General features: G+C 47.5%; 1 protein-coding gene across 2 annotated transcripts; it reads right to left on the bottom strand.

Moving 5' to 3' along the window:
• Positions 1–18541: 18541 nt before the first annotated feature.
• On the bottom strand, positions 18542–86373 carry CD44 (CD44 molecule (IN blood group)). 2 transcript variants are annotated; one of them, XM_088459035.1, is made up of 8 exons: positions 86088–86373; positions 38872–39031; positions 37309–37448; positions 32692–32769; positions 31701–32009; positions 26778–26867; positions 23279–23357; positions 18542–20897 (listed from the first exon to the last, which is right to left on the bottom strand). In XM_088459035.1, exons 1-8 carry the CDS (start codon positions 86155–86157, stop codon positions 20690–20692), a joined length of 1134 nt encoding a protein of 377 aa, XP_088315161.1. In that variant the 5' UTR covers positions 86158–86373; the 3' UTR covers positions 18542–20689. The 2 variants fall into 2 exon arrangements, with proteins under 2 accessions (XP_088315161.1, XP_088315162.1); XM_088459036.1 differs by lacking the exon at positions 31701–32009.
• Between the last annotated feature and the right edge of the window lie 47006 nt (positions 86374–133379).

Genomic DNA, 133379 nt, shown 5'->3' with positions numbered 1-133379 from the left:
ACTTGGTTGCTGACGTCCTGCTGCTTGTGTTATGCAGCTACGTGTATAAACCATGTCCTTGTCCTGAATTGTTTTGTAACGCTAACTGTTTCCTTGTGTACTCGTGTAAGGCGCTGCGGAACCATTGTGGCGCCATATAAATAAAGGATAATAATAAAATGATTTTCTTAAAATGTATTTATTTAAAAAACAAAATCCCATTCTATGTTCCATAAGTAGGCCCCTCCCACAACGCTAATTGTAATCGCCCCTGAGAATACAATCACTGTGAGCCTAAGACTCCATCTACAGCTAATTCATGTCTGGAAATGACAGGGGGCACCAGTATAATGTATCTCTGAGGAGATGACCTGCTTTGGGGACAAGCTTTGATGGGGCTCTCTTATTATTATGATACTGGAAGAGCTTTTATTGAAGTTGCTATTTCTGGCTGCTTTTGAAGTTTATATATAAGACAGTAAGAGAGTTTCAGAATAAGTTTATATCTGATTCATCCCTGGGTCCTAAGATGGTGACTGCACCATCTAACTCACATTTCTCCTAATACTAATGCATGTGCCACCTATTGCCCTAGCTTGCACCACTGTTCTAGATCATATATTTGGCCTATCGGGCTGTCACTCTTCATTTAGAACTCAGGGCCAACTATAAGCATTAAGGGCCCCATGACATATTTTGATCCTGGACCCCCCGCTCCTTGAGAGATGAGTTTGAAAAATTTAATATCTCACAACCTAAATCTACAATGCAACTTGGGGCAATATAAATTATTAACAATTATGTTTACTTTAATAATCAGAGCAGCTTGTGTGAAGGTTCAAATCAATTTCAGCCTTTCTATGTTATGTAGGATGAGCTGACTTTACAGGCACCAAGCACCGACCCACCGTCAACACCTACGTGTTCTAGGACAAGGTAAGTTATTCAGCCCCGGCCGCTCCACGCAGCTCCTGTGCAAACTCAAACTGTGAAATCATAGCGGCTGGCAGGCATCATTAGTCTACGACCTGAAAGCTGCAGAGAACCAGGCATGGGATGGTGAAGTTTAGTAGTGCAACTTGAGTGCCACAACAGGGTAGATGGGTTGGAGGTGATTTGGGATATCGTAAAGTGTGTGCTAAATGGGTTCCAAAGCAATTAACAAGAGGGTGGAAGTGTGCAATGACCTTTTGACCAACTTTGAAGCCAACCCTGAGACGTTTTTGGAAATGTCATTACAGGAGATGAGACCTGGGTATTCCCTTATGACCCAGAAACAAAGGCCCAATCAAATCAATGGAAACACCCAAATTCACCTAGGCCAAAAATGTTTAAATCGCAGCGATCCGTAAACAAAGTCATGGCCACATTCTTCTGGGATTGCTGAGGTGTTATTCTCATCGATTACTTGGAACCAAACCAATCAATCAACAGTGATCGATACATTATTGCACTTAAGAAGCTGAAAGAAGCCATCTGCAAAAGAAGGTCAACAATTCCACTGTCAAATGTCATCTTACACCACGATAATGGCAGACCTCACACTTCGATGGCAACATCTGCGGCCATTGCCAAAATGGGGTGGGCAATAATGCCACATCCACCATACAGTCCTGATTTGGCCCCTTCTGACTTTAATCTGTTTGGCTCCCTCAAATAATGTCTCCGGGGTCAACATTTTGAAGACATAGAGGTTGTTAAAATCGTCATACGTTCCTGGGTCAAACACCAACCACTGGAATTTTTCCAAAGTGGATTCACAGCTTGGGTTGAGAGGTGGAGAAAATGTTTGAGGGCAGATGGTGAGTATTTTGAGTAGAGTCATTCTGTTACTAAGACTTCAAAGTATTTTACTGCAAATTTTCAAATCTGAATCTATAATTAAATTTCAGTTGTGAGCATTTAGGCATTACTTTTTGAACAACCCTCGTATTACTGTTCTCTCCTGGTGTAACCCAGGCGCATATACTACTGTTCTCTCTCCTGGTGTAACCCAGGCGCATATACTACTGTTCTCTCTCCTGGTGTAACCCAGGCGCATATACTACTATTCTCTCTCCTGGTGTAACCCAGGCACATATACTACTATTCTCTCCCCTGGTGTAACCCAGGCAAATATACTACTATTCTCTCTCCTGGTGTAACCCAGGCACATATACTACTGTTCTCTCCTGATGTAACCCAGGCTCATAGACTACTGCTCTCTCCTGGTGTAACCCAGGTACATATACTACTGTTCTCTCCTGGTGTAACCCAGGCGCATATTCTACTGTTCTCTCCTGGTGTAACCTAGGCACATATATTACTGTTCTCTCCTGGTGTAACCCAGGCACATATACTACTGTTCTCTCCTGGTGTAACCCAGGCACATATACTACTGTTCTCTCCTGGTGTAACCCAGGCGCATATACTACTGTTCTCTCCCGGTGTAACCCAGGCACATATACTACTGTTCTCTCTCCTGCTGTAACCCAGGCACATATACTACTGTTCTCTCTCCTGCTGTAACCGAGGCACATATACTACTGTTCTCTCCTGGTGTAACCCAGGCGCATATACTACTGTTCTCTCCCGGTGTAACCCAGGCACAGATACTACTGTTCTCTCCTGGTGTAACCCAGGCACATATATTACTGTTCTCTCCTGGTGTAACCCAGGCACATATACTACTGTTCTCTCCTGGTGTAACCCAGGCACATATACCACTGTTCTCTCCTTGTGTAACCCAGGCACATATACTACTGTTCTCTCCTGGTGTAACCCAGGCACATATACTACTGTTCTCTCCTGGTGTAACCCAGGCGCATATACTACTGTTCTCTCCTGGTGTAACCCAGGCGCATATACTACTGTTCTCTCCTGGTGTAACCCAGGCACATATATTACTGTTCTCTCCTGGTGTAACCCAGGCACATATATTACTGTTCTCTCCTGGTGTAACCCAGGCACATATATTACTGTTCTCTCCTTGTGTAACCCAGGCACATACATTACTGTTCTCTCCCGGTGTAACCCAGGCACATATACTACTGTTCTCTCCTGGTGTAACCCAGGCACATATACTACTGTTCTCTCCCGGTGTAACCCAGGCACATACATTACTGTTCTCTCCCGGTGTAACCCAGGCGCATATACTACTGTTCTCTCCTTGTGTAACCCAGGCACATATATTACTCTTCTCTCCTGGTGTAACCCAGGCACATACATTACTGTTCTCTCCCGGTGTAACCCAGGCACATATACTACTGTTCTCTCCTGGTGTAACCCAGGCACATATACTACTGTTCTCTCCTGGTGTAACCCAGGCACATATACTACTGTTCTCTCCTGGTGTAACCCAGGCACATATACTACTGTTCTCTCCTTGTGTAACCCAGGCACATATACTACTGTTCTCTCATGGTGTAACCCAGGCACATATACTACTGTTCTCTCCTGGTATAACCCAAGCACATATACTACTGTTCTCTCCTGGTGTAACCCAGGCGCATATACTACTGTTCTCTCCTGGTGTAACCCAGGCGCATATACTACTGTTCTCTCCCGGTGTAACCCAGGCGCATATACTACTGTTCTCTCCATGTGTAACCCAGGCACATATACTACTGTTCTCTCCTGGTATAACCCAGGCACATATACTACTGTTCTCTCCTGGTGTAACCCAGGCACATATACTACTGTTCTCTCCTGGTGTAACCCAGGTACATATACTACTGTTCTCTCCTGGTATAACCCAGGCACATATACTACTGTTCTCTCCTGGTATAACCCAGGCACATATACTACTGTTCTCTCCTGGTGTAACCCAGGCGCATATACTACTGTTCTCTCCTGGTGTAACCCAGGCGCATATACTACTGTTCTCTCCCGGTGTAACCCAGGCGCATATACTACTGTTCTCTCCTGGTGTAACCCAGGCACATATATTACTGTTCTCTCCTGGTGTAACCCAGGCACATATATTACTATTCTCTCCTGGTGTAACCCAGGCATATATATTACTGCTCTCTCCTTGTGTAACCCAGGCACATACATTACTGTTCTCTCCCGGTGTAACCCAGGCACATATACTACTGTTCTCTCCTGGTGTAACCCAGGCGCATATACTACTGTTCTCTCCTGGTGTAACCCAGGCACATATACTACTGTTCTCTCCCGGTGTAACCCAGGCACATACATTAGTGTTCTCTCTCGGTGTAACCCAGGCGCATACACTACTGTTCTCTCCTGGTGTAACCCAGGCACATATACTACTGTTCTCTCCTTGTGTAACCCAGGCACATATACTACTGTTCTCTCCTTGTGTAACCCAGGCACATACATTACTGTTCTCTCCCGGTGTAACCCAGGCACATATACTACTGTTCTCTCCTGGTGTAACCCAGGCACATACATTACTGTTCTCTCCCGGTGTAACCCAGGCACATATATTACTCTTCTCTCCCGGTGTAACCCAGGCACATATATTACTGTTCTCTCCTTGTGTAACCCAGGCACATATACTACTGTTCTCTCCTTGTGTAACCCAGGCACATACATTACTGTTCTCTCCCGGTGTAACCCAGGCACATATATTACTGTTCTCTCCTGGTGTAACCAAGGCACATACATTACTGTTCTCTCCTTGTGTAACCCAGGCACATATACTACTGTTCTCTCCTTGTGTAACCCAGGCACATACATTACTGTTCTCTCCCGGTGTAACCCAGGCACATATACTACTGTTCTCTCCTTGTGTAACCCAGGGACATACATTACTGTTCTCTCCTGGTGTAACCCAGGCACATATACTACTGTTCTCTCCTGGTGTAACCCAGGCACATATACTACTGTTCTCTCCTTGTGTAACCCAGGCACATACATTACTGTTCTCTCCTGGTGTAACCCAGGCACATATACTACTGTTCTCTCCTGGTGTAACACAGGCACATATACTACTGTTCTCTCCTTGTGTAACCCAGGCACATACACTACTGTTCTCTCCTGGTGTAACCCAGGCACATATACTACTGTTCTCTCCTGGTGTAACCCAGGCACATATACTACTGTTCTCTCCTTGTGTAACCCAGGCGCATACACTACTGCTCTCTCCTGGTGTAACCCAGGCACATATACTACTGTTCTCTCCTTGTGTAACCCAGGCACATATACTACTGTTCTCTCCTTGTGTAACCCAGGCACATACATTACTGTTCTCTCCTGGTGTAACCCAGGCACATATACTACTGTTCTCTCCTTGTGTAACCCAGGCACATACATTACTGTTCTCTCCTGGTGTAACCCAGGCACATATACTACTGTTCTCTCCTGGTGTAACCCAGGCACATATACTACTGTTCTCTCCTGGTGTAACCCAGGCGCATATTCTACTGTTCTCTCCTTGTGTAACCCAGGCACATACACTACTGTTCTCTCCTGGTGTAACCCAGGCACATATACTACATGTTCTCTCCTGGTGTAACCCAGGCACATATACTACATGTTCTCTCCTGGTATAACCCAGGAACATACACTACTGTTCTCTCCTTGTGTAACCCAGGCGCATACACTACTGCTCTCTCCTGGTGTAACCCAGGCACATATACTACTGTTCTCTCCTTGTGTAACCCAGGCACATATACTACTGTTCTCTCCTTGTGTAACCCAGGCACATACATTACTGTTCTCTCCCGGTGTAACCCAGGCACATATACTGCTGTTCTCTCCTTGTGTAACCCAGGCACATACATTACTGTTCTCTCCTGGTGTAACCCAGGCACATATACTACTGTTCTCTCCTGGTGTAACCCAGGCACATATACTACTGTTCTCTCCTGGTGTAACCCAGGCACATATACTACTGTTCTCTCCTTGTGTAACCCAGGCACATACACTACTGTTCTCTCCTGGTGTAACCCAGACACATATACTACTGTTCTCTCCTGGTGTAACCCAGGCACATATACTACTGTTCTCTCCTTGTGTAACCCAGGCGCATACACTACTGCTCTCTCCTGGTGTAACCCAGGCACATATACTACTGTTCTCTCCTTGTGTAACCCAGGCACATATACTACTGTTCTCTCCTTGTGTAACCCAGGCACATACATTACTGTTCTCTCCCGGTGTAACCCAGGCACATATACTACTGTTCTCTCCTTGTGTAACCCAGGCACATACATTACTGTTCTCTCCTGGTGTAACCCAGGCACATATACTACTGTTCTCTCCTGGTGTAACCCAGGCACATATACTACTGTTCTCTCCTGGTGTAACCCAGGCGCATATTCTACTGTTCTCTCCTTGTGTAACCCAGGCACATACACTACTGTTCTCTCCTGGTGTAACCCAGGCACATATACTACATGTTCTCTCCTGGTGTAACCCAGGCACATATACTACATGTTCTCTCCTGGTATAACCCAGGCACATACACTACTGTTCTCTCCTTGTGTAACCCAGGCGCATACTCTACTGCTCTCTCCTGGTGTAACCCAGGCACATATACTACTGTTCTCTCCTTGTGTAACCCAGGAACATATACTACTGTTCTCTCCTTGTGTAACCCAGGCACATACATTACTGTTCTCTCCCGGTGTAACCCAGGCACATATACTACTGTTCTCTCCTTGTGTAACCCAGGCACATACATTACTGTTCTCTCCTGGTGTAACCCAGGCACATATACTACTGTTCTCTCCTGGTGTAACCCAGGCACATATACTACTGTTCTCTCCTGGTGTAACCCAGGCGCATATTCTACTGTTCTCTCCTGGTGTACCCCAGGCACATATACTACATGTTCTCTCCTGGTGTAACCCAGGCACATATACTACATGTTCTCTCCTGGTATAACCCAGGCACATACACTACTGTTCTCTCCTGGTGTAACCCAGCCACATACACTACTGTTCTCTCCTGGTGTAACCCAGGCGCATATACTACTGTTCTCTCCTTGTGTAACCCAGGCGCATACACTACTGTTCTCTCCTGGTGTAACCCAGGTACATATACTACTGTTCTCTCCTGGTGTAACCCAGGCACATACACTACTGTTCTCTCCTGGTGTAACCCAGGCACATACACTACTGTTCTCTCCTGGTGTAACCCAGGCACATACACTACTGTTCTCTCCTGGTGTAACCCAGGTACATACACTACTGTTCTCTCCTGGTGTAACCCAGGCACATATACTACTGTTCTCTCCTGGTGTAACCCAGGCACATATACTGCTGTTCTCTCCTGGTGTAACCCAGGCACATACACTACTGTTCTCTCCTGGTGTAACCCAGGCGCATATACTACTGTTCTCTCCTGGTGTAACCCAGGCACATACACTACTGTTCTCTCCTGGTGTAACCCAGGCACATACACTACTGTTCTCTCCTGGTGTAACCCAGGCACATACACTACTGTTCTCTCCTGGTGTAACCCAGGTACATACACTACTGTTCTCTCCTGGTGTAACCCAGGCACATATACTACTGTTCTCTCCTGGTGTAACCCAGGCACATATACTACTGTTCTCTCCTTGTGTAACCCAGGCACATACACTAGTGTTCTCTCCTGGTGTAACCCAGGTACATACACTACTGTTCTCTCCTGGTGTAACCCAGGCACATATACTACTGTTCTCTCCTGGTGTAACCCAGGCACATATACTGCTGTTCTCTCCTGGTGTAACCCAGGCACATACACTACTGTTCTCTCCTGGTGTAACCCAGGCGCATATACTACTGTTCTCTCCTGGTGTAACCAAGGCACATACACTACTGTTCTCTCCTGGTGTAACCCAGGCACATACACTACTGTTCTCTCCTGGTGTAACCCAGGCACATACACTACTGTTCTCTCCTGGTGTAACCCAGCCACATATACTACTGTTCTCTCCTTGTGTAACCCAGGCGCATACACTACTGCTCTCTCCTGGTGTAACCCAGGCGCATACACTACTGTTCTCTCCTGGTGTAACCCAGGCACATACACTACTGTTCTCTCCTTGTGTAACCCAGGCACATACATTACTGTTCTCTCCCGGTGTAACCCAGGCACATATATTACTGTTCTCTCCTGGTGTAACCAAGGCACATACATTACTGTTCTCTCCTTGTGTAACCCAGGCACATATACTACTGTTCTCTCCTTGTGTAACCCAGGCACATACATTACTGTTCTCTCCCGGTGTAACCCAGGCACATATACTACTGTTCTCTCCTTGTGTAACCCAGGCACATACATTACTGTTCTCTCCTGGTGTAACCCAGGCACATATACTACTGTTCTCTCCTGGTGTAACCCAGGCACATATACTACTGTTCTCTCCTGGTGTAACCCAGGCACATATACTACTGTTCTCTCCTTGTGTAACCCAGGCACATACACTACTGTTCTCTCCTGGTGTAACCCAGGCACATATACTACTGTTCTCTCCTGGTGTAACCCAGGCACATATACTACTGTTCTCTCCTTGTGTAACCCAGGCGCATACACTACTGCTCTCTCCTGGTGTAACCCAGGCACATATACTACTGTTCTCTCCTTGTGTAACCCAGGCACATATACTACTGTTCTCTCCTTGTGTAACCCAGGCACATACATTACTGTTCTCTCCCGGTGTAACCCAGGCACATATACTACTGTTCTCTCCTTGTATAACCCAGGCACATACATTACTGTTCTCTCCTGGTGTAACCCAGGCACATATACTACTGTTCTCTCCTGGTGTAACCCAGGCACATATACTACTGTTCTCTCCTGGTGTAACCCAGGCGCATATTCTACTGTTCTCTCCTTGTGTAACCCAGGCACATACACTACTGTTCTCTCCTGGTGTAACCCAGGCACATATACTACATGTTCTCTCCTGGTGTAACCCAGGCACATACACTACTGTTCTCTCCTTGTGTAACCCAGGCGCATACTCTACTGTTCTCTCCTTGTGTAACCCAGGCGCATACTCTACTGCTCTCTCCTGGTGTAACCCAGGCACATATACTACTGTTCTCTCCTTGTGTAACCCAGGCACATATACTACTGTTCTCTCCTTGTGTAACCCAGGCACATACATTACTGTTCTCTCCCGGTGTAACCCAGGCACATATACTACTGTTCTCTCCTTGTGTAACCCAGGCACATACATTACTGTTCTCTCCTGGTGTAACCCAGGCACATATACTACTGTTCTCTCCTGGTGTAACCCAGGCACATATACTACTGTTCTCTCCTGGTGTAACCCAGGCGCATATTCTACTGTTCTCTCCTGGTGTACCCCAGGCACATATACTACATGTTCTCTCCTGGTGTAACCCAGGCACATATACTACATGTTCTCTCCTGGTATAACCCAGGCACATACACTACTGTTCTCTCCTGGTGTAACCCAGCCACATACACTACTGTTCTCTCCTGGTGTAACCCAGGCGCATATACTACTGTTCTCTCCTTGTGTAACCCAGGCACATATACTACTGTTCTCTCCTTGTGTAACCCAGGCACATACATTACTGTTCTCTCCCGGTGTAACCCAGGCACATATATTACTGTTCTCTCCTGGTGTAACCAAGGCACATACATTACTGTTCTCTCCTTGTGTAACCCAGGCACATATACTACTGTTCTCTCCTTGTGTAACCCAGGCACATACATTACTGTTCTCTCCCGGTGTAACCCAGGCACATATACTACTGTTCTCTCCTTGTGTAACCCAGGCACATACATTACTGTTCTCTCCTGGTGTAACCCAGGCACATATACTACTGTTCTCTCCTGGTGTAACCCAGGCACATATACTACTGTTCTCTCCTTGTGTAACCCAGGCACATACATTACTGTTCTCTCCTGGTGTAACCCAGGCACATATACTACTGTTCTCTCCTGGTGTAACACAGGCACATATACTACTGTTCTCTCCTTGTGTAACCCAGGCACATACACTACTGTTCTCTCCTGGTGTAACCCAGGCACATATACTACTGTTCTCTCCTGGTGTAACCCAGGCACATATACTACTGTTCTCTCCTTGTGTAACCCAGGCGCATACACTACTGCTCTCTCCTGGTGTAACCCAGGCACATATACTACTGTTCTCTCCTTGCGTAACCAAGGCACATATGCTACTGTTCTCTCCTTGTGTAACCCAGGCACATACATTACTGTTCTCTCCCGGTGTAACCCAGGCACATATACTACTGTTCTCTCCTTGTGTAACCCAGGCACATACATTACTGTTCTCTCCTGGTGTAACCCAGGCACATATACTACTGTTCTCTCCTGGTGTAACCCAGGCACATATACTACTGTTCTCTCCTGGTGTAACCCAGGCGCATATTCTACTGTTCTCTCCTTGTGTAACCCAGGCACATACACTACTGTTCTCTCCTGGTGTAACCCAGGCACATATACTACATGTTCTCTCCTGGTGTAACCCAGGCACATATACTACATGTTCTCTCCTGGTATAACCCAGGCACATACACTACTGTTCTCTCCTTGTGTAACCCAGGCGCATACTCTACTGCTCTCTCCTGGTGTACCCAGGCACATATACTACATGTTCTCTCCTGGTGTAACCCAGGCACATATACTACATGTTCTCTCCTGGTATAACCCAGGCACATACACTACTGTTCTCTCCTTGTGTAACCCAGGCACATACACTACTGCTCTCTCCTGGTGTAACCCAGGCACATATACTACTGTTCTCTCCTTGTGTAACCCAGGCACATATACTACTGTTCTCTCCTTGTGTAACCCAGGCACATACATTACTGTTCTCTCCCGGTGTAACCCAGGCACATATACTACTGTTCTCTCCTTGTGTAACCCAGGCACATACATTACTGTTCTCTCCTGGTGTAACCCAGGCACATATACTACTGTTCTCTCCTGGTGTAACCCAGGCACATATACTACTGTTCTCTCCTGGTGTAACCCAGGCGCATATTCTACTGTTCTCTCCTGGTGTACCCCAGGCACATATACTACATGTTCTCTCCTGGTGTAACCCAGGCACATATACTACATGTTCTCTCCTGGTATAACCCAGGCACATACACTACTGTTCTCTCCTGGTGTAACCCAGCCACATACACTACTGCTCTCTCCTGGTGTAACCCAGGCACATACACTACTGTTCTCTCCTGGTGTAACCCAGGCACATACACTACTGTTCTCTCCTTGTGTAACCCAGGCACATACATTACTGTTCTCTCCATGTGTAACCCAGGCACATATATTACTGTTCTCTCCTGGTGTAACCAAGGCACATACATTACTGTTCTCTCCTTGTGTAACCCAGGCACATATACTACTGTTCTCTCCTTGTGTAACCCAGGCACATACATTACTGTTCTCTCCCGGTGTAACCCAGGCACATATACTACTGTTCTCTCCTTGTGTAACCCAGGCACATACATTACTGTTCTCTCCTGGTGTAACCCAGGCACATATACTACTGTTCTCTCCTGGTGTAACCCAGGCACATATACTACTGTTCTCTCCTGGTGTAACCCAGGCACATATACTACTGTTCTCTCCTTGTGTAACCCAGGCACATACACTACTGTTCTCTCCTGGTGTAACCCAGGCACATATACTACTGTTCTCTCCTGGTGTAACCCAGGCACATATACTACTGTTCTCTCCTTGTGTAACCCAGGCGCATATACTACTGTTCTCTCCTGGTGTAACCCAGGCACATATACTACTGTTCTCTCCTGGTGTAACCCAGGCACATATACTACTGTTCTCTCCTTGTGTAACCCAGGCGCATACACTACTGCTCTCTCCTGGTGTAACCCAGGCACATATACTACTGTTCTCTCCTTGTGTAACCCAGGCACATATACTACTGTTCTCTCCTTGTGTAACCCAGGCACATACATTACTGTTCTCTCCCGGTGTAACCCAGGCACATATACTACTGTTCTCTCCTGGTGTAACCCAGGCACATATACTACTGTTCTCTCCTGGTGTAACCCAGGCGCATATTCTACTGTTCTCTCCTTGTGTAACCCAGGCACATACACTACTGTTCTCTCCTGGTGTAACCCAGGCACATATACTACATGTTCTCTCCTGGTGTAACCCAGGCACATATACTACATGTTCTCTCCTGGTATAACCCAGGCACATACACTACTGTTCTCTCCTTGTGTAACCCAGGCGCATACTCTACTGCTCTCTCCTGGTGTAACCCAGGCACATATACTACTGTTCTCTCCTTGTGTAACCCAGGCACATATACTACTGTTCTCTCCTTGTGTAACCCAGGCACATACATTACTGTTCTCTCCCGGTGTAACCCAGGCACATATACTACTGTTCTCTCCTTGTGTAACCCAGGCACATACATTACTGTTCTCTCCTGGTGTAACCCAGGCACATATACTACTGTTCTCTCCTGGTGTAACCCAGGCACATATACTACTGTTCTCTCCTGGTGTAACCCAGGCACATATACTACTGTTCTCTCCTTGTGTAACCCAGGCACATACACTACTGTTCTCTCCTGGTGTAACCCAGGCACATATACTACTGTTCTCTCCTGGTGTAACCCAGGCACATATACTACTGTTCTCTCCTTGTGTAACCCAGGCGCATACACTACTGCTCTCTCCTGGTGTAACCCAGGCACATATACTACTGTTCTCTCTCTGTGTAACCCAGGCACATATACTACTGTTCTCTCCTTGTGTAACCCAGGCACATACATTACTGTTCTCTCCCGGTGTAACCCAGGCACATATACTACTGTTCTCTCCTTGTGTAACCCAGGCACATACATTACTGTTCTCTCCTGGTGTAACCCAGGCACATATACTACTGTTCTCTCCTGGTGTAACCCAGGCACATATACTACTGTTCTCTCCTGGTGTAACCCAGGCGCATATTCTACTGTTCTCTCCTTGTGTAACCCAGGCACATACACTACTGTTCTCTCCTGGTGTAACCCAGGCACATATACTACATGTTCTCTCCTGGTGTAACCCAGGCACATATACTACATGTTCTCTCCTGGTATAACCCAGGCACATACACTACTGTTCTCTCCTTGTGTAACCCAGGCGCATACTCTACTGCTCTCTCCTGGTGTAACCCAGGCACATATACTACTGTTCTCTCCTTGTGTAACCCAGGCACATATACTACTGTTCTCTCCTTGTGTAACCCAGGCACATACATTACTGTTCTCTCCCGGTGTAACCCAGGCACATATACTACTGTTCTCTCCTTGTGTAACCCAGGCACATACATTACTGTTCTCTCCTGGTGTAACCCAGGCACATATACTACTGTTCTCTCCTGGTGTAACCCAGGCACATATACTACTGTTCTCTCCTGGTGTAACCCAGGCGCATATTCTACTGTTCTCTCCTGGTGTACCCCAGGCACATATACTACATGTTCTCTCCTGGTGTAACCCAGGCACATATACTACATGTTCTCTCCTGGTATAACCCAGGCACATACACTACTGTTCTCTCCTGGTGTAACCCAGCCACATACACTACTGTTCTCTCCTGGTGTAACCCAGGCGCATATACTACTGTTCTCTCCTTGTGTAACCCAGGCGCATACACTACTGTTCTCTCCTGGTGTAACCCAGGTACATACACTACTGCTCTCTCCTGGTGTAACCCAGGCACATATACTACTGTTCTCTCCTGGTGTAACCCAGGCACATATACTGCTGTTCTCTCCTTGTGTAACCCAGGCGCATACACTACTGCTCTCTCCTGGTGTAACCCAGGCACATATACTACTGTTCTCTCCTTGTGTAACCCAGGCACATATACTACTGTTCTCTCCTTGTGTAACCCAGGCACATACATTACTGTTCTCTCCCGGTGTAACCCAGGCACATATACTACTGTTCTCTCCTTGTGTAACCCAGGCACATACATTACTGTTCTCTCCTGGTGTAACCCAGGCACATATACTACTGTTCTCTCCTGGTGTAACCCAGGCACATATACTACTGTTCTCTCCTGGAGTAACCCAGGCGCATATTCTACTGTTCTCTCCTTGTGTAACCCAGGCACATACACTACTGTTCTCTCCTGGTGTAACCCAGGCACATATACTACATGTTCTCTCCTGGTGTAACCCAGGCACATATACTACATGTTCTCTCCTGGTATAACCCAGGCACATACACTACTGTTCTCTCCTTGTGTAACCCAGGCGCATACTCTACTGCTCTCTCCTGGTGTAACCCAGGCACATATACTACTGTTCTCTCCTTGTGTAACCCAGGCACATATACTACTGTTCTCTCCTTGTGTAACCCAGGCACATACATTACTGTTCTCTCCCGGTGTAACCCAGGCACATATACTACTGTTCTCTCCTTGTGTAACCCAGGCACATACATTACTGTTCTCTCCTGGTGTAACCCAGGCACATATACTACTGTTCTCTCCTGGTGTAACCCAGGCACATATACTACTGTTCTCTCCTGGTGTAACCCAGGCGCATATTCTACTGTTCTCTCCTGGTGTACCCCAGGCACATATACTACATGTTCTCTCCTGGTGTAACCCAGGCACATATACTACATGTTCTCTCCTGGTATAACCCAGGCACATACACTACTGTTCTCTCCTGGTGTAACCCAGCCACATACACTACTGTTCTCTCCTGGTGTAACCCAGGCGCATATACTACTGTTCTCTCCTTGTGTAACCCAGGCGCATACACTACTGTTCTCTCCTGGTGTAACCCAGGTACATACACTACTGTTCTCTCCTGGTGTAACCCAGGCACATATACTACTGTTCTCTCCTGGTGTAACCCAGGCACATATACTGCTGTTCTCTCCTGGTGTAACCCAGGCACATACACTACTGTTCTCTCCTGGTGTAACCCAGGCGCATATACTACTGTTCTCTCCTGGTGTAACCCAGGCACATACACTACTGTTCTCTCCTGGTGTAACACAGGCACATACACTACTGTTCTCTCCTGGTGTAACCCAGGCACATACACTACTGTTCTCTCCTGGTGTAACCCAGGTACATACACTACTGTTCTCTCCTGGTGTAACCCAGGCACATATACTACTGTTCTCTCCTGGTGTAACCCAGGCACATATACTGCTGTTCTCTCCTGGTGTAACCCAGGCACATACACTACTGTTCTCTCCTGGTGTAACCCAGGCGCATATACTACTGTTCTCTCCTGGTGTAACCCAGGCACATACACTACTGTTCTCTCCTGGTGTAACCCAGGTACATACACTACTGTTCTCTCCTGGTGTAACCCAGGCACATATACTACTGTTCTCTCCTGGTGTAACCCAGGCACATATACTGCTGTTCTCTCCTGGTGTAACCCAGGCACATACACTACTGTTCTCTCCTGGTGTAACCCAGGCGCATATACTACTGTTCTCTCCTGGTGTAACCCAGGCACATACACTACTGTTCTCTCCTGGTGTAACCCAGGCACATACACTACTGTTCTCTCCTGGTGTAACCCAGGCACATACACTACTGTTCTCTCCTGGTGTAACCCAGCCACATATACTACTGTTCTCTCCTTGTGTAACCCAGGCGCATACACTACTGCTCTCTCCTGGTGTAACCCAGGCACATACACTACTGTTCTCTCCTGGTGTAACCCAGGCACATACACTACTGTTCTCTCCTTGTGTAACCCAGGCACATACATTACTGTTCTCTCCCGGTGTAACCCAGGCACATACATTACTGTTCTCTCCTTGTGTAACCCAGGCACATATACTACTGTTCTCTCCTTGTGTAACCCAGGCACATACATTACTGTTCTCTCCCGGTGTAACCCAGGCACATATACTACTGTTCTCTCCTTGTGTAACCCAGGCACATACATTACTGTTCTCTCCTGGTGTAACCCAGGCACATATACTACTGTTCTCTCCTGGTGTAACCCAGGCACATATACTACTGTTCTCTCCTGGTGTAACCCAGGCACATATACTACTGTTCTCTCCTTGTGTAACCCAGGCACATACACTACTGTTCTCTCCTGGTGTAACCCAGGCACATATACTACTGTTCTCTCCTGGTGTAACCCAGGCACATATACTACTGTTCTCTCCTTGTGTAACCCAGGCGCATACACTACTGCTCTCTCCTGGTGTAACCCAGGCACATATACTACTGTTCTCTCCTTGTGTAACCCAGGCACATACATTACTGTTCTCTCCCGGTGTAACCCAGGCACATATACTACTGTTCTCTCCTTGTGTAACCCAGGCACATACATTACTGTTCTCTCCTGGTGTAACCCAGGCACATATACTACTGTTCTCTCCTGGTGTAACCCAGGCACATATACTACTGTTCTCTCCTGGTGTAACCCAGGCGCATATTCTACTGTTCTCTCCTTGTGTAACCCAGGCACATACACTACTGTTCTCTCCTGGTGTAACCCAGGCACATATACTACATGTTCTCTCCTGGTGTAACCCAGGCACATATACTACATGTTCTCTCCTGGTATAACCCAGGCACATACACTACTGTTCTCTCCTTGTGTAACCCAGGCGCATACTCTACTGCTCTCTCCTGGTGTAACCCAGGCACATATACTACTGTTCTCTCCTTGTGTAACCCAGGCACATATACTACTGTTCTCTCCTTGTGTAACCCAGGCACATACATTACTGTTCTCTCCCGGTGTAACCCAGGCACATATACTACTGTTCTCTCCTTGTGTAACCCAGGCACATACATTACTGTTCTCTCCTGGTGTAACCCAGGCACATATACTACTGTTCTCTCCTGGTGTAACCCAGGCACATATACTACTGTTCTCTCCTGGTGTAACCCAGGCGCATATTCTACTGTTCTCTCCTGGTGTACCCCAGGCACATATACTACATGTTCTCTCCTGGTGTAACCCAGGCACATATACTACATGTTCTCTCCTGGTATAACCCAGGCACATACACTACTGTTCTCTCCTGGTGTAACCTAGCCACATACACTACTGTTCTCTCCTGGTGTAACCCAGGCGCATATACTACTGTTCTCTCCTTGTGTAACCCAGGCGCATACACTACTGTTCTCTCCTGGTGTAACCCAGGTACTTACACTACTGTTCTCTCCTGGTGTAACCCAGGCACATATACTACTGTTCTCTCCTGGTGTAACCCAGGCACATATACTGCTGTTCTCTCCTGGTGTAACCCAGGCACATACACTACTGTTCTCTCCTGGTGTAACCCAGGCGCATATACTACTGTTCTCTCCTGGTGTAACCCAGGCACATACACTGCTGTTCTCTCCTGGTGTAACCCAGGCACATACACTACTGTTCTCTCCTGGTGTAACCCAGGCACATACACTACTGTTCTCTCCTGGTGTAACCCAGGTACATACACTACTGTTCTCTCCTGGTGTAACCCAGGCACATATACTACTGTTCTCTCCTGGTGTAACCCAGGCACATATACTGCTGTTCTCTCCTGGTGTAACCCAGGCACATACACTACTGTTCTCTCCTGGTGTAACCCAGGCGCATATACTACTGTTCTCTCCTGGTGTAACCCAGGCACATACACTACTGTTCTCTCCTGGTGTAACCCAGGCACATACACTACTGTTCTCTCCTGGTGTAACCCAGGCACATACACTACTGTTCTCTCCTGGTGTAACCCAGGTACATATACTACTGTTCTCTCCTGGTGTAACCCAGGCACATATACTACTGTTCTCTCCTGGTGTAACCCAGGCACATATACTACTGTTCTCTCCTTGTGTAACCCAGGCACATACACTACTGTTCTCTCCTGGTGTAACCCAGGCACATACACTACTGTTCTCTCCTGGTGTAACCCAGGCACATACACTACTGTTCTCTCCTGGTGTAACCCAGGCACATATACTACTGTTCTCTCCTTGTGTAACCCAGGCACATATATTACATATGTAGCCTGAACTGATATTCATGAGAATGCGGCCCCATGAAGCACACATGCCCTCCCTCCCGGAATGTCTGGGAGTCTACACAGAAGGCCAGTGGTTCCCAAACTGTTTTGACTCACCGCACCCTAGAGTATCAGCATTGTTTTCGTGGCACCCCTAAGTATAAGTTTGTGATTGAGAAATTGAGAAACAAATCTAGTAGAATAGTAAAGTGAAGTAAATTGTACTTATATGTCATCCTTAGGCTCAGTTATGTGGCGGTGGACAGGTTTACATTTATGTCTCTTCACATTTTTACATTCTATTGACCATATACCATTTGATTTGGTGCTGGAACACCAACCTGAGGCACCCCTGCAAGTGTCCCAAGGCACCCCAGGGTGCCACGGCGCACAGTTTGGGAACCACTGCAGTAGGCCACTCTCTTGTAATCACGCTATCATGGATCCGCCCCCTGCGCAATTATGCAAATCGCTGCATTGGACACAGCCAATCAACCTGAAAGGGAAGTTCAAAAGTGGGCATGTCAGCCATGACGTGGGTCAGACGTAAACACAGAGGGCTGGAGCTGGAACGGGTGCATTGCGGCCTAGGGTAGAAGCTAACACTCTCCCTCCCCCCAGCTTCCTCCCAGCAATAAACACATTTCCTCCACAGAAACACAAGAGCCCAACAGTTTCAAAGTTTTTATATACAGTACGCAGGTGAACTATATGTACAAAACACATATCTGCCAGGCACCAAGCTTCACTATTTAACCCATTCGCTGCCAGGAGAACCTTTAAACCGTGAATGTAGGTTCCATTCAGCAGCAAAGTGGTTAACTACATTCTGCTTGCTTAAACAGTGGCATAAAATGTCCATCCATGAAATATTCTTCGGCTCTAAATCACGTATCTAGTGCTTTCCATGTCTATAATCCCTAAGCGTTACGGCTGGGCGAGCAACTGTAAGGAATTCCGCGAATGGTCATATGGTTTTAATCCAGCGCCGCTTCTCAGACACTGAGCGGAGATGCGCCAGCAGATGTGGGCATTCGATATTGGCACCTCAGTGACATGTAACGTTCTCTTTTAGTCTCAATGCCCTCACCTGAAATTGCAGAAACTAAGCTACCCAGTGATAGGACAGAAAAGCAGCAGTGACCGGTTCTCACCCGAGCATTAACCCATCGTCTCCCTCCCCTGCAGAGATGTGCAAACCGGGGGAATTTAGCAGTTTTGTTTCTCTGTAATACTTTGCAGCTTTACACTGACTGACGGAACAGGAAAGGGATGATAACATCTGCAAACGGAAAAATTATGCTGCAACCCGTACACATTCAGGCAGGCGCTGACTTCCGTTAGTCTGACTTGCAGCACGTCTTATAAAAGCACAGCTGCCCGCTGTCCCCAATATCCAGGGACAGTCCCAGGTTTCAAAGATCTGTTCCTATTTTTCGGTACAACTTCGCAATGAACCATCTTCTTTTTCCAACAAGCTTAATATATTTCTTACCATCAATTCTAATTCGGGGGGGTTTAAAAGTGGATATTAGAGTCGTGGAGTATATAGAAAAATATACATCAGAATAAAATTCAGCAAACAGGACATGATGGGAATTGTAGTTCTCCTATGTGCATTGAGACAGAGTGACGTGGTTAGATTCAGAGGCTCTGCAGCAAAATGTCGCAGGAAATAAGTTTAATGTTGGCAAGTATGTTAAATATAATATGTCATTTGCTCTGTTGTAGTATGTACATCAGGGTAATTAACGAGCTTTAAAACAGGGGGGGGGGTCACTTCTGGGCAACCTTTGCCCTTATGCCTGGTACCCCTTCTGTAGCAATCAGGTGGGGGTTACTATCTTGGCACCCATCTGATGCCAGGAGACGGATGACCCAACTTATGAGAAAGCAACTGCAACAGCTTCCAGCTCAGTAGAACTCAACTTTGCCAATCTGCACCAATAGTTTCCTGCCAACCTGGGATCCAGGCTCCACTACCGGCACCCCCACCTAATTACTACAGGAAGTATCGAAGGAGGCTTATATATATATATATTATATGCTAAAGGGGGAGGAGACTTAGCAATTAAACTTAAAGCTCCTTTCTCTGTAAACCTTATATTACTGTCCCAGTTCTTTGGGACCCTGATTGGTGCAAACTCCCTGAAAATATATCTTCCCCCTTTGATGATACATTTATTTCTATGTGATGTATGTATACATATATACTGTAGTACGGTGACAGCGCTGGTTACGAGGGCCAAGCGGGGAATGTGGGAGGTGAAGTGGGACAGATCAACGTAGCGACCCTCAGTTGCCGGTCTCACACGTTTATATATTCACTTTGCTTGGGGTAATTCTGCTGCATGTACAAGCGTATCTTTCATAAATATGGGTTACCACTATCCTTACAATGCACCCCTGGGCCTAAAACTGTTTTAGAGTGTTCATGCTTCTCAGGAGCCTATAAAATGATCGCTGTGATCCAATCCCTAAATCATACCTATGGCTTGTAAACCACCCTGGCCACTGTCTTTGGGCCATGGCGGTGTTCAGTCACTGTCTCATGTTTTCCGTTTGATGTTTGCACACCTCTGGATTTCCGCCATTTGCCCGCCCTCTGCCCCTATCACCAGAGACATGAGCAGTGACAGGCGTCTGTCCTTCCAGCAACACCGGGAAGTGGTTTTTTGGCTTGATTTGCAAAGTAGCAAAATAAAGCAACACAGGGTCCTGTCAGTGGCTCATTATACTTTAAAGGTTCAGTCCCAGTCCTTTTAATTTCCAACACCCCCCCCCCCCTCCCCCCCCAACAGCTGAGGGAATACAAGTCTAGACTCCAATTTTCATGTCCACACCCTGTGTGTTCCTTATGTCTTCGTGTGACATGGCGTCTCCTCCCTGGTTGCTGGACTGGTCCTGAGATACCAACTGCACCATCTCCTGAGACTTCACAGTGTCTCCATTCTGCTCCATGATGACGCCATCTTCCGGGGAGCCTTTGTTGCCGTTTATGATCAGTTTCCTCTTATGGCCGCATCTGAGGAGAAGATGGCATTAGTCAATAGTTGAATAACAAGGATACAGTACACCGTAATGCCTGCTGACAGTGGAGGTGGCCATTTTGTGGGCTAAACCAATATTCACGAGAGTGTACCTCATCGACGCACTAAGAACTAGCGATACATGACATGAGGCACAAAACACCTCATGGCTTAGTGATAATACTAGTTTGGCTCATGTCTTCTAATGACCGCCTTCAATGCGGAGGTGACAGGTACATTTAAAAAAATAATAATAATTATAATACCACATGGTCCTGTCTAGGCCGATGACATTGTCAAATTAACAGATTCCTCTCAAAATTTTAAATGCACGTCGACAATCATTTTAAAAACTTTTCTACACCAATCCTGTGCAGACGCCATTTTCTTAGAGACTAGTACTCTGGTCATGTACATAAAACAATCAGCAATCCCCTGACTAACTAGAGACCGCAGTTATTCTGAAATGCCGGTTTGGACAGCCATGAAGAAATTTTGTATATTAGGAGTGAGATCATCAAGATGGTAAATAAATACATATTTATAATTTTTTTTATTTAAGCATGTTTTATGGTGTCTTTGTGTTTATCAACTGTTATAGTCAGGACAATAAACCCTTAGGAGTCCACAGCTGTAGCATTATATAAGGCCCAGTAAGTGCCGTCAGCTGGAGGCATGCTGGGATTTATTGTCCAACTTCAGCTCTGTTCTAGAGTGCAGGTTTGTATTTTGCAAAAATTAGCAATGAGTCTCAATTTAGTACGATTCTAAGAGTATATTACAGTTACGGTCAATATGAAAGTGAAAAATGGATTTGAAAGGATGTTACTTTCAGCAGCACAGAGTATTTAAATGATGTCAAGCTTACAGTATATACAAAGATTGTGGTTTCAAACGTACAGTAACAAACGTCCACTCTTTCTTGTTACCTGTATTTCATATATATTGTGTCACATTGAAGATCAGGGCGTTTAATGTCTGGAGAATGACGTTTCACCTACTTAATGTTGCCTAATAATGTGGTAATTTAATATTGGCTTGACGTAACATTTTATAATTGACCCCTGTATGTTCCCACAGGTAAGACTATCACATGAAAGGGCTAATTATCACTGGGAAGGGATGACATGACGCAGTACAAAGAAGCTTGTCCTAGGCTGTAATTAACTGTTTGCAGGCACCTGAAATACATATAGTGACTTCTAATTAATACTTTTGATGTATGAAGACCAATAAAAGTTTATTTTACTTTGGAACTTGCTGCAGTTATGGATGTGTCATGAAACCGAGGCTCCATAATGGCGTTCCCCAGCTGTTATTCTGTGGGAACACTGTGGCTCTTAGCTTCCGATAAATGGCAGATAGCGATGTGCTGGAAAAGGCGCGCTCTTCCCTCCAGCACAGGCGACATTTGCCCGAGTTACTCTTTTTTTATGCTGGTTTTAACTCATTTTAAAAAATAATGGTAGTACTTTATAATATATAGCAGGAAGTCCCCAATAATATAACAATGACATCACTCCCCAACCAATTTAAAGTCGCTCTAACCCTGGTTGTTTTTTGCCCTAAAACACTAAAATGCTATTATAGCGCAGTTGTTTTACCATCTCAAAAACTCAAATGCGCAATTGGGGAGTTGGACCAGCAGCTTTTACAGAGGCAGATTCCAGCTGCTGAGGAAGCCCACTCACTCCATCAGACACCCCCAGACTCCTCAGCTTCCTGCAATTCTACATGAGGGGAATGTTTCCAATCAGGGCTGTGTGCATTGTACACATTCCAGTCCCAGGGTGACCGGCCTGATGTCTGAAGTGTATATATCTGTTTTTACTTGTCTCCACAGCAGCAATAAATGATCCGCGCTTCATTCAGTCCAGATCTGGGGTTTAATATGTTCCTCATGTCATTTGGATGAATCGCATATTTCCAAAGAAACCTCATACCTTGCTGTGATTTATTATATATATACTAGTAATATAAACTCAAAGGTGTATTCCATTGTTTTTAATTCTTTGTTGAACAGTCGGGGGCAGTGGCGGCTTCAGAAGTGGGGTTGCAGCGGGGTCCAATATTCAAATAGGGGAGCTACACCAACTGCCACCCCAACTGCTGCCAAACATCACTGGCAGTTGGTGTGGCTCCCTATATTTGAATTTTGGACCACGACGCAAACCCACCACTGGAGCCGCCATCGGTCGGGGGGTAATTGCAGTTGTTGGACTTTTAGCTAATTATTTTGGATGAAAGGCACTCGGTCTTTTCGCACTCTTGCCTACGGCTGTCCATGTGTAGTACTGCTTTACACAAATGAAGAACAATAAAAATGGCCGTGGGCGTTCCCCGCTTCCCTTTTACTTATTTAGGCGGTATGGCTTACAATCTGCCGGCGTTGAGTGCGATGCAGACGGAGAAGATGAGGCCCAGGCACACCAGGGAGACGCAGACAATTAGCCACTCTGTAAAGAGAACAACATTTTCAGTATTCGGCACAATAAAACCAGAGTCTAGAGTTGTAGCCGTAAACGGAACGTTGCGCTACAGAAGTCGGTACCCTATATTTGTGATTATTATGATGACTAATGGGAGCAGCCATATTGCTTGCAAGGCTGACGTAAGATCACGGAGGGCATGATGACGCCATCCCATGTCATTATGATCCCGTTACCCACTGCGCAAAGATGTCACACTGCAGAGGCTGGGGCTGTGGGGAGGTGTCACCATGCTGGGGGGGGGAGGGGCTGTGATGATGACATTTGCAGCCAATTGCGTCATCGTGGTCCCGCCCGCTTCTCAAGAAAGAAAATCGGGATGAGTCTTCCGGACATTCCGAGAGCTCTTATTGGCTGAATCAATATTCATGAGAATGCAGCCTATGAAATGCACTCAGACACATTTACATCACTGACGCACGTTCTATGTTCATGGCGGATTGTTTCCTAGTGATGCGATTGGCTGCACGGTCATGAATATGAATTTTGTGTACACATTTCTGTTCTCTGTAGCTGGCAGCTGTTATTTATATATCTGTAAACACTTAAAATATGTGAAATAAAATCTAAACAGCAATGAACACTAAAATACCCCTCCCCTCCCCCACCTCAAAAAGAAACCTCTGTGAAATATTCATTACAATAGATGACCCGGGAGAGACTACAATTGCCTGACTTCACCATCTAATAACTTTAGCAAAGCCTTCAGATGCCCTCATACCCACACGCACCATCGGGGAGATGTCACACCTGTGAGGGAGATAAAGTGGAGACGTTGCCCATAGCAACCAGTCAGCTTCTAACTGTCATTTACAGCAAATGATTTTGCATTTGGGGCTGACATGGAGGTCGGTGACTGATAATCACTGTCGGCATTCCATCCTGCGCATTTGGGGCTGACATGGAGGTCGGTGACTGATAATCACAGTCGGCATTCCATCCTGCGCATTTGGGCCTGACATGGAGGTCGGTGACTGATAATCACAGTCGGCATTCCATCCTGCGCATTTGGGGCTGACATGGAGGTCGGTGACTGATAATCGCAGTCGGCATTCCATCCTGCGCATTTGGGGCTGACATGGAGGTCGGTGACTGATAATCGCAGTCGGCATTCCATCCTGCGCATTTGGGGCTGACATGGAGGTCGGTGACTGATAATCACTGTCGGCATTCCATCCTGCGCATTTGGGGCTGACATGGAGGTCGGTGACTGATAATCGCAGTCGGCATTCCATCCTGCGCATTTGGGGCTGACATGGAGGTCGGTGACTGATAATCACAGTCGGCATTCCATCCTGCGCATTTGGGGCTGACATGGAGGTCGGTGACTGGTAATCGCAGTCGGCATTCCATCCTGCGTCACTGAGGTCACTTTTGTTTTATTGTCTCTAATCTTCATTTAATTCCATAAGCGTGCAATATATCATTCATTCATTCCCTGCAGTTTATGTTATCTATGTATATCTGCCCTTTAGTGGAGGAGAGAGTTGTAAGAGAAGGGATTATATTATTACGTGTCTGTATTTACAACATTTTGATGAAACAATGGGACACAGTACATGTCACACAGCTGGTGGAACTAGGCCAATGCCTATCTGCTCGAGATATTGTCTGTGACTGGTCTGGGAGAACTGGTGATGGGGCTTGTGTGACGTTGAGGTGGTTTGCATGGATTGTGGGTGGGGTCTACTGTGTCCTGATTTTGTCTGGGCAATGTCAGAAGGCAGAACGGTGACATTTCTAGGAGATCATGTACTATTCGGTAATCCATTGTTGTGACGTTTCTAGGAGGTCAGGTACTATTAGGTAATCCACTGTTGTAACGTTTCTAGGAGGTCATGTACTATTCGGTAATCCATTGTTGTAACGTGTCTAGAAGGTCATGTACTATTCGGTAATCCATTGTTGTAACGTTACTAGGAGGTCATGTACTATTCAGTAATCCATTGTTGTGACGTTTCTAGGAGGTCAGGTACTATGAGGTAATCCATTGTTGTAACGTTTCTAGGAGGTCATGTACTATTCGGTAATCCATTGTTGTAACGTTTCTAGGAGGTCATGTACTATTCGGTAATCCATTGTTGTAACGTTACTAGGAGGTCATGTACTATTCGGTAATCCATTGTTGTAACGTTACTAGGAGGTCATGTACTATTCGGTAATCCATTGTTGTAACGTTTCTAGGAGGTCATGTACTATTCGGTAATCCATTGTTGTAACGTTTCTAGGAGGTCATGTACTATTCGGTAATCCAGTGTTGTAATGTTTGTAGGAGGTCATGTACTATTCAGTAATCCATTGTTGTAACGTGTCTAGGAGGTCATGTACTATTCAGTAATCCATTGTTGTAACGTGTCTAGGAGGTCATGTACTATTCAGTAATCCTTTGTTGTAAGAAGATAGAACCCTTTGTTTTTAGTGAAGCTCTTTTTTAAGATTTTGATCAAAATGTAAGTTCCGTAATGTTCAATAATACATTTAAACTCACTAATGCCCTTCTGCTCCACGGGAGGTTTCTGTCCTCCCTGAGCTCGCCTTAAGAAAGGGCTATTAATATTAAAATTTGTAGTAAAATGTATCAACCCAACAGACATTTGCTATAACTTTCAGCCCCGCGCGCGACACAGACTAAAGCAAATTGCTGATTGGTTGATATGGTTTAGCGCAAATTTGCAGTGCTTTTTCTCAATGTCTGTTGAACATACTCAAGGTGGTCCCCAAACTTGGTTACTAAGGGTAACTTCTCCATTTTATCTCTCTCAGAGGTTTGATACAGCTCCCTCCCACTCTCTGCAGTGTACCGTAAAAAAAAAAAAGGTTTGTCACCTGAAACAGATTACTTTACCGTACCCCACAACTTTCGCGGTACAGGACTTGGCACAAGTGCTGCCTTTGCAGTTCTGCACACACACAAGATGGGGGCATGGTAACAAATCATGGGGTGTGTACAGCACTTCTAACATGCGGACCGCTCCCGTCATATTCACCCCCTAAAATTACTATTTGAATGCGGTCTAGTATATGGGGGAGATGTACCAATCCTTGGAGAGAGATAAAATGAAGAAGTTACCCTTAGTAACCAAGTGAAAAAGTTGCCTAAAGAAACCAACCAGCTTCTGTCATTCATCTAGCACAGTCTATGAAATGAAACTTAGAAGCTGATCAGTTGCTTTGGGCAACGTCTCTACCTTATCTCTCTCCCAGGCTAGACACATCTCCCCTTATGGCAGGTGGACGTAGCACCCTTTCAAATGGGATTCACCAACCAACCTCTGGCCCAATTGGGATAATTCCCCAATGTGGGACTGTCCTGCCTAGGTCGGGCAGTTGGGAGGTAAGTGGTACATATAGAGCCAGTCTCGTACATGGCGCCTTCCATTGTCTCACCTGGAATCGCTGCCCTTCTCCGCTCTTTGGTCTGACCTGAGCCGTCTGTCAACTTCACAGTATCCCCATCAGAGTTATCTACGGTGTTATCTGTAGGATAAGCACACAGAGCGTGATGAGAAGAGAAGCCGGTGTACGGTTACACGATTCATTATATGATATTTCTTACTAGCTGAGCAACAAGTGGCATATGGCACCGTGCGGTGAGAGCCGGAATGCCCCCAGACTGGTAGCAGCCTTTTCATTCTCTAGAAACCAGTGGCATCATTCACAATGTCATTTATCAATTCACTAGGAAGCAGTAATGTCAGCTGGATTCAGGGTTTAATTCACAATTTATGGCACAGGCTACATGCTAGGCGGAGTGCAGAGTAATTATCCCTAGTAAAGGAGTAACTACTGAGGTGGCAGGGGTAGCTGATCCGGGGACGTGATCCGCTCTGCGGCCTCTGTGGTCACTAGGTTGGCACAGGCCCATAGAGATTGCCCTAGGATCCTCCCATAGAATGCTCTAATAGTCTAATACCAGCCCTAATGACACCCCTGTAGGTGGCATTGATGGTGAAGTGGGAAGCAAATCCAGATTTCTATGTAAGAGTGGAGCCGCGGTGATAGGAGGGGGACTTGCCGGTGTTCTGCTGGACATTGTGGGGGGTCTACAAAGACTGTTGGGGGCTCTGACCTGCAATCAGGCATTTTTGTTTTAAAGCACAAACACCAGGAAGCTCATCAGTGGGGAGTTTATTTGTTGTTGTTTTTTTGGGGGGGGTAAAACAAAAATTGGAAGCTAATAAATGACAGAATCATCCGTCAGGTGTCCTCTTCATCAGTGAGGTGACTAGGGGGGTATAGGGCATGAGATCCACCACCTCCTCTTCCATGGGCACTTGCCTGGAACCCACTCACAGCACTACATCCGTTCTGGTGGCTAGTACACAGCGCAGAGCACTTACATGTGGCCAGTAATCTACGCTCATCCCAATCTGGTGTTTAGGATATAAATGATGTGGTACCTGTTACTCAAAGCTAAGCCCAATCTGGTGGTTACTGCACAAAGCTAAGCCCAAGCTGGTGGTTACTGCACAAAGCTATGGCCAATCTTGCGGCTAGTATACAAAGCACTGCTCGGTCTGGTGGCCACTATACAGTGCAGACCCAGAATCCAGCGGTTAGTGTACTAAACTGTGCACAGTCCGATCAGAACCAATATCTGGTAAGGAGGAATCCATAGGCTAGTGTACAAAGTGGGCCCTAGATCTGGCGGCTAGTGCACAAACCTGGGTCCAGCCTGGTAGATGCACTCATTAGCCACCGCGCCACTAAAAGCGAATGTTTCCATCAGACAGAGCTTGCATTGGGTGGTCTGATAGAGCTCCATGTACTGTCAGGGACCACAGCCCCTATTCACTCTCTCTGTCCACAATAGTAGCCACAGTGCTCACATAATCCCTGTGCCCCGATGTTCTTGTCATTCTCACCCCCACTGACACACGCAGCCTAATGTATGGGCGGGCTCTGGCACTAGCCTCAGTGCTGCTATTATGGCAGATGTCATTCTGCTCCTGTTATCCTGGTACAATTTTCAGTAGGTTGTGCTAGGGATGTAGTTTAAATCCAGACCAATGGGATGCCGGCGTTAAGAATGCTGGTGCCGTAATCCCAACACAAGTCAGGATCCCGAATGCCGGAATCCTGACGGTAAGTAGTGGGGTTAGGGCGAGCAGGGTTGGACTGGCCCACAGGGGTACAGGGTAAATCCCCGGTGGGCCCCACTGCCTGTGGGCCCACCCTCCTCCTCTAGGTGTCAGGTTCCAGACCTCAAAATATAGATTGTTACTCTACCAGATGGTCAGTCACGAGGTGGTGCAGGACCACTGATCAACATGGTGGCCTGGTTCCCTTCAATAGTAACTACACCAAGATTTGTCTAATTGTGAGCTATTAATCTGTGGTGCCTGGCCACACCCCCACTGTTGAAAGACCACTCCCCTTAAGCATGGGCCCCTAGAACTGCATTCACCCGATAGGCCCTTCTTGTCCCAGTCCGACACTGAGGGGGAGGGTTAGGTTTAGGGTTAGGCACTATGGGGGAGGGTTAGGTTCAGGCTGTGTGGGGGGAGGCTAAGTTTAGGGTGAGGGGAGGCAGGGTTAGGATACTTATCGACAGATGTCGGTATCCTAACCCTGTCGGGATGTCGGCACCGAGATTCTGATCGCTGAGATCCCGAGCGCCGGCATCCCATACCCAAACTTTCTGCAAAATGAATAATCATTAAATATTTATTATATATTATTTACACATATTTTATTATACTGTTTGTTATGATGCTTCTACTGTTTAGTATTTAGTTGTCAATTTATCATGTGTCTCTTGATTTACATATCAGGCTACGGTTCAGCATTCCGCACTTAACGCAGCACATTGTGGTACACCATGCAGCATACCGCAGGGATACTGAATGTAGTGACCGCTGCAATGCACTAAAGCAGACTAACCTTGCGATGTGGAATGCTAAATTCAGACCCGCTGCTGTCTTGTAAATAGCCTTTCGCCGGTAGCGTAATGTTCTGCTGAAAGGGTTCCTGCAATGCGCACGCGTTGGCGGAGAGTCTAGCGGCCGCACATGCCACGTAAACACGTTAGCTCTCTAAATTGTACGGTGCTTGCATCAGAAAGAAAGTCGCACATGCGCAGTACGTCTTCTGATGACCGCGGATGCCTGCGTGCATGTAAGTAAACCGTAACGCCATCCTGAGTTGGAATTATGTTTTTCTCTCAAAGTGCTTTTCACAGTTTTATAAGTTGCGCACCCCATAGCAGGGTAATGGGGAGGAAGCGGTAAACTCTGAACGCAAATGGGTCGCGCAAGAAATCAATACGCTTCTGAGCAGTAATACTATTATACTAGTATACCAACCAATCAGCTTCTAACTGTCATTTTACAGGCTGCCCTAGAAAAATGACAGGTAGGAACTGATTGGTTGGTACTTTGGGGGGAATTCAATAAGCTGTGGGATATGCCACGCAGCTAATTGATCACGTCGCATGAAGAAAAGCTATTCAGTTAATTAGCCTTTTCCAGGGTTCATGCGCGCTAAAAATTGATTCTAAGTAAAATGTGGAGTCAATGCGTTTCCCCATGCATTAAAATGCAGAATCTATTGCGGGGTAAATTAGCCGTGGCTAATTGGATTCCCCCTTTATCTCTCTCCAAAATTTGATAAATCTCCCCCTTAGTGCATTTTTCTATTTATATTACCTGCAAGTGTCATTGTTGCTATTCTTGATTTTAAGTGACTGCCCCATAGTCCCAACAGTCAGGACTTTGTCGATTGGGAGTTGTGTTGAGTGGGGGTCAAGTACATCTGCAACTGAGGGAATGTGGTGGTGGTGTTGGGGGGTATAAGGAATAGCTAAAAGTTTCAGAAGTATTAGGCACACCCTCAGGGGACATGAAGCATCCCCTATAATGCACCTATGTCCCCTTATCGTTGCCATGTGGCAATCTGACTTTCCGGCACACATGAGGACTATGGTTACAGCATAGGACTATGGCAGGGGGACGGCTTTCACTTTTGTGCTCTCTGAATAAATAAGTAACACTGCGCCTGTCTATTTTACAAGCATCATGCTGTTATTAGGAGGCTACACAGTTAATTTACTATCACTGCACTGAGGTAAAAAAAATTCCCCTTAATAACAGCCAATCACTTGCTTTCAACATGCGCTAGACAAATAGAAGCTGATTGCTGATTGGTCGGGTGGAAAATGACATACTGTAAAGTTAACAGTAGTAATTGAGCCTTTTCTATCGATCCTTCCTCCAATACCTGGGTCTCTCTATACCTTATCGTCATTGCCTAATCGGCAGGAATGTCTGGGCGACTTCAGGATTAAGAAAAGACCTGGTGGACTCTAGGCAGCACCGGATATTCTCCTGTAAAGTGGGCCTGCATGTGCTCTGATGTCCCAAATTGCGCCATCGAGCCAAGCCGAAGTTAATGAACACTGATTGGGCAGGAGTGTGATGGCGCAATCAGCGTTACCAAACAACATGCCGCACTCACTTCATTTTGCAAATGATACTAATGCCCAGATTTATCAATGAGTGATATTCTTCTTATCACTTCTTACTATTCTGAAATTGTGCTCCAACCAATCAGCTCCTAACTGTCATTTTTCAAACACATGACAGTCAGGCACTGATTGGTTGGAGCCCCATTTAAGATTAGTAATAAGTTATAACAAGAATAAATTTGGACCTAGGGGTCTAGTTACTAAGCAGTGTTAGGAGACAGAGTGAAGAGTGATAAGGTGCCAGCCAATCAGCTCCCAACTGTCATTTTTCAAACACAGCCTGTGAGATGACAGTTAGGAGCTGATTGGCTGGTACCTTATCACTTTTCACTCTGTCTCCTACCACTGCTTATTAAATAGACCCCTATGTCACAACCAACTCTTTTCATACATACCCTCCTTGAGACCAGGTATAATATATATATATATATATATATATATATATATATATATATATATGATAACATTGAGAAGGGTTTTATCTTGAGGGAGTCTTATTTGCGTCATCAATGATACCAATGTCTGTTGCGCTTTTGAGGTGTAGGTCATACGCTGAGCCATCTTAAGCTGATATATGATATAACATCTCCCAAACACAATCTATCCACTGAACCATTCTATTCTATTACAAATACTCACCTTTAACATATAGTAACTATTACAGTGTAAATTAAAAAAGTTGATACTTTAAAATTGCCCAAAGACAAAAATATTGAATTTGAACATCAGGGGAACATCGGCAACTATATACAGTACTATGCGATACGATGCAAAGTATTAGATCTTTGCCTGGTTTCATTGATATACTATGTTAAACTAATGCCCAGGGCCGGGCACCCTCCTACCATGAATGGAGGCTGCATCCAGGGGAACGGTTGGTTCTGTAGATGCCACAATGTCACCTTCCGGATCAGACGATTGAACTGGGATCAGATCATCTGGGTTAGTATTGCTGCCATATAAAACATTGCCTTCAGTACTAAAATCTTCGTTTTCCTTTGGGTGATTGCCTGAATGATCCGGCTCTTCAGTACCCGTCATGGGCTCAGTCGTATCATCCTCCAATTTACTTCCTTGCTCAGGATTTGCGGAATCTATGTCAAGTCCAGGGTGAGTAGCACTCACGTGACTGGACTCAGTATCATTCAAGGCTCCTAACATGCAGGAAGAGAGTAAGGAAGTTCTTGCTAAGTAATTAGTATTCCCTCGAGACATGCAGGGTCTAATTTTCCTTAATGTGCACCTGTCACCTGCACACAGTGTACATCGCGGCGGCCTGTCACTTCACGTGAGACACACTGAGGCACTTCCTGTGGCATGTAGCGGAGGCAGCCATTTTGTGGTGTGACCAGTAACACAAGGCGGCCTACCAGATCCCTAGAAACCAGTTTTGATGTCTCAGTGATGTCACTGGGTACAAGAGAATGGTTAGGACCGTCCTGACAAAATGGCTGCCTCCTCTGTGTGTAAGTGACAAATGCACTTTGATTAGGCAGACAAAACACAGTGGAATGCATGGTGTCACATTTAATGTACTTTTTAATTTTCTCTGATTAAGCCTGTCCTCTTCATTATGTTGACTTCCCCCGGCAGGCAGAGAGTCGCCAACATACATGTACTGTAGACTGAGCAGTAAGTCGGAATTCGGATACACTCGCCACAAGACTATGGAGGATTGACTGCAACGCATTTCGCTGTGGATTTTATTTATTTTAATCAAACTGAGTGTACACTATATGGTTTCCCCATTAATACTATCGCTCCCAGCAACTCTAGTCGATTATATGATTTTGTTGTTTTTTTTAAGTTTTTTTTGTTGTAGTTGAAAAAACAAACCTTCCCCTTCCGAAGGGTCGTAGGAAGGAAGAGTCTTATTCCAGTAATCATATGGCTCGCAGTTCTTGTCGCTTGTCTCTGTATAAAAAGAAAACATTATCAGCATAGATACGATCGTTATTACAAATACAATGATGGATGATCATATATGCTCGCTACTTTCAATTTTAAAGCTATCAGAAATCAAAGAGGTTGAAAGTTTGCCCCATGTACGTAGAAAATTGCGCAGATTGGCGAGTGCCTGCCAAGGGCAGATTAGGGGTACTCATAGAATTTCAGCACTGACCAGGAGATTTCACTTTCAGGATAGGATTATGAGTTGGCAGGGGCGAAAAAGGCAGAATTATGTAGGGTACACACTTAAGAGACCCAGCGGCTGTCCGACCATCCCTGCAGACCAAGCGACCGATTTGGAAAGCGTTACACGCTCATCATTCGGCTGCTCGATATGACTAGCCAGACATGACAATTGGGCGGGCATTTCAATTTGCCTGCTTAGTTGTGATGTCAGTGTCAGTGATTCCTGAGGCCAGTGAACGGGGTGGTTAGAAAGTCGCCGGTACACGCACAATAGGTAAATCACATCTGCCGTGCAGCATGGCCGATGTAATATATCTGTGAACGTCGTAATTTACAGATAATTCGTGTGTACACAGGACCCGACGCATTTAATGATATATAATTTACCTGCAGTACGAACGATATATCGCATAGTGTGTACCCAGCAGTAGAGTGGCATTCCCTGTTGTAGAGGTGGGGGCAGCGGTTAAAGTGGGCTGCAACTGCGTTTCGTCAGTTCCATTTGGAGGTGGAACTCCTCCAGCCCACCTTACCCGGCCAGTCGTCCCGCGCCGCAGGGAGGCTCCATTTGCCGGACGCCCGCAGAGATTTTGTTACCAGCGGGCGCCGGGCACCTTCCCTACAGCGGCAGATGGAGGCTAGAGTTCACCCCTGAGCTCCGGCTTCCACAGTGTGCATTATGGGAGAAACATCATGACGTCTCTCCCATAGTTCCGAGGAGCGGTTGGACCGGACGACAGCGGATGCAGGATCGGAGATTAAGGTAAGTATTGTGTTTGTATTTTTAATTTCATTTTTTTGTGTAAGGGGCACTACTACTGGGTGCACTACCACTGGAGGCACTACTAATGGGGGCACTACTACTGGGGCACTACTACTGGGGGCATTGCATAAGAGACACCACTAATGGGGGCACTGCATAAGGAGCACCACTACAGTGGGCATTGCATAAGGGGCACTACTGCTGTGGGAATTATGTGTAAGGGGCACTACTGCTGTGGGCATTGTATAAGGGGCACTACTATTGTGGGAATTATGTGTATTAGGGGCGCTACTACAGTCGGCATTGTGTATAAGGGGCACTAATGTGGGCATTGTGTAAAAGGGGCACTGCTGAGTGTCATAACATAAGAGGCACTACCATGGGTGTAATGTGAATCAGGGGCACTATTGTCCTACTGTGTAGCATAATTTGAATTTGGAATACTATTGTGCGACCACACCCCTTTCTTTTGAGACCACGCCCCTTTTTTTGCAACGCGCACCTATAACTTGCGCTGTCCTTTATTGACAAAGCGCCGAGGATGTGGGGAGCTGGAGTTCCACCATGTCTCTAGGACCACTTTAAGCACTGGGTGGGGGTATCAAAAAAGAACTTGCTTGTCGGAGATGCTGGGAAACCCCAATCTTGCTCTATTTATAGCTACTTCTTGCACTTTTTATGTAAAAAAAATAATTCTGCATGCAAATCAACATTTGTAATAATGAATGTATTCAGATAGGCTGTCCTGGAGGCCTCTCACCATCAAGAAACATTAAATGAATAAAACCCAATACAGTATTTTAGGAAGTTGAATTTAATAAAGGGAGTGTTCAAAGGTAAAGACAAGCTGGATTTTACATAACTTTAAAAAAAAAAAATGTTTCAACCATGCGGATTTCCTGAAACACAGGCACATCTGTCAAAGTAATTGCTTGTCAGGGCTAAGGGGCTAACAGTAAAGCAAATAAACTAATAACCATTTAATAACTATTTATCTAAATAGCCTCTCAATTGAATTAGCCGCTCAAACAAGTTGTTTCCAGTTTATACAAGAAATGCATTTATTTCCTGCTGCAAATAAACCCTGTGTTAGACGTATGTATCACTACATACTATATAATCACACTGTAGTACATATCTTAGATGTGGGACTTAGAATCCACAATATACATAGTTTTCTTCCAGACACTAGTATAAGATGCTGCTACATGTTCATACAGTACAAATAATCATATTATATTCAGATACATATATTACATCATGTTCGATTACAGTTCTTATTACACACAATCACAACTGTCATCATGAATAAACACAACACACAATATAAACCGTAATCTCTCCATTACCCCAAAGTTTTTAAGGTTGAGGAATTGGGAGGGGGAAGGATGCACAGTCACGCATTACAGAGGTCAGCAGAATATGCTGGGACTTATAGTCCCCACAACAGCCGGCGATCCACAGATTGCTTAGGTGGGACATATATAGTTACATGGCTGGCTAGTACATTTCACTGTCCCATCCCAGCAATCGCCTAGGAGGCTTCCGGGAGACGAATATAGGCCGGGTCATATTAATAAATTGCAATCTGCCTTTATTTCTAGAACATTATGGGACGCCCTCCCCTGTCTCTATACAGCCAGGAGTCAGGTGTGTACATCTGTTGGGGCTGTGACCCTGAGCATTTCTCCTTTTGATGAGAATAATGTGTGGCAGCTTCTTTCAAAACAATTGGAAGCTAAGCAGGCGTGAAACTATAGGAAGCCACAGAACGCGGTCATATGCGCACCTGCAACTTTATCCAGATGAATTTGATGCCTCAGGGGCAGCTTTCAGTTGTACGTACAGTAGTAGGGTTGTGTGAAGCCCCAGAAGTTCTGTGCGCCACCATCCAGAGAAATTCAGACTGTGAGGCCTATTTATGAAGCCGGGAATAGCCATTGCACTGGTGTTTTCACCAGACGTTTTACCAAATGGTAGACACCGGTGAAATCAGAAATTTCTCCGATGCTCAACTATTTAGCGCTGCTGACTGCTGTCCCCATAGACCCCCATAAGAATGGTGAAACCTTACAAATCCTCTTGAGATAGTGCACCTATATACCCGGCACTGGGGGACCAGCGAAACCGAAGTCGAACTGTAATTCACTATTGGAGCAGATATAAAGCCCAGATCAAGGTAAGTAATACCGCTGGGCCACCAGCCACAGGGCAACATAAAGCCACATTAAAGCACCATCATCTGGGTAATACCTAGACACATTGGGGCACCAGGGTCAGGGCAACACATGGCCACCTTGGGGCACCAGGGAATGGGCACTGTATGGTATCTGATACCAGGCACTAAACGAATTGGTCTCTATATGGGATATATGATAGGAGATGTCAGTCTGTTTGTGTCAGTGTCATTATCAGTCTGTAATGCAGTCAAAGCCCATGTTAGTCTTTCTATACCATATATGCCTATATGTGTGCTGTGTGTATTATAAATGTACTGTCAATGACAGACCTCTATGTACGTATATAGTTACTGCACACCATCCAAATCTTCCAGCTTAGGAAGCACAGTCCCCAGTTGAGGTCTCTGGGCCTGATTCAGAACCGGGCGCAAGCGCTGTGCGCTCGCAACCGGGTCGATGGTGGCCCAGAGCGCATGCGCACGACGGAGCCGGCTCCGTCGTGTGCATGCGCGAGACCCGGATAGCGACGGGCAAGCCGTCGCTCCGGGTCTCGCACCAAAGGGGGCGCGCTGTCGATGTTGAGTGACAGCACGGGGCGGGCCAGGGGGGTGGCTGCCCAAACGGAGGCGTTCCTATGAGAACGCCTACCGTTTGGGGCCGGCCCCACTGACATCACAAGTGATGTCAGCGGAGAGATTTCGGCTCTGATAGAGCCGAAATCTCTCTGGGGCTTGCGGCAATGAGACCCTACCACAAGGGTCTCGTTGCAAGCCCGATGGTCGCGATGGTCCTGACTATCGCGACCATCATCCTGGCCGCTCGCAAAAGCTATGGGTGGTCACCCACAGCTATGCGCGCGGCCAGGAGGCCGCACAAAAAAAAAAAAAAAGCCAAGATTCAGAGCGAGCCCTCTTTCAGAGCGTCCGGCTCTGAATCACCATCTCCAGAACAGTTTGGCCCCATGTGTCATGCAGTTAGGAGGTACTGTGTTATCCTACGTGTAAGGGCACTGCGTGCCTCTGCCGCTGGTGCGCATAGCAATGACTGGGTGGAGTAATAGGCAAACTCTTGGGACTTTTCGCCGCTAATTGAATACAGGCCTAAGTATGTAAGCTCAGCTGACTTGAGATTTTTTGGCTTTTCATTTACTGCCTGATATTGATAAGGGCCACACTTGCCTATACCTGGTACAGAGTCTGGTGTATACCGTAGCCTAGTATATATGGTGCATAGTGTAGTGATGATTTACTGTATTGCATCTTACAGTATAATGCCATATGGATGCTTCTGGAGGTCTATATAACCACAAGCCCCTGAAAGTGGACATCAGTCAATCATTATACATATCACAACACAAGATACAGTGTTACCCACCTGTGGCATTGTAGCAGTAGACATCATATTGAGAAGTGAAATTAGAATGAATCACATAGACACCAACGTAATTGGCGGCACACTTTGGGTTTTTAGTGACACGAGGGATGAGGACGGTGCTGTTATCCACCCAACCGTATCTGGGGACAGAGACAACGTTTACAACCACGCAAAACTATCATAACAAAGGGGTCTATTTACTAAGCAGTGTAAGGAGACAGAGTGAAATGTCATAAGGTACCAGCCAATCAGCTCCCAAATGTCATTTTTCAATCACAGCATGTGAGATGACAGTTAGGAGCTGATTGGCTGGCACATTATCACTTTTCACTCTGGGGTCTATTTACTAAGCAGTGTTAGGAGACAGAGTGAGAAGTGATAAGAAAGTGATAAGGTGCCAGCCAATCAGCTCCCAACTGTCATCTCACAGGCTGTGTTTGAAAAATGGCAGTTGGGAGCTGATTGGCTGGTACCTTATCACTTTCTTATCACTTTTCACTCTGTCTCCTAACACTGCTTAGTAAATAGACCCCAGAGTGAAAAGTAATAAGGTGCCAGCCAATCAGCTCCCAACTGTCATCTCACAGGCTGTGTTTGAAAAATGGCAGTTGGGAGCTGATTGGCTGGTACCTTATCACTTTCTTATCACTTTTCACTCTGTCTCCTAACACTGCTTAGTAAATAGACCCCAGAGTGAAAAGTAATAAGGTGCCAGCCAATCAGCTCCTAACTGTCATCTTACAGGCTGTGTTTGAAAAATGACAGTTGGGAGCTGATTGGCTGGTACCTTATCACTTTTCACTCTGTCTCCTAACACTGCTTAGTAAATAGACCCCAAAGTGATCTGCAGATTTCTTCCATATGACAACAGTTATGTTCAAGCGCAGTAAGAGACACTAGTGATGCGCCGGCCTCTGAGATCTGTAATACAATAAGACGCCAGTCCTAACATTTTTGGATGCTAAATTATAAAAATGAATGACTGACAGTTAATCAGCGCAAGGTTATTGCATGGACGATGTGGAGCAATCACAATAATGCACATACTGTATGAATGCAAAATTAAAATGTTGGAAGATATAAAAACGAGCAGAAAGGGGTAGAAGTGTCCTCACTCTAAAAAGTGTCCACAGAGCCTTTGTATTTGGCTAGTACACGCCCAGGAAATGGCAGTAACCCCCCACAAAATGGTCTCTTCCTGTCAATCAATTCCGAGCGAATCCTCACAGCGAAAGCAATCACAATTAATCTGCAGAATGTGCGCAAAGCGGCTGTAACGCATGTGCAGACCACCGATAATCGCTCGACTGCGTAAACATTAGAATAACGGTCAACTCTGATTTAAAAAAATTTAAAATTGGGAGATGGGGATTTGCTTCAAAGTAGGGACACTGGATCGATACGCGAATTTATGCATTAAAATATGCACTGCAGCTGCGACGTTCTTGTTCCGCAGTAACACGAAAGCAAAAACAGTGTGCGCATGTAATTGCTGAACTTACAGCGCTGTGGCCTGACTAATATGTATATAACAGAAAACACAGCAAAGAGGTAAAACAATACCTGCAGGTCTCAAATTCAACTTCATGTGCCACCTCCACCTGCTCCTTAGTGGCTATAATGGCGTCTAGCTCGGTACACGCCTTTCTGGCGTCCTCGTACAGCAGACTGTATCTGGTATCTTTCTCCACATGGAAAACTCCCCGGAATCGACAGCTGATCACTGAAAACACAAGTACACAGTTTAGGCCAATCGGCCGGAGGTTGCACTGAGCGATCGTTAGAGAGGAATTGTTACTACAGAAATCAAATGTTCCTCTCTCTGCTGAATAAAGTGATTCGTCACTGAGGGGTCACACGGAAATCTGTAACCGTTTTATTTTATCACACAAGTTACTTTTTATTGGCTTTCAGTCTCTTCAGGAGAGAACAGTATATATGGGCCAGGAGAGAACAGTAGTATATGTGCCAGGAGAGAACAGTATATATGGGCCGGGAGAGAACAGTAGTATATGGGGAAGGAGAGAACAGTAGTATATGTGCCAGGAGTGAACAGTAGTATATGCACCAGGAAAGAACAGTAGTATATGCTCCAGGAGAGAACAGTAGTATATGGGCCAGGAGAGAACAGTGGTATATGTGCCAGGAGAGAACAGTAGTATATGCACCAGGAAAGAACAGTAGTATATGTGCCAGGAGAGAACAGTAGTATATGCTCCAGGAGAGAACAGTAGTATATGGGCCAGGAGAGAACAGTAGTATATGTGCCAGGAGAGAACAGTATATATGGGCCAGGAGAGAACAGTAGTATATGTGCCAGGAGAGAACAGTATATATGGGCCGGGAGAGAACAGTAGTATATGGGGAAGGAGAGAACAGTAGTATATGTGCCAGGAGTGAACAGTAGTATATGCACCAGGAAAGAACAGTAGTATATGCTCCAGGAGAGAACAGTAGTATATGGGCCAGGAGAGAACAGTGGTATATGTGCCAGGAGAGAACAGTAGTATATGCACCAGGAAAGAACAGTAGTATATGTGCCAGGAGAGAACAGTAGTATATGCTCCAGGAGAGAACAGTAGTATATGGGCCAGGAGAGAACAGTAGTATATGGGCCAGGAGAGAACAGTAGTATATGTGCCAGGAGAGAACAGTAGTATATGTGCCAGGAGAGAACAGTAGTGTACGGGCCAGGAGAGAACAGTAGTATATGTGCCAGGAGAGAACAGTAGTATATGTGCCAGGAGAGAACAGTGGTATATGCACCAGGAGAGAACAGTATATATGGGCCAGGAGAGAACAGTAGTATATGCGCCAGGAGAGAACAGTGGTATATGCGCCAGGAGAGAACAGTATATATGGGCCAGGAGAGAACAGTAGTATATGGGCCAGGAGAGAACAGTAGTATATATGCACCATGAGAGAACAGTAGTATATGGGCCAGGAGAGAACAGTATATATGGGCCAGGAGAGAACAGTAGTATATGGGACAGGAGAGAACAGTACATATGGGCCGGGAGAGAACAGTAGTATATGGGGAAGGAGAGAACAGTAGTATATGTGCCAGGAGTGAACAGTAGTATATGCACCAGGAAAGAACAGTAGTATATGCTCCAGGAGAGAACAGTAGTATATGGGCCAGGAGAGAACAGTGGTATATGTGCCAGGAGAGAACAGTAGTATATGCACCAGGAAAGAACAGTAGTATATGTGCCAGGAGAGAACAGTAGTATATGCACCAGGAAAGAACAGTAGTATATGCTCCAGGAGAGAACAGTAGTATATGGGCCAGGAGAGAACAGTAGTATATGTGCCAGGAGAGAACAGTAGTATATGTGCCAGGAGAGAACAGTAGTGTATGGGCCAGGAGAGAACAGTCGTATATGTGCCAGGAGAGAACAGTAGTATATGTGCCAGGAGAGAACAGTGGTATATGCACCAGGAGAGAACAGTATATATGGGCCAGGAGAGAACAGTAGTATATGCGCCAGGAGAGAACAGTGGTATATGCGCCAGGAGAGAACAGTATATATGGGCCAGGAGAGAACAGTAGTATATGGGCCAGGAGAGAACAGTAGTATATATGCACCAGGAGAGAACAGTAGTATATGGGCCAGGAGAGAACAGTATATATGGGCCAGGAGAGAACAGTTGTATATGGGACAGGAGAGAACAGTATATATGGGCCAGGAGAGAACAGTAGTATATGCACCAGGAGAGAACAGTAGTATATGCGCCAGGAGAGAACAGTATATATGGGCCAGGAGAGAACAGTAGTATATGGGCCAGGAGAGAACAGTAGTATATGGGCCAGGAGAGAACAGTAGTATATGGGCCAGGAGAGAACAGTAGTATATGTGCCAGGAGAGAACAGTAGTATATGCACCAGGAGAGAACAGTAGTATATGCACCAGGAGGGAACAGTAGTATACGCGCTAGGAGAGAACAGTAGTATATGTGCCAGGAGAGAACAGTATTATATGTGCCAGGAGAGAACAGTAGTATATGGGCCAGGAGAGAACAGTAGTATATGCACCAGGAGAGAACAGTAGTATACGCGCCAGGAGAGAACAGTAGTATATGTGCCAGGAGAGAACAGTATTATATGAGCCAGGAGAGAACAGTAGTATATGCACCAGGAGAGAACAGTAGTATATGGGCCAGGAGAGAACAGTAGTATATATGAGCCAGGAGAGAACAGTAGTATATGCACCAGGAGAGAACAGTAGTATATGGGCCAGGAGAGAACAGTAGTATATGTGCCAGGAGAGAACAGTAGTATATGTGCCAGGAGAGAACAGTATATATGGGCCAGGAGAGAACAGTATATATGGGCCAGGAGAGAACAGTATATATGGGCCAGGAGAGAACAGTAGTATATGGGCCAGGAGAGAACAGTAGTATATATGAGCCAGGAGAGAACAGTAGTATATGCACCAGGAGAACAGTAGTATATGGGCCAGGAGAGAACAGTAGTATATGTGCCAGGAGAGAACAGTAGTATATGTGCCAGGAGAGAACAGTATATATGGGCCAGGAGAGAACAGTATATATGGGCCAGGAGAGAACAGTATATATGGGCCAGGAGAGAACAGTAGTATATGGGCCAGGAGAGAACAGTAGTATATGGGCCAGGAGAGAACAGTAGTATATGTGCCAGGAGAGAACAGTAGTATATGTGCCAGGATAGAACAGTATATATGGGCCAGGAGAGAACAGTATATATGGGCCAGGAGAGAACAGTATATATGGGCCAGGAGAGAACAGTAGTATATGGGCCAGGAGAGAACAGTAGTATATGGGCCAGGAGAGAACAGTAGTATATGCGCCAGGAGAGAACAGTAGTATATGGGCCTGGAGAGAACAGTAGTATATGCACCAGGAGAGAACAGTAGTATATGTGCCAGGAGAGAACAGTAATATATGTGCCAGGAGAGAACAGTAGTATATGCACCAGGAGAGAACAGTAGTATATGGGCCAGGAGAGAACAGTAGTATATGTGCCAGGAGAGAACAGTAGTATATGCACTAGGAGAGAACAGTGGTATATGCACCAGGAGGGAACAGTAGTATATGTGCCAGGAGAGAACAGTATTATATGAGCCAGGAGAGAACAGTATTATATGCACCAAGAGAGAACAGTGGTATATGCACCAGGAGAGAACAGTAGTATATGCACCAGGAGAGAACAGTAGTATATGTGCCAGATTCGCCAGGAGAGAACAGTAGTATATGCACCAGGAGAGAAGAGTAGTATATGCACCAGGAGAGAACAGTAGTATATGCACCAAAAAAGAACAGTAGTATATGCACCAGGAGAGAACAGTAATATATGGGCAAAGAATAGCAATATTCATCTGAAGCAGCCCATGGCGGAACCATGGTTGGTGACACCCGGTGCGGCAAACAGCAGCGGGCCCATGCGCTAGAGGCAGGTCCATCCGAAAAAGTGGCGTGGCCTCGCTGGAAGCCCCTGTTTACATCGCTGCGGGGCTGTGCCCAGAATTCCTGGCGTTGCTGGGCTGCCCCAGGAGACTGTGCCTGCACTGCCGGCTCCTCCTCTGTGATAGGAGCCGAGAGCTGCACGATAATGTCACAGTGCACCACCCAGCTCCCTGTCACTGCACAGCAGCCGGCATTTTGGTGCCACCCCTTGGAAGGGTGACACCTGGGTGCGGTCTGTGCCCCCATTGTGACGCCTCTGGAAGCAGCCATTATTGTCATTATCATCACTTCATATTTTGCACCAGGAGTCAGACACCTGTAAGTACGGTAATATATTTAGTGTCACGCACTGCCGCACATACGTCGTTCCTGTACCCAGCCAATGCTTCCGCACCCCCTCCATCCTCATTCCACCTTTGTATGTAGAACTGCGAGGAGGAAGGGGCAGACGTACCATGTGCAGAGAGTTTTAGATTTGGGAGGGACGTATCCAACCTCACATCTAAACTGCAGCGTACAAATAAATCTGTCCAGCATCTGTGGGCTACATGCACAAGCAGCCAGTATTTACCCTGCATGCAAATAAATGTATCAACTAAGAATCAGTCCCAAAGTGTATTATATAAGCTGCTACTTCTGCATGACTTCCCCAGTTACCTTCATCTTCTAATACCTAGGGGTATAGTTACTAAAGTGAGAGATTTTAGAAGTGGAGATGTTGCCCATAGCAACCAATTAGATTCTACTTAACATTTACCTAGCACCTTCTAGAAGATAATAGCTAGAATCTGATTGGTTGCTATGGGCAACATCACCACTCCTATAAACCCGCACTTTAGTAACTATGGGGTCCATTTATCAAAGGGAATTTGAGGTAAATTCCCCGAAAACACCTGTTTTCGGGGGTTTACCTCAAATACTAAGTATCCCCCGGATGTATGAAGGAGGGACCGCAGCAGGTATCTCTGATACCTGCTGCGATCCCTCCATTGCCGCCGGCAGCCGCCTCCCCCATAGATTTCTATGGGGGATGCGATGCTGCAAAATGTATCAAGATAGCGTTAGCCGCTGTAGCCTATGGGGACTTACTGCATATCAGCCGGTGGAGGGATCTCCCAGATCCCTCCGCCGGCAATGGGAGCCGCTCATTTGCAGTCCGCGGGACTGCGCATGCGCAGAAGCCCCGACTGCCCTTCGGAGACATCGCAGGGACGGGCTCTTTTCAGAGCCCGTCTCCCTGCATGTCCCGGATAATACATCCGGCAGATAGGATCGCATTTTGCAATGCGATCAGGGGCGGTACTGCAAGCCCTGATCGCATTGCAAAATGCGATCATTAATAAATGGGCCCCTATACCCCCTAGTGTATAAATAATAGTGAGTTTGGTGCACGTGTTCTGCAGGAGGCTTCCTCAGTGACTGACAGATGCAGCGGTGGTTGCTGTAGGGATGAAGACATTTTGACTCACTGGCGTTTAACACGGACCCAGGATTAAGCTTTATGTTCACATGAAAGTGCGAAGGAAAAGGCAATCCCAGATGAAAGCAGCATCTCCTGGTCTGTGATGTTCCAGTTTTAGGGGCCTATGGGCCTGACTCAGACCCGGACGCTATGCCGCGCTCGCTCGCATTGAGCGATTTTTCGCAATCTGCACATGCGTATGAGTCGCAATGCGCGCGCGCAAACCAGTCATTGCGATGGGAAAGAACTCGCTCGTAGCCCGCAGTCGGGCCGCTATTTTGAGTGACAGATAGTGCCGATTGTGGGTGGTAACAGGGGAAGGTGCTTATAAACGGGGGTGTGGTTGTGCGAACGCAGACGTGCCCGACCATCAGAACGGCGTTTAATGGGCGTGCATAATGAGCAAAGTAGCGTCATTACACACGTGACTGGGTTGTATTTTAGCCAGAACTGCTCGCAATATTGTGGTGGGAAAAGGCTACCACAAGCGCTGCGAGCAGCTCCGATGGCTCTCGATGTTACGATTAATCCTACAATTGCCGGAGATGACGTGTGTTGCGAGTGGCAAAGGGGCGTCTTTATACAGGTGCGAGCGCATAGTGCGGCCGCTCGCTATTACTTAGTGGGCGGCTTTACACGACGCAGTGCGAGCACATGATTTAAATAGCCGGCCCCTTTTAGCCAGCGAATAGCGTCCGGGTCTGAATCAGGCCCTGTGTGTCAAAGCTGTGAGAGTGATAAAATTGCGAGAGATAAAGTCCTAACCAATCAGCTCCTATCATTTTTTAACCACAGTCTGCAAAATGTAAATTGGAAGCTGATTGGTTAGTACTTTATCTACAATTTTAGCACTCTGACAGCTTTGATACATAGGTCCCTTAATGCAACATAACAGGCGAAACGGAAGAGCAGCTGTGACTCAGATATAGATATTAGATGCTGAGGTGAACGTGCGCCTGTTTGCAGAGCGTGTCTGGTGTGTTTGCACACTGCCCATGCTGCAGAACCAATGGTGTAGACGATGCGCGGTTGCGCCCATTTCAGTCGCATCTACACTGATGACTGAAGAGGCAGAAGCGGGCTGTAAAGGAGCGTTCTCACATAGGCAAAGCTCAGTGAGGGCGCATTGACGGACCTGCGTGTAATTGTAAATAGTTTCCTGTATCTCCTGGGTACCAACAGCGCCATGGAGATATAAGTTGTGCTAAAGGGGGAGTGGCCAACAAGTAGGCGTGGCCATGGGCACTTATTCAAACTGAGTAAAAAAAAAAATATGTGCAGGGACACAGACTAAGGTTACCCTGATCAGCGCCGCTGGGACATTACAGCTTTATTGCTCTGTCCAATCAACTTATTTTTTTAAGAATTGATTTTTCATAGCTACAGTAAGCCTGCATGTTCCATCGGAATGTAATTGTACTGTACAAACCAAAGCAACAGCTGCCTATTGATGAGATCATGGTCCAGATGGGCCATAGCTTATTGTGGGATGGAGGAAGAGCTCACTGTCTAATGGCTGCAAAACATTTATTTATTTAGTAACAGTTTCTTATATAGCGCAGCATATTCCGTTGCGCTTTACAATTGTAAACATTAATAGAACAACAGAAGGCCCTGCTCGCAAGCTTACAATCTATAGGGAAATAGGCATTGACACACAAGGATAGGTGCTATATATTGCCAGAATGCACAGTTTCTTGGTTGGCTGCATGATCCAGTCACACAGGAATGTCGGCCAAATGTCATGAGGATGTGAGAGAAAGACGATGTGTGAGGTTCTGTGTGGACTGTAAGAAGGGGATGTAATTAGATATGGAAGCTATGAAGGTTATGTGGGAGGTTCTGGGATCTGATAAGCTTGCCTGAAGAGGTGAGTTTTCAGGGATCGCTTGAAGGATTGGAGACTAGAGGAAAGTCATATTGTCCGTGGTAAGGCATTCCATAGAGTGGGTGCAGCCCGAAGAAAGTCCTGTAACCGTGAGTCCTGTAAACATGATGTGCAAACAGAATGAGCCAGAAATTTTCCTAAATACAAACCACAAACCAGGGGTAGTAACAAAAGCTGCTACATATCCTAAAATGTAACTAAGAATCGCAGTGGCAGATCGTCATAGGATTGGTTTGGGTGCAAAGAGGGTCCACACTGTGCCCATGGAAACTCTGTAGTGCAAGATTAGATGGTAAAATGGGCGGAAATTACTGCACAAAAAAATTATCGAACAAAGGGCCTGATTCAGAGCCGAACGCTCTGACCAGAGCGCTCGCTCTGAATCAGGGCCCTCCTCCATGAAAATGGAGAGTCCTCCTGGACGCTCACATAGCTGTGGGTGACCACCCACAGCTATAGCGAGCGTCCATGATGATGGTCGCGATGGTCAAGACCATCGCGACCATCGGGCTTGCAACAGAGACCCTGCGGTAGGGTCTCGCTGCCGCAAGCCCAGGAGTGAATTTGGCTCTATCAGAGCCAAAATCACTCCCACTGACATCACTAGTGATGTCAGTGGGGCCGGCTTCAGACGGTAGGCGTTCCCATGGGAACGCCTCTGTCTGGCAGCCACGCCCCCGGCACACCCACCACAGGGGGGCGTGCTGTCAATCAACATCGACAGCACGCCCCCTTTGGTGCGAGACCCGGAGCAACGGAGAGCCCGTCACTATCCGGGTCTCGCGCATGCGCACGACGGAGCTCCCTCCGTCGTGCGCATACGCAGTGGGGCAACATTGACCCGCTTGCGAGCATCCTGCGCTCGCGAGCGGGTCTGAATGACCCCCAAAATGCTTATGGCCATGCGCTGGGCTTGTCATGCATTTTATTCTGCAGCAGTAGCGTAGCGGCTTACGCTTAGCGCTCGTCGCAGTGTGCATCGCACTTGCACCCATGTTATAATCCATTTATGCAATGTGCAGCAAAGGCATTTGTTATTAAGCGGCAATTACACTACAAAAATCTCCCTATTACAGCAGAAACACCTCCCTGCTTAAAACACGCTCACAAAATGGTAATCTATGCCGTACGGACCAATCAGTGTTGGCGGAGCATTCACAAGCAGCCAGTCACAGGTTTGCTCATCCTGGGAACCGCCATTCGGCTGGTTATCCGCAATAACACATCTCTCCCAGATGTATACGCATCTCCTCCTTGTCTGAAAGTGGTCGTAATTGCACTAACACTCACTTAAGGGCCCCATATACTGTATCTGTTGGCTGATACCCCTGATTGGACTGGAAACCGCCAGTTGAAAATGCCGACAGGCGGCCATCGATGGTCACCGATCCGTCAGGGAATCTGTGAAATTCTACATGTTAAAAAAAAACAGATTGGCAAATCAGTGAGATCCAACATGCTGGATCACTGATGCCCCGAATCGCGGAATTACGGAAATCCATTACTAGTGTATGAGACCTACTGTACTCACCCTAGGCTACCATGCCCCTCCTTGCCCTGTTTCGCTCATCCACCCATATGCAGCCGTAAGTAGCAGAAATCTTGCAATCTATGGGCCTCATTTAGGCTCCCATTTAATAACGAGTTTTAGCACCGAAACGAGTGATAAATGTCACTGTGTCTGATAAATGTTGCTCCAGCCAATCAGCTCCCGACTGTAATTTTTCTAACAGTTGATAGTTGGGAGCTGATTGGCTGGAGCATCATTTATCATACACAGTGACATTTATCACTCGTTTCGGTGATAAAACTCGTTAGTAAATGAGGCCCATTCAGCGCCGGCTCTACGGTTGTTCGACCAGTGCGCTCGCACAGGGGCGCCACCCATAGAGGACGCACCCCTCCCCAACATCCCGATTTCAGAGGGACAGTACTTTCCTGCTGTTCCACCGTGGGCCGAAGTGGCCCGCGGGTGGTCAAATCGGGAGGTTGGGGACCCCCACCGCCGCAGCTGTGCGGCGGTGCCGGACCCCCGGAGTGTGAATGGATGCAGCAGCGCGCGCATGCATGCGGCATCCATTCATTGATGGGAGAGTGCTGGGGGAAGCCCAGCCAGTGACGGAGGGCTGGGCTTTACCCCCAACCTGACGTTATTTGGAGGCGTGCCATGCGGGCACGCCTCCAAATAACGTCACTTAGGGGGCGACCCCAATTTCGGGCGCGCTCTGCGAAGCCGCACGCGATTACAGGGCGCATAGTAACGGGCCGGCACAGGGTGCTCAGACACCTGGAGCCGGCCCTGGGCCCTATGTGTGCTGGGTACGTACCATTGTCATTGGTATGCAAGATATGACATACTCAATCTGCATCTGTCTCAAAGTGAGTTTGGGATGAAGAGCTCATCAGGAGCAGGACTACAGCGAGCGCAGGGGCTCCAGACCGCCTGCTGATCGCTTGCATGCACTGTACTCTGATGCAGAGGCTCCCAAAATTTGCCATTACAGTCCAGGTATTAAGGATATCCATGCTTGAATCCTTAAAATCTTAGAATCCTGTAGTGGCGGAGTTTGGAAGCTCTGTTCTAATGTTTTGAGAGGCTAGGGTGGCATCATGGCACCACTGACCAAAGTTTGCTATGTGATGCTCAGCTCCTCTCCCTGGGGCTTGTAATAAACTTCGGGGTGGTGTTTACTATGTTTTGCAATTAGGTGGGGTGTAACAAGAGGTCCAGGGTAAGGATGAACAGAAACGTCCACAAGGGGTTTTTTTTGTTTTGTTTTTGTACAAAAGGCTGAGCAACCTGGCTCCTTAAAAATATCTAATATCTCTGAATTATATAGTAATTTTAAGCCTTTTAATTACATAGACGGAACAGTTTGATAACTAGTTGTACATGCTGTTCGATGCAGAACATTGTGTAATCAGATTTTATCGGACACTTTTTGGATTACTCATTAAGATTTAATAATGCAGATGAGAAAACTATCTCAGAAATCACAAACGTCTGCAATCACCTTTCACATAATGGACTCACATGAAGCTGCTGATGCCCCGAAGCTATTTATGGGCATTTTCAGTGTTCTGGCCAAAGGACTGTAGAAATAACAGTGACCTAGCACAGGTTTTGGCGTGTTCTGCAGGCTATAAACCACGAAAACCCTCAGCGCCTGTACTGCACAATCAATAACTAATGTCTGTTTTTTTTCTCACCTGCAGCAGATTTATAGAGAATTAGAAATATATTACATATAAAAATAAAACCAAATGAAATGTCAATATATTCAATTCACACTTCTGAGGAAGCCGCTGATCGCACATAAAGGCGGAAAAACTCGTAAAGAACTGTGCCCCCCCCCTCCTTTTTGAAACCAGCTGGTATACACCATTCTTTTATCTCCCGGGAGAATTGTAAGTACAAAGTTTTTTACAAAGTACTGAAGCGGAAAAACGTGAGTTTCATTGCACCAAGACTGCACTAAGCTGGATAGAGGCTTCTGAATCAATATGGAGAACGAATAAGCACTCACATTTATATGCATGTATGCGATCTTGGACTATTGCTACCACTAATACCCCTTTTACACCGGAGCTAAAACCCGGGTTATTGCAGGGTTAACCCGGGCAGCTCCTTGGTGTAAAAGGGGAGAGGGTTGGATCGCCGGGTCGAGTGCCCGGCAATCCAACCCAGGTAACCAGCAGGGTATAACATGGGCGTAGCCCATGAAACCCTGCTGTGAGAACAGCGCACTCCAGGTCACGATGACCTGGAGTGCGCTGCTAGCCAGCCGATTGGACCAGCTTCAGTGGCGCTTGGAGATGACATCATCTTCAAGCGTCCACTTTCACGCCGGGAAAGCCGGGTCTATGCAGACCCGACTCCGGTGAGAGCGGCGCCGACTCGGGAATATCCCGAGTCGGCACCGGCTAAATTCCGGGTCTGATCTGGATAGGAGCTCAGAGCCTAATTCAGACCCGAGCGCTCGCAAGCGGGTCGATGTTGGCCCAGTGCGCATGCGCACGACGGATGCGGCTCCGTCGTTCGCATGCACGAGCCCGGATAGCAACGGGCAAACCGTCGCTCCGGGTCTCGCACCAAAGGGGGCATGCTGTCGATGTTGAGTGACAGCACGCCCCCTTTGGTGGGCGTGCCTGCCCAGACGGAGGCGTTCCCATGGGAACACCTACCGCCTGGGTCCGTCCCCACTTACATCACAAGTAATATCAGTGGGAGTGCTCTCGGCTCTGATACAACTGAAAGCACTCCAGGGCTTGCAGCAACGAGACCCTACCACAAGGGTCTCGTCGCAAGCCCGATGGTCATCTTGACCATCGCGACCATCTTCCTGGTCGCTCGCTATAGCTGTGGGTGGTCACCCACAGCTATACGAGCGGCCAGGAGGCCGCTCTAAAAATGAAGAAAGATGGACCTGATTCAGAGCGAGCGCTCTGTCAGAGCATCCGGCTCTGAATCAGGGCCTCTGTTCCAACTCTGGGTCAGACCCGGAATTTTGGTGGAGAAGGGGTATTACATACCTCTCTGCAATAACTCAATAAAAACCTACTTACTATCTCAGCAAACTAACCATCGCTTTTTGCTTCATGCATGAACATTTGCTTGGCTTATTACTAATTTCAAACTGATTGACATATTAACTATATAACAGCATTCTGCCAATTTTGAGACTGCAGTTGTAAACAGATTTTTATTCTCCCAAGTGGAGGTTCTATGAGGGATATACTGTATGTGAATCATTATCCTTTAACAATCCCTTAAGGTTGGATATATATTTTGAATGGAGGTTTTACCAGCCGGTATTTATTAATTATATATAATCTTTTAATTGAATATATTGACATTCGTTTGGTTTTATTTTTATTTTATTAATTTATTTTTATGTCTAATATATTTTCTATTTCTATTTTTATTGTAATAAATTGTCCTTTCTACTAGCTGTATGCACCTTTGTATATTTACATTTTCTGTATAGGGTGAAGCATACTGTACACCTATTTTGATAGCAGCTGTAAGATTAGATTTCTTTTAATTATCCCTAATGAAGGGAGTATAGAGGAGATTCAATTACAGCGCCTGGTCTTTTTATAGAGGAATTGTCAGCCTTTAGGGGAAACTAAACTAAATCAAATAAATTACTGTGCTGGTGTGATAAATATAGCGCTCATGTATTGTATATATATATAAAAAAAACCTTTTGTGGTTATTAAATGAATAGGTCATAAAACATACACATATAACTATACATTAAACAGTAATATATCCTAACTTCATGTGAGTTCAGCCTTTAGAATTGGTATATTATAGTATCAGTATCAACTTTCAGTTAGATACAACGTGATATACTCAAGATCTAATTCTGATACATTGTATTATTGTTCTTCTAGCTGATTCACAACAGACAACATAGCAAACCACTCCCCCAGTGCCTAAACCTAACCTCCCCCCAGTGCCTAAACCTAACCACCCCCCCAGTACCTAAACCTAACCTCCCCCTCCCCGCACCCTAACACTCCCTCTCCGATGCCTAAACCTAACCTCCCCCTCCCCTCCCTGCACCCTAAACCTAACCCTCCCCCCTAGTGCCTAAAACTAACCCTCCCACAAATGCCTAACCCCGCACCCTAACCCTCCCCCTAATGCCCTATACTTACTTTTGGGATGCCGGTGGTCAGGATTCTGGTGCCGGGATGCAGAAACTGTGGTAATTTCGGCGCCGGGATTTCGGCTGACTACATCCCTACTCTCACAGTTTATCCATACCTCCCAACTTCTTGCAAACGGTATTTGGAATGTCTAAAAAGGGTGTGTGACCTCATGACAGGGGGCGTGGCCTCACAGGAAACCCCTCCCTCACACCGCAAGCCACTTCCCCCATTTCCATCATGTTGGGGGCATGGCCCACACTGGGTAGTCTCCCAGCCCTCTCGCCACGCAATACATGTACATGGCATCTATTCACCACTGTAAAATAGGTCATGTAAACGTATTATTGTGTATGATCAGCAGAATAGCTACGCTCGCCCCATATTCTGAGTATTTATGACTGGTGAAAATCATGTATAGTACAGCTGGAACGAGGTGCTGAGTGTATACCCTCTGATCTTCAGGAAACAGGAAGAAGGCTATTCAATGCCAAGTTATCATATACAGAAGAATTGTAAATATATGAAACTGTTCTGCAAAGTATCTGCCTCATTCTGTATTTGGCCATGAAATCTTGTATTTTTCACGAGCAAAATTTGTCCTTACCTGTTCCCAATCATACCCCATACATCCCAACTTTTTTTATTATATGGTAATTACTGGGATGCCCTCTGCATTGTATTTCAATTACTGTGACGCTCTCTGTACTGTACCACAGTCACTGTGATGCTTTCTATATTCTATGGTGCTTACTCTGATGCTCTCTGCTTTTGATGTCACTAAGCAGGTACATAATTAGGGGTGTGCATCATCGGTTCCGCAAAGCACCTGCATTTGGCTTGCAGCTTGCCTGGAACAGAGCGTCCTAAGGAATCACCAGTCACTGCTCTACTTCCTGGTGCTGGTGGATCTCCCCCTCTTGGTGTGACATTATAACGTAACCTGTTAGAGAGCAGGGCTGGCACAGGGTGGCACGGAGCCTTGTTCCAGTACTGGCTCTAAGTTTTGGGTACAGTTAGACAATATAATTTATTTTTGTTGGTTTCTGGTGAAATTTATTTTAACCCCACCTACTTTTGTGTTGGCCCCGCCTACAGTTTATTTGGTCCTGTCTGCATGAGGCCACTGTCATCAGTTCTACAAGGTGCACTTTAAGTTCCCCAGCTACCCCTGACCAAAGTGCAGAATGAATGGGACAAAGGGGGTCATTCAGAGTCGGTCGCAAGGGCTGAGCGCTCGCAACCAACTCAATGTTGCCCCACTGGGCATGCGGACGACAGAGCCGGCTCCGTCGTGCGCATACGCGAGACCCGTGCCCATGCGCGAGACGTTCCATCGCTAGGGGTCTCGCAGCAGACGGGGCGAGCTGTCGATGGTGAGTGACAGCTCGCCCCGTTTGGGAGGCGGGCAGGGGGCGTGCCTGCCCAAACGGAGGCATTCCCGCTGGAACGTTTGCCATTTGGGGGCGGCCCCACTGACATCATTGCTGATGTCAGTGGGGTGCTTCCTGCTCGATCAGAGCAGGAAGCTGCCTGGGGCTTACGAGTGCCCAGACCCAACCTTAGGGTCTGGTTGTAAGCCCCAAGACCATCGCGACCATCACCCATGTCGGTCGCTAGAGCTGTGGGTGTTAACCCACAGCTTAGCGATCGACAAGGAGGCGGTCATTCAGGATGCAAGTGGCCGCCCTGAGTCAGTGCGACCGCTTGCAACTAACGACCGCCTCTGAATAAGGTCCATTGTCTCCCCAGAAATGTTCATAGATGATAAATTCTGTGAAATGCCAATGTACTAACACAGCGCCAAATGGCGCCCGGGAAAACGTCCGGAACTTCAAGAATGTACCAATGGAATCTGGCAGCACTTGTGTGGATCTAATACCTGATAACACAGAGTCACTGCTACTAATCAGATCTATTCAACCTGACTTTGCATCAGAATATATCTCTCGGAATCGCTGTGCAGGAAATGTTCTTCCTCTGACATGTTCCGAGCACATCTGCTAGGAGACCGTTGCTATGCTGTGTATCCCGAGACAGAGTACAGTGTCAGATCATTAATTGTAGGTTACTTTTCTCCTAGGCTCTTGTAAATGAATTGTTATTTTTATCTCCTTCAGTCTCTGAAGAATAAAAGAAACTTCAGAAATGTTTCTGGTCAGAGTACAGATGTCCGGGATACAATGGTGCAGCTATGAGACCCCATTCCTCTCCTGGCCGCCAGTTGATAATACTACAGACACGTTTTTAAACTTAGTTTATGTCAGGGGCGTATCTTCCTATTGGCCAGGATTGCACTCGCCAGGGGCGCTGGCCAAGGGGGGGCGCCTTTGCCGCCCGCAGTCAGTTCTATCCATGCTGCCCGCCCCAGTGATTTCCCGGCTGCCCGGCACTTAGTATACACATACACACTGAGTCTGTCACAATCACTACAGAGTGACAGACCCAGTCTGGATCTGGCAGCATGGGCGACGTGACCCCTTAGTGACGTGTGACGTCACACACCATGCGTGCTTTGATAGAGAGGACACACGCCTAATGGCAGCATCTATATGCCCTTAACAGCAGGGGTCAGGGGGCGGTCAGGGCACATGCTGCACTGCTGACTCAGTCAGCTGGGACCTGCGGGGGTGAGGACTGAGCAGGCACGAGGAGTGTACAGCAGTGTGAGGACTTGGGCCGGGGAAGTTGGGATCGGTCTGTGATGGGGGCTGGCTGAGGAAGGCCATGAGGGCTGGCTAAGGAAGGCGATGGGGGGCTAGCTGAGGAAGGTGATGGGGGCTGGCTAAGGAAGGCGATGGGGGGCTGGCTGAGGAAGATGATGGAGGGCTGGCTGAGGAAGGCGATGGGGGGGCTGGCTGAGAAAGGAGATGGGGGGCTGGCTGAGGAAGGCCATGGGGGCTGGCTGAGGAAGGCCATGGGGGGCTGGCTTAGCAAGGCGATGGGCTAGCTGAGGAAGGCGATGAGGGGCTGGCTGATGAAGGCGATGGGGGGCTGGCTGAGGAAGTTGATGAGGGTCTGGTTGAGGAAGGGAGTGGGACCAAGTTCCAACCCACTTTCCTAGTCTGGACTCTCTGGCGGGAGACACTCACTGGTCTGGACTTTCTGAAGTGACTGGAGGCTGGTCTCCTGCAATTAGCTCTGCAGCCCTCAGGTGAGGGTATTCAGTCTTCTGTAGGGGGCTGGAGGGAATTAATGTTTGTTTTAATTTATCTTCTGGCTGTGGGGGCAATTAATCAGCGTGTTATTTTATTTCCAGTGGGAGCAATCATTGGAGGAGGGCGCCAGTCCCTTAGTTTGTCAGGGGCGCTCGGACACCTAGATACACCCCTGGTTTATGTATTTTAGAACATGTAGTGAAATATACTGTAATGCGGCATCCTCACACAGTCAAAGCGCAGCGAGGTTGTGCTGTCGGAACTGCCGGCTGGACATAAGCGTAAATACACCTGTTTGGAGGTGTATCGTTTGCACCAGATATATTCTGGATTCTGGTGCAAGCACGCAGGGATGATGAGTAGTAACAAGCCTGGATTACACATAGGGGCGGGTGCACTGCACGAGGCCGACATCTCCGCAGACGGGTGAAGAGGCGCATTTTTTTCCGCATGCACACAGTTCTGGAGCAGCAAACGATACACACACAGCAAGCCTCATTTATGAGGCGCACCATATACCGCTCGCACCTCCCAAGTATCGCGATTTCGGCAGGACAGTCCTGAATTTTGGAAGGTATGTCCCATTCATTCCTGCGTTGCATAACACTTAACAATTAGCTTTGAACTGAGCAGCTCTGACCCACAAAGAGCATAACATTGTTTTTAGTGCCTTTAAAAGGGTTGGGTATGTTTTGTCGACATTCCTAATGCCGACATAGGAATGTCGACCTGGTCCTAAAGTCAACATTCCGCATGTTGACTTTGAACATGTTGATATTCAGGATGCCGACACGGACGGAATGACGACATGCTCAGAATGTCGACAAAACAGTGGGTCCTGGCGGTGCAGTGTCACTTACATCTGTTCAGCTCCCTTGGTGCAGCGGTGTCCTACGGGTCTGGCAGTGTCAGGTGATGCAGAGTTCCGGCGATGTCATCTGACCCAGCCCCTAACCCTAACAATCCCCCTAACCCTTCCCCCACAGCTTAACCCTAATGTCAGCATTCTGCAGAATGTCGGCACTAAGCCATTATCTACCCTGCTAATTGAAAAAACAAACTTAATGAAAAATAAAAATGAAATAAAAATATTCCAATATTATTTCCATTTTCGGGATGAAGCTGCCGTGACACAGACCTCCTTCACCGGTAACGTGAAACGCGTGAATTACCACAGCCAGGAAATGAACACAGCAAAGTGGAAACGCCATTCAGTAGCAAACAGACGCAACGCTGCGATGAGGTCGCAAGTCCACAACATAAACATACTTCTGTTTGGAGTTAGGTGATGATAATATTATAATAAAAAGTATTGTGCTGGCTGCTGGTTAGCCTCATGGAAAACAGATCATTATAACAATAAATGAATCTATGTATATAGGAGAAACTAAACGTATGGATTGTTCAGCTTCTCAGTTAACCCTTTGGATCCTGATGACATTCGATCAGCCGAGAGGAATGTTCTGTAAGATTCCACAAGTCTGCCTAATGTCATTAAGATTCCATCGGATTCCCCAGGGGGTAATTATATCCGTGCAGAAAAACAGGTGTGTAGCCTTTGCCTGGCAGTGACCCAGTGTTTCGCCATACCCGCCTGTACCTTGCGCAATGCCACAGTATGACATCCCTGTGTGAGAATGCAGTTACTTCTAGCAGAACTAAACTGATTTATTGTACCCAGCCCATAAAAGCATTAGGTTTGGTCCCCGGCATGTGGCCGGTAAAACAGGGTTCAGTTTGGAAGCTATAATGGGTCCAGGGGTTCCCACACTGCACACACCGCTGCACAGCTTACTTACCCTGTGCAGCGGCTTCTGTCCGCCTCAGAAAAAAACCTCCTGAAAAATGGCGCCTGCCATTTTCCCAGAGATATGCACATGATTGGTAGACACTGGCTCAGGGCCGGGGAAGTGTGGTGATTGGTGAATAGAGATTACTTACAGGAGGCTCACTCCTTTGCGGAGCAGCACGTGAACATTTCATGGCTGACTCTGTTTTTGGAGCAGAGCAACAGAAAGTAACTTTGTATCTGGAACAATGCAACGACACAAATACTGGCTGCTTCTGCATGTAGCGCACAGATTCTGGACAGTAGGGATGTTTCCGATTCCATGAAAGTACTTTTTCCAGCGGGAATTCGATGGTTGTCGGCCATCGGATGCAGCTTTCCGATGCCCATCCGATGGCTGGCTGTGTGGGGGTGCACACGCAGCTGCAGCAGGTCAGCAGCGGCAGAATAGATGCCGTGCGCATGCGCACGGCATCCATTCTCAGTGCGCCCCGGAGCGGGCTAGAAATCACTCGCTCCGGCGCTTGCATCCAAAAAGGGCGGCTGTCGATGTTGATCGAGAGCTCGCCCCATTTGGTAGGCGGGTCGGGTGTTGGCTGGCCAAACGGAGGCGTTCCCGAAGGAACGCCTGCCGTTTGGGGGCGGCTCCACTGACATCACGATCACAATAGCTAGTTCGCTCATGCGCACTGCGATGCATGTGCTGTACGCAACAATCGGCCGATTGCGTGCGTATAAGCAACTGCAATCCTTGCTGAATCAGGCCCTTAATCTCATGCTAAAAGCAGATGGAACTGCGTCTGGAAAATCCCTGATTTTGTAATAAAAATAGTCCTGTGGAAAGTATGACCGCAAAAAAAGATGCTATTATTTGCTATTTAATTTAATCTGCATATCCTGACTTTATAATCCTCCCGTCCCGCTACTCTTGAACATCCCTTTCCGTCCCTAATCCAAATTTGTTTGTTAACTTGTAAACATTGTGATTGCAACATATTATACAGCTGGCCGGGCATAGGTAGCGCGGAGTTATATTCCAGCTAAGCGAGGAAACATCTCTATATTAGGAAATACATTTTAAGAAATAGGGCACATTATAAAAATTCATTTCCAAAAGGTGATTTTATACACTTTTAATGTGAAATCTATCCTTAGATAGATATACGTATTCCTCACAATAGCAGCCATTAAAATATTGACCATAGCAACCAATAAAATTCTACCTATTATTTTCTAGAAGATGCTAGATAAATATTAGCTACAATCTGATTGGTTGCTTTGGTCCACTTTTCCTTTTAGACGTTTTAGCAAATCTTCATCTAATGCTGGGTACACACCGAGATGACGGGTCCATGGTCAGTGCGGCCGATTGGAAAGCTATACACACTTACCAATCAGCTGCCCAATATGTCTGGGCTGACATCGCAAATGCCAACCCAGTTGAGATGTCATTATCGGCTTTCCCTACAGCCAGTGTACGGCCGGTTGGCGGGTCGTCGTACACACAGCCAGATGCACCGATATATCTGCACACAAGCAGGGTTGTCTTAACAGCAGTGTGGGCCCTGGGCAAAGCAATGCACTGGGGCCCCTACCCACCCATTCACGGAAAAAAATATTAAATGGTCAATAACATTAAAACTTTAGATTTCAACAAAATCAGTTTAAATATAAAATTTTTTTTTAAATAATTGGCAAAACTGTACAGTATGACATAATTATTTAATATATATTATATATATCCAAAAAATTATACAGGTATGGTGAGAGGACTTGTTTGATGCGGTGGGTGATGGAACCATTTACTAGACAGACATTATGCAGTTATCAACGTTTCAGTGTAATAACTGGATAACAGGTAGAATAAACAGGCGCTGGAGCGGTGGTGGTTGCTCCTGGTAACTGGAGGAGTGGAGTTGCAGTCAAATCATGTACCTGCAAATTTCTTGTCCCCGCAAGTAAATTAAAATCTCACAGCAGCTGCAGCACTGGAGATATGGTATGGTATTATATGGTATGGTATTATATGATATGGTATTATATGATATGGTATTATATGGTATGGTATTATATGATATGGTATTATATGGTATGGTATTATATGGTATGGTTTTATATGATATGGTATTATATGGTATGGTATTATATGGTATGGTATTAAATGATATGATATTAAATGATATGGTATTATATGATATGGTATTATATGGTATGGTATTATATGGTATGGTATTATATGGTATAGTATGGTAAGTCCACGCCCAAACTGCCTGGCCTGGGCGGAGCTGCTGCTGCTTCTCACACATCAACCAGTCAGCAGGGACTGAAGACCAGATGAGTACTCGTCAACTGTGGGTGGTTGGGCTACTCATCACCAGGTTGGGAAGGGGGGAGGTCGGAATACAGAGCTCCGATGGACGACTTTTAAAAATATTAAAAATTTACCAACTGGTCACGGCTGCAGGGGGGTGGGTGGACGGCCCCTAGAAGATTCGGGCCCTTGAGCAACTGCCCAACGGAAGAGACATCCCTGCACACAATGAGTACAGGAGTGATTGTGCACAATGAGTACAGGAGTGATTGTGCACAATGAGTACAGGAGTGATTGTGCACAATGAGTACAGGAGTGATTGTGCACAAAGAATACAGGAGTGATTGTGCACAAGGAGTACAGGAGTGATTGTGCACAATGAGTACAGGAGTGATTGTGCACAATGAGTACAGGAGTGATTGTGCACAATGAGTACAGGAGTGATTGTGCACAAAGAGTACAGGAGTGATTGTGCACAAGGAGTACAGGAGTGATTGCGCACAAGGAGTACAGGAATGACTGCACACAAGGAGTACAGGAGTGATTGTGCACAAGGAGTACAGGAGTGATTGTGCACTAGGAGTACAGGAGTGATTGTGCACAAGGAGTACAGGAGTGATTGCGCACAAGGAGTACAGGAATGACAGCACACAAGGAGTACAGGAGTGATTGTGCACAGGAGTACAGGAGTGATTGTGCACTAGGAGTACAGGAGTGATTGTGCACTAGGAGTACAGGAGTGATTGTGCACTAGGAGTACAGCAGTGATTGTGCACTAGGAGTACAGGAGTGATTGAGCACTAGGAGTACAGGAGTGATTGTGCACTAGGAGTACAGGAGTGATTGTGCACTAGGAGTACAGGAGTGATTGTGCACTAGGAGTACAGCAGTGATTATGCACTAGGAGTACAGGAGTGATTGTGCACTAGGAGTACAGGAGTGATTGTGCACTAGGAGTACAGCAGTGATTATGCACTAGGAGTACAGGAGTGATTGAGCACTAGGAGTACAGGAGTGATTATGCACTAGGAGTACAGGAGTGATTGAGCACTAGGAGTACAGGAGTGATTGAGCACTAGGAGTACAGGAGTGATTGAGCACTGGGAGTACAGGAGTGATTGTGCACTAGGAGTACAGGAGTGATTGTGCACTAGGAGTACAGGAGTGATTGTGCACTAGGAGTACAGCAGTGATTATGCACTAGGAGTACAGGAGTGATTGTGCACTAGTAGTACAGGAGTGATTGTGCACTAGGAGTGCAGCAGTGATTATGCACTAGGAGTACAGGAGTGATTGAGCACTAGGAGTACAGGAGTGATTATGCACTAGGAGTACAGGAGTGATTGAGCACTAGGAGTACAGGAGTGATTGAGCACTAGGAGTACAGGAGTGATTATGCACTAGGAGTACAGGAGTGATTATGTGTTTCACCATACCCGCCTGTACCTTGCGCAATGCCACAGTATGACACCCCTGTGTGAGAATGCAGTTACTTCTAGCAGAACTAAACTGATTTATTGTACCCAGCCCATAAAAGCATTAGGTTTGGTCCCTGTCATGTGGCCGGTAAAACAGGGAGTACAGGAGTGATTGTGCACTAGGAGTACAGGAGTGATTATGCACTAGGAGTACAGGAGTGATTATGCACTAGGAGTACAGGAGTGATTATGCACTAGGAGTACAGCAGTGATTGTGCACTAGGAGTACAGGAGTGATTGTGCACTAGGAGTACAGGAGTGATTGTGCACTAGGAGTACAGGAGTGATTATGCACTAGGAGTACAGGAGTGATTATGCACTAGGAGTACAGGAGTGATTGTGCACTAGGAGTACAGGAGTGATTGTGCACTAGGAGTACAGGAGTGATTATACACTGGGAGTACAGGAGTGATTATGCACTAGGAGTACAGGAGTGATTATGCACTAGGAGTACAGGAGTGATTGTGCACTAGGAGTACAGCAGTGATTATGCACTAGGAGTACAGGAGTGATTGAGCACTAGGAGTACAGGAGTGATTATGCACTAGGAGTACAGGAGTGATTGAGCACTAGGAGTACAGGAGTGATTGAGCACTAGGAGTACAGGAGTGATTGAGCACTGGGAGTACAGGAGTGATTGTGCACTAGGAGTACAGGAGTGATTGTGCACTAGGAGTACAGGAGTGATTGTGCACTAGGAGTACAGCAGTGATTATGCACTAGGAGTACAGGAGTGATTGTGCACTAGTAGTACAGGAGTGATTGTGCACTAGGAGTGCAGCAGTGATTATGCACTAGGAGTACAGGAGTGATTGAGCACTAGGAGTACAGGAGTGATTATGCACTAGGAGTACAGGAGTGATTGAGCACTAGGAGTACAGGAGTGATTGAGCACTAGGAGTACAGGAGTGATTATGCACTAGGAGTACAGGAGTGATTATGTGTTTCACCATACCCGCCTGTACCTTGCGCAATGCCACAGTATGACACCCCTGTGTGAGAATGCAGTTACTTCTAGCAGAACTAAACTGATTTATTGTACCCAGCCCATAAAAGCATTAGGTTTGGTCCCTGTCATGTGGCCGGTAAAACAGGGAGTACAGGAGTGATTGTGCACTAGGAGTACAGGAGTGATTATGCACTAGGAGTACAGGAGTGATTATGCACTAGGAGTACAGGAGTGATTATGCACTAGGAGTACAGCAGTGATTGTGCACTAGGAGTACAGGAGTGATTGTGCACTAGGAGTACAGGAGTGATTGTGCACTAGGAGTACAGGAGTGATTATGCACTAGGAGTACAGGAGTGATTATGCACTAGGAGTACAGGAGTGATTGTGCACTAGGAGTACAGGAGTGATTGTGCACTAGGAGTACAGGAGTGATTATACACTGGGAGTACAGGAGTGATTATGCACTAGGAGTACAGGAGTGATTATGCACTAGGAGTACAGGAGTGATTGAGCACTAGGAGTACAGGAGTGATTGTGCACTAGGAGTACAGGAGTGATTATACACTGGGAGTACAGGAGTGATTGTGCACTAGGAGTACAGGAGTGATTATACACTGGGAGTACAGGAGTGATTATGCACTAGGAGTACAGGAGTGATTATACACTGGGAGTACAGGAGTGATTATGCACTAGGAGTACAGCAGTGATTGTGCACTAGGAGTACAGGAGTGATTGTGCACTAGGAGTACAGGAGTGATTGTGCACTAGGAGTACAGGAGTGATTATGCACTAGGAGTACAGGAGTGATTATGCACTAGGAGTACAGGAGTGATTGTGCACTAGGAGTACAGGAGTGATTGTGCACTAGGAGTACAGGAGTGATTATACACTGGGAGTACAGGAGTGATTGTGCACTAGGAGTACAGGAGTGATTATACACTGGGAGTACAGGAGTGATTATACACTGGGAGTACAGGAGTGATTATGCACTAGGAGTACAGGAGTGATTATGCACTAGGAGTACAGGAGTGATTATGCACTAGGAGTACAGGAGTGATTGAGCACTAGGAGTACAGGAGTGATTGTGCACTAGGAGTACAGGAGTGATTATACACTGGGAGTACAGGAGTGATTATGCACTAGGAGTACAGGAGTGATTATGCACTAGGAGTACAGGAGTGATTGAGCACTAGGAGTACAGGAGTGATTGTGCACTAGGAGTACAGGAGTGATTATACACTGGGAGTACAGGAGTGATTGTGCACTAGGAGTACAGGAGTGATTATACACTGGGAGTACAGGAGTGATTGTGCACTAGGAGTACAGGAGTGATTATACACTGGGAGTACAGGAGTGATTATACACTGGGAGTACAGGAGTGATTATGCACTAGGAGTACAGGAGTGATTATGCACTAGGAGTACAGGAGTGATTGAGCACTAGTGTGCCGCAATAAATGTCTGAGTGCATGAGAAAGACAGTTGCGAATACAATAACAGCAATTACATCAGCACATTTTTGGAGGGATAGCCCAAATGTCCCTATTTCTTTCCAAATTATCTTAATTAATATATGGTTATCTTGTTTGGTTGTTCCCCATAAATTCCCAGTAGCATAAACTCTGTACATTATAACCAGAATTAGGGGTCTATGACGATTTTGCTGATGGAGTGTCGAATTCTGCAGTACTGTACCTCGATGTGAGCATAAATTGTCAGTTCCTAGGTAAGATACATGAAATACAGGTCCCCAAGAACGGTAAGTATCTGTACCAAATTATATTAAAAAATTATATAAAAAGGTATTCAATGATATTTAGCCATATGAAATAAAGTAATATGTACCGATATGACATATAAGATTGGTTAGTACGCTTACTGAAAATAATATATTTATTCACCAATAAAAATAAAATATAGAAATTACTGAAAGAAACATTTATGCTCCTAATTGACATGTACAGTAAATTCTCTCTGTTAGAGTGTTACACTCTTGACCCCCTGTCTGCATTACTTCCAGCTGCTGGGCCCATTGTACGCTATACAGAATGTTGTTGTAACAGCAGATAAGAAAACAGAAGCTGGTTTATGTGGCTCACACAGAAAGTGATACTAAGGCCCAGATTCAGAGCCGGACGCAAGTGGCTGCTCATTCGCTCCGAGCGATGTTTGCCCAACTGCGCATGCGTACGGATCGAAATACGCATGCGCGAACCACTCAGTGCGGCCGAAAATCGTGTGCTCGCAAAATAGCGAATGCCTGCTATTTTGAGTGACAGGAGGAGGCGTATGTGGGAGGTAACAGGGGAAGGTGCTTGAAAACGGGGAGTGGAGATCCGATCGCAGGCGTGCTTAAAGGTCAAAACGGGCGTTTTATGGGTGTGCATATTTAAAACAGCAGCGTCATTGACCACGTCACTGGGTTATTTTATAGCCGAACTGCTCGCAAAATTGTGGTAGCAAAAACCAACCACAAGAATAGCGAGCAACTCTTACCCTGTTCGATGTACTCGATTAATCTATTAAATATCGGACATGACGTAGGATGCGAGCGGCCAGGGGGTGTATTTTTCAAAAAAACGAACGCAAGTTTTGTTCGCTCGTTCAGACCTAGAGACGTGAACAGACCGCAAACAGCGAACGGTTCATTTGAATAGCCACCCCTTGTTTTAGAACGAACGACCGCAAATAGCGAGTGGCTCTGAATGAGGGCCTAAGTGCATAGAACCACGTAATAATGTCCCTAAAGTCTCGTAATTTCACAACTAAACACAATTTTTTACATTCTTTTTTTTTTTTTTTAAAGATCACAATAAACTGAAGGGCTCATTTGATAGCGCGGTGCAGATAATCATACACCAGCTTGTAGCACTCAGAGGTTCCACTAATGAAAGCTATAAACTCCCCATCACCTGATGGGTACCTTCCCTGACACAGCAAAGGGTAAACCACAATATAAAACCTGAAATAACGACACTGAGACTTGCGTAAGGGGAAAGAAAGGCCAGCTTTATTTATTTTTATTTAAATTTATTTTAATGTATTTAAAATCGTATTACAAATTCTTTAAGCTAATGAGTAACCTAACTGAAACTAAACTATTATAATTGTAAATGAACTAGCTAATTAGAGAAAGCAAAGAGACAGACACAGTACATACCTGCCGACTTCCGGGAGGGAGCAGCCAGATCGGCAGGACAGGGGGGGCGTGGCCGGTACAAGGGGGAGTTGCCGGGTGGGTGACATCACTTGAAGGCGTGGTGGGGGCGGGGTCACGCGATCGCTTCAGTTTGGCCCCGCCCCCGCTATGCAATGCTGATAAAATAGGCATTGTGTAGCAGGGGGCGGGGCCAAAATGACGCAAATCGCGTCACCGGCCCCCTCCGCTGCGGGGGTTGCAGGGGTCATTGCGGGGGGGACAGGAGGGTTGGGTGGCAGCCGGGAGAATTGCCTGCCTTCCTGGGAGGTCGGGAGCGGCACCCGATTTTCGGGAGGCTCCCGACCAAATCGGGAGGGTAGGCAAGTATGAGACAGTATGGTGGCTCAGAAAGAACGGCCACAAAATGCAATATCGCCATCTACACCACGACATTCTTACAAATGGGGGGGCGCTTATCTGCCAGCCCGTAATACTGCCTAAGGTATCCACCTCCCGCCCAATGACACCATGTGAAACCCAACGAGATCGGTGATGCCGCTGACCCCATTAGGGTATAATCAGCTAAATCATGTATCGGACGGGAGAGCACCTAAGCTGCTAAGGCAGATGGCGACTGCCACCGTTCTTTCCCGCCACTAGAAGCTGACGTACAGTGAAATACAGGGGGGGAAGGGTGGGAACAACTCCAGGAAAGCTGTTTAAAATGTCTACCAAACACACAACTAAAATGGCTCCTGAACTCCTCCCCCTATAGAAGATGGCCTCTAACCCCGCCTACAATCTCAGTTCACCACAATAAACCCTCTCCTATCAGAAAAGAGGTCACCCCCAGGTTCGGGTGTTTAATTTGCCTCCGTGCATATTAAATGTACTACGTCTCTCGTATCTGATTGGACATATTTGAGCATGGTCCTGTCTTACCAGCATAACAATGGGATGTAGTCAGGAAGCCGGCAGTCGGCATTTCTACCACCGGCTTCCTGACTACATCCCATTGTTATGCTGGTAAGACAGGACCATGCTCAAATATGTCCAATCAGATACGAGAGACGTGTGAGAGACAGTGAAATCCCGGCATGGGACTAATGGTAGGTGTCTAAATACCGACACCTATCATAAGCCCCACGCCGAAATCCCGACGCCCAGCACACCGAACGTTGGTAAGCCGGGCATCGTTAGCTGATAGCCGCGGAGGGGGAGGGTTATGGTTAGGCACCCCACCAGGAGGATTAGGGTTAGGCTAGGGGAAGGGCGGGGTAGGTACGGGCACCACCGGCGGAGGGGGGTGGGCAATTATAGGCTTCGGCTGAGGCATGGCATATTATGAATGGAAGGAGCAGGGGCGGTTGGTGAAATGTTGCCTAGGGCGCCCGGAAACCTTGCACCGGCCCTGGTTACACCACATCTTTCTACTATAATATTACATGAGCCCCTTTCAGTTTTTTTCCAATGTAAAAAACTGTGTTTAGTTGTGAAATGATGGGCGTTAAGGGACATTATGATGTGGCTCTATGCACCTTGCATCACTTTCTGTGCGAGGAGTCTGTGCAACCACATAAACCAGCTTCTGCTTTCCGAACCGCTGTTGTAGCAACATACTGTATAGCGGACAATGCGCTTAGCAACTGGAAGTAACACAGCCAATGGGTCACAGGAATAAAACCATTACAGAGGGAATTTCCCAGCAAATGACTGTAGGAGTATACATATGTATTACATATTTTACTTTTAGCGATTCAATGTTTTATTTTTACTGGAGAAATAAAAATTTACTTTCAATTTCAGTGCATACTAACCAATCTAATATATTATATTGATACATTATTACTATATTTTATAACATGACTTTTTTATAGTCCTTTTTCACAATACAATTTGTTAGGGATACTTACTGTACACAGACACAACATAGCAGACTCTGGGGGCACGCCCTATCCAGTTAGCACGCCCTATCCAGAACTTAAGACGGGTTTAGCCGTTTTACAGGGCTAAACCCGGGGCAAAGAGGGCGATAATTAATGAGCGCCCAGAACAAATGAATTGCAATTAATTATCACGGCTTAAAAAACAATTGAGTCGCCCCCTCTGAGCGGCAAAATCACCAAAAGCCAATAAATCATATTATAATATACAGGGTTGATGCTACTGTGAATTTAGGTGCCAAAGGGACAACTTTGGGAAACAAGCTACCCCTATAATAATGTCAGATCCAAAAGGAGGGTTTATTTGGAAAGGACAGAGGAAGGACTTTTGGATGGTCCCCCCACTGGGATGAGACAGAATAGGACTGGGAATGGGGGTGTAAGTATAACGGGACGGGAGGGGGAGAGGCGGAGCTGCTGAGATGACCCAGAAAATTTCAGGTCCATTTATTTACCAGTGTACAATATTGTTGCAATATTGGAATGATGCACATTGCTGTTCTAGCTATAATGCTGTTGTTATCCTGGAACAATGTACAATGGGCCTGATTCAGATCCGGTCGCTATGAGCATACGCTCGCATGATGCGTATGCAAATATTTGAAAGTGACGCGTCGGGAAGCGATCGCTCGCCAAGGCATAGGCACGCCCATCGCCATACTTGCCGACAATCAGCTCCAGCCTTCCGGGAGGGAGCTGATTGTCGGCTAATAGCGGGGGGCGGGGCCGGCCATTGGGGGCGGAGCGGCCATTTTGTGTCACACTGGGGGCGGAGCCGCACGATCGCGTCATCGTGTCTCTGCCCCCTCTTCACAATGCCGTGATTTTCGGCATTGTGAAGCAGGGGGCGGGGCCACAATGACGCGATTCTGCGCGAATCGCGTCACCAGGCCCCCCGCTGCAGGTATTTCTGTTTTTTTCAGGGGGGAGGTGGGGAGGGTCGGAGACTTCCGGGAGGCTTGCCTGCCTTTCCGGAGGGCCGGGAGCAGCACCTGAAAATCGGGAGGCTCCCGGCCAAATCGGGAGGGTAGGCAAGACTGCCCATCGTACCTGTACAAGCGTTCACTTTGTGTATGCAGACTCCCCTTAGCGAATGCAGAGATGCCCACTGCCCCACGTCATCTCCTGGAAGTTTGTGAAAACATCGGTACATCGACCACTATCGGATGGGAACGCAGTGCTTGTGGTAGCTTTTTTCTACTGCATGCATTGCAAGGAAAACAGAGGAAAAAAATGGCTGGTGACGTGTACTATGACGCTGCCTGTTAATTATGCATGCCTCTAAAACGGCGTTGAAACACTCAGGCACGCCTGCGTTCGCATCTCCAACCCTCCGTTTTTACAGGACTGCCCCTGTCACTACTCACAAACAGCCTCTCCTGTCACTCACTCTGCTGGGCTGGGTTTGCTGGATGCGCAGATTAGCAACCATCGGAAATTGCAAACGGATTGCAGATATCTTCCGGGTCTGAATCAGGCCCAATGTTCTGGAGAATTTGGCACCCAAATGAGTTACGCGTGGCCATATGAACCTCACGCTGATCTTTCTTTTAAGCTATTTAACAGTCAGTTTCTTTGTATCACCCTCTTCCATCACATATTGGGCCTAATTCAAAGGTGGAACTAATTAATTCATTCGCGACCGCGTATTTTTGCACAGCGCGACTGTGCCTTTATGCTAATGCTGCAGCCAATGGGATTCATGCAGAGACGACTACTGGCTGCAGTGTTAATCCGCAACTTAGCTTATTAAGACACACAATCGGTCGCACCATCGAGCAAAATGTGTGTCAAAATGGCCGCCGAAATCAGTGCTGACTGCAACACGCTTACATCTGTCTAGCCACTCCCGTCATCACCCAGAAACGCTCTATAAGTTCTGCGGCTTTCGGCTGTCACAATGTAACTCGTACGCAGACTGAAAAAAAATCGTCTGCTTGCGTCCAACATCGACACTGCGCCCACCCCTGATTGAGGCCCATTGGATCATGAAACTCTTTGAAAAATTCCCGTTGCAGTTTTGCTGATTTTTCTCTGCCCCCACTAAGGGGTAAATTTACTAAAGTGAGAGTTTTTAGAAGTGAGTTTTAAAAGTGATGTTGCCCATAGCAACCAATCAGATTCTAGCTATTATCTTCTAGAAGGTGCTAGTTACATGTTAAGTACAATCTGACTGGTTGCTATGGGCAACATCACTTTTAAAACTCACTTCTAAAAACTCTCACTTTAGTAAATTTAGCCCTAAGTGTTTCCGCGGCTCTTCTCGTAGTTCCCTTTTTCCAACAAGTCCGCTGGAAATGAAAAGAAATCGCCACGGCCCCTGTGCTGATTGAAGTAATTCTGTTTTGTATCATTAAATGTCCGTGTCCCTGGAAAACCCAATTAACAAAACACAACACAAAGGAAAAGGGAAACATCCACCTACTTAGAACGTGGGATGTGTCACTTCTTGTTATTATAAAAAGCCATCACAGATATCTGTCACTTAATAACTCTGGGTGTGGGCGGCAGCAACTAGGAGCACGAATAGCTGATCTATGGCAGATGTCATGTATTCCAACAGCGTCACGCTAAGCACACGGGAGATGATGGAGAGTTGAACGTATGCCCGTTTGCCCAGGTGAATTCCCACTGCGCAGAAATATGAGAAGAATGCGGAGACAATAATACTTTCCGAACGTATCCAGAACCAGGGGCGTGATAGAACTTTGAGGGCCCCATAACAACATTTTGAAGGAGCCACCAATGCTGAGTGTCTACCAAACAACGAGGTGCAGAGAAGAAGTGACCACTAAGCCTCCAGGCCAAATAATAACGGGACCCCTTTCACCCAGTATAGTTGAGTCCGTAGGCGGAACTAAGGACCTCATTCAGAGTCGGTCGTTGCGGCCGCACGGTTGTAGGGGAAAGGGGCCGGATATGCAAATGAAGTGATCACAAGTTGCGGTCCTAAGATGAGATCGTTAGCTGAACGACCGAGGGTAAGAAGCGGTCGTAAGACTAAATCACGCCCCCTTCTCGATCACAACACACGTCATCTCCTGGGATATAAGGATTAATCGCGACCATTGGGAACCATCGGAGCTGGTCGTAGAGCTTAAGGTTGACCATACCCTCTCTTAAGCACTACGATCAAGTCAGTGTACAAACCTCCCATGTCACATGTGCCATGACACTACTTTGTTAATTATGCACTCCCATTAAACGCCGTTCGCATAATTAGGCACGCCTGCGTTCGGATCTCCACTCCTCCGTTTTCAAGCACCTTCCCCTGTTACCACCCACAAACGGTTAATTCTGTCACTCAAACTAATGACCTGGCTGTGTTCAAGGAGAAATTTCTGATCGTAACAGCTAGTTTGCGCACGCGCATTGCGAACTTTACGCATGCGCAGTTCAGCGAACATAGGCTGCGTACGACCGTGCGGCCGCAACGAACGCCTCTGAATGAGGTCCAAAGATTTCAAGGGGTGTTCAAATGTAAGCTAAGGTCAGTGAGGGCGTGTTCCCATGCAGACCAGCATGTAAGCGTTTATACGCCGGTTAGGCGGCATAACTTCTGCACCAAGTATGGAGCAGCAGCAAGTACACAATGACGATGATGACTTGTCGTAAACCGCGCTGCGATGCTGCTAGTGCAGAACCGGATCCCAGGGTGCGTACCGCTCAGCGTAGGTGCAAAAATAGCGATATTTCAGGGCGTACTTTTTTTCTGGTATTTACACCCATTTTCCATCACAGTGATATAATTAATGTTGGAAAGGGGTACACACGGTACTAGCTGTGATTACATCTATCCATATTGGAGGTACACAGAGCGAATCTTCCTCTGTGTCATTACAGGGAACTTTGGACCTGATTCAGAGCCGCTCGCTAGGAGCGATTGTCGCCCGTCTGCGCATGCGTCTAAGTCGCAGTGCGCGTGCGCAAACTAGCGTCTGCGATGTACAATCGAGCGCTCGCAGTACACAGACAGGACGCTATTTTGACAGACAGATTGTGCCGTTTGAGGGTGGTAACGGGAAGGTGCTTGTGAACGGGGGAGTGGTTGTGCGAATGCAGGAGTGTCTGTCCGTCAGAACGGCGTTTAATGGGCATGCATAATTAGCAAAGTAGCGTCATTGCACATGTGACTTGGTTGTTATTTAGCCTGAACTGCTCACAGTGCTTGGGGTAGGTTAGGTCAACCCCAAGCGCTGCGATCAGCTCCGATGGCCCTCGATGTTCACGATTAATCAGACTCTTCCCGGAGATGATGTGTGCTGCGAGTGATAGGTGGGAGGTTTTATAGTCCAGCGTACGCTAACTGCCGTCGCTCACTAAGACATAGAGGGCGTCCTTACAGCGCAAAGAACGATCGCTTGATTTGCATACCCGGCCCCTTTTTGCAAGCGAGCGATCGCATCTTTGGAGCGGCTCTGAATCAGGTCCTTTATGCGATATTGGGCTAGTTTTATGCATCTATTTGCAAATCTTTTGTTACAAGATATAAAAAAGTATTAACACATACTGTATACTGTATATAAAATGTAAAAAAAAAATTTGTGCAAAAACATCATTTTAAAAGTAAATTTTGGGCAGTGTCAGAATTGGTGTAAAATGTACATTTTCCATAATGTCCGGCTCATCGTTACTGGGCAGTAATGACGTAGCTGGTCCTGTGTTTCGCCGTTAGCTCAGACTCCTGTGTGCTGCCGCCAGGACTGGCCAATCATTCCTCACTAGGGATCAAAAGGACTTTTCAGGGGAAAGTTCACATAAATTTTGATCCTGTGCTTTAAAAAAAAGATGGAATTTGGCGGCTTATCCAGACAAACCTATTTGTTATCATGAAAAGCAGACGCTGGGCCAAAATTAATAAACGCAGCACGGCAGGGCTTACATTTCACTTCTCGTTTTCTCCTGGGGAAAGATGGTGACAATGGAGTGTATGTAATGCGCAGCCGGCCATGACTACTAGCTGCGCACCGCCCTGTACTGTTCATCGCTGACCGTACTAACCAGCACATCTGCGCAGAGGCTTCTGTATGACGCAATTTAGCAGCCCCTATAGAAACTTATAGGAGCTGCTTTTGCGAACGAAAATGGAAGGATAACAGCAGAGATATTTGAAATCGGCCGCAGACCCCCTTCCTACATACTGGGGATACTTAGTTTGCCGCCATTTTATGGTGAATTTCCTGCAAAATTCCCTTGATAAATATGCCCCTAAATGTAAAATGCAGCTGTTCATTCATTTCAATGTGATTAAAGTGTATTATTTACCAGTTCTACAACCTCATTCTATACGGACCGAGAGGTCATTTTTTTTTTTTAGAATAAAATTCGGGTAAGGGTTACACAGTCATTTTGGCACAAAGTCAAGTTGTATAAAAACAGCGCAGTTACACGATGCACCAAGATAAATATCATACGATCGTTACAATGTTATAATAACTGCACCAATAGAGGTGACATACAGAGAGTAAAGGTTACATTATAGAGGGCTATATTCATACAGCTGTTCCCCATACTGTGACTGTGACGCTGCAGTTCTGGGAGCTTCAGACAGGAAGATCAAACGGTATGCGGGATACAGAAGCGTTACTGTATATATTGCAGGGGGTGAAATATTGTACAACCTCAGATCACCTGCGGCTATGAACAGCGTTTTACTCGTTCGTTTCTACTGGTTATACAATAATATGTATTATCAGCGTTTAGTGAGGCAATATGAAAGTCGGAAATACGCCCTAGGATAGGGAAAGGCTCCAGGACTTGGATTGGATAGGAAAGTCACCTGATCGACTCACATCTAACCATGACAACCACATCACCTGCTGATGCTAGGCCCAATGCCATATTGTGATGCCTCCTGGGATACTACCAGTGGCGGCTCCAGAGGTAGGTCTGCAACGCAGTCCAGAATTCAAATACAGGAGCCACACCATCTGGCAATAATGTTTGGCAGCGTTTGGGGTGGCAGTTGGTGTGACTCCCCTATTTGAATTTTGGACTGCACCCCTGGAGTCACCACTGTTTACTACTACTGTGATACTGTCATTTTCTTACATGGAAACTCATATTCGGGAATTAATAATAAGATGCTTAAGAGAGGGCCCATGTACAGACTCTGGGCCTGATTCAGACCCGGTCGCAAGCGCTGTGCGCTCGCAACCGGGTGGATGGTGGGCCAGTGCGCATGCGCACGACGGAGCCGGCTCCGTCGTGCGCATGCACGAGACCCGGATAGCGACGGGCACTCCGTCGCTCCGGGTCTCGCAACCAAGGGGGCGAGCTGTCGATGTTGGAGGGCGGGCCAGGGGAGTGGCTGCCCAAACGGAGGCGTTCCCATGTGAATGCCTCCGTTTGGGGGCGGCCTCACTGACATCACAAGTGATGTCAGTGGGAGAGATTTCGGCTCTGTTTGAGCCGAAATCTCTCTGGGGCTTGCGGCAACGAGATCCTACCACAAGGGTCGCATCTCAAGCCCGATGGTCGCGATGGTCTTGACCATTGCGACCATCTTCCTGGACGCTCGTTATAGCTGTGGGTGGTCGCCCACAGCTATGCGAGCGGCCAGGAGGCCGCTCTAAAAAACAAGAAGGCCGGGCCTGATTCAGAGCGAGCGCTCTGTCAGAGCGTCCGGCTCTGAATACGGGCCTCTGTGCAGGCTTCTTCCTCTCTGGGGCACAGTAGACTCTGCCATTTTGCAAGAGCCTACTGTGCATGCCCAAGTCTCCGGTAAGATGGTGCCTGCGCCATGGTCCCAGAGACTTCTCCACTGTGCATGCACGAATCTCTGGGAAAATGGCCACCGCAACATTTTCCTGGAGATTTGTGTTGCTGCTGTTGTACTGATGTGGGACTCAGGAGAGATTATAATAAAAATGGGTACGGTGTGGGCATCCTGGACCCAGGAACCTCTGTACACCCTGCACCCATTATAGATATGCCACTGGTGTAGCGGCTACAAGCCACACGGATCCTCGCATTAATCCTACGGAAACTCGCGTTGGCATAATGTCGTAGATCCATCTACCGCAGCATCACGCAAACATCCGCCACTTTGCGTCCAAATCAGAAACAGCCCCAGTGAGCCTGGCTCCGGCACTACCATTTAACGCGCCAGTCTGGCACCATCCTAAACACGATCATCTTTGATTTACAGAGCTAAAATATGGTATTAATACAGTAAACAAGTAACAGATGACTTGGCTGAATGTAAAGTTCTAATGCTGTCTTATATACGCCACACTTAGGGCTATATTTACTAAGCCTTGGGAGAGATATAGTGGACAGAGATAAAGTACCAGCCAATCAGCTCCTAACTGTCACTTTACAGGCTGTGTTTGAAAAATTACGGTTAAGAGCTGATTGGCTGGTACTTTATCTCTGTCCACTTTATCTCCCTCCAAGGTTTAGACCCCTTATAGTTTATTTATTTTATTTTTTTTAGATTGTAAGGGCGGGATGTACTAAACAGAAAATGCAGTAAAAACACAGTTGTCATAGTTTTACCGCATTTTCCGTATGTATTAACGCCTGGCCGCCATGGCTTCGATCCTGAGGGTAACGCCAGCTTTTGCAAGGGTTAGTACATCCCGCCCTAAGTTTTTTTGAGCAGGGCTCACGTTCCTATTGTGTCCTTATGTTTGTGTAAAAGGAAGATGTATGAGCTTTATAAATGATCATAAACTGAATTGGTAAAGGTCGACTGTTCAATCCAGCTCACAAGTAGATAGTTTAGAAACAACTTCAACACATGTCAATATTTCTACCAGGAGGCAGTGGAAAAGCCTGTATCAACAGTCTGCAAGCACCTTGTTATAGATCTCTCCACATCAGGACAAATAAAATATATACAGATATTTCATACAATGGTAGATTGTGAGAGAGGGGCATTGCACGCAAAGCACAGTTATGGCTCAGGAAATAATCTGCATGAAGTCTGCAGAAAAACCGTGCCAAATTGTCATGAAGGGCATCTCAGTCTTTTTAGTGGGGTTTTACATTTTTCGTGCATAAAAAAAATGCGTCAGGAATGTGTGACCGACCCGAGGGCTGGGATAGGACAGCGGTACATCACTGTACCAGCGACTGGCGACAGAAGACCCAGCTCATCTTCCAATCTCTACTCATTGAGACATGTGAACTGTGGGCGTCATTCAGACCCGGTCGTTAGCGCCGATGCGCTCGGACCGGGTTGATCGCCCCCCCACACAGAGCATGCGCACGACGGCGCCGGCGTGTGCATGCGTGAGACCCGCTACGGCCGACAGCGCCGGCCGTAGCGGGTCTCGATCCAAAGGGGGCGAGCTGTCGATGTTGATTGACAGCTCGCCCCGTTTGGAAGGCGGGCCGGGGGGGTGGTAGCCCAAACGGAGGAGTTCCCATGGGAATGCCTACCGTTTGGGGGCGGCCCCACTGACATCACTAGTGATGTCAGTGGAGAGCTTCCGGCTCAGACAGAGCTGAAAGCTCTCCGGGGCTTATGACAAGGGAGACCCTACCCTAGGGTCTCGTCGTAAGCCCCGACGGTCGCGATGGTCTTGACCATCGCGACCATCACCTTAGGCGGTCGTAAGGCTGTGGGTGTTAACTCACAGCCTTACCACCGCAAACTAGGACGTCTTGAAAATTCAAGAGGTCCTCCCCTCATTCAGACCGTCCGCACGCTCTGTGCGACCGGTTCTGAATGAGGTCCTGTGACTCTGATCATCCCAGAGAGAGAGGGCTTGATTCACTACTGTACGCAACTGCGTATGCAATTGCAATTATGCACGCAGTTTAACTGCAATAGTATGCTAATTCATTGCTATCGCTATCCCATCGCAACACTGCACACTTTACCTTACAAAACACAAACGTACTGTTTAGCAAGACTGTGAAACCATCGGTAACATGGAGTACCATCGCAGCCTCACGCACACTTGTACAATCCCTGACGTTACTCAGAAATTATCAGACTGCGTACGGCATCGCAGTGGATAATTTATGCACGCCCCTGCAACGGCGTGAGAACACACTGGCACGCCTGCGTTTCGCAGACCACCCACCCGTCACCTCCCACAAACAGCACTTCCTGTCAATCACTCTGTGATGGGTCTGCGTAGTCACTGATCGCAGTGGCCGCTTCGCGTACTACGATGCACACACTGTTTGTTTTGAATTACTTTAATATGTTTCTGAGGGATTTAATGTTAAAGCTTTTGTTTAACAAAAATCAAGCCCTCATCACACTCTTAAAACACCGCATTTGATTGGTCAATGTTTAAACATTCCTGTCATCTACGTCCAGAGCAGGCAGACATTTTGTGAGCTGACCTGGTTCAGCCAATCAATTTGTCAGGAACTAGTGACATCACTGAGGCATGAGGCACTATATGTATGCAATAACTAACTACACTTTAATCCGGCATCTTTAGGCATATCTGATTCTGAGCAAATCTTTAATAACAATTTGTTTCTTAGGTAGAACCATACTTGTCTACTTTTGAAAAAGCATTTCAGGGAGATGGTGAAAACAACACCTATGGGCGTGTCGGTAAAGTGGGCGTGTACTGCTACATCTGAGAGGCGTGTCATAAAATTGACTGACGTCCAAATGTAAATGAGCCCCAAAGCAGTTAGTATGAGCTACATTAACAGGCTTGCCTACCCTCTCGATTTGGCCGGGACCCTCCCGATTTTCGGGTGCCTCTCCCGGCCCTCCGGAAAGGCAGGCAAGCCTCCCGGAAGCCTCCGACCCTCCTGTCCTCCCCCCTGAAAAGATTAGAAACCCCCGCAGCGGGGGAGCCGGTGACGCGATTCACGCTGAATCGCGTTATCGCGGCCCCACCCCCTGCTTCACACTGCCGAAAATAACGGCATTGTGAAGAGGGGCGGAGCCACGATGACGCGATCGTGCGGCTCCGCCCCCGGCTCCACCCCCAATGCACCACCAACTAGCTGGCCCGCCCCCGGCTCCGCCCCCAATGACCGCCCCCCCCCCCGCTGTTAGCCGACAATCAGCTCCCTCCCGGAAGGCTGGAGCTGATTGTCGGCAAGTATGGCTACATATGTTGATGACAATACACTGCATGGATGCTGACTTTTAGCTCCCACCTTCCGGGAGGGAGCTGTCGGGCTTCCTCAGCAAGGGGTATGGGAGGGCATGTTGCTGCAAAATAGGGCGTGGCTCAGCAAATGACACATCAATAGGGGCGGGGCATGGGCGTGACAACGCGATTGCGTCATCGCAACTCGGCCCCCTCTTCACAATGCCAAGATTAATGGCATTGTGAAGCAGGGGGCGGAGCCATAATGTCGCAATTCAGCGCGAATCGTGTCACCCTCCCCCCCCTCACTGTCGGGGTTGATACTGTATTACTTCTGGTAGAGTAGGCATATATGATTCGCGGCATATTCCCCAAACACACCCGCTTTCGGGGGATACACGAAAATATTCAGTATATGTATTATTGGCTATCGAAGATATATACTGCGGCCCATTAATTTCTAACAGCAGCCGCAGCCCCTATAGCTTTCTACTGTATCATACCTCCCAACATGACCCTCTCCAGGAGGGACACAGTGCTCTGGTCCTGGACTTCCCTGGTAATATATGATTGGTGGAGGCTCCAGAGGTGGGGCTGCAGGACAGTCCAACATTCAAATAGGGGAGTCACACCAACTGCCAGTGAGTCCCAGCCAGTGATGTTGGCAGTGTGTGAGATGACAGTTGGTGTGACTCCCCTATTTGACTTTTGAACTACGCTGCAGCCCCGCCTCTTACCAGGGAAGTCCAGGACCAGAGCATTGTGTCCCTCCTGGAGAGGGTCATGTTGGGAGGTATACTGTATGTGGGATGTGATGCTGTCGGATTAAGTTTGGCCCCCACAGCTAACGGCATCTGAAGATGGCAGGGAGAGGGTCATACTTGCCGACAATCAGCTCCCTCCTTCCTGGAGGGAGCTGATTGTCCGCTAACAGCGCGGGGCGTGGCCGGTCACTGACATCACATTGGGGGCGGAGCCGCACAATAGCATCATCGTGGCCCCGCCCCCTCTTCACAATGCCGTTATTTTCGGCATTGTGAAGCAGGGGGCGGGGCGCCGGTGACGCGATTTGCGCTGGGGGATTCCGGGAGGCTGGGGGGAGGGCTGGGGGATTCCGGGAGGCTTGCCTGCCATTCCGGGGGGCCAGGAGCCCCGGCCAAATCAGGAGGGTAGGCAAGCCTGGAGAGGGTTCTTATGGAACCCTAACCAGCAATGTCTGCTGTACATGCGTGATCTGTGACTACATGAGTGACCACAGAGTGAGCTGATGCCGTCCCTTAACTCGGAGCACATCACAGGGACGGGCTCCTTTCAGACCCCCTGTCCCTGTGATGTGCTATTTAATACATCTGGGCGGTATAATTGCCTCCTGCAATGCAATTTTGGCCACTAATATTGCACCCAGATCGCATTGCAAATGAGATGATTGATAAATGTGCCCCTATATCACATTTCTGGACCCCACTACTTTATTATCGGGTCACGCTTAGGTGATTCGCTTCATCATGTAATGGTGGTCGGGGACTGATAATGCAAATGACGCCCTATGGCCGAGTCTCTCTGAGGTTTCAGCGAGTTCTCAAAACCTCCGGAGAAAGCAGGGACCCCACCCGCCTCACGCCCACTTCCCTTTTAGTTTGTATTCATTTCAATGTCAAATTTAAGATGACAATTTTTCCTGCACTATGACGGCCAACCAGCGGCGTCTCTGACCCACTTCCACCCAGAAACATCGCAGCTATTTGGCCTATTTATAATAAACTAGAAAACAACTGATGCAGAGCTGCTTTTATGCAAATCAAAAGATTTACCGCTATTCACTGTTTATTAAGTAGATTTGCAAAACGTACGGCTTAGTACAGATCGGCTGCTATGTGGAGAGTAGCGCACACATCGGCATTTGCAAAGGTTTTTTTTTTTTTAAATTCATGTTAAAATTCCGGTAACAGCGCATATAACCGGCAGCGTTTTTATTTATGGGTTTAAAAAAAAATACAGGTTGAAAAAGTCTGTAAAGATTTGTCTGCGACAGAAGAGGAAGTTGTCTTCCTGTACAAGCAAAATACATAAGGAAACGCAGATATAAGATTCCTAACCACAACCCATTGTATTTACTACAGTGCAGAACTGTACCATCTGTGTGCCCGCAGCCTCGGTGCTGTCTTCACATCTAGGGACAGGAGGGGGGGTTGAAATTTTTATTTAAAATTTTCATCAGACTGGCACTTTCACCCAATTTCTGGCCTCTAATGTGTAGACTTCAATGTTTTCTTTCTTAGAGGGAAGAGGGGCTTAAAAAAGACCCAATAAGATACAATGTCACAGCTTTACAGATAGGAGGGGTTGGATACAGGATCCCGTCATTCAGAATCCTGACAGATTTTTGTAGGTATTATAGACCCTCCCGTCCCACAGCCTATTCCTAACTCTCCCCTCCCACAGCCAAACCCTAACCTTCCCCCTAGTGCCTAACCCCAACCTTCCCCTAGTGCCTAACCCTAACCTTCCCCCTAGTGCCTAACCCTAACCTTCCCCTAGTGCCTAACGCTAACCTTCCCCCTAGTGCCTAGCCCCAACCTTCCCCCTAGTGCCTAGCCCTAACCTTCCCCCTAGTGCCCAACCCTAAACTTCCCCTAGTGCCCAACCCTAACCTTCCCCCTAGTGCCTAATCCTAACCCCCCCTAGTGCCTAAACCCAACCTTCCCCCTAGTGCCTAACCCATAACCCTCCCCCTAGTGCCTAACCCTAACCTTCCCCCTAGTGCCTAACCCTAGTCTTCCCCCTAGTGCCTAACCCTAACCTTCCCCCTAGTGCCTAACCCTCCCCCTAGTGCCTAACCCCAACCTTCCCCCTAGTGCCTAACCATAACCTTCCCCCTAGTGCCTAATCCTAACCCTCCCCCTAGTGCCTAACCCTAACCTTCCCCCTAGTGCCTAACCCTAACCTTCCCCCTAGTGCCTAACCCTAACCTTCCCCCTAGTGCCTAGCCCTAACCCTCCCATCACGCAGCCAAACCCTAATCCACCCCTCCCGCAGCCAAACCCTAACCCTCCCATCCAGCAGTTTATTCCTAACCCTCCCCTCCCGTAGCCTAACCTTCCCCCTAGTGTCTAACACTAACTCTCCCCCTAACCCTAAGTCTAACCCTGACCCTAATACTTACCTCCGCAATGTGTCGGGATTCTGAAAACATTCCAATTGGAGAAATAGTCACAAACGTAAGTTTGGGCAGAAAAACATTGCAAAAAGACTTCTAGCGTGCTAAATACATTACCTCTATTATCATTGTTTATTTGTATATTTTTGTCTTGATCCTTCTTTAGCGCTTACAATCTCCTATGTTTGTACAGTACCATGTATTATGTTTCGATTATTGCTTTCCTATAATAAATTACTTTGCATTAAGGACCTGGGTCACAACCGATCGCAACTGGATGTTTAGCAACTGCGATTGCAATAGCGATTACGCATGCAGTTCCTTTGTGATAGTATGATAATCCATTGCGTTCACTATGCCGTCGCAGCATAACATAAGGACACCCACTTTTCTTTACACACATCCATAATGTTTAGCTAGACTGCGAAACCATCGGTACAATCGAGTACCATCGCAACCTCACGCACACTTGCACAAGTTCTGACCTTACTCAGGAATTGCTAACCTCATCGCACGCTATGAGTCCTCAGGCTGTGTACAGCATCGCAGTGGATAATTTAAGCTCGCCCCTGCAACTGCGATCAAACGCCCACGCCTGCGTTTTCGCCGACCACCCCCCACCAACGTCACTTCCTGTCAATCACTCTGCGATGGGTCTGCAAATTTGCGATATTTATAACTTTGATGTTTAGCTCCTGTCAGTCAGCCGGGGACATAATATCTATGTGAGGGAAGAACTTTCTCATTAATGAATGAAGTGATATAAAAAGTATCTGAGTATCTGTGTACGACTCCCATATAGACCACGGAGGAGACATTTGTGTGGATAGTACTGATGGGCTAATTATCTATTTCTTAAGACACTCAGCAACAGATTAGTCAGAACAAAGCTGTATAGTTACATTTCCACTTTCCCTCTGCAAATACATTGAACCACTATGACAACCATAACATGTGGTAAACCCCAATAACAGGTCACATTAACCAAGATGTGTTTGACACTTGCAGAGACAAATACTGAGGCTCATTTGCAGTCAGCTCAGGAGCTTGGAGCGGCTTTGCGTATCCGTGACCTCCAGTCACACATACGCAGTCACACGTGCGCACAGCCCGGCCATCGACCCGCTTGCGAGCGGGTCTGAATCAGGCCCTAGGTCAGGCCTGGCCAACCTGTGGCTCTCCAGCTGTTGTGAAACTACAAGTCCCAGCATGCCTTGCCACAGTTTTGCAATTAGGGAATGCTAAAACTCTGGCAAGACATGCTGGGACTTGTAGTTTCACAACAGCTGGAGAGCCACAGGTTGGCCAGGCCTGCACTAGGTGTTGCAGACTAATTGTGCTGTAATAATAGGATGTGCGGCTTTTGTCATTGCACCGTGCAGTGTTAGTATAAGCCAGTGTGGATCGTTTCTTATGGCAGAGTCAGTCACACAGTTACTATTCCCAGCACACACGTGTAATACATCACATCAGTCTCCCTTACATGCTCAGGTACATCCTCCTTCTTCCTGCCTCCGCTCCGAGCCTCTCTACTTCAGCAGTCTCAGGCCTCCTGTCCCTAACATGTGCTTCATCTCCTGCCTAGGAACTGATAGAGGGAAATGCTGTAGGGGTGAGGGCAGTGTAATTGATTCCCGAAATACACCTCAAGGCATGAGGCACTACAATGGGACTCTGTTCCTACCAAGCAGCCCTAGCCCCTAGCCCACGGCCCCCAGGAGCAGACACACGTGCTCGTAGCCCGCACTACACTGGAGCCTCATCTCTACTCCCAAACCCTCCCTCTCCTTAGCCATAAGATAGTGTGCAGCACAGGAGGGGTTAATGCTTCACTTTTCATTTGAACTTGAAAAGAAGAGAAAACAATTATTGAGGAAAGTTCTAACCCAAGTTTGCGCGGGTCCTGTGACCGATGCTGTCCCACCGTTTGCTCGAGAGCCACATGCAGTCTCGGAAGACGAATACATAGCCCTCACCTACCCCATAGAGATCTATAATCCGCACCTTACGATTCAGCCGAATGCATTTAGGGCCAGTCGCTATTTGCGGTCGTTCGTTCCAAAAAAAGGGGTGGCTATTCAAATGAACCGTTTGCTCTTTGCGGTCTGTTCACGCCTCTATGTCTGAACAAGCGAACAAAACTTGCGGTCTTTTTTGGATAACTACGCCCCCTGGCCGCTCGCATCCTACGTCATGTCCGCTATTTATTAGATTAATCGAGTAGATCGACCAGCGTATGAGCTGCTCGCTATTCTTGTGGTTGGTTTTTCCTACCACAAATTTGCGAGCAGTTCTGGCTATAAAATAACCCAGTGACGTGGTCAATGACGCTGCTGTATTAATTATGCACACCCATAAAACGCCCGTTTTGACCTTTAAGCACGCCTGCGATCTGATCTCCACTCCCCGTTTTCAAGCACCTTCCCCTGTTACCAGCCACATACGCCTCCTCCTGTCACTCATATTAGCAGGCATTCGCTATTTAGCGAACAAACGATTTTCGGCCGCACTGACTGGTTCGCGCATGCGTATTACGATCCGTACGCATGTGCAGTTGGGAAAACATCGCTGGGAACGAACGAGTGGCCGCTTACGAGCGGCTCTGAATCAGGCCCTTAGTTATAATATTTGTGTCCTTAAAAATGTTCTGTAAGTATTTTGCCAGCACAAGGCTGAGGCATAACAATATATTTACCCACGTTCGCTCTTTTTTAAAGAACAGTGATAAAGGGGCCTATTTACCATAGGGAGTAAACACATATCTCCGGCAGAAACAAGCGTCTTGGTCAGAAATGGGGCTTCTCACTAATGAAGCAGCCTCCTAGCCGCCAATAACCGTCACCAGCTACCTTCGCCAATAGCTAGCCTACTGTATGTCTATTTAAGAAGCTTTGTGGAGGTAATGTACCATTACGATCCTCTCATCGCTACGCCATGGCTGCCCTGGCGAAATTCTGTTGTGATATTGCGACAATAATAGATTTTCTGCGATTTTGTCTAACATTCGATACAATAGAAGAGGATGCACAATAATATCGTGTGATGTGATAATCAGCTGATTCACTGTATACAACTATGTTATTTGTAGGAATGTTACGTATATTAGCATCATGCGTATTGTAACGGTATCAGAAAATGATTACGCGTTTCATTGCTTTATCGGGCGTGTCTGTGTTAAGAGATGAGCGGGTCGGTTTTGCTGTAAATAGAACACGCCCGAACTTTGAGTTACCGGGTCAAACCGAGTTGCGGCTTGGGTCACATTGGGGTTCCGAGTAGAACAGAGTTCTGAGTTGGGTCTTCCCGCCAAGTTCGCAACTCAAATCTAAAAAAGAGGATCTGGCATGTTTTGGATCACATTTACGCCCCTCCCTTGTGATTGCAGGTGCTGTGAGGTGGTCAAAATTGTCTGGAAATTAATGACATAATGAATAACAGGTCCAAGGGGTAGCAGACGGAAGTAATCCCGACTGCCGGCTTCCCGACTGTCTAATCCCGGAAGGGGTCTAATGACAGGCGTCAAAATCCCGTCATTAGACCTACGCCAGGAGCCCGACACCCTATTGAAGGGAAGCCGGGCGCCGGTCGCAGACAGCCACGCGGGGGGGGGGAGGGTTAGGTTAGGGGCTCTCGGGGGGGACTTAGGGTTAGGACAGAAGTTGAAGTTGATCAGTTGAAGATGATGACCGACGCGTCAAGTATTCTGTTGCACCATGATACGCTTAAAACGTTATGCAGTCGGGAAGCCAGCGGACGTAATCCCGACGGCCGGCTTCAAGACTGCTTTATCCTGGCTAGGGTTAAATGACAGGCGTCTAAATCTAGACGCCTGTCATTTTACCGACCCCTGGAGACCGGCGCCCGGGATCCCGATCGAAGGGGTGCCGGGCACCGCTGCGGACAGCCGTGGGGGGGGAGGGTTAGGTTTAGGGCTCCCAGGGGGACTTAGGGTTAGGCACCCCCCTCGGGAGGTTAAGGTTAGGCTAGAGGAAAGGGGGGTTAGGGTTAGGCACCCCCCCGGGGGACTTAGGTTTAGGCGGTGGGGAATGGGGGGTTAGGGTTAGGCACTTGGGGAGGGAGGTTTGGGTTAGGCACCCCTAAGGGAGGGTTAGGGGGTAGAATAGGGTTAGTAAATATTTACCTTTGGACGATCTGGATTTTCATCCCTGCCGGACTGCCGCTGTCTGAATTTGAACCGCGGCCGGCGGCAAATCATACTGATTCCGGTTCAAGTTACATGATTTCAGATGTTTTTTATCAATTTTTAAATAAATCCAAAGCCGAAACCGAACCAAAGCACAACGATGGTTTAGAACCAAAACCAAAACACGAAGATACGCGCACAGCTCTAGTGTTGCTTTATAGTGACGTCTATGCAAAAGTTTATTAGTGAAGGTTAAAAAAAAAAAAAAAAAGATAAAACCTAAACTATCCCTCTTTGGCCATTATAAATGATGGGAAGGTTACTAACTAAGGACACATGTAATACACACTTCAGAGGCAACCAGGACGATTAACGTCTCCAGCCACCTCCGCCCCTCCCTAATGCTGCAACCGAGGATCAATCACCCAGCACACTGACTCCTATTAATGTCAGGGGAGCAGGGAGCAGAGATGGCAGAGGACCCATATGGCACATCCTAATTCCGTCTTCCACGCTCCCCCCACCTCCTTTGTTATGGACACTGCATACCCCTGGAAAAGGCATTTTATAGCACACTCATTCTTCAAATTCCAATTCTGTATATTCCTCCCAGGGGCTTGTTCAGGGCAGACGGGTATCTGTCCTGGGTCTCCAACTCAACAAGGGTCCCTGAGTTAAGCATAATCCCTTATTGAGACAATTGTGCTTGTGAAGTGGAGAATTTGGATCAAAGTTTTATTTTTTGTGCATCTGAATGTAGAGACTACAGCTTTCCCAGTGTCCCTCCTCCGCAAGACAATACACTGTATCTAACCACTTATTGTGAATACCATTCCTCATTTATCATCATTGATTGCCTAGAGCAGAGGACTTAAACCACCTCAAAATGGAACGCGCATTTTCTCTGGGCGCACACAACAGACCTCTTTGGACACAAATGAGCATAAGACAGATTCTTCCATATACCATGACTGGGAAAAATACACAGTATGAGCCCGATGAGATTGAAAATAGGAGACAGATAGGGACTTTTTCCATTTAGTAACCAAGTTTAAATAATTATTTTTGATTGGAGTAGTCCCAAAAGGTAGATAGGACAGGCTGGGATGAAAGGCAGATGAACAGAGGCTCTCGGGACGCTAGCGTGCAGAATTGGAAACACTATTATAGCAGCTCACAATCGTCACCCATGGACTAACACCCTGGTGTTCCCCAACACCCTTCACACTGGTGCATGTCTCTATTCATATTCCAAACAGCACACACGCCCCATCAGTATTTCTATTTCCTATATGTAATCAGCCTGCCGGACTATTAGTTGTGTTTTCAGGACCTGGTAGAAGGTAAATGCTCCTCACAGCTCCACAAATCTAGGCTGCAGCATTTGAAATGTTGGGAACACGTGTTCAGTCTGCAATACTCTACTGGCTGCAGATACACCCACTCTGAGTGTCCCCACCGAGTCATGCATACTGGAAATAGAGTTTAAATGAATGAATAAATGTGTGTGTATATGTATATGTATATATATATATATATAACAATTCCATAAAGCAGGGATGCTGGGTGCCTGGCCAATCATTCAGGATATATTTTTACAGTCCCCATTTGCAGAAGAAGGCTTATAGCTGCATCATATACACAAGCCGGCTGTGGTGGCACTACAAGTCCCAGCCTGACCTGCCAGACTCCAGCCTGAGAGCCAGAAGATGCCCGTCTCCAGCTTGGCAGAGACATGGCTGCATCATAGCAAAAGGGTTGACTCACATCACACAATAATAAAAAAAAAACAATACACAAGAGACTGAACAACATCTAGCCAAGAAAATCCTAAGAAGGGAATGGTATTTAGGTATCCTCTCCGAGCGCTGAGCAGTGTAACTCTGCGTAACAACTGGCTACTGGCTCCATCACCCCCAAGAGAAGACCATAAAGCCACATTTATCTCCGCCAGTGACACATTTATTCTCTCAGTGTAGCCCTAAACCCAAAACCTTGCTGCAGACACTACAAATGGTCAATCTCCTCGTGGGATGTTGGTGGGCTAGGTGACATATAATGATGACTATCCTGCATACAATATCAGGACAGCCACTTCTGCAAGTTACATTGTAACAAAAAAGATTCTGCCACAAGTTTGCTGGTCCCAGCAGTGCCCATTCTGTAGGGGCTGCACCCTGGCACTGGCAGAGCCTCCATGTGTAACATATGTCTCTGCAATAGACGGAGCATCTTACCTATCTTTGCCTGGCAAACACTCATCCAGCAGCACAATCCAACAGAGAAAATCCACAGCAGTTTGGCCATTTTCTGACTCAGAAATCTGGGGGTTCCCACCAGAAGCTCAAATCCAGCCACTAGTGCAGCAACAAGGAGCTTGTAACTTTGCAGGACTTATTATTCTGATTCAAAGGAACTAATGTTGTGTCACAACTGGGAGGGAATCAAAGTCACACCCATACAGGGGAAAGGAGAGAGCAGACTTAGCAGACAGAGGGAACCCAAGTTTCAGTGTTCTCCTAACTGGGCAGCGGCAAAGACTGAGGACTGGGGAAGGGGTGTCCCTGACTGGGAACTTGTAGGAGTTTCAGACAAGTAATCTGACACAGGAAGCATCCCTCAATCTGCTTCCATCCATCCATCAGGCTTGCATAAAGAAAAAACTTTTAACCCCATGAAGGGTTAATATAATAGCAAAGTTTTTTTCATTTTCTTAGTTTTAGAGTACCCGGGAGGCTCCAATCATACACAGTTTTGTCTGCCAGGATATTACAGTTTTTTTGCTTTTAATCTATTACAGTAATATTTTTATAGTGTTTTTAGGCTTTCTGGTGCTAGATTTCAATGAACTCTGCTTTTTTAATTTTTTTTCATTTCGGCGGTTGAAATGCTGACCGCCGGCTTCCCGACTGTCAAATCCCGGCAAGGTACTAATGACAAGCGTCGAAATCCCGACGCCTGTCATTAGACCTACGCCGGGAGCCCGACGCACTGAATGAAGGTTAAGCCGGGCGCCGGGGGGGAGGGTTAGGTTCTAGGGCTCCCAAGGGGACTTAGGGTTCGGTACCCCCCACTGGGAGGGTTAGGTTTAGGCTAGGGGAAGGGGAGGTTAGGGTTAGGCACCCCCCAGGAGACTTAGGTTTAGGCTGCGGGGAAGGGGGGGGTTAGGTTTAGGCACTTAGAGGGGGGTTAGGCACTACGGAGGGAGGTTAGGCACCCCTAAAGGAGGGTTAGGGGTTACTTACCTTTACAGCTGGTGAGATCTTCACTGGTGCTGGTCTTCCGACATCGGGACATAGGTCCGGCGGTATTTCATACCGAAGAACCCTAAACGCGGAGCCTCCAAGTAACCATCTTTGGCCCTCATTCAGAGCCACTCGCTAGCGGCAGTACGCTCGTTCCGAGCGATGTTCGCACATCTGCGCATGCGTACGGTTTTTAGTACGCATGCGCGAACCATTCAGTGCGGCCGAAAATCGTTGGTACGCAATATAGCGAGGGCCTGCTATTTTGAGTGACAGAATGAGGCGTATGTGGGTGGTAACAGGGGAAGGTGCTTGAAAACGGGGAGTGGAGATCCGAACGCAGGCGTGCTTAAAGGTCAAAACGGGCGTTTTAAGGGAGTGCATAATTAATACAGCAGCGTCATTGACCACGTCACTTGGTTTTTTTTAACTCAGAACTGCTCGCAAAATAGCGGTTGAAAACACCAACCACAAGAATAGCGAGCAGTTCATACGCTGTACGATGTACTCGATTAATCTAATAAATAGCGGACATGACGTATGGTGCGTGCGGCCAGGGGGCGTTTTTATCAAATAAACGAGCGTATGTTTTGCTCGCTCGTTCAGACTTAGAGGTGGGAACAGACTGCAATTTGCGAACGGATCATTTGAATAGCCACCCCTTGTTTTTGAACGAATGACCACAAATAGCGAACGGCTCTGAATCAGGCCCTTTATTTCTGTTTTATCAACTGCAGAAATTTGTGGCTTTCGTGTGGTGAGAAATACTAAAGCCGCGGGGGACGATGACGCAAATGTATCTGGTTCTATGGCAGGTTGAAAAACGGGTATTCATTGCACAGACTACTGTCATAGAGCAGCACAGTAGTTGTGTTTGCACCATGTAAAGATGCATGTTGTGCAAAATCGGTGCAGCGTGCCCGAGCGCAACTATATTCATACCTGACGCAAGTAAAAGCGTCTCTGGTATGCATCTGTTTTATTGAGTTACACCGATAATTAAATACGTAGTTGTAGATCGGATTGACTGTATAGGAGAGGAGAGAGTTAAACCTCGGAGGCTGGGGGCGGTCCCGTGGGGTATCAGATGATAGGGGGTGTGGTATAATTTGTTGACATTCAACATGTTGGCCAGGATGCAGCAAAGCCATATTCGGGGGTTTATCCACATTTCTCATATGCACCAAGCCCCAGAATGCGATGTGAGAGGGATCCAATCGGACCCCTCCAAGAACCCCTGCGGCGCGCGCGTACTTCTGTGCATAAGGATACCAGAGGGGCTTCTGGGTCAAAGACCCGAAAGTCCCTCACTCGCAAAGGACAGCTCTTACCGAGAGAGCTGTACTTTGCGATTTTCTTAATGCCGACCGGTGTAATTAATGCTGCCATGCATTCAATGAGTGGCAGTACGCATCGCATGCAAATTGATATGCGTTGACACTGATGGCAATTTCCACATGATTAGAATGTCGACAAAACGTCCCTGGTGGTCTAGAGGTGACTTATCTGGTATGGCGGCTCCAGCTGTGTCTTCCGGATCCGATGGTGACGTCAAGATGATTTCCGGCGGATCTTGCGCGACTTCTGGTGGTGAGTATTGCCAATGCTAATCCCTAACTCTTCCCCTAGTGCCTAACCCTAAGCTCCCCTCCCACAGCCTAACCCTCCGCTGCCGCATCCTCCCCCTTGTGCTTAACCCTAACCTCCCCTCCAACCATCTAGCCCTCCGCTGCTGCAGCCTAACACTCCAGGTACCGGTAATCCCTCTCTAAACACGCCAGGGTGTCTGTCAATCAAAGCCCTCATCTCAAATATCTTCTGTCCCATTAAGCCCCTGAATCACTTCTGTATATAATATGTACAGTGCGATAGTTCAGAGTGTTATCATCTGCCCTTTATGTACAGCAGACCCCATTTTCACATTTGACGTTTGTAGTTTCAGTTGCCTAGGTGTATAATAATGTGTTTTCTGGTAAGAGAACCTCATTACCACTATTTCACTATTGTATGATCTTTCTAACATACGTACTGTATGTGAGTAGTAGATTACTACGATTACCAAGGATCTCGTAGTGCTACTACCCAGAGTTTAGGATGAAGAACTCTCTCCCAACTGACTGGCAACTTACATCCCTCCCAACAGTGCAAGGAGCAGATGTATCAAACAGTGAAAAAAATTAGAGAAGTGGACCAAAGTAGAAGTTGCCCCTAGCAACCAATCAGCGTCTACCTATCATTTTATAGCATGTACTTGATGCATGCTACCTCAAAGCTTGATACTGTACAGCATCCCCCAATTCTTTTTGCCACCGTCTTATTTTTTCTCTTTTACTGAGAAAAGAGTTGTGGCCTGGGAAACCTTGAACAAGGGGAATCCAATAGGTGGCTTGGTTGTCCAGTAGAGTCCAGTAGCGTATAGTCCATGTGTCCCCATTTTTAAGTTGGGAGTCTCGTGAGATATAAACTAGTGGATATGAGTCTGAATACATCCATCTTCCACTTTATACTAAGCACCTCAAATTATTGGAAAGAGTCCCATCCATTCAATCCATTGTTCCACCTGGAACGGCTGCTCACAGTGTCTGGTGGGTGTATACCTGCAGAGATGCCACTCTTCCCACAACACCGGAGAGTGAGGGCTCATCGCAGCCCCAGCCTCAGTTACCTGGATGAAGGTCACCACTGGTGACCAATTTGTGGGGTTCTTTGGCAGGATGACGTGGTGACATCCCAGAGCCATGACCCATGTCGTTCTGCTTTTAAGTGAAAGTTGAGAGGGGCCAGGAAGATTGTCAGCTCTATGGGCCCCTGTTTTTTTTTTTTATATATATATATATGATTATATCCAGCGAGATAGGTCTCAGCAATGGCCACATAGTAAGTCAATAGCCCTCAGTGTATGTTTATGGTGAGAAGACAGCACTAGAGGAGCATCATAGGCGCAGTTGCCAGCTCCAGTTTCTGAAGACACTTTGTTTTCATCTTCCTATCATTTTGGACCACAACTAGTTTGTGTTGCGTGACTTCACGGAACTAATATTGTGAGGAGACTGAAAGCAGCCAGTGTGTAAGTGACGGAAGCCTGACCTGCTGACAATAATGGCAGTGTTCTCCGGGTTTGGTGGAGGACATAAGCAGATAGATGCTCCTTTGTGCTCTTCACTCCAAAAAAACATCTCCACGTATAAAGTGTCCAGATCCCTTTATTCAGCAGATAAATCAATCCATTATTCCAACTCTTGGCAGATATTTGAAAGCATCAAAGATATAAAAAATTAGCAGGATGTGTGAAAATTTATTCGTGACCTATTCCCGAGTGTTCACACCCTAACGAGGAGCCGGAATAGCAAGAAGGCGGCAGGGCCCTTGGGGATGGACCTCCAGGCTGACCTTACATGAAGGACTCGGGAAATTGGGATAAAATAAATAAAATAAAAACCAATGGATTTTTAATCCCAGATGAAGACTGGAACGGCAGAAATCCGCCTTCACGCCGCCCCAACACTGCTGGTTTCTGCAGGGCCATGCAGATTTCTCATGGGCACAGAGATGCCATCTTAGGGGCAGAGCATGGATGCGTTGGGGAGTGGCTGGAAGGTTAGAAGATATGATTTAGCGCCCGTGCTATAGCGTCCACCTCTACCTCTAAATCAGGCCCAATGTCCTAATCAGGGTGCGGACTGGGTGGATCGCGGTAGTGTCATTTTGTCCCAAGTATTTATTTATAAACATTTATGAGATACACGCATCTTGCAACATATGGGCAGCAGTTTTTTTTAAGGAACTCACAGTATTACTCACTTTCATTGTTGGAGAGCAAAACGATGGATCTGTTATTGGGGAATGACACGAGATGCTTATCTGTGCGCCCAAACAGCCAGCGGACCGGTCTTTTTGAATGATTAACACCTTATTGTGTGGAAAATTCCTATGGTCATGTGACAAGAGCTGGTGCTAGTTGAACGCAAAGTTACATATGCACGACTCAGCAAACGGGTGAATATTCTAATATTTAGTGTGCACTCAATGCGTGTGTAATTACAGCCTCATGGTTCTCTAAAGAGTAACTTCTATATTTACTAAAGTGCGGGTTTTTAGAAGTAGGAGATGTTGCCCATAGCAACCAATCAGATTCTACTTAATATTTATCTACCACTTTCTAGAAGATAATAGCTAGAATCTGATTGGTTGCTATAGGCAACATCTCCACTTCTAAAAACCTGCATCTTGCCTGCCTTCGGGTACCTACTGCGGTTCATTACCGCGGTATGTACCTAGAATATCGCAAAGGACAACTCTCCCGATAAGAGATGTCCTTTGTGATGGCTCCGGACAGAGGGACCTCTGGGTTTAACAGGCTTCTATTTGGTAATGACACCTGAATATGGCGTTACCCATCGGAGCGAAGTATGTGATGCATTCCGGTGCTTTGTACATATGGGGAATGTGGTAAATCCCCAGATAACTGCATTTTCGGGGGTTTTACCATATTTTCCCTATTTAGTACATCCCGCCCCCTGGCTTGATACATTTGCCCCTATGCTATGTCACCAGAGAGTATGTCGCTCTCACAGTGCCAGCGCTGGAATCCCAACACAGGCGTAATGCATTTTTCCCGTGTGGGTTTATAGCTTCAAATATGTCACTCAGGACCATAAGTAGGGGTGTACGAAAGGCGTGCGAGGGGTGCTGCTGCGCAGAGTGCAGGGTTCTGCGGGGTATATTTATTAAGTAGAGATGTTGCTCATAGCGACCAATCAGATTCTAGCTCTTATCTCCTAGAAGGTGCTAGTTAAATGATAAGGAGAATCTGATTGGTTGCTATGGGCAACATCTCCATTTCTAAAAACTCTCACTTTAGTAAATAATATACCCCTGTGGGTGGAATATCTGCTGTGGTCCCCCCATAGCTACTGTACATCCTGGAGATACATGATATTTGCAGGTAGACCTCAAAACTTAATCAATAAATAGGCTCCACGCTAAGGGGGAGACTTATCAAATATTGCAGAGAGATAAAGCACCAACCAATCAGCTCCTAGCTGTCATTTTGCAGGCTGTGTTTGTAAAATGAGTTAGAAGCTGATTGGTTGGTACTTCAACACACAGCTAATACATGCGAATGACCTGGTTCTATTCCGTGTAACATGTGATAGACCACTAAAGCCGTCAATTTCAGTCAGTAAGGTAGGGGACGTGATGTGAGGATTTGCTCTAAGTACATATGACTGGAAGCTTATGAGCCCGAGTGCCCATTTGTTATTCCCTGTATCAGGGGCTTATCTGGGCAGCAAAGGACTAAGGCTGGAAGGAATCAGTATGATTCAAATCACGAAAGCAGCTGCCCGGCAGGGGTGAAAACACAGAGGTAAGTATTTCCTAACCCTATTCTACCGCCTCCCCCCACCCAACCCTCCCTTTACCGCTGCCTAACCCTAACCTCCCCCCGAAGTGCCTAACCCTAATCCCTCCTCTGTGCTTAAAACCTAACCCCCCTTCCCCGCCGCCTAAACCTAAGTCATACTTGCCTACCCTCCCGATTTGGTCGGGAGCCTCCCAAAAATCGGGTGCCAGTCCCGACCTCCCGGGAAGGCAGGCAATCCTCCTGGCCCCCGGCGTTGTGTCCACACCCCCTGAGCTTGTAAGGAAAAACCCCAGCAGCAGGAGGGCCGCTGACGCGATTCGCGCTGAATCGCCTCACCGTGGCTCTGCCCCCGGCTGCACAATGCCATTAATCACGGCCTTGTGAAGAGGGGGCGGAGCCACGATGACGCAATCGCGCTGCCACACTCCTATGCTCCACCCCCAAACGCCGCGGCAGCTGCCGGGCCCCGCCCCCTTTGACCACGTCACGCCCTCAGCCGTGCAAGCCCGATAGCTCCCTCCCGGAAGGAGGGAGCTAAATGTCGGCAAGCCTGACCTAAGTACCTAACCCTAACCTCGGGCTCCCGGCGTAGGTCTAATGGCAGGCGTCGGGATTTCGACACCTGTCATTAGACCCCTGCTGGGAAGCCGGCGGTTGGGATTACGTCCGTCAGCTTCCCGACTGCTACCCGGCTGGGACACAGTTTAGGGCTTATTCAGGGATGCACGCATACGCGCCAATTCTCAGACTACTGAGATGCCCACTGATACATGCGCAGACTGAAAACATTGCCCGACTGCGCCCATCATCGCCACTGTGAGCATCTCTGAATGAGGCCCTTTATGCGTAGTATATCTAGGAGCCTCCTTGCTATGCCGGTCGCAGTGTAGATTAGGATGCGGCGTGATTTACAGACAGCAACCATTGGAGGGAGTGGTGACAAAAACACGCAGGCATCACATGACCGTTTTGGACGCAGACGCAGCATCGACGCCCTTTGCGTCCACCTGTAAACCAGGCCTCCTGTGCCTCTTTCTTTCTCTCTGGGGGAGATGCACCAAGCTTTGGAGAGGGATAAAGTGGAGATATATAAAGTACCAACCAATCAGCTCCTAATGGCTGTGCTTGAAATAAATACAGTTAGAAGCTGTTTGGTTGGTACTTTGATTCAGAGCCGGACAGTCTGACAGAGCGCTCGCTCTGAATCAGGGCCGTCCCTTCACCTTTATGGAGCGGCCTCCTGGCCGCTCGCATAGCTGTGGGTGACCACCCGCAGCTATAGCGAGCGGCCAAAATGATGGTCGCGATGGTCAAGGCCATCGCGACCATCGGGCTTGCAACGAGATCCTGTGGTAGGGTCTCGCTGCCGCAAGCCCTGGAGTGATTTTGGCTCTATTAGAGCCAAAATCACTCCCACTGACATCACTAGTGGGGCCGGCTTCAGACGGTAGGCGTTCCCATGGGTACACCTCCGTCTGGGCAGCCACGCCCCGGCACGCCCACCAAAGGGGGCGTGCTGTCAATCACCATCGGCCGTCGTTATTCGGGTCTCGCACATGCGCACGACGGAGCCACCTCCGTCGTGCGCATGCGCACTTGGGCAACATCGACCCGCTTGCGAGCGCTCGCGAGCGGGTCTGAATCAGGCCCTTTATCCCTCTCCAAGGCTTTGCACATCTCCCCCTGTGTCTCTCTGTCTCCCTCCTCTCGTCAGACTCGTCCTCTGAGTCAGATAGACACTTATTTTTTTTTGGCAGGGGCTCCATCTTGGAAGTCCCATCGTCTGAGGGTCCACGCCCCTCTCGGGTGCAGAAAATAGGGACTGCTGCCAGATATATGAAATATTGAAAATGAAATGTAATAACAGGAATAAAACCAGTCCCTATATGGAGCCGGTCATACGGCCCAGTTTGACCTCCCATGTGCAGGGCCAGTAAATCAGTCATGTTTGAAGGAAGCAGAAATAGGAGTACCCTTGAGATCTATGAGGGCCCTGCTCGTAGCTAACACTCTATAGGGTTATTATAGATAATGGATGGTTGCACCTATTTGGTATTAAACCAATTCAGCTTTGTGGGGTGTAGGGTGTGTGTCGCTGTGTGTAATATCTCGCACCAGTAACGTTCGCAGCCTTCTGTCCCAGCGACTGATGAGATTTCTTTCACTGTTCCCCTTGGAGAAATAAAATCTGCTTATGGCATCTGTATGTCAGCGGACGGTTTATTTAATGAGACGTTCAGCTATAATAATCCATGTTTAGAGGCCTCTCTCAGCATTTAGCTCGGTGAGGGGACGGGAAGGGGGAGGGGGTGAGCGCCCTGTATGGGAATAATTCCCAGCTGTTGTGGAAGGTGATTTCAGGGCATATGTTTTCCTTCTGAGAATAATACTGTGCAAGATACGGGTCCGACCACTGGTAACAAGAGCAGGGAACGTAAGCTCTAGTGAGCAGGGCCTCTCGTCCTCTGTGTCCCTACGTAATTATAATATCTGCACATTGTAATTGTGGGGTTAGGTATGCGATGCCGGCAGTCAGGATCTCTGTGTTATTGCCTATATTTGTATATATGTAAAGTTGCGTTTATAAGTGTCCTGTTTGATCTCCTACTATGCATGTTCCATACACTATGTACAGCGATACGCAGCCCTTGTTCTGTCCGATGGTCACGCTGTGTTTGTTTTGGCGTTCTGATTTCATTGAGCTTATAGGGCCTCATTCAGAGATGGTTGGTAATGCAGCCGCGTTCGCTATAGCGGCTGCGGGAATATGCAAATGCTAATCTCAGTCTTCCCTTTGTGTGGGAAGGTGCGATGAAGTATACGAGTGGTAAAACGCCCACTTTGATAGAGACTGTAAATAGGCAAACATCCACGCAAACAGCAGTTGCGCCATCGACATCTGCGGCAGCCTAGGGTCTACTCTAGCTACTCTCCTCTTATCCAACTAAACATGGCCTCTGAAGCATTAGATTTGACGGAATTCTCGGCACCTATACAATCCCGTGATTTGCGGCATTGTACCGCAAGGGGTGGGGCTATGATGAGGCAATTCACAACGACTGGCTTTATCAAACCGAATGTTTTATAAATCTTTTTATTTTCTCCCTATCCTACCCCAACCCCATCTTCACACTGGTCGCCACTCCTCTACTTACACCCCTCCCATGGGTGTCGGTATAGTGTGTGCCATTGCTAAGGGGCCCAGAGGCTTAGAGGGCCTGGACCTAGTTCATATGGTTGTCTACCAGTTTCCGAAATTGCCTACTAAGTAATTGGGCCAACCCATTGCCTGGGCCTGAAAAGGGGAATTCGTCAGTCATGATATCTGTCTCTCCCTTTCAGTAAAGCTCCACACTGATATGATCCCTCTCCCCCTCAGGTATGAGCTGGTTGGTCCCTGCCATCCTATGTGGCATAATGTGAACTGGAGTCACTGTGTAGCATAATGTGAACTGGAGTCACTGTGTAGCATAATGTGAACTGGAGTCACTGTGTAGCATAATGTGTACTGGAGTCACTGTGTAGCATAATGTGAACTGGAGGCACTGTGTAGCATAATGTGTACTGGAGGCACTGTGTAGCATAATGTGTACTGGAGTCACTGTGTAGCATAATGTGAACTGGAGTCACTGTGTATCAAATGTGTACTGGAGGCACTGTGTAGCATAATGTGTACTGGAGGCACTGTGTAGCATAATGTGTACTGGAGGCACTGTGTAGCATAATGTGTACCGAAGGCACTGTGTAGCATAATGTGTACTGGAGGCACTGTGTGGCATAATGTGTACTGGAGGCACTGTGTAGCATAATGTGTACTGGAGGCACTGTGTAGCATAATGTGTACTGGAGACACCGTGTAGCATAATGTGTACTGGAGTCACTGTGTAGCATAATGTGTACTGGAGGCACTGTGTAGCATAATGTGTACTGGAGGCACTGTGTATCATAATGTGTACTGGAGGCACTGTGTAGCATAATGTGTACTGGAGGCACTGTGCAGCATAATGTGTACAGGAGGCACTGTGTAGCATAATGTGTACTGGAGGCACTGTGTAGCATAATGTGCACTGGAGGCACTGTGTAGCATAATGTGTACTGGAGTCACTGTGTAGCATAATGTGTACTGGAGGCACTGTGTAGCATAATGTGTACTGGAGGCACTGTGTAGCATAATGTGCACTGGAGGCACTGTGTAGCATAATGTGTACTGGAGTCACTGTGTAGCATAATGTGTACTGGAGGCACTGTGTAGCATAATGTGTACTGGAGGCACTGTGTAGCATAATGTGTACTGGCAGCACTACGTTGAGGCATATTGTGAACTGATGGGAATACAATGTGGCATAATATGAACTGGGTGAACTGTATAGTATAATGTGAACTAGAGAACTTTGATGGTGCATAAAATTAACTAGGGCAATATTATGGGGCATACAAAAGCATCGAGGAGGGGCCCCTCCAAAATGTTGCTATGGGGCCCACAAAGGTGCCTATCCATGTCTGCATTTTTTCTGTTCCATGAATAAAGGTTGTTTTTTTTTTGTTTTTTTTTAAATAAAAATAAATAAATAAAATGGAAACAATCCAAAAATAAAGTTGCAGCCCTGGAAAATACTGAGAATACTACGATGCAGTTAGTTGAGTGGCTGAATATAAATAAAAAGAAAACCCGTAGCAATAACAGATTGTAAGCTTGCGAGCAGGGCCCTCTTACCCTTATGTATGTCTTGTATGTATGTATGTATGTATGTATGTATGTATGTATGTCTTTTACAACCTAATATAATGTTAATGTTGATTCAAATTGTAAAGCACGACGGAATTTGCTGCGCTATATAAGAAACTGTTAATTAATAGCAGCAGAGGCAACATCCTATAATAAAGCTGGACGCTCATCTCAAGAAAGGAGGATTCCAAACTCCATCCGGCCCAGGTGTAGGCATGAAGTAGGTAATATAGGATTTGGCCAGAGGTAGAGGGTTAGATACAGTTTGTACTTTACCTAAAGCTGAGTCTCCCGTTACTGATGGATTTAACGGCTGGCATCATGTATAAGAAAGGGTCCGTAAGCCTATCACAGGGAAGCTACATACAGACTGCTGGGAGACAAAGTATCGCAGCAATGATGTCACTCTAAGAGCCGTATTCAATTCGGAGCGAAAAGCCATTTTCGCATGGTTTTCGGCAAAATTTTCCCTGAAAATTTATCTCTGTATTCAATTCCAGTCCGTTTTCCTCTATGCGAAAAGTCAATGCACGGAAATAGGTGATACTTTTTCTTCACAGAATAGCAGGAGAAAATAAGTGCAAAATCTATTTCGGGGGGCAGATGTTGGGAAACCACTCAGTACCCTTGGTACATCCCCCCTAAAGGACAATTCACCCCCCCCCCCCCAAAAAAAAAATGCATTATAACTTTGGGGCAAAAATGAAAAAAGTGGGGGGTCAACTTCAAAAACTAGCAAAATAAGCTTCTGGAGGTGCTCTAAGAAGGGGCCAAGTGTTTTAGGGATTGCAGGTGCTTGTATGACGGAGGAATTTCACTATTTGGAAAACTTCACTTTAGAGACATAAAAATATGCTAGGACCCATTATCATGCCCCCAAATTTGATGGAACTACTTATTTTCTCCTAAAAACCCTGCTTATGCCATCCTTCACCACTTTTACCAAGACGCTAATAGCAAGCAATTACTAAGTACCCTAACTAGTACAATTAGGGCTAATACTAAACTGCCATAATGATTTCTGAAGTCAGCCCATCTCTTTCTGGGGTACAGGGTGATTCCCCCAATTCATCCTGTACTTTTCACCGGTTTCACATTCGCCGGGTCCCGTTTTCGCCTGTTTGGCAATTGAATACGGAGTAAATTGGGAGCGCGCACGATAAGTTTTTGCGTCCAAAATTCATGAAGACGGCGAAAAGTCAGGCAGGCGAAACTTTCTCGCTTATGCAAAACTAATTGAATACGGCCCTAAATCCAAGTTGTCCTTAATAATAAAATAACCTTCACCTCACTGGATGCAGTGTCGGACTGGGGCATGAAGGGCCCACCGGGGGAATGCAGTGATAGGGGCCCATTCTTAGAGGTCTGGGCCCCTTTAAATATATACATATATATATTAAATACTGCTAGTGAATGCATGATAATGTACCAGATTAATAACAGCAATGTATTGTAGAAAATACACAATAGTCCTGTGCAGTATAATTCAAGTGCACAGTCTGGATCCTGTTCCCTAAAGAAGGGGGTGGGCTCTCAGGCAGTGGGGCCCACCGGGGGTTTCCCCTGTACCCCTGTGGGCCAGTCCGACCCTGACTGGATGTCTGGCTCAGCAGGGCCCAGCTATATGTGATAATGCTCAGGGCCCAGCTATATGTGATAATGCTCAGGGCCCAGCTATATGTGATAATGCTCAGGGCCCAGCTATATGTGATAATGCTCAGGGCCCAGCTATATGTGATAATGCTCATGGCCCAGCTATATGTGATAATGATCAGGGCCCAGCTATATGTGATAATGATCAGGGCCCAGCTATATGTGATAATGATCAGGGCCCAGCTATATGTGATAATGCTCAGGGCCCAGCTATATGTGATAATGCTCAGGGCCCAGCTATATGTGATAATGATCAGGGCCCAGCTATATGTGATAATGCTCAGGGCCCAGCTATATGTGATAATGATCAGGGCCCAGCTATATGTGATAATGCTCAGGGCCCAGCTATATGTGATAATGCTCAGGGCCCAGCTATATGTGATAATGCTCAGGGCCCAGCTATATGTGATAATGCTCAGGGCCCAGCTATATGTGATAATGCTCAGGGCCCAGCTATATGTGATAATGCTCAGGGCCCAGCTATATGTGATAATGATCAGGGCCCAGCTATATGTGATAATGCTCAGGGCCCAGCTATATGTGATAATGCTCAGGGCCCAGCTATATGTGATAATGCTCAGGGCCCAGCTATATGTGATAATGCTCAGGGCCCAGCTATATGTGATAATGCTCAGGGCCCAGCTATATGTGATAATGCTCAGGGCCCAGCTATATGTGATAATGCTCAGGGCCCAGCTATATGTGATAATGCTCAGGGCCCAGCTATATGTGATAATGCTCAGGGCCCAGCTATATGTGATAATGATAAATAGGTGCCCAGGAACAGGTTTCAGTTTGGATTTAGAGGCAATTTAGAGACTCACAAATAGTGAATCAGATGGGCCGGTCTGACACTGCTTGAACAGAGGTTGATTTGTGAAAGACGTCAGAATTATATGCGGGTTTCCTTCTAATCAGATACTGCAGATTGTGTTTTACAGTATAAGAAACTGTAATCCAATCAAGCCAATATTATGCTGTTACCTATTCATAGTAATGTTTTACTCTCCTGGGTGCAGGACTGTGTAATGATCGGCTGGATCAGGGCTGTGATTGCCTTGTAATCCCCCTTTATAGACTCCGAGCTGTGTAATAAGTTGGATCGCACAGCTGTCTGAGGAAAGCATGACTCTTACTGAGCTATATACACACCCAGGAATTGGAGGAGCTTTGCAAAAGCTCTATCAGCTGCATTACGGTCCGGTAGTCATACTGAAGTAATGCGTTCACATTGAGTAATAGCCAAAGCCTGATCTTACCCCCAAGAATGGCCGGATGCAGGGCCGCAATGGGAAATACACATGTGGTCTGTAGTTACAGTGAAGCTGCAATTTTGGGACACAGCCACTTTGTGAGCCGAACCCACATTCAGCAAATCGATTTCCTAGAACTAGTGACATCAATGAGGCGTGAGGCACAAAGTACATAGTGGATAGATGCTCTGCGCTGTGTCTGCAGGCAAAGAAACGTTCATTCAATCCATGACATATGCACCGTGATTGAAATCTAGCCGCAGTCTCTGGGAATGATTAGAGTTGGATGCAATTTGCAATATGAATATTTGTCAAAATTTCAGTTGCAAAAGTTGCAGGACTGACGCATTTCTATGTCAGGCGCATGTCAGACGTACAAATGCACAGGGCCGTAGAGAGCTTGTCCGGGCACAGGTACTGCAGGGTGTACCAGGGACCGATCCAGGGGGGGACGAGATCAGTGAAATCGCCACCCCCCCCCCCCCCTGCAGGTAGAGGAAACTGCCGTGTTCAGAGGCAGCAGCTTCCCTGGACCCAGTGCAGCCCAGCACACAGCAGCTTGTGCTCGTCAGGGAGAGAAGCTGCTGCCACTGAGAGATTACGATGGGGGAGGGGGGCGTGCATGGACCCAGGCCCCTCCAACAACCCAGGGCCGGGTATGTAGTACCCTCTACCCCTCCTCAGTGCCACTGCAAATGCATATACTTACATCAGTTATGTGTTACATTTACGTGTAGTCGTGTACATGCCCTAATTATACTACAGTAACCCCTCCCTGCCCCTGTCCTCTTACTACACACATGAGCAGCTAAATGTCTAAGCCGCACTCTTCTGGTGTGCAAATACATAAATGTCTGCCTCACAAATGGGTTCAGGTTGGGTATGAAATTCTGGCTGCTGAACAGTCACCGAGTGAAATACAGATGCTGGAAGCCCGAAACATGAAGAATCCCGAAGGTAAGTATGCTAACCCTACCCCGCCCCCTAACCCAAACCCTCCCCTGGTGGTGCCTAACCTTAAGTCCTCCTGGGAGTGCCTAACCCTCCCCCCTGCGCGGCTAAGCCGTCTGTTGGGATTCCGTCGATGGGCTAAAGAAAGCCGTCAGGATTTCGATGCCTATCTTTAGTCCCAAGTCGGGACTTCGACGCTGGGATTTAGTCAGATGGCTTCCCGCCCCCCCCCCCCTCCCGCTGCCTAACTCTCTCCTACCACAGCCTAACCCTCCCCCGCTGCAGCCTAACCCTTCCGTCCCGCAGCCTAACCCTTCCCTCCCGCAGCCTAACCCTCTCTCGCCGCAGCCTAACCCTTCTCCGCCGCAGCCTAACGCTCCCCCGCCGCAGCCTAACGCTCCCCCGCTGCAGCCTAACCCTTCCCTCCCACAGTCTAACGCTCCCCCGCCGCAGCCTAACCCTTCCCTCCCACAGCCTAACCCTCCCCCACCGCAGCCTAACCCTTCCCTCCCGCAGCCTAACCCTCCCCCACCGCAGCCTAACCCTTCCCTCCCGCAGCCTAACCCTCCCCCACCGCAGCCTAATCCTCCCCCACCGCAGCCTAACCCTTCCCTCCCGCAGCCTAACCATCCCCCGCCGCAGCCTAACCCTTCCCTCCCGCAGCCTAACCCTTCCCCGCTGCAGCCTAACCCTTCCCTCCCGCAGCCTAACCATCCCCCGCCGCAGCCTAACCATCCCCCGCCGCAGCCTAACCCTTCCCTCCCGCAGCCTAACCATCCCCCACCGAAGCCTAACCCTTCCCTCCCGCAGCCTAACCATCCCCCGCCGCAGCCTAACCCTTCCCTCCCGCAGCCTAACCATCCCCCGCCGCAGCCTAACCCTTCCCTCCCGCAGCCTAACCCTTCCCTCCCGCAGCCTAACCATAATACCGACGGCATTGCGGTGCCGGGATTGTGAGTGCTGGGATGCCAACTACATTCCCATCCCAGAACACACATGGCGATACATACTTTCTAATATCACACATGATGATACACACCCACCCATAACACACATGATGATACACACCCACCCATAACACACATGAAGATACACACCCACCCAGAACACACATGATGATACACACCACCCATAACACACATATGATACACACCCACCCAGAACACATGATGATACACACCCACCCAGGACACACATGATGATACACACCCACCCAGGACACACATGATGATACATACCCACCCATGACACACATGACGATACACACCCACCCATGACACACATGACGATACACACCCACCCAGGACACACATGACGATACACACCCACCCAGGACACACATGAAGATACACACCCACCCAGGACACACATGAAGATACACACCCACCCATGACACACATGAAGATACACACCCACCCATGACACACATGACGATACACACCCACCCATGACACACATGATGATACACACCCACCCAGGACACACATGAAGATACACACCCACCCAGGACACACATGATGATACACACCCACCCAGGACACACATGATGATACACACCCACCCAGAACACATGACAATATACACCCACCCAGGACACACATGATGATACACACCCACCCAGGACACACATGATGATACACACCCACCCAGGACACACATGACGATACACACCCACCCAGGACACATGACGATATACACCCACCCATAACACACATGAAGATAAACACCCACCCATAACACACATGAAGATACACACCCACCCATAACACACATGAAGATACACACCCACCCAGGACACACATGACGATACACACCCACCCAGGACACACATGACGATACACACCCACCCAGGACACACATGATGATATTCACCCACCCATAACACACGTGATGATACACACCCACCCAGGACACACATGATGATACACACCCACCCAGAACACACATGATGATACACACCCACCCAGAACACACATGACGATACACACCCACCCAGAACACACATGACGATACACACCCACCCAGAACAAGCATCCTGCAGGGCCCACACACCTTACACATACAAATAGTTATGTGTTACCCCAGCCTGCTTTATACCACTATGCTGTCATTGCTACTTATCCAGTTTAATTATTTTGTTTTAATTTTTTTTTTCCATCCAAATATCCCATTCTTGCATTCTTTCCACGTCTGTGGAATTCCTCTAGAAAATTCTGCTTTCAGTTGCATTTTTCCAACCCCAGTGTTGTTCCATTAACAATTTTTATTACACTGTTTTTGCCAAATGAAATGTAAGTATTGCCTTTTCCCTCCAAATATACCAAGGTCCGTATCCTCTTATGCAGACATTCTGCCAGATACTATCACTATTGTGATTCCTTCCCTTATAGTGCCGTGTTTCTGTGCCTCCGGCTTGTCTACCTGTGCTCACTGCTACATCTTCCTATTGGACGTCTCTTACCACACTCTTACCTGCCCTGGCATCACCATGGCCCACATAACAACTGCCCCCACTGCAGCAGCGTGGGCCTGATTCGTAAACCAGAGAGTGGGATATCTTTGGGTGGTTTCGGAGAATGTTTCCACTGATTCGCTCGTGGATTTATGTTGTCCAAATTTCCCCTGGGTAAATGTTGTTGCTGGCCCAAATATGGACTCTACTGCAACCAGGGCTGTTTGCACAGACCCTACAGTCCTTCACGCTATCCCAGAGATGCATAGTCAGATGGGACTAAGATGTAGTTTTCATCAGCGCTGGGGACAAATGTAACACAACGTAACATACAAGAAACCTGAATAAGCAATTTGGCTTTCCCAACACCTCACCACTTTCCAACGTTTGGCTAAAGTCATGTTCCAAGAGTTTTTAAACCAATATGTAGTTTCCTAATTATTGCAAGAACACTGCTGACTTGTTTGGACAAGCTGAAGATCCCATAGATATTAGGTTGTATTATTACTTCTGATGGCCTTCAAGAATTAAGCCAGAGGTTCCCAAACGTGGTCCTCAAGGTTCCTCAATAGTTCAGGTTCTGGAGCTATCCATGGTTGAGCACAGGTGGTTAAATCAAAGAGACTGAGGCACTAAAACCAGAACTGTTGGGGAGCGTTGAGGACCGTGTTTGAGAACCTCTGAATTAAGCAATTGGTGGTTGAGCTTTACCCAAAGATGTTAAGATAGTGCAATGGTTATGGACACGTTCTATGCTACCTATCAGCTGTCATCTCCCCACTTAACTATCCTGACAATACAGGGAGTGACTTTCCAGTGTCTGCCTCTCAGGCTTTCAATAAACTCGAGTGCCAATTAATCTGCTTCTTTGTTGGCACATCCAGAAGGCATGCAACTTTTGTGCTGAAGGTTGATGCATTGGACAAAGCAAGGCGGGCAACCTGTCCCAGAGGAGGTGACTCTAACTACATTTCAAGGTCCTGACTTGGATTGACCCCATCTTTTGGTATTGGGGCCATTCTTCTTTGCACATAATGGGAACAGGGTTTTGGAGATAAGTGCTTACAAGTGGTGCAAGCCAAGCCCTTCCTTCCTTCATCACTATCCACCAAGGACGTGACACGGTCTTTCCAATTCTGCCTCTGATCCCACTTGTGAGTCACTAACTTAGGTTGTCCTGCTCGAGTGTCTCCCAAGTTTACTGACCATTTCTTATCAGCAAGTTACATCCTTTACCCAATGCTTGCTTGGAAGTCCAAGTATAACTTGAAAGTCCTTATGTGCCATCCTCCTTACATACAGGCACCACCATTCCAAATTAATGAATCGCTGTAGGAAACACAGAACTGTCTCCGAACAATGGAGACATTCAACCCGAATATGCAGGCTGTGCCGAAGTGTAAAGATCACACCCAAGTCCTACCTCCTACCATTATAGGAATACCCCTTGCGTTTACAAACGGGCAACTGAAAATACCGCCAGAGAAACCGGAGTGCATGAAGACTTTATTGCATGTGCGCAAAAGATGCAGTCTTGCATCATACCCTAAAACAGGCACTTAACGAGGAGCAGAAAGCCGGAGGCAGAGCGGGGTAAGACTGGGGAGCAAATGTAATGTAGGACATCCTAGGTATAGAGGGCCTGATTCAGACCTGCTCGCTAGGCTGCGTTCGCTCGCAGATGGCCGATTTTCGCCATCTGCGCATGCATATAAGTCGCAGCACGTGCGCAAGGCCGGCACTGTGATCAGGAAGCGATCGCATGTTAAGCTCGGACGGCTCGCAAGATTGAGTGACAGGACGAGCCGTTTGTGGGTGGTGACAGGGGAAGGTCAATGAAAACGGGGGGGGTGGGGGGAATGTGCGAACCAGGCGTGCCTCTGCGTTCTAACGGCGTTTCAGGGGTGTGCATAATTAACACGGAGCGTCATTGTACATGTCACCTGGCTGTGTTTCACACTGCAGCGATCGCAGTGTTTTCGGCCGGGTAGGGTCAACCACAAGTGCCGAGTGCGAATCCGATGGTGCTCGGTGTTGCTGAAATTGCATAGACTTCCTGGAGATGACGTGCGCTACTAAGGGAAAGTGGGCGTCATAAGACTGGCTTGCGATCGCAATGCCGTTGCACTAAAGACATAGTGGGCGTACTAGTCTAATGTCTTACCGAGCGATCGCAGCCTCTGCATATATTAGCAGCTGACGGCTGCGTGCAAACGCACCTTGCAAGCGGGTCTGAATTGTGCCCAGAGTTTGATATGGCAGGAAAACACTAAGCCCCGTAGACAATAGATCACAGGCAGTAGATCTTGTACCTGTATAATGGAGCAATAATAGTAATCATGTGGGGTCTGAATCAGACCCGTTCGCGAGCGCATAGCGATCGCAAGCGGATTGATGGTCGGGCTGTGCGCACATGTGATGTCAGTGGTGAACTTCCTGCTCTATTAGAGCAGGAAGTTCACTGGGGCTTGCGGTTGACGAGACCCTACCACAAGGGTCTCGTCGCAAGCCCGATGGTCGCGATAATCTCAGCCATCGCCAGGCCGCCCGCACAAGCTGTGGGTGGTCACCCACAGCTATGCGAGTGGCTCGGTGGCTGATTTTTTTTTTTTTTTTTTAAATCCGCCCTGATTCAGAGAGAGCGCTCGCAAATAGCGAGCGCCTCTGAATCAGGACTATAGTGCAGATTGGGAGGGTCTCTGAATCCCAACGCGCAGTATCCCTTCCTGTGGTCTCACTCTAGGGGGTAAATTTACTAAAGTGAGAGTTTTTAGAAGTGAGTTTTAGAAGAGATGTTGCCCATAGCAACCAGTCAGATTCTACTTAACATTTAACTAGCACCTTCTAGAAGATAAAAGCTAGAATTTGATTGGTTGCTATGGGCAACATCTCTTCTAAAACTCACTTCTAAAAACTCTCAATTTAGTAAATATACACCTAGTAGACAATGGCGTGGGGCCACGCTAAGCCGACAGTTACACCAGTGAGCAATGTGTAGGAGGAACAATAACTCATCACAACACATCAGAATCACATCTCTGTAACCAAGGCTGTGGTTAGTTTCCAGTTTGGAAACGCAATCTTCAGTTGTCTAGAGGAAAGTTTCCAGCACACCCAGCAAATGATAGAGCACACAGCTGGGGGGTTTCATCGTAACTAGTCACTGGGTAAAACTTCAGGAAACTTTTCTGCTCTCTGCAGCAGATGAAGGATCAGTGACCGCAGATTACTCTAGATACAAAAGTACTCAATAATATATAAAATCATAAGTATGTATTTTAGCCTTTAGGTATAGGAGCATTAAAGCATATTATGAGATTATTTCAAAGGCGGCAAAACTATATCATCAGACCATCAGATCCATGACCTCATTAAAGATTAATATATATATATATATATATATATATATATATTGTGATAGGGTCACTGGTAAAATGGTCTGTGGCAGGGACATTTATCCCAGATTCCTGTCCTATGTGTTTAAAATCCACAGGAGAAAGTCTGCAGTGTAGCAGGCTTGAGTTTCGGCTTTTTGAAAAGCCGGTTTGGGACCTGGGGGTTGTGGGTGAGAGGAGAGGGAGGGCTCCACCCACGGCCACTCCAGGTTTTGGTTCTCGCAGCCTGGTAACAGGCTTGTTAGGGTTCCCACCTGAGAGTGGCCAATATAAGCCTAGTGTGTTGAGGGCTGATTGTCTCACCTGGGAGAGCAGACAGGGAGTTTGCTCAGAGACACTTGGATGCCTAACTGTGAGTGTTGTGCTGTGCTTTTGTTGCTGGCGAGGGCATTAGGCCCTGCCAGGTTCTGGTAGTGAGGGAACTACCTGTGAAGTTAGTGCCCCAACAGGGCTAGGATTTACGTTTATATTTCTGACATTGTACAATAAAGACTGGCGCCGACCAGCTTGTACTTGCATCCAGACTGGTGTGCTGCTTCCCTGCTGCTGTGTGTGTGTGTGTAAGGAAGGAGTCCCCTACCCAGGAGAGGGACCCCCTAACCTAACTGTGTCACAATATATATATATATTATTACAACAGTTACTTTCACATCTGGTTCACATCTGTTTGCTCTCACAGAAGGGAATGCCCAAGTGCTTAGCTGCTTTTGATTCATTTTGAGGAGCATCTGAAAGTTACTGCTGACTCACTAAATGTTATAAATCTATTTGAGTTTAACTCTGATCGTTACAAAGAACCCATTAGGAGTAGAAATTTGATTATCAGATTTGGATCATATTTGGGCCCGATTGGGTCCTGATTAATCAGCTGAAGTACAGCGTTACCCACCTACTATCGATTACTACCTGTAAATCATACCCCTTTGGGTTATCAATAATTTTTTATTAATACCTACCCGATGAAGTCGAAAGATGAAACGTCTAATGTAATACAGTCTAAAAGAAGAATACCCAATTTAAACATTTAGAGGAAGGACTTTCACATTCAAGCAACTTGCTAACTTAAGCTGTTTTAATTTGATTGCACATAGCGCACTTAGGAATTTTTTATATATCTGTCTATCTATATATATAAAAAAACAACTGTTACTTTCTATAAATTCTGTTTGCTTAAAAAGCTAGTATATAATTATATTTCATATATATTAGCAAATGAATAAATGCCCCGTACTACATATTGTATACCTTAAACTTCAAATATAAATGAAGGCATTGGAAAGGAATGGTCATTGATTTTAGGGTTACTAGAATTAATAAAGGATTAGATAAATGCTAAATTTGGTCAAAAATAGTTACAGTGTAGTATACAGCGTAATGAGAACAAAGGAATATCTGCGCTTAAATTAGTACCTAATTGCTATATACACATATAGTCTATAGTAAAAAAAAAGTACATTCAATCTAAGTGTACAATGAAAAAGTAGTAATTGAATAATCAAAAGCTAATTATAAAAGCTTAAAGAATCGAAACAATGGACATGTACATGAAATAACACATATTGAATCGAGCATATAGATAATAAAACATTGTTTCTAGCGATAAATGACAGTCCAAGAAAAGATCTGTTGAGAATGAATAACTACAAGTCCCGTAACTGTGGGGGGCATGGCTTGGCTTCGGTCGGAGCAGGCAGCTGGTTGCATGAGCTCCTGCTAAATATCCGTGTTTTATCCTCCTGTTCCCCTTGTGGTATTGGGCTGAAACTTGAACCACAGGTGCATTACATATCACTGCACTTCCGGTGGTAGTTTTGTCCCCCTGCGTGCCTGCTAATTATACTTACCGGTTCCGACGCTGAGGAAAGTAAACTGGCCTAGCTGAGGTCCCGGCAGTGTCTCCCTTTGCGCTGTTCCCAGCACTCCTGTGCTGTCTGGTCCGCGACGGTCCTCACTTTCTGGTGCTTGATGGTTGTGGTCCGAAGGTCGTGGCTGCGGGTGGATGCTCTGGCTCCTTACTGACGTACCAAGCTGTCAGTCTGTCCTGCGGCCACTTTTAGGCGAGAAGGCTGATTACAGTCCCTGCCCTGCTTCAGTAAGGTTGCAGGATCCTGGGTACATGTGGAGGAGCAGTTTCTTTGCAAGATTTCCTACACTTTAATCCTTGGTCGTATAATTCTTGTTTGGGCCCCACCCCAGCCTCCATTACACAGCTCCTATACCCAGTCCTTGCTGATTTCTGCCATCATCACACCTGTACAAAACAAGAATGGAGGCTACTGTACAACAGATCCTGCAAGTTATCAATGCCTCAGAGACTTATCAGCAGAGTTGGGAATTTACAAATGAATATTCTTGCTTCCTGCTGTATCCCTTGGCAACCCCGGGAGGAGACTGAGATGTCTGAATCTCCATTATTTGAAATTGCAGTTCATACTCCATTTCAGGAAAATCGGTTCATGTATTTCTCCTTCCATATGACTGTGGTTCTCTCTGCATTAGCCAAGTTCAGATGCTTAGCCCTGTGGGGTCTGCCATGGTTCCAGGACTTGCTGCTGGAACGGGACTGCTCATTATGGTGCATTTTTACAGGGGGCCGAAGCTGTCTCATCGTCCCTCTGTCACATCACAGTACTACTGTCTCATCATCCCTCTGTCACATCACAGTACTACTGTCTCATCATCCCTATATCACATCACAGTACTACTGTCTCATCGTCCCTCTGTCACATCACAGTACTACTGTCTCCTCCTCCCTCTGTCACATCACAGTACTACTGTCTCCTCCTCCCTCTGTCACATCACAGTACTACTGTCTCCTCATCCCTCTGTCGCATCACAGTACTACTGTCTCCTCATCCCTCTGTCGCATCACAGTACTACTGTCTCCTCATCCCTCTGTCGCATCACAGTACTACTGTCTCCTCATCCCTCTGTCGCATCACAGTACTACTGTCTTCTCATCCCTCTGTCGCATCACAGTACTACTGTCTCCTCATCCCTCTGTCGCATCACAGTACTACTGTCTCCTCATCCCTCTGTCGCATCACAGTACTACTGTCTCCTCATCCCTCTGTCGCATCACAGTACTACTGTCTCCTCATCCCTCTGTCGCATCACAGTACTACTGTCTCCTCATCCCTCTGTCGCATCACAGTACTACTGTCTCCTCATCCCTCTGTCGCATCACAGTACTACTGTCTCCTCATCCCTCTGTCGCATCACAGTACTACTGTCTCCTCATCCCTCTGTCGCATCACAGTACTACTGTCTCCTCATCCATCTGTCGCATCACAGTACTACTGTCTCCTCCTCCCTCTGTCACATCACATCCCTCTGTCACATCACAGTACTACTGTCTCCTCATCCCTCTGTCACATCACAGTACTACTGTCTCCTCATCCATCTGTCGCATCACAGTACTACTGTCTCCTCCTCCCTCTGTCACATCACATCCCTCTGTCACATCACAGTACTACTGTCTCCTCATCCCTCTGTTGCATCACAGTACTACTGTCTCCTCATCCCTCTGTCGCATCACAGTACTACTGTCTCCTCATCCCTCTGTCGCATCACAGTACTACTGTCTCCTCATCCCTCTGTCGCATCACAGTACTACTGTCTCCTCATCCCTCTGTCGCATCACTGTACTACTGTCTCCTCATCCCTCTGTCGCATCACAGTACTACTGTCTCCTCATCCCTCTGTCGCATCACAGTACTACTGTCTCCTCATCCCTCTGTCGCATCACAGTACTACTGTCTCCTCATCCATCTGTCGCATCACAGTACTACTGTCTCCTCATCCCTCTGTCGCATCACAGTACTACTGTCTCCTCATCCATCTGTCGCATCACAGTACTACTGTCTCCTCATCCCTCTGTCGCATCACAGTACTACTGTCTCCTCATCCCTCTGTCGCATCACAGTACTACTGTCTCCTCATCCCTCTGTCGCATCACAGTACTACTGTCTCCTCATCCCACTGTCGCATCACAGTACTACTGTCTCCTCATCCCTCTGTCGCATCACAGTACTACTGTCTCCTCATCCCTCTGTCGCATCACAGTACTACTGTCTCCTCATCCCTCTGTCCCTCTGTCACATCACAGTACTAATGTCTCCTCATCCCTCTGTCACATCACAGTACTACTGTCTCCTCATCCCTCTGTCGCATCACATTACTACTGTCTCCTCATCCCTCTGTCGCATCACATTACTACTGTCTCCTCATCCCTCTGTCGCATCACAGTACTACTGTCTCCTCATCCCTCTGTCGCATCACATTACTACTGTCTCCTCATCCCTCTGTCGCATCACAGTACTACTGTCTCCTCATCCCTCTGTCGCATCACAGTACTACTGTCTCCTCATCCCTCTGTCGCATCACAGTACTACTGTCTCCTCATCCCTCTGTCGCATCACAGTACTACTGTCTCCTCATCCCTCTGTCGCATCACAGTACTACTGTCTCCTCATCCCTCTGTCGCATCACTGTACTACTGTCTCCTCATCCCTCTGTCGCATCACTGTACTACTGTCTCCTCATCCCTCTGTCGCATCACAGTACTACTGTCTCCTCATCCCTCTGTCGCATCACAGTACTACTGTCTCCTCATCCCTCTGTCGCATCACAGTACTACTGTCTCCTCATCCCTCTGTCGCATCACAGTACTACTGTCTCCTCATCCCTCTGTCGCATCACAGTACTACTGTCTCCTCATCCCTCTGTCGCATCACAGTACCACTGTCTCCTCATCCCTCTGTCGCATCACAGTACCACTGTCTCCTCCTCCCTCTGTCGCATCACAGTACCACTGTCTCCTCCTCCCTCTGTCGCATCACAGTACCACTGTCTCCTCCTCCCTCTGTCGCATCACAGTACCCCTGTCTCCTCCTCCCTCTGTCGCATCACAGTACCCCTGTCTCCTCCTCCCTCTGTCGCATCACAGTACCCCTGTCTCCTCATCCCTCTGTCGCATCACAGTACCCCTGTCTCCTCATCCCTCTGTCGCATCACAGTACCACTGTCTCCTCATCCCTCTGTCGCATCACAGTACTACTGTCTCCTCATCCCTCTGTCGCATCACAGTACTCCTGTCTCCTCCTCCCTCTGTCGCATCACATTACTACTGTCTCCTCCTCCCTCTGTCGCATCACAGTACTACTGTCTCCTCCTCCCTCTGTCGCATCACAGTACTACTGTCTCCTCATCCCTCTGTCGCATCACAGTACTACTGTCTCCTCCTCCCTCTGTCGCATCACAGTACTACTGTCTCCTCCTCCCTCTGTCGCATCACATTACTACTGTCTCCTCCTCCCTCTGTCGCATCACAGTACTACTGTCTCCTCCTCCCTCTGTCGCATCACAGTACTACTGTCTCCTCATCCCTCTGTCGCATCACAGTACTACTGTCTCCTCATCCCTCTGTCGCATCACAGTACTACTGTCTCATCCTCCCTCTGTCGCATCACAGTACTACTGTCTCCTCATCCCTCTGTCGCATCACATTACAACTGTCTCCTCCTCCCTCTGTCGCATCACAGTACTACTGTCTCCTCATCCCTCTGTCGCATCACAGTACTACTGTCTCCTCATCCCTCTGTCGCATCACATTACAAATGTCTCCTCCTCCCTCTGTCGCATCACATTACAACTGTCTCCTCCTCCCTCTGTCGCATCACATTACAACTGTCTCCTCCTCCCTCTGTCGCATCACATTACAACTGTCTCCTCCTCCCTCTGTCGCATCACAGTACTACCGTCTCATCATCCCTCTGTCGCATCACAGTACTACCGTCTCCTCATCCCTCTGTCGCATCACAGTACTACCGTCTCCTCATCCCTCTGTCGCATCACATTACTACCGTCTCCTCATCCCTCTGTCGCATCACATTACTACCGTCTCCTCCTCCCTCTGTCGCATCACTGTACTACCGTCTCCTCCTCCCTCTGTCGCATCACAGTACTACCGTCTCCTCATCCCTCTGTCGCATCACAGTACTACCGTCTCCTCATCCCTCTGTCGCATCACTGTACTACCGTCTCCTCCTCCCTCTGTCGCATCACAGTACTACCGTCTCCTCCTCCCTCTGTCGCATCACTGTACTACCGTCTCCTCCTCCCTCTGTCGCATCACTGTACTACCGTCTCCTCATCCCTCTGTCGCATCACAGTACTACCGTCTCCTCATCCCTCTGTCGCATCACAGTACTACCGTCTCCTCATCCCTCTGTCGCAACACTGTACTACCGTCTCCTCATCCCTCTGTCGCATCACAGTACTACCGTCTCCTCATCCCTCTGTCGCATCACAGTACTACCGTCTCCTCATCCCTCTGTCGCATCACAGTACTACCGTCTCCTCATCCCTCTGTCGCATCACAGTACTACCGTCTCCTCATCCCTCTGTCGCATCACAGTACTACCGTCTCCTCATCCCTCTGTCGCATCACAGTACTACCGTCTCCTCATCCCTCTGTCGCATCACAGTACTACCGTCTCCTCATCCCTCTGTCGCATCACAGTACTACCGTCTCCTCATCCCTCTGTCGCATCACAGTACTACCGTCTCCTCATCCCTCTGTCGCATCACAGTACTACCGTCTCCTCATCCCTCTGTCGCATCACAGTACTACCGTCTCCTCATCCCTCTGTCGCATCACAGTACTACCGTCTCCTCATCCCTCTGTCGCATCACAGTACTACCGTCTCCTCATCCCTCTGTCGCATCACTGTACTACCGTCTCCTCATCCCTCTGTCGCATCACAGTACTACCGTCTCCTCATCCCTCTGTCGCATCACAGTACTACCGTCTCCTCATCCCTCTGTCGCATCACAGTACTACCGTCTCCTCATCCCTCTGTCGCATCACAGTACTACCGTCTCCTCATCCCTCTGTCGCATCACAGTACTACCGTCTCCTCATCCCTCTGTCGCATCACAGTACTACCGTCTCCTCATCCCTCTGTCGCATCACAGTACTACCGTCTCCTCATCCCTCTGTCGCATCACATTACTACCGTCTCCTCATCCCTCTGTCGCATCACATTACTACCGTCTCCTCATCCCTCTGTCGCATCACATTACTACCGTCTCCTCATCCCTCTGTCGCATCACAGTACTACCGTCTCCTCATCCCTCTGTCGCATCACAGTACTACCGTCTCCTCATCCCTCTGTCGCATCACAGTACTACTGTCTCCTCATCCCTCTGTCGCATCACAGTACTACTGTCTCCTCATCCCTCTGTCGCATCACAGTACTACTGTCTCCTCATCCCTCTGTCACATCACAGTACTACTGTCTCCTCATCCCTCTATCACATCACAGTACTACTGTCTCCTCATCCCACTATCACATCACAGTACTACTATCTCATCCTCCCTCTGTCACATCACAGTACTACTGTCTCCTCATCCCTCTGTCACATCACAGTAGTACTGTCTCCTCATCCCTCTATCACATCACAGTACTACTGTCTCCTCATCCCTCTGTCACATCACAGTACTACTGTCTCATCCTCCCTCTGTCACATCACAGTACTACTGTCTCCTCATCCCTCTGTCACATCACAGTACTACCGTCTCCTCATCCCTCTGTCACATCACATTACTACTGTCTCCTCATCCCTCTGTCACATCACATTACTACTGTCTCCTCATCCCTCTGTCTCCTCATCCCTCTGTCACATCACAGTACTAATGTCTCCTCATCCCTCTGTCACATCACAGTACTACTGTCTCCTCATCCCTCTGTCACATCACATTACTACTGTCTCCTCATCCCTGTCTCCTCATCCCTCTGTCACATCACAGTACTACTGTCTCCTCATCCCTCTGTCACATCACAGTAATTCTGTCTCATCCTCCCTCTGTCACATCACATTACTACTGTCTCATCATCCCTCTGTCACATCACAGCACTACTGTCTCATCATCCCTCTGTCACATCACAGTACTACTGTCTCATCCTCCCTCTGTCACATCACATTACTACTGTCTCATCATCCCTCTGTCACATCACAGTACTACTGTCTCCTCATCCCTCTGTCACATCACAGTATTACTGTCTCATCATCCCTCTGTCACATCACAGCACTACTGTCTCATCATCCCTCTGTCACATCACATTACTACTGTCTCCTCATCCCTCTGTCACATCACAGCACTACTGTCTCCTCATCCCTCTGTCACACCACAGTACTACCGTCTCCTCATCCCTCTGTCACACCACAGTACTACTGTCTCCTCATCCGTGTCTCCTCATCCCTCTGTCACATCACAGCACTACTGTCTCCTCATCCCTCTGTCACACCACAGTACTACTGTCTCCTCATCCCTCTGTCACATCACAGTACTAATGTCTCCTCATCCCTCTGTCACATCACAGTACTACTGTCTCCTCATCCCTCTGTCACATCACATTACTACTGTCTCCTCATCCCTGTCTCCTCATCCCTCTGTCACATCACAGTACTACTGTCTCCTCATCCCTCTGTCACATCACAGCACTACTGTCTCATCCTCCCTCTGTCACATCACTGTACTACTGTCTCATACTCCCTCTGTCACATCACATTACTACTGTCTCATCATCCCTCTGTCACATCACAGCACTACTGTCTCCTCATCCCTCTGTCACATCACAGTACTACTGTCTCATCCTCCCTCTGTCACATCACATTACTACTGTCTCATCATCCCTCTGTCACATCACAGCACTACTGTCTCATCATCCCTCTGTCACATCACAGTACTACTGTCTCATCCTCCCTCTGTCACATCACATTACTACTGTCTCATCATCCCTCTGTCACATCACAGTACTACTGTCTCCTCATCCCTCTGTCACATCACAGTATTACTGTCTCATCATCCCTCTGTCACATCACAGCACTACTGTCTCATCATCCCTCTGTCACATCACATTACTACTGTCTCCTCATCCCTCTGTCTCATCACAGCACTACTGTCTCCTCATCCCTCTGTCACACCACAGTACTACTGTCTCCTCATCCCTGTCTCCTCATCCCTCTGTCACATCACAGTACTACCGTCTCCTCCTCCCTCTGTCACATCACTGTACTACTTTCTCTTCCTCCCTCTGTCACATCACAGTACTACTGTCTCCTCATCCCTCTGTCACATCACAGTACTACCGTCTCCTCATCCCTCTGTCACATCACAGTACTACCGTCTCCTCCTCCCTCTGTCACATCACTGTACTACTTTCTCCTCCTCCCTCTGTCACATCACAGTACTACCGTCTCCTCATCCCTCTGTCACATCACAGTACTACCGTCTCCTCATCCCTCTGTCACATCACAGTACTACTGTCTCCTCATCCCTCTGTCACATCACAGCACTACTGTCTCATCCTCCCTCTGTCACATCACAGTACTACTGTCTCCTCATCCCTCTGTCACATCACAGTACTACTGTCTCCTCATCCCTCTGTCACATCACAGTACTACTGTCTCCTCATCCCTCTGTCACATCACAGTACTACTGTCTCCTCATCCCTCTGTCACATCACAGTACTACCGTCTCCTCATCCCTCTGTCACATCACATTACTACTGTCTCCTCATCCCTCTGTCACATCACATTACTACTGTCTCCTCATCCCTCTGTCACATCACAGTACTACTGTCTCCTCATCCCTGTCTCCTCATCCCTCTGTCACATCACAGTACTACTGTCTCCTCCTCCCTCTGTCACATCACAGCACTACTGTCTCATCCTCCCTCTGTCACATCACTGTACTACTGTCTCCTCATCCCTCTGTCACATCACAGTACTACTGTCTCATCCTCCCTCTGTCACATCACAGTACTACTGTCTCATCATCCCTCTGTCACATCACAGCACTACTGTCTCATCATCCCTCTGTCACATCACAGTACTACTGTCTCATCCTCCCTCTGTCACATCACATTACTACTGTCTCATCATCCCTCTGTCACATCACAGTACTACTGTCTCCTCATCCCTCTGTCACATCACAGTATTACTGTCTCATCATCCCTCTGTCACATCACAGCACTACTGTCTCATCATCCCTCTGTCACATCACATTACTACTGTCTCCTCATCCCTCTGTCACATCACAGTACTACTGTCTCCTCATCCCTCTGTCACATCACAGTACTAATGTCTCCTCCTCCCTCTATCACATCACAGTACTAATGTCTCCTCCTCCCTCTATCACATCACAGTACTACTGTCTCCTCATCCCTCTGTCACATCACAGTACTACTGTCTCCTCATCCCTCTGTCACATCACAGTATTACTGTCTCATCATCCCTCTGTCACATCACAGTTTTACTGTCTCATCATCCCTCTGTCAAATCACAGTATTACTGTCTCATCATCCCTCTGTCACATCACATTACTACTGTCTCCTCATCCCTCTGTCACACCACAGTACTACTGTCTCCTCATCCCTCTGTCACATCACAGCACTACTGTCTCCTCATCCCTCTGTCACACTACAGTACTACTGTCTCCTCATCCCTCTGTCACATCACTGTACTACCGTCTCCTCCTCCCTCTGTCACATCACAGTACTACTGTCTCCTCATCCCTCTGTCACATCACAGTACTACCGTCTCCTCCCTCTGTCACATCACTGTACTACTTTCTCCTCCTCCCTCTGTCACATCACAGTACTACTGTCTCCTCATCCCTCTGTCACATCACAGTACTACTGTCTCATCATCCCTCTGTCACATCACAGTACTACTGTCTCATCATCCCTCTGTCACATCACAGCACTACTGTCTCATCATCCCTCTGTCACATCACAGTATTACTGTCTCATCATCCCTCTGTCACATCACAGCACTACTGTCTCATCATCCCTCTGTCACATCACATTACTACTGTCTCCTCATCCCTCTGTCACATTACAGTACTACTGTCTCCTCATCCCTCTGTCACATCACAGTACTACTGTCTCCTCATCCCTCTGTCACATCACAGTATTACTGTCTCATCATCCCTCTGTCACATCACAGTATTACTGTCTCATCATCCCTCTGTCACATCACAGTATTACTGTCTCATCATCCCTCTGTCACATCACATTACTACTGTCTCCTCATCCCTCTGTCACATCACTGTACTAATGTCTCCTCATCCCTCTGTCACACCACAGTACTACTGTCTCCTCATCCCTGTCTCCTCATCCCTCTGTCACATCACAGCACTACTGTCTCCTCATCCCTCTGTCACACCACAGTACTACTGTCTCCTCATCCCTCTGTCACACCACAGTACTACCGTCTCCTCCTCCCTCTGTCACATCACAGTACTACCGTCTCCTCATCCCTCTGTCACACCACAGTACTACTGTCTCCTCATCCCTCTGTCACACCACAGTACTACCGTCTCCTCCTCCCTCTGTCACATCACAGTACTACTTTCTCCTCCTCCCTCTGTCACATCACAGTACTACTGTCTCCTCATCCCTCTGTCACATCACAGTACTACTGTCTCCTCATCCCTCTGTCACATCACAGTACTACTGTCTCCTCATCCCTCTGTCACATCACAGTACTACTGTCTCCTCATCCCTCTGTCACATCACAGTACTACTGTCTCATCCTCCCTCTGTCACATCACAGTACTACTGTCTCCTCATCCCTCTGTCACATCACAGTACTACTGTCTCCTCATCCCTCTGTCACATCACAGTACTACTGTCTCCTCATCCCTCTGTCACATCACAGTACTACTGTCTCCTCATCCCTCTGTCACATCACAGTACTACCGTCTCCTCATCCCTCTGTCACATCACAGTACTACTGTCTCCTCATCCCTCTGTCACATCACAGTACTACTGTCTCCTCATCCCTCTGTCACATCACAGTACTACTGTCTCATCCTCCCTCTGTCACATCACAGTACTACTGTCTCCTCATCCCTCTGTCACATCACAGTACTACTGTCTCCTCATCCCTCTGTCACATCACAGTACTACCGTCTCCTCATCCCTCTGTCACATCACATTACTACTGTCTCCTCATCCCTCTGTCACATCACATTACTACTGTCTCCTCATCCCTCTGTCTCCTCATCCCTCTGTCACATCACAGTACTAATGTCTCCTCATCCCTCTGTCACATCACAGTACTACTGTCTCCTCATCCCTCTGTCACATCACATTACTACTGTCTCCTCATCCCTGTCTCCTCATCCCTCTGTCACATCACAGTACTACTGTCTCCTCATCCCTCTGTCACATCACAGCACTACTGTCTCATCCTCCCTCTGTCACATCACTGTACTACTGTCTCCTCATCCCTCTGTCACATCACAGTACTACTGTCTCATCCTCCCTCTGTCACATCACAGTACTACTGTCTCATCATCCCTCTGTCACATCACAGCACTACTGTCTCCTCATCCCTCTGTCACATCACAGTATTACTGTCTCATCATCCCTCTGTCACATCACAGCACTACTGTCTCATCATCCCTCTGTCACATCACATTACTACTGTCTCCTCATCCCTCTGTCACATCACAGCACTACTGTCTCCTCATCCCTCTGTCACACCACAGTACTACCGTCTCCTCATCCCTCTGTCACATCACAGCACTACTGTCTCCTCATCCCTCTGTCACACCACAGTACTACTGTCTCCTCATCCCTCTGTCACATCACAGTATTACTGTCTCATCATCCCTCTGTCACATCACAGCACTACTGTCTCATCATCCCTCTGTCACATCACATTACTACTGTCTCCTCATCCCTCTGTCACATCACAGCACTACTGTCTCCTCATCCCTCTGTCACACCACAGTACTACCGTCTCCTCATCCCTCTGTCACATCACAGCACTACTGTCTCCTCATCCCTCTGTCACACCACAGTACTACTGTCTCCTCATCCCTCTGTCACATCACAGTACTACTGTCTCCTCCTCCCTCTGTCACATCACTGTACTACTTTCTCCTCCTCCCTCTGTCACACCACAGTACTACTGTCTCCTCATCCCTCTGTCACATCACAGTACTACTGTCTCCTCATCCCTCTGTCACATCACAGTACTACCGTCTCCTCATCCCTCTGTCACATCACAGTACTACCGTCTCCTCATCCCTCTGTCACATCACAGTACTACCGTCTCATCATCCCTCTGTCACATCACAGTACTACCGTCTCCTCCTCCCTCTGTCACATCACTGTACTACTTTCTCCTCCTCCCTCTGTCACATCACAGTACTACTGTCTCCTCATCCCTCTGTCACATCACAGTACTACTGTCTCCTCATCCCTCTGTCACATCACAGTACTACTGTCTCCTCATCCCTCTGTCACATCACAGTACTACTGTCTCCTCATCCCTCTGTCACATCACAGTACTACTGTCTCCTCATCCCTCTGTCACATCACAGTACTACTGTCTCCTCATCCCTCTGTCACATCACAGTACTACTGTCTCCTCATCCCTCTGTCACATCACAGTACTACTGTCTCATCCTCCCTCTGTCACATCACAGTACTACTGTCTCCTCATCCCTCTGTCACATCACAGTACTACCGTCTCCTCATCCCTCTGTCACATCACAGTACTACCGTCTCCTCATCCCTCTGTCACATCACATTACTACTGTCTCCTCATCCCTCTGTCACATCACATTACTACTGTCTCCTCATCCCTCTGTCTCCTCATCCCTCTGTCACATCACAGTACTAATGTCTCCTCATCCCTCTGTCACATCACAGTACTACTGTCTCCTCATCCCTCTGTCACATCACATTACTACTGTCTCCTCATCCCTGTCTCCTCATCCCTCTGTCACATCACAGTACTACTGTCTCCTCATCCCTCTGTCACATCACAGCACTACTGTCTCATCCTCCCTCTGTCACATCACTGTACTACTGTCTCCTCATCCCTCTGTCACATCACAGTACTACTGTCTCATCCTCCCTCTGTCACATCACATTACTACTGTCTCATCATCCCTCTGTCACATCACAGCACTACTGTCTCATCATCCCTCTGTCACATCACAGCACTACTGTCTCATCATCCCTCTGTCACATCACATTACTACTGTCTCCTCATCCCTCTGTCACATCACAGTACTACTGTCTCCTCATCCCTCTGTCACATCACAGTACTACTGTCTCCTCATCCCTCTGTCACATCACAGTATTACTGTCTCATCATCCCTCTGTCACATCACAGTATTACTGTCTCATCATCCCTCTGTCACATCACATTACTACTGTCTCCTCATCCCTCTGTCACATCACTGTACTACTGTCTCCTCATCCCTCTGTCACACCACAGTACTACTGTCTCCTCATCCCTGTCTCCTCATCCCTCTGTCACATCACAGCACTACTGTCTCCTCATCCCTCTGTCACACCACAGCACTACTGTCTCCTCATCCCTCTGTCACACCACAGTACTACTGTCTCCTCATCCCTCTGTCACACCACAGTACTACCGTCTCCTCCTCCCTCTGTCACATCACTGTACTACTTTCTCCTCCTCCCTCTGTCACATCACAGTACTACTGTCTCCTCATCCCTCTGTCACATCACAGTACTACTGTCTCCTCATCCCTCTGTCACATCACAGCACTACTTTCTCCTCATCCCTCTGTCACATCACAGCACTACTGTCTCCTCATCCCTCTGTCACACCACAGTACTACCGTCTCCTCATCCCTCTGTCACACCACAGTACTACCGTCTCCTCCTCCCTCTGTCACATCACTGTACTACTTTCTCCTCCTCCCTCTGTCACATCACAGTACTACTGTCTCCTCATCCCTCTGTCACATCACAGTACTACTGTCTCCTCATCCCTCTGTCACATCACAGTACTACTGTCTCCTCATCCCTCTGTCACATCACAGTACTACTGTCTCCTCATCCCTCTGTCACATCACAGTACTACCGTCTCCTCCTCCCTCTGTCACATCACTGTACTACTTTCTCCTCCTCCCTCTGTCACATCACAGTACTACTGTCTCCTCATCCCTCTGTCACATCACAGTACTACTGTCTCCTCATCCCTCTGTCACATCACAGTACTACTGTCTCCTCATCCCTCTGTCACATCACAGTACTACTGTCTCCTCATCCCTCTGTCACATCACAGTACTACTGTCTCATCCTCCCTCTGTCACATCACAGTACTACTGTCTCGTCATCCCTCTGTCACATCACAGTACTACTGTCTCCTCATCCCTATGTCACATCACAGTACTACTGTCTCATCCTCCCTCTGTCACATCACAGTACTACTGTCTCCTCATCCCTCTGTCACATCACAGTACTACTGTCTCATCATCCCTCTGTCACATCACAGTACTACTGTCTCATCATCCCTCTGTCACATCACATTACTACTGTCTCATCATCCCTCTGTCACATCACAGTACTACTGTCTCATCCTCCCTCTGTCACATCACAGTACTACTGTCTCCTCATCCCTCTGTCACATCACAGTACTACTGTCTCCTCATCCCTCTGTCACATCACAGTACTACCGTCTCCTCATCCCTCTGTCACATCACATTACTACTGTCTCCTCATCCCTCTGTCACATCACATTACTACTGTCTCCTCATCCCTCTGTCTCCTCATCCCTCTGTCACATCACAGTACTAATGTCTCCTCATCCCTCTGTCACATCACAGTACTACTGTCTCCTCATCCCTCTGTCACATCACATTACTACCGTCTCCTCATCCCTCTGTCACATCACAGCACTACTGTCTCCTCATCCCTCTGTCACATCACAGCACTACTGTCTCATCCTCCCTCTGTCACATCACTGTAATACTGTCTCCTCATCCCTCTGTCACATCACAGTACTACTGTCTCATCCTCCCTCTGTCACATCACATTACTACTGTCTCATCATCCCTCTGTCACATCACAGCACTACTGTCTCATCATCCCTCTGTCACATCACAGTACTACTGTCTCCTCATCCCTCTGTCACATCACAGTACTACTGTCTCCTCATCCCTCTGTCACATCACTGTACTACTGTCTCCTCATCCCTCTGTCACATCACAGTACTACTGTCTCCTCATCCCTCTGTCACATCACAGTATTACTGTCTCCTCATCCCTCTGTCACATCACAGTACTACTGTCTCCTCATCCCTCTGTCACATCACAGCACTACTGTCTCCTCATCCCTCTGTCACATCACAGCACTACTGTCTCCTCATCCCTCTGTCACATCACAGTACTACTGTCTCATCATCCCTCTGTCACATCACAGTACTACTGTCTCATCATCCCTCTGTCACATCACAGTACTACTGTCTCCTCCTCCCTCTGTCACATCACAGTACTACTGTCTCCTCCTCCCTCTGTCACATCACAGTACTACTGTCTCCTCCTCCCTCTGTCACATCACAGTACTACTGTCTCATCATCCCTCTGTCACATCACAGTACTACTGTCTCATCATCCCTCTGTCACATCACAGTACTACTGTCTCCTCCTCCCTCTGTCACATCACAGTACTACTGTCTCATCCTCCCTCTGTCACATCACAGTACTACTGTCTCCTCCTCCCTCTGTCACATCACAGTACTACTGTCTCCTCATCCCTCTGTCACATCACAGTACTACTGTCTCCTCCTCCCTCTGTCACATCACAGTACTACTGTCTCCTCATCCCTCTGTCACATCACAGTACTACTGTCTCCTCCTCCCTCTGTCACATCACAGTACTACTGTCTCCTCCTCCCTCTGTCACATCACAGTACTACTGTCTCCTCATCCCTCTGTCACATCACAGTACTACCGTCTCCTCCTCCCTCTGTCACATCACTGTACTACTTTCTCCTCCTCCCTCTGTCACATCACAGTACTACTGTCTCCTCATCCCTCTGTCACATCACAGTACTACTGTCTCCTCATCCCTCTGTCACATCACAGTACTACTGTCTCCTCATCCCTCTGTCACATCACAGTACTACTGTCTCCTCATCCCTCTGTCACATCACAGTACTACTGTCTCATCCTCCCTCTGTCACATCACAGTACTACTGTCTCGTCATCCCTCTGTCACATCACAGTACTACTGTCTCCTCATCCCTATGTCACATCACAGTACTACTGTCTCATCCTCCCTCTGTCACATCACAGTACTACTGTCTCCTCATCCCTCTGTCACATCACAGTACTACTGTCTCATCATCCCTCTGTCACATCACAGTACTACTGTCTCATCATCCCTCTGTCACATCACATTACTACTGTCTCATCATCCCTCTGTCACATCACAGTACTACTGTCTCATCCTCCCTCTGTCACATCACAGTACTACTGTCTCCTCATCCCTCTGTCACATCACAGTACTACTGTCTCCTCATCCCTCTGTCACATCACAGTACTACCGTCTCCTCATCCCTCTGTCACATCACATTACTACTGTCTCCTCATCCCTCTGTCACATCACATTACTACTGTCTCCTCATCCCTCTGTCTCCTCATCCCTCTGTCACATCACAGTACTAATGTCTCCTCATCCCTCTGTCACATCACAGTACTACTGTCTCCTCATCCCTCTGTCACATCACATTACTACCGTCTCCTCATCCCTCTGTCACATCACAGCACTACTGTCTCCTCATCCCTCTGTCACATCACAGCACTACTGTCTCATCCCCCCTCTGTCACATCACTGTAATACTGTCTCCTCATCCCTCTGTCACATCACAGTACTACTGTCTCATCCTCCCTCTGTCACATCACATTACTACTGTCTCATCATCCCTCTGTCACATCACAGCACTACTGTCTCATCATCCCTCTGTCACATCACAGTACTACTGTCTCCTCATCCCTCTGTCACATCACAGTACTACTGTCTCCTCATCCCTCTGTCACATCACTGTACTACTGTCTCCTCATCCCTCTGTCACATCACAGTACTACTGTCTCCTCATCCCTCTGTCACATCACAGTATTACTGTCTCCTCATCCCTCTGTCACATCACAGTACTACTGTCTCCTCATCCCTCTGTCACATCACAGCACTACTGTCTCCTCATCCCTCTGTCACATCACAGCACTACTGTCTCCTCATCCCTCTGTCACATCACAGTACTACTGTCTCATCATCCCTCTGTCACATCACAGTACTACTGTCTCATCATCCCTCTGTCACATCACAGTACTACTGTCTCCTCCTCCCTCTGTCACATCACAGTACTACTGTCTCCTCCTCCCTCTGTCACATCACAGTACTACTGTCTCCTCCTCCCTCTGTCACATCACAGTACTACTGTCTCATCATCCCTCTGTCACATCACAGTACTACTGTCTCATCATCCCTCTGTCACATCACAGTACTACTGTCTCCTCCTCCCTCTGTCACATCACAGTACTACTGTCTCATCCTCCCTCTGTCACATCACAGTACTACTGTCTCCTCCTCCCTCTGTCACATCACAGTACTACTGTCTCCTCATCCCTCTGTCACATCACAGTACTACTGTCTCCTCCTCCCTCTGTCACATCACAGTACTACTGTCTCCTCATCCCTCTGTCACATCACAGTACTACTGTCTCCTCATCCCTCTGTCACATCACAGTACTACTGTCTCCTCCTCCCTCTGTCACATCACAGTACTAATGTCTCCTCCTCCCTCTGTCACATCACAGTACTACTGTCTCCTCATCCCTCTTTCACATCACAGTACTACTGTCTCCTCATCCCTCTGTCACATCACAGTACTACTGTCTCCTCATCCCTCTGTCACATCACAGTACTACTGTCTCCTCATCCCTATGTCACATCACAGTACTACTGTCTCATCATCCCTCTGTCACATCACATTACTACTGTCTCCTCATCCCTATGTCACATCACAGTACTACTGTCTCATCCTCCCTCTGTCACATCACAGTACTACTGTCTCCTCATCCCTCTGTCACATCACAGTACTACTGTCTCCTCATCCCTCTGTCACATCACAGTACTACTGTCTCCTCATCCCTCTGTCACATCACATTACTACTGTCTCCTCATCCCTCTGTCTCCTCATCCCTCTGTCACATCACAGTACTAATGTCTCCTCATCCCTCTGTCACATCACAGTACTACTGTCTCCTCATCCCTCTGTCACATCAGATTACTACCGTCTCCTCATCCCTCTGTCACATCACAGTACTACTGTCTCCTCATCCCTCTGTCACATCACAGCACTACTGTCTCATCCTCCCTCTGTCACATCACTGTACTACTGTCTCCTCATCCCTCTGTCACATCACAGTACTACTGTCTCATCCTCCCTCTGTCACATCACATTACTACTGTCTCATCATCCCTCTGTCACATCACAGCACTACTGTCTCATCATCCCTCTGTCACATCACAGTACTACTGTCTCCTCATCCCTCTGTCACATCACAGTACTACTGTCTCCTCATCCCTCTGTCACATCACTGTACTACTGTCTCCTCATCCCTCTGTCACATCACAGTACTACTGTCTCCTCATCCCTCTGTCACATCACAGTATTACTGTCTCCTCATCCCTCTGTCACATCACAGTACTACTGTCTCCTCATCCCTCTGTCACATCACAGCACTACTGTCTCCTCATCCCTCTGTCACATCACAGTACTACTGTCTCATCATCCCTCTGTCACATCACAGCACTACTGTCTCATCATCCCTCTGTCACATCACAGTACTACTGTCTCCTCCTCCCTCTGTCACATCACAGTACTACTGTCTCCTCATCCCTCTGTCACATCACAGTACTACTGTCTCCTCCTCCCTCTGTCACATCACAGTACTACTGTCTCATCATCCCTCTGTCACATCACAGTACTACTGTCTCATCATCCCTCTGTCACATCACAGTACTACTGTCTCCTCCTCCCTCTGTCACATCACAGTACTACTGTCTCCTCATCCCTCTGTCACATCACAGTACTACTGTCTCCTCCTCCCTCTGTCACATCACAGTACTACTGTCTCCTCATCCCTCTGTCACATCACAGTACTACTGTCTCCTCCTCCCTCTGTCACATCACATTACTACTGTCTCATCATCCCTCTGTCACATCACAGTACTACTGTCTCCTCCTCCCTCTGTCACATCACAGTACTACTGTCTCCTCCTCCCTCTGTCACATCACATTACTACTGTCTCATCATCCCTCTGTCACATCACATTACTACTGTCTCATCATCCCTCTGTCACATCACAGTATTACTGTCTCATGTGACATAGGGATGATGACAGGACATTAGTAAATATGCTTCATTGTACCATAAGACTTAAAGGAAAGGGAGAACATGAAGTTCAGCAGTTCAGTTTTTATTAATTAGTAGTTTTACAGTTTTATTTTATGTAGGAAGGACGGCCAGGTCAGGTAACTTATACATTGCACTTTGTACTTCTTGCATTTTGATTACAGAGTAGAAAATCCGATTTAATGTTTATTCACTGTAATTATTTGAAAGTGTAATAGAGATTTTCAATAAACAGACAGTAATGGCTCAGGTAAGTGGCTGAACTCCCGGAGACAATGGAGTCATTTGCCGCCGGGGGGGCACCTGGCTCCATTGTCACCCGGCCATTCCGGGCACTGCTGAGAAGGAGCCGCTCCCCCCCCACCGGTGCCAGAGGCAGCCGGAGAACGGAGCTCACTCCTGAGCTCTGGCTTCCGGTTCCCTCCGTGCACCATGGGAGTGATGTCATGACATCAGATGTCACTCCCATAGTTCCGAGGAGCGGGCGCCGGGGACGGACGGAAGCAGGCACTGGAGCGGGGTTTAAGGTAAGTGTTGTGTGTGTGTGTACACATGCGGGGGGGCTGGGCTTACTACTTGGGGCACTACAGGGGCATTACTACTGGGGGCATCCTATGGGGGCACTACAGCGGCCTTACTACTGGAGGCATCATATGGGGGCACTATTGGGAGCACTACAACTAGGGGCACTACAGGGGCCCTTACTAGTGGGGGCACTTCAAGGGGCATTACTCCTGGGGCACTGCAGGGAGCATTAATACTGGGGGCTCTACACGGGCATTACAACTGGGGGCACTACAGGGTCCCTTACTACTGAGGGCACTGCAGGGGGCTTTACTACTGGGGGCACTACTACAGGGGGCATCTTTCAGGGGCATTATTACCAGGGGCATTATTACTACTGGGGGCACTGCATTGGGGGAACCACTACTGAGGGCACTGTATAGGGGGACCACTACTGAGGGCACTGTATATGGGGTACTGTATAGGGGGACCACTACTGGGGGCACTACTGGAGGCACTGCATAGGGGGACCACTACTGGGGACACTGCATGGGAGTCCACTACTGGGGGCACTGCATTTGGGGACCATTACTGGAGGTACTGAATAGGGGGACCACTACCCGAGGCACTGCATAGGGGGACCATTACTGGGGGGCACTACATAGGCGGAGGGGACCTCTACTGAGGGCACTGCATAGGGGACCACTACTTTGGGCACTGTATAAAAGGGACTGCATAGGGGGCGGCCGCAGCTGTGGCTGGCATAGGTGCTGGGGGAGTGGTAAATTTTAATTTTGGGGAGGGGCACCAACATTTATCTTGCCTCCAGGCACCTGGGATGAAGTTACGCCACTGGCTCAGTTATAGAAGAATGAAACACGGAAGAAAAGAGCTCAGTTATACTGTGTTATGGGAAGTGGCTAACGAATGGGAAGTGTTATGTATATATTTAATCTGCGATTCGGTATATAACTAAATTAACGGCTACATGAATGTATAACATATCAGCAAGTATCAGAGCACTAGTACCAAGGTGTGGTGAGGCCATTACATGTAGGGGGTGTGGCCAAGCATGATGTGAATCACAGGCGCTATGAGTCGGTACTGCGCTATTGGATGGGGCATGGTCACATGATTTTGATGGTTTGCCTGTGTCTCTTTGGGCCCTCAACAAGCCCAGGCTTTGGTACTCTGGTTCCTTAACAGGTCACACTGTCCCAACACTTCACTTTAATCATCCAATGAACAGGAATTCCACAGGTGAGTGGCATTAACACTCGTTGCAGTGCTGGGTTTCCCTCTAGGGGCGCTGTTGCAGTCAGTCAGAGCTTTCCTCTGCCCCAATTGATCCACGGCTATTTCATACCTCACAACTATCATAATGGGAAGAGAGGGTCATTGGTGCGCACTGTAGACCTGCACCTGAAAAAGGGGATGTGGCCTCACAAGAAGGGAAATGCCGTGTTTGTGAGCCACGCTCCCCCCTTTTTTGTCACGCTCGGGGCGTGTGCAGCGCTCTTCACTGAATTCACTGCTAAGCAAACCAGCAAGTGAGAGTCTCACCAGAAGCATACTTACTGATTTTCGGGGGCATGGCGGTGGCATAAGTTGGTGATTTGAGCGTGTGGTGGCCCAACCGCATCATCGCCCTCCTCACTTTAAAATGGTGATATTACCGGCATTGTAAAGCAGGGACGGGGCTACAACGACGCCATTCAGCGCGAATCGCGCCATCGGCCTCCCTGGATCTCTCATTTTCACTTGATAAGTGGGGCGACCGTGTGCGAGTGCGAGGGGGCACGTTTCAGCCAATCAGGGAGTCTTGCCTGCTCTTGCAGGGAGCCGGCAGCGTCACTCAATTTTCAGGGGAGGCCCCCGACCGTTCCGGGAGAGTAGGTAAGTATGAAACTGTGGGGGGAGTGGGCACCCAATAATATTGTGCTAAGGAGGGGCCCCGACCTGTTGGCTTATTTTACACAGCAGAGAGTGGACTTGGGGGCCTATTCATCAACACTAAAATAACGTTTTTAAGGACATTTTCCTTAAATAACGTTATTTCGGTATTCATGAACAGACTTAACACAGGAGATATCACAGATATCTCCTTGCTAAGTTCCCCTGCGTTAATTTCCACACTCCCCATACATTAGTACATTAGTATATTAGTACATTAGTACGGGGATGTGGAAATTATGGTATTCATCAAATTCCGAAAATTACCGCATCTGTAGGCAGTGCTGCGCATGCGCTGTTTCCAGATGCGATAAGGTAGTGTAGAGAGGGAAAAGTATCTATTTCCCGAAAAGCTGTCATTGCAAAAATGACAGCTTTTCGGAATAGATACTTGTGGGGAGGAGGAATGATGAATTCCACCTATAATTAGCTAGAACTCCATGAGAGTTCTAAAGCTAATTATCTCCATTGAATTTTTACGTTTAATGAATAGGCCCCGATGACTGTTATTCCTGAAATAATTGTGAACCTCTAAACTGATAAGGAAGAAAAAAAAGGGATAATATAATTAAAAATAGGTCATCATAACTTTATTATGTTATTAATATATGTATTTGTTAGTATTATTATTTACCAAAACAGGTGCTAAGATGCAATCTAGCGCTGGTGCAGGGGCGCCAAGAGGGGGTGGGGGAGCAGGTAGTAATTACCTGGGCCCGGGCCGGCCTCTGTACGCCCCTGTGCTGGTGAGGTCATACCGGGCAGTAATGAATTAGCTGGTTGGGATGGGTTGCTGCACAGTACAAGCGTACATGTCTTTGTGCATTCAGGGCATGCATGCTCAGTAACACTGCCAGGATGGAATGTGTAGCATAAGAGCCATAACTAGACTTTTTGGTGCCCTGTGCCAGAAAGAGCATTGGCGCCCCCCTCATTTTTTAAAGGGACATAATGCCCCCAATAAAGGGGAATGGCCTAATGGGGAAGGGCCAGGGAAGAGATAGGGGAGGCCAGGAGATGCTGGGGATAAATAGGGACATAATATAGTGCACCTGAGAGAGGACCATGGCCTCATGGGGAAGGGCCAGGGAAGAGATAGGGGAGGCCAGGAGATGCTGGGGATAAATAGGGACATAATATAGTGCACCTGAGAGAGGGCCATGGCCTCATGGGGAAGGGCCAGGGAAGAGATAGGGGAGGCCAGGAGATGCTGGGGATAAATAGGGAAATAATATAGTGCACCTGAGAGAGGGCCATGGCCTCATGGGGAAGGGCCAGGGAAGAGATAGGGGAGGCCAGGAGATGCTGGGGATAAATAGGGACATAATATAGTGCACCTGAGAGAGGGCCATGGCCTCATGGGGAAGGGCCAGGGAAGAGATAGGGGAGGCCAGGAGATGCTGGGGATAAATAGGGACATAATATAGTGCACCTGAGAGAGGGCCATGGCCTAATAGGGAAGGGCCAGGGAAGAGATAGGGGAGGCCAGGAGATGCTGGGGATAAATAGGGACATAATATAGTGCACCTGAGAGAGGGCCATGGCCTCATGGGGAAGGGCCAGGGAAGAGATAGGGGAGACCAGGAGATGCTGGGGATAAATAGGGACATAATATAGTGCACCTGAGAGAGGGCCATGGTCTCATGGGGAAGGGCCAGGGAAGAGATAGGGGAGGCCAGGAGATGCTGGGGATAAATAGGGACATAATATAGTGCACCTGAGAGAGGGCCATGGCCTCATGGGGAAGGGCCAGGGAAGAGATAAAGGAGGCCAGGAGATGCTGGGGATGAAATAATAGGAAGCTATAAGTGAGAATGATAATAAACAGAAATTTTACAGGCCTAAACAGCGCCCCCTGACCTGTGGTGCCCTGTGCGATAGCACTGGCTGCACTACCCTAGCTACGGCCCTTTGTAGCATTGGGATCACGGGACAGATGATTTTCAGAGCTGCTGTTCTGGCAACGGAGCAATAATGAATTGCTCCAGTCGAATTGGAACTGCCGCTGCAAATTGCGTCAAGTTCGATCCTTTATTTTCGTGGAGTCATCACAAAACCATATCAACCAATCAGACCCTAACTTTCACTTGACAGATAACAGCTACTTGCTGATTGGCTGTTGTGGTTCAGTGCAAACTCTGCGCCTTTATGCCAAGTTACTAAATGAGCACAAGGGTGTTACAGTCAGTTGGGTTATTTCTTAGGACACAATTTCTCAACATGTAATTAGTCGCCATCTGCAGAGAGAAACAGCAACGTCTCCTACCCGCTAATTATAAGCTGCCATTTAAGCACTAACAGTCACATGTCGGGGTCAGATGAGAATAATTCTTTAAAAAAAGACTAAAATGCAGAGAAGTGGAATCCGTGGTGACAAATGGGAGTAATTACAGCATTGGGTAATTCAGCGGAGAGGCGCTGATTAGTATAGATAGCCGCGCGCCCATGGACTGAGTATAAATACCGCTCATTTATCCGAATAAAACATTGCAGAGCAGACACAAACACTCTCATTGTAAATTAGATCTTTGGCTGAATGTGCCGGATACTTCAATATCCACAGCGATTTTCCTATACACATTGGGCCTGATTCAGACCCAGACACTATGCTGCGCTCGCTCGCATTGAGCGATTTTTCACAATATGCGTAGCTGTGTATGAGTCGCAATGCGTGTGCTCGAACCAGTCAGTGTGATGGGAAAGTGCTCGCCCGTAGCCCGCAGTCGGGCCGCTATTTTGAGTGACAGATAGCGCCATTTGTGGGTGGTAACAGGGGAAGGTGCTTGTAAACGGGGGTGTGGATGTGCGAACGCAGGTGTGCCCGACCGTCAGAACGGCGTTTAATGGGTGTGCATAATTAGCAAAGTAGCGTCATTACACACGTGACTGGGTTGTATTTTAGCCAGAACTACTCGCAATGTTGTGGTGGTAAAAGGCTACCACAAGCGCTGCGAGCAGCTCCGATGGCTCTCGATGTTAACGATTAATCCTACAACTGCCGGAGATGACGTGTGTTGCGAGTGGCAAAGGGGCATCTTTATACAGGTGCGAGCGCATAGTGCGGCCGCTCGCTATTATTTAGTGGGCGGCTTTACGCGACGCAGTGCGAGCACATGATTTAAATAGCCGGCCCCTTTTAGCCAGCGAGCGGCCGCAAATAGCGTCCGAGTCTGAATCAGGCCCATTGATTGAATTTCTAATATAGTTTAAATGTTAACACAAAAGGTGAAAATCAACTTTCTACAACCTGTAGGCACAGAGGACTTCATTCAGAGTCGGTCGTTGCGGCCGCACGGTCGTACTGGAAAAGGGACCGTATATGCAAATGATGCACACGCATGTTGCGTCCCTAAGGTCGGATCGTTAGCTGGCAGACCAAGGGGTGGATGCGGTCGGATCGCTAAAAATATGCCCACATCTCGTACGCATTACACGTCATCTCCGGCCATATAAGGATTAATCGCGAGCATCGGAAACCATCGGAACTGGTCGTAGAGCTAAGGGTTGACCATACCCTCTCTTAAGCACTACGATCATGTCAGTGTAAAACCTCCCATGTCACGTGTGCCATGACACTACTTTGTAATTTATGCACTCCCATAAAACGCCGTTCGCATAATTAGGCACGCCTGCGTTCGGATCTCCACTCCACCGTTTTCAAGCACCTTCCCCTGTTACCACCCACAAACGCCTCATCCTGTCACTCAAACTACCGACCTGGCTGTGTTCAAGGAGAGAGAAATTTCTGATCGTAGCCGCTAGTTTGCGC

Source organism: Taudactylus pleione, unplaced genomic scaffold (assembly GCF_031769625.1).
Source record: "Taudactylus pleione unplaced genomic scaffold, aTauple2 ptg000887l, whole genome shotgun sequence".
NCBI lineage: Eukaryota > Metazoa > Chordata > Amphibia > Anura > Myobatrachidae > Taudactylus > Taudactylus pleione.
This window is presented reverse-complemented; position numbering and strand designations above follow the sequence as displayed.

Coding starts and splice junctions, on each gene's coding strand:
- CD44 (XM_088459035.1), bottom strand. CDS start 86,157: ATGGCCAAACTGCTGTGGATTTTCTCTGTTGGATTGTGCTGCTGGATG. Junction 32,010..32,691: donor CGACCCTTCGGAAGGGGAAG/GTTTGTTTTTTC, acceptor CCTGCATGTTAG/GAGCCTTGAATGATACTGAG. Junction 26,868..31,700: donor GGATGCAGCCTCCATTCATG/GTAGGAGGGTGC, acceptor CTTATCCTACAG/ATAACACCGTAGATAACTCT.